Source organism: Macaca fascicularis, chromosome 2 (assembly GCF_037993035.2).
Source record: "Macaca fascicularis isolate 582-1 chromosome 2, T2T-MFA8v1.1".
In the NCBI taxonomy this organism is placed as follows: Eukaryota; Metazoa; Chordata; class Mammalia; order Primates; family Cercopithecidae; genus Macaca; species Macaca fascicularis.
In genome coordinates, this window is record NC_088376.1 from 146,763,347 (window position 1) to 146,907,525 (window position 144,179).

The following is a 144,179-nucleotide window of genomic DNA, read 5'->3' on the forward strand; positions in this document are numbered from 1 at the left end:
GAGCAGCATTCTCTCAGTGGAAGGTGGTTGGGTACTATTTGTATTGAGTGAATTATTCACTCTGGAAGGCAAGCACTCCCACCCAGATTCATACACTGCAATTAATTGTTCCTGAAGTGCTTTCTTAGATGGGGTCATGACAGTGAAATGCCACACATGCTTCGGCTCAGCTGCCTGCTCAGACAGTGAGAGAAGCAGTGTGGGTTACGCGCTAGCCATCCACGACACAACTTGGGCCACGCAGGGAAGACTAAGGTCACTCCTGACCATGGGCACTTGGCTTCCCTACAGGTTGAAAAATGCTTGTTATAGACATAGCAGAGTATTTGTCCTATAAGTCAAGGACAAAAGGGGAAATAATTTAGTAAGCACTTTCTGGGTATCCAGAGGTAGAGATTTAGGCATTTTCAGCACTGAAGCAACAGTGCCTGAGATATCTTGTAAAATAGCCTCTCTTCCCAACCTCAATTAATTTAGCTGGTCTGTGACATAGCAGTGTCATCTACTCTCCCCGCAGCTCAGGGATCCAGGCTGGCCCCAGCTTCTCAGAAATTAAGGCAGTTGAAGGATAGTGCTGTTGGTTGAGCACTTGTTGTGCTAGGCATTCTGCCAAGTGGTTTACATAAGTTGTGTTAATTCTCCTTCTAACTCTGTGAAGTTGTGTCCTTATGCCCATTTTACAGAGGCAAGAATAGTAAAACAGAAGTAAAGCAACTTGCTCTAAGCACACACAGTTGTTAAGTTGAGAGCCAGGGTTGGAATCTAGACTTTCTTAGAAACTAATGTTTGCATCCTTACCATAATACATTACAGGGGAATGTCCATTTCATCATCAGAAATTTTACTATTAGTTCCTTGGGGGGCAGGGAGTGGATCTGCTTTTTCTCTGCACTAAGTTTATATGCATTGTCTCATCTAGTCTTCTGAATACTAGCATCATCCTCATTTTATAGATGAAAGAAAGTAAAGCTCAGAAAGGTTAAATAACTTGTCTAAGATCACACAGGTAAAAAGTGGTGAGCCAGGATTTGAACATAAGCCTGAATCCCTAATTGTGTTCCCATTCCTTAGGTTGTGGGTATCTATGGCCCTATCACACCAGTTAAAAAGTGGTTACAAGTCAAAAAAGGAATGCTGTAAAAAAAAACATGGCTTTCTTAGAGCTGCTATAGACACCCCAGACCTCTTAGAGACACGTGACTTGCATCCACAGCAACCTTGAACCATTAAAAATACGTAGAGAACAAACTCTACCCTCTCACGCAACTGTGCTGACCCAGGCTTTGGAGCTCACCTTTGGAAACACCAAGAATGAAAACAATGACAACAGTGGATTTGAATGAGCAATCTATAAAAGTAAGTTGCTGCTTGGATGAGAAACAATATTAAAAATATATTCCAAGGGTCACATTTCCCCAGCCTTGAAAATATCCGAAAATGGAGATAAGAAAGAAAAATAGGAAAAAAAAAAAAAAAGAAAAGAAAGAGCCATGTTCCGTCATATTCTCCCTTAGTTAATCCCAAAGCTTCATAAGCTCAGAGAGACATCAAGGAGTTTCCATGTGGACATATCAGGGGCTCCCAACTTGAGCTTGTATTATAATAAATAAAAACATTTAAAAATTTTTTAAACCTGCTTTTTCAGTTTTGTTTGTTTTAGCTGTGCCTGCCTAGCATCTGTCCTCTCTCCTTCTGGGAGTATCCCCCTGATTTTCCTGGAGGGGAGTGACTCTCTCCCACTTGGGTCCACGTGGCTTGGGAGCAGGGAGCTCTACTCCCAGTCCCAAGGGAACCTTAGGCAAGCCAGGGTTCTGTAGTCAGCACATGCCATTGTCTTGGCCACAGTGATCAGTTCAAGGACGGGCTGGCAGCTCAGCACGGTCCACTCAGAGGGAGTCTGAGACTTGTGAGGGAGCTCCCAGGAACAGCAGCTCTCCTCTCCCTTTCTGCCCCTGGAGGAAGGGGAGAGGCTGGGCAAGGGGAGCTAGTGAGAAGGGCTCCACCTGGGAGGAAGCTGAGAGAAAGATGGGGAGACACTGACCTCTATGTGAGACCCTTCCCCAGATGGCCAGGAGTGACCTCAGCTTTCCCTGTGTGACCAGGCTTGTACCCTAAGAAATGCAGAATTTGGTTGTCTGTCAATGGTGACTGAAAAATCCTAGCTGAAATAATATTGATGAGCAGAATCCAGAAGAGAGGCCTAGACAGCCACCTTCTATATTCTGGGGCACTAAACTGCTAAGGTGATATTCACCAAATGCCTTCTATGCCCCACACCCTGGGCCAACACTTTTCTTACTTGCTTCTATCCAAGTGTCCCCTTTTCCTGGAATCATCTACCTGCTCAACTGCATCTAGTGATCTCCTACTCACCCTGCAATACCTTCTTTCATCTCCTCCTCTCAGAGGTAAGTGCCACCTTCTCCTGACTCCTGCAGCACTCAACTCACAGCTTGTTGACATCTATGTCATACTTCCTTATTTTATATCTGCCTATATGGTGATTTCTGTATTAACAAATTAAGAAATAATCGATGAAAAAAGAAAAAGGTCTTACAATAAATAAAAGAATAAGATAGAAAGTGGGGCTGCACATAGTGGCTCATGCCTGTAATCCCAGCATCTGGGGAAGTCAAGGTAGGAGGATCACTTGAGCTCAGGAGTTCAACACCAGCCTAAGCAACATAGTGAGACCTCATCTCTACTAAAGAATCAAAAAAATTATGCCTAGCGGACTGGTGCACACCTGTAGTCCCAGCTACTCAAGAAGCTGAGACGGAAGGATTGCTTGAGCCTGAGAGGTCAGGGCTGCAGTGAACCATGATTGTGCCACTGCACTCCAGCCTGGGTGACAAAGTGAGACTCCACCTCAAAAAAATAAAATAGACAGAAAGTGAGATAAAATTTCCCTTTCAATCCAGAATCTCTTCCTGGAGGTAAATATCAGCACTTGGCATGACTCCATCCAGAAGTTTTCACTAGACTACAGCGAACATCTGTCTGTCTCAGGACATACGAACCCTCCAAAGATAGAGAATTGGCTTCACTTTTTTTTTAGTGGCAGTGTAGGACTGGATGACCTTGATTAAAATGTTAGCTCAAACACTGACTAGCTTGTGATGTGGGAAGAGTTCATTAAGCTCCATGACTCAGTTTCCTCATCCACAAAACAGGGCTTATAATCGCCATCTATATCATCAGCTTCTTGTGAGCATTAAATGTGTTAATATATTTAAAACACTTTGACCAGGGCCTGGTACACAGTAAGTGCTATATAAATGGTTGCTATTACTAATATTAGTCTATACCTTCAGTGTCTAGTCCTAAACAAAACTGCTGACTGAGTGAACATGAGTTTCTCTTGATCTGTACAACCTCAAGTGTGCGTGTAGCCAGGGGACCCCCTCACAGTCCCACCTATTGTCCCCAGGCAGGCTTCTAACACTGACATTCCCTCCTCTTAGCAAGCACCAACTTCATTACCACTACTGCTTACAAGCTCTTATTATGTACCAAGGTCTACTGCAAAAGACTGTTACGTATCTTCTCTCATTTTATCCTCTCAATATTTATATTTTTAAAAAAGTATTCACCCATGTTCATAGCAGCACTATTTACAGTAGCCAAGGGGTGAAAACAACCCAAGTACCCATTACCGGATAAATGGAGAAACACAATATGGTCTGTACACACAGTGCAATATTAGCAGCCTTAGGAAAAAGGAAATTCTGCCACATGCTATAATGTGGAAGAACCTTGAGGACATTATGCTAAGTGAAATAAGCCAGCCACGAAAGGATAAATATGGTATGATTCCACTTATATGAGGTGTTTAGCACAGCCAAATTCATAAAGACAGAAGGTAGAATGGTTATTGCCAGGGGCAGCAGGGAGAGGGAATGAAGAACTGGTTTTTAATGGGTACAGAGTTTCAGTCTGGGAAGATAAAATAGTTGTAGAGATGTATGGTGATGATGGTTGCACAACAATATTAATGTACTTAATGCCACTAAATGGTATTCCTAGAAATGGTTAAATGCTAAGTTTTATGCTCTGTGCATTTTATCACAATTTAAAAAGTGCTATGGTTATCTCATTTTCCAGTTGAGGAAGCAGAAGTTCAGAAAGGTTAAGTCACCCTCAAATCCAAGGCCACGTGGCTGGTCAGTGGCAGAGCTCAGGTGAGAATGCACACCTACCTGGCCTGCCCTGTGCCACCCTCAACTGCCCTTCAGATCTTCTCCAGGCTCCTTTTTCAGATCTTCCTCCATGCTCCTGCCTCTCACACCCTCCAGGGCCACTAGCAGAGCTATCCCAGTGCAAGCCATTCAGTGTGGCCTGTTTCATTTGTTCAACCCTGTTGAGATCTAGATCATATTTCATGAAATGTGTGGTCTTTGGCCTTTCCAGTGATTAGCAAATTCTGGATGATAGAAACAGGCCTTGCTCCTAGACATAATTTGGTTCATCAAAAAGAAATCCTGGAGCACCACCAGCCCTAAACACAGAAACAAGTCTCCAACAAGGTGTTTTCTTTTGGCCCAAGGACCAGAATAATGTATGTTGCATCAGAATGTTCCAGTGTTCAGATGGGACTGATCTTGCAAGCTTTGGATTCCACATCTAACTCTGCCAATCACTGTGGGGACCCACTCTCCTCACCCCAGTGAGTCTCCCAACTTCATTGCACCTCTATTATCTCTCTTGTCATGAAGGATCCACAAGAACAATTAACAATTCATCTGTTCCGTAGTAGCTCTTGCAGGTCAAAGAAATCAGAGAGATCATCCATCTGGTGAAAGACATGCTCCTCCAACCCAGAAGAACAAATATTCTCTTCTGCCCCCTCTCACTTCTTCTCTTCAGTGGTCTCCATTCCCAGTCCTCTGGGGTGGACGGGGTTGCAGGGATGCTCATTACCTTCAGTGAAGCCACAGTCCTAGCTCCCAGCAAATATTGTCAATAACACATCACTCATCCATTCCATGGTCTATGTGACAGGCACTGGGCATGGCTGCAGGACTATAACAGTGACCCAAAGAGGCTCAGTCCCTGCCTTCAGTGAGCTCATGGCCCCCTGAGCTTATCAAAAAAGAGACTCCATTTCCTCATCTATAATATGGGAATGAGAACAGTCCCTACCACAGAATATTGTTTCAGGGATTCAAAGACAATGCATGTGAGATGATGATGATGATGATGATGATATGATAATGACTAAACATTGCCATATGCCAGGAACTGTTAGAAGTCCTTTAATTCACTTGATTCACTCATCAAACTTATGAGGCAGTTTTTTATCATTTGTCTCATTCTACAGATGAAAAAGTTTAGGCACAAGTTCATGATTAACTGAAAAAAATAAAAGGACAGAGTTGGGATCTGAACTCTAGAAATCAAGATCCTGGGTCTGTTTTTCTAACCTCTGCTCTTTGCCTTACTCATTGTACACTGTAAGCATGGCAGTTGCAAGATGATTGACATGAGTTGAGGGGGCTTCAAACACAAGGCCAGGCACATACAGGATTACCCTGCTCACTGTCCTCTCCCAGCCTGGCCTTGACTCTTTGTTTCTGGGATGAGTTACTTTCAAATTTATAACCCATAGCTATTCATTTTATAATGACCTAAATTAGAATATTTGCAAAAAGTGAAAGAAGTAATCAAAAACAAACAAACAAACAAACAAAATGAGAAATGCAGAACTGGAACCAAGAAAATCCTGTCCACCAGGAGCCTCCTCTACCTCCATCACTTACTTTGTCTTTGGATCTGTTACTTCTATTTGAAATTATCTTGTTTATTGATTTATTTGCACGTTTACAAGATATCTCTCCCTTCCAGAAGAACCACAGGGATGTTACCTGTCTCATTCGTCAGTGGATGTCACCTGTCTTATTCATCAGTGGATTCCCATAGTCCACACAGTGCCTGCCATACATGGTTAAGGAAGCTAAGACCATGAAAATCTGACTACCCAAGTTCTTGGGACTAGCAAAGAGTAAAGCCAGAATTAGAACCTGTTTCTATTTCTCCAATTGCATAATAAATACAATATCTGTCCAGTATCTACCTATTCCTCTAATCTGATTATTTAGATTGTCAGAGTAATGTCCATATGCCAGGCCCTAGACCTAGGGACAGGAGATAACCAGATAGACATAATTTCTCAATGCCTTGCCACCAGGCAAGACAGACGATGAGGCAAGCAGATCATCGTGACCCAGTCTGAACAATGTAGCCAGTGCCTGCTTCCCGGGATCACCTTGGAATTGAAGGACAGAGTATATGAAAGTATGTCACCACCTCCAAATGCAGACTGTGCTATGGGCTTTATATGCATCATTTCTAACCTGTCCTCAGCCCTGCAAAGTGAATTGGTCCTCGTGATTGATTGTTGTATAACAAAACCCTAAAATAAAAATAATGGCTTAAAAAATACCTATGGGGGGGCATGATGGCCGTATAACAAGACCCTAAAATAAAAGTAATGGCTTAAAAAATACCTATGGGGGGGGCGCGATGGCCGAATACAAACAGCTCCAGCCTCCAGCTCCCAGCGTGAGCAACACAGAAGACAGGTGATTTCTGCATTTTCAACTGAGGTACCGGGTTCATCTCACTGGGGCATGTCAGACAGCTGGCGCTGATCTGCAGGTGCAACCCAACCAGCGAGAGCTGAAGCAGGGCGAGGCATCACCTCATCTGGGAAGTGCAAGGGGGAAGGAAATTCCTTTTCCTAGCCAAAGGAAATGGAGACACACAACACCTGGAAAATCAGGTAACTCCCACCCTAATACTGTGCTTTACCAAGGGTCTTAGCAAATGGCACACCAGGAGATTATATCCCACACCTGGCCCGGAGGGTCCCACGCCCACAGAGCCTCCCTCCTTGCTAGCACAGCAGTCTGAGATCTAACTGCAAGGCAGCAGCGAGGCTGGGGTAGGGGCGCCTGCCATTGCTGAGGCTTAAGTAGGTAAACAAAGTTGCTAGGAAGCTCGAATTGGGTGGAGCCCACCACAGCTCAAGGAGGCTGGCCTGCCTGCTTCTGTAGACTCCTCCCCTGGGGACAAGGCATAGCTAAACAAAAAGCAGCAGAAACCCCGGCAGAGGTAAATGCCCCTGTCTGACAGCCTTGAAGAGAGCCGTGGATCTCCCAGAATGGAGGTTGAGACCTGAGAATGGACAGACTGCCTGCTCAAGTGGGTCCCTGACCCCTGAGTAGCCTAACTGGGAGACATCCCATACTAGGTGCAGACTGACACCTCACACCTCACACAGTGGGGTACACCCTTGAGACAAAGCTTCCAGAACAAGAATCAGACAGCAACTCTCGCTGTTCAACAATATTCTATCTTCTGCAGCCTCCACTGCTGATACCCAGGCAAACAGGGTCTGGAGTGGACCTCAAGCAAACTCTAACACACCTACAGCTGAGGGTCCCGACTGTTAGAAGGAAAACTAACAAACAGAAAGGACACTCACACCAAAACCCCATCAGTACGTCACCATCATCAAAGACCAAAGGCAGATAAAACCACAAAGATGGGGAAAAAGCAGTGCAGAAAAGCTGGAAATTCAAAAAATCAGAGCGCATCTCCCCCTCCAAAGGAAAGCAGTTCATTGCCAGCAATGGAACAAAGCTGGACGGAGAATGACTTTGATGAGTTGAGAGAAGAAGTCTTCAGCCGATCAAACTTCTCAGAGCTAAAGGAGGAACTACGTAACCAGTGCAAAGAAACTAAAAACCTTGAAAAAAGAATGGATGAATGGATAACTAGAATAATCAATGCAGAGAAGACCTTAAAAGAACTGATAGAGATGAAAACCATAACACGAGAACTACGTGACAAATGCACAAGCTTCAGTAACTGACTCGATCAACTGGAAGAAAGAGTATCAGCGATTGAAGATCAAATGAATGAAATGTAGCGAGAAGAGAAGTGTAGAGAAAAAAGAGTAAAAAGAAATGAACAAAGCCTCCAAGAAATACGGGATTATGTGAAAAGACCAAATCTACATCTGATTAGTGTGCCTGAAAGTGACGGGGAAAATGGAACCAAGTTGGAAAACACTCTGCAGGATATCATCCAGGAGAACTTCCCCAACCTAGTAAGGCAGGCCAACATTCAAATTCAGGAAATACCGAGAACGCCACAAAGATACTCCTCGAGAAGAGCAACTCCAAGACACATAATTGTCAGATTCACCAAAGTTGAAATGAAGGAAAAAACGTTAAGGGCAGCCAGAGAGAAAGGTCAGGTTACCAAAGGGAAGCCCATCAGACTAACAGCAGATCTCTCGGCAGAAACTCTTAAAGCCAGAAGAGAGTGGGGGCCAATATTCAACATTCTTAAAGAAAAGAATTTTAAACCCAGAATTTCATATCCAGCCAAACTAAGTTTCATAAGTGAAGGAGAAATAAAATCCTTTACAGACAAGCAAATGTTTAGAGATTTTGTCACCACAGGGCCTGCCCTACAAGAGATCCTGAAGGAAGCACTAAACATGGAAAGGAACAACAGGTACCAGCCATTGCAAAAACATGTCAAAATGTAAAGTCCATCAATGCTAGGAAGAAACTGCATCAACTAGCAAAATAACCAGCTAATATCATAATGACAGGATCAAGTTCACACATAACAATATTAACCTTAAATGTAAACTGGACTAAATGGTCCAATTAAAAGACACAGACTGGCAAATTGGATAAAGAGCCAAGACCCATCAGTTTGCTGTATTCAGGTGACCCATCTCACATGCAGAGACACACATAGGCTCAAAATAAAGGGATGGAGGAAGATCTACCAAGCAAATGGAGAACAAAAAAAAGCAGGGGTTGCAATCCTAGTCTCTGATAAAACAGACTTTAAACCATCAAAGATCAAAAGAGACAAAGAAGCTCATTACATAATGGTAAAGGGATCAATTCATCAGGAAGAGCTAACTATCCTAAATATATATGCACCCAATACAGGAGCACCCAGATTCATAAAGCAAGTCCTTGGAGACTTACAAAGAGACTTAGACTCCCATACAATAATAATGGGAGACTTTAACACCCCACTGTCAACATTAGACAGATCAACGAGACAGAAACTTAACAAGGATATCCAGGAATTGAACTCAACACTGCACCAAGCGGACCTAATAGACATCAACAGAACTCTCCACCCCAAATCAACAGAATATACATTCTTCTCAGCACCACATCACACTTATTCCAAAATTGATCACATAGTTGGAAGTAAAGCACTCCTCGGCAAATGTAAAAGAACAGAAATTATAACAAACTGTCTCTCAGACCACAGTGCAATCAAACTAGAACTCAGGACTAAAAAGTTCAATCAAAATCGCTTAACTACATGGAAACTGAACAACCTGCTCCTGAATGACTACTGGGTACATAACAAAATTAAGGCAGAAATAAAGATGTTCTTTGAAACCAATGAGAACAAAGATACAACATACCAGAATCTCTGGGACACATTTAAAGCAGTGTGTAGAGGGAAATTTATAGCACTAAATGCCCACAAGAGAAAGCAGGAAAGATCTAAAATTGACACCCTAACATCACAATTAAAAGAACTAGAAAAGCAAGAGCAAACACATTCAAAAGCTAGTAGAAGGCAAGAAATAACTAAGATCAGAGCAGAACTGAAGGAGATAAAGACACACAAAACCCTCCAAAAAATCAATGAATCCAGGAGTTGGTTTTTTGAAAAGATCAACAAAATTGATAGACTGCTCGCAAGACTAATAAAGAAGAAAAGAGAGAAGAATCAAATAGACGCAATAAAAAATGATAAAGGGGATACCACCACCGACCCCACGGAAATACAAATTACCATCGAAGAATACTATAAACACCTCTACGCAAATAAACTAGAAAACCTAGAAGAAATGGATAATTTCCTGGACACTTACACTCTCCCAAGACTAAACCAGGAAGAAGCTGAATCCCTGAATAGACCAATAGCAGGCTCTGAAATTGAGGCAATAATTAATAGCCTACCAACCAAAAAAATCCAGGACCAGATGGATTCACAGTCAAATTCTACCAGAGGTACAAGGAGGAGCTGGTACCATTCCTTCTGAAACTATTCCAATCAATAGAAAAAGAGGGAATCCTCCCTAACTCATTTTACGAGGCCAACATCATCCAGATACCAAAGCCTGACAGAGATACAACAAAAAAAGAGAATTTTAGACCAATATCCCTGATGAACATCAATGCAAAAATCCTCAATAAAATACTGGCAAACCAAATCCAGCAGCACATCAAAAAGCTTATCCACCATGATCAAGTGGGCTTCATCCCTGGGATGCAAGACTGGTTCAACATACGCAAATCAATAAATGTAACCCAGCATATAAACAGAACCAAAGACAAAAGCCACATGATTATCTCAATAGATGCAGAAAAGGCTTTTGACAAAATTCAACAGCCCTTCATGCTAAAAACTCTCAACAAATTCGATATTGATGGAACGTATGTCAAAATAATAAGAGCTATTTATAACAAACCCACAGCCAATATCATACTGAACGGGCAAAAACTGGAAGCATTCCCTTTGAAAACTGGCACAAGACAGGGATGCCCTCTCTCACCACTACTATTCAACATAGTGTTGGAAGTTCTGGCTAGGGCAATCAGGCAAGAGAAAGAAATCAAGGGTATTCGGTTAGGAAAAGAAGTCAAATTGTCCCTGTTTGCAGATGACATGATTGTATATTTAGAAAACCCCATTGTCTCAGCCCAAAATCTCCTTAAGCTGGTAAGCAACTTCAGCAAAGTCTCAGGATACAAAATTAACGTGCAACAATCACAAGCATTCTTATACACCAGTAACAGACAAACAGAGCCAAATCATTAATGAACTCCCATTCACAATAGCTTCAAAGAGAATAAAATACCGAGGAATCCAACTTATAAGGGATTCCTTATAAAGAACCTCTTCAAGGAGAACTACAAACCACTACTCAGTGAAATAAAAGAGAATACAAACAAATGGAAAAACATACCATGCTCATGGATAGGAAGAATCAATATTGTGAAAATGGCCATACTGCCCAAGGTAATTTATAGATTCGATGCCATCTCCATTAAGCTACCAATGACTTTCTTCACAGAACTGGAAAAAACTGCCTTAAAGTTCATATGGAACCAAAAAAGACCCTGCATTGCCAAGACAATCCTAAGCCAAAAGAACAAAGCTGGAGGCACACACTACCTGACTTCAAATTATACTAGGCTGCAGTAACCAAAACAGCATGGTACTGGCACCAAAACAGAGATATAGACCAGTGGAACAGAACCGAGTCCTCAGAAATAATACCACACATCTACAACCATCTGATCTTTGACAAACCTGAGAGAAACAAGAAATGGGGAAAGGATTCCCTATTTAATAAATGGTGCTTGGAAAATTGGCTAGCCAAAAGTAGAAAGCTGAAACTGGATCCTTTCCTTACTCCTTATATGAAAATTAATTCAAGATGGATTAGAGACTTAAATGTTAGACCTAAAACCATAAAAACCCTAGAAGAAAACTTAGGTAGTACCATTCAGGACATAGGCAAGGGCAAGGACTTCATGTCTAAAACACCAAAAGCAACGGCAACAAAAGCCAAAATTGACAAATGGGATCTAATTAAACTAAAGAGCTTCTGCACAGCAAAAGAAACTACCATCAGAGTGAACAGGCAACCTACAGAATGGGAGAAAATTTTTGCAATCTACTCATCTGACAAAGGTCTAATATCCAAAACCTATAAAGAATGCAATCAAATTTACAAGAAAAAAACAAACAACCCCATCAAAAAGTGGGCAAAGGATATGAACAGACACTTCTCAAAAGAAGACATTCATACAGCCAACAGACACATGAAAAAATGCTCATCATCACTCGCCATCAGAGAAATGTGAATCAAAACCACAATGAAATACCATCTCACACCGGTTAGAATGGCAATCATTAAAAAATCAGGAAACAATAGATGCTGGAGAGGATGTGGAGAAATAGGAACACTTTTACACTGTTGGTGGGACTGTAAACTAGTTCAACCATTGTGGAAAACAGTGTGGTGATTCCTCAATGATCTAGAACTTGAAATACCCAGCCATCCCACTACTGGGGATATACCCAAAGGATTATAAGTCATGCTGCTATAAAGACACATGCACATGTATGTTTATTGTGGCACTATTCACAATAGCAAAGACTTGGAATCAACACAAATGTCCATCAGTGACAGACTGGATTAAGAAAATGTGGCACATATACACCATGGAATACTATGCAGCCATAAAAAAGGATGAGTTCGTGTCCTTTGCAGGGACATGGATGCAGCTGGAAACCATCATGCTCAGCAAACTATCACAGGAACAGAAAACCAAATACCACATGTTCTCACTCATAGGTGGGAATTGAACAATGAGATCACTTGGACACAGGAAGGGGATCATCACACACTGGGTCCTATTGTGGGAAGGCGGGGCAGGGAAGGATAGCATTAGGAGATATACCTAATGTAAATGACGTGTTAATGGGTACAGCACACCAACATGGCACATGTATACATATGTAACAAACCTGCACATTGTGCACATGTACCCTAGAACTTAAAGTATAATAATAATTAAAAAGAAACCTATCATTTATTTTGCTTATAAATCCAGAGGTTGACTGGGCTCAGCTGGGCAGATTTTGCTCAGGGCCCTCATGTGGGTGCAGTTGGATGGTGACTGAGATAGGGTCATCTCAATGGTGTATTCACTCATGTGTCTAGATGTTGTGCTGGGAAGTCTCCACAGCTGGGGCTGGATGAGCTGTGGCTCCTTGTCTATCTTTCACCCTCTGTGTTTTCTTTCTATGTGGGGTCTCTACCTGGGAGGCTCAAAGTCCCTGGGTTTCTTATACTGTGGCTATAAGTATAGGCCCCAGAGTGCAAAGATGCATGGCCTTTTCTAACTTGGCCTTGGGTGTTCTGCAGCATCACTTCATCCCATTCTGTTCGTTGAAGCAGCCACCAAGGCCCACCAGGCTCAAGGGGAGGAGACATTGATGCCACTTCTTAATAGGAGGAAAGAATTTGCAGGCATATTTTAAAACTACTACCTGGATATTAGCCCCCATTTTAATAATGGGAAAACTGAAGCTCAGAAAGGTTAAGGAACTTGGTGAAGGTCCCCAGAGCCAGTAAAAGGCATTAAACTCAAATCTGTCATCTACGAGCACTATCTGCCCAGTGTGCCCGAAGCATTGTAGGTGCTCAATAAATGTTTGTTGAATGAACAAAAAAATGAGAGCCATCATGACGATTATTCTTAATTTTCCCTTCTGCCATGCTTAATCAATGGCTCCCTGGAAATCACAGCATTCAAGAAATGATAACCAAGTATCATGGCAATTGACAATCAAGGAAGAATTTAAAAGAAGCTATTAGGTTGGTGCAAAAGTAATTGTGGTTTTTACCATTACTAAACCGCAATTACTTTTGCACCAACCTACTAGGACTATCGTTGTTCACCCCAGGCCTCCCAAACCCAAATCAAGTAAGATACTTAGAGCTACCAGTCAAGACCTGATTATCCAAGACCGTGGAGACCATGCTGTGGACTGGCCAGATGGAGTGGAGGCTGCTGGGGACCATTCTCTCCCCCAGCACACCAGCCACTTTGATACCTAATGACAAGAAGAGTTAAAATGTTGGGGACAGATGATCTAAGATTTACTGGAAGAAACTACAGCACAGATGTACAGATGAAGAAACTAAGCCCAGAGACACAGGGACCAATTCAATACTCTCCAGTCCATTGGTGCTATGGCAGGGAAAAGCATCAGACCTTGCATTGTAGGTCCATAGACGTCTCAGTAGGAAGATAGCATGGACCAGGTATTTGGGATATACACCAAATCAGACAGGCCTGAGAGGAATGCTGGCCCTCCATGTATGGCTACATGATCATGACCAAGTCATTTAACTCTAGGACATTCAGTTTCCCTGTGTTGAGAAAATATAGCTATTAATTGTCTTTCTGGATTAGTAACAATAACATATTAATAACTCCTATAAAAAAGTCACTAAGCATATTAGTCTGTTCTCATGCTGCTAATAAAGACATACTTGAGACTGGGTAATTTATAAAGGAAAGAGGTTTAATGGACTCACATTCCACATGGCTGGGGAGGCCTCACAATCATGGCAGAAGGCAAAAGAAGAGCAAAGGCACATCTTACATAGTGGCAGGCAAGAGGTCATGTGCAGGGGAACTTCCCTTTATAAAACCATCAGATCTCATGAGAGTTATTCATTATCATGAGAACAGCACAGAAAAACTTGCCCCCATGATTCAATTACCTTCCACCAGGTCCCTTGCATAACACATGGGGATTATAGGGACTACAATTCAAGATGAGATTTGGGTGGGGACACAGCCAAACCATATCACTAAGTAAAGCATAACTAATGTAATAGGAAAATGTGGGCAAAAGAAAGGAACAGATAATTCACGAAAGAGGAAACATAAAGCCAAATATATATGTGAGTTGTTCAAAATCTTTAATGATCAAGGAAATGCAAATCAATACCACAATTTTTTTTAATGTTCATTAGCTTGAAAAAAAATTTAAAACTGACAATTCCAAACATTGGACTGACTATAATCTACGTATTTCCAGTAAGCATGTAAATTGGTTCAATCACTTTGGAAAATCAAGATGCAATAGAATGTTCAAGGCCACACTGTTAACAAGAGCAACAGTCTGGTGATAACCCAAAAGCTCATTCGAGGAAGAATGAATGAATAAACTGTGGGATATTCCCACAATAGAATATTTAAGAGTATATGGCAGATACTTAGAATATAATAAGAGTCTAAATGGATAAACTACAGAGAAATGCAACAACATGGATGGGTCTCAGCAATGTATTAAGTAAAGAAGACAAGTCCCTAAACTTACCTAAAGTGTGATCACCTTTTATATACATTTTAAAACAACTAGAATGGAATAGACACAAGTATTTATGAATATGTATAGATGAAATAAAGTTATATAAAAAGGAAATGCGGGGTGACGGATATGAGACTCAGGACAATAGTATGATGGGGGGGTGGGGATGAGATGACAGAGGAGGCATACACTTAGAGGTAAGTTATTGTCAAAGTCTGAGATTTTGTTTTAAATTTGAGGTCATGAGTATTCATTACATGATTCAAATATGAAATTTTTAGTATGTGTATAAACCAAGAATCCTTAATTAATTAATCCTCAATTTAATTTTGTGAAGCAGAGGACCAGCGACAACAATTCCTTCTTGGTCAGGATGCTGTGCAGATGCAGAATGAACAGCCCAGTTCTTACATAACTCCCCAGCACACAGCAGGCCCACAGTAATAGGGCGGTGATTGCTGAAGTGGGCTAAAGAAAATAAAATCCCTTTACTCCAACCCCCTCTGCCTTGTGGCTTCATTAATTTTATGCATAAATACAATCTTTCCATTCTTGAGGGGCCCATGCTTTTAAAAATCACCTAGCTCTTGTCTGATAGATAAGAAGACCTACTCACTTCCAAATCTCAGCAGATTTGTTTTGAACAGCAAGCTCTTTAAGGTACGGGGATGTGCCACACAATCCTTTGCTTCATAAAGAGCTCTCACAGTTTGATCTCTGGCCCTGTCCTTTTGAACCATTTCTCTTGGTCTGGACCTCAGGTCAAAAGAAAAACTGGCTTTCCACAGAGGGTGAGGGTACCTTGTTGATACGGCTCTTCTACCTGGCCGTAAGTTCGAGGTTTTTTTTCCTTTTTCTTTCCTTCCATGCAACACAAGGAATAGAGAAGTCATTTAAGCCATATGAATTCTTGCAGGCTTAAAAAGCACATTGTCAGCCTTAAAAACATGTCTCTGTTTCCTTTGGCTAATTTGCAAATCCAATAATATTTTCAGATAAGAAGGTAAACAGAGGATGGAGGAGATTAAGGAGGCCTATCTTAGGCTAGTATCTTTATAGAGAGATCAGGAGAAAAAATATTACTGAAGTCTTTCCTTTTCAGGGAAAAGAATAGTAGCCAAGCCCATAATAGCCTCAAAACCTGGAGGGTGATTGTATAGTCCATTCTCACGCTGCTATGAAGAAATACCCGAGACTGAGTAATTTATAAAGAAAAGAGGTTTAATTGTCTCACAGTTCTGCATGGCTGGGAGGCCTCAGGAAACTTACAATCAGGGAGAAAGCACATCTTTGCAGGATGACAGGAGAGAGAATGAGAGCCAAGCAAAGGGGAAGGCCCTTTATAAAACCATCAGATCTCGTGAGAACTCACTCACTATCATAATAACAGCATAGGAGTAACCATCCTGCCATGACCCAATTACCTCCCACCAGGTCCTTCCCATGACACATGGAGATTATGGGAACTACAATTCAAGATGAGATTTGGGTGGGGACACAGTCAAACCATATCAGTGATAGAGGGAGGTACTTCTCTCTGCACCTTCAAGAAAAATGGGAACACAGTGAATAGGGTGCCAGACATATTTGCACAAGACCTCAGCTTCAAGGCTTAGAGACAAGGAACAGTGTCAAAAAAGAAATTGGAATAGTCTACAGTCAGAGCTCTAGGATGAAATGAGCTGCCTGAGAAGGGAGCAAGTTCCTCATTTAAAAAAAAAATCCATTATCTTTCAGTAAGTTCTTATTTGCAAGGATACTGAGGAACTGTCTCAAGATGTTAGAACCAGATCAAAGGTTTTAACCTACGGCTTGGATTTGGGGAGGTAGGGGGGATGAATTATCAGAAACTGAAGGTGAAAGTTTGCATAGATTGAATGAGGATTCACATCTTCTATAACATTCTCAAAGAAGTGTGTGTTCCTAAGAAAGATAGTGAATCAATAGTATAAACGATCTTTAAGGTTGCTTCCCCCACCGAATCCCAAGACCTGGAATCATTTATGTCTTTGAATTCAGGCTGAGGCAAGTAGATATTTTATAGGCTTAATTTAAATATGTACCCAACTAGAAAGTAGGCTCCATGAAGAAAAGGATTTTTATGTTCCCTTTGTTGCTCCATAACCGGTCTCTAGAACAGTGATTGACACATACTAGGTACTTGGAAAATATTTGTTGTTGAGTGGATGAATTGACCCTACCTGAAGCCTGCATCCTTTTCACTTAGTGTGACCCAAAGACAAATTATACCTCATCTGACTGGCAGTGGAGGTGGCTGGACCTTAGCAAGCACTCATCTTTGGACTTTATCTGCACCAAGTCAAGGAGTGTCCCACATAATGCTACTGACAACCGCATCTGCAATCGAATGTCAGTGCCTGATTATTTCACCTAATGGTGCAACTCTGAAATGTCACCCTACCCCCCACAGCAAAAAAACCCTTCCTAGTCCAGAAAGAATGGTGTTAACTGTGGCCCTGGACACTGGATTTATAAAAGGCATCCGCTGTTCCTGACTTCCAACCTTCCCACGTTGTTGATATTGAAACCTAATTGTGTTGATGTTGGTCTCCAAGGTAAACAAAGCTTTGAAGGGGAAATGTTTGGACCTAGAGATTCCTGTTTGCTCCAAGTATGGACTAATGGCCAGAATAATGAGCATTTTCATTCATTTCCTTTTAAAGTGCTCCTGCGAATGTAGCTAAGTGGACAGCTCAAAACAGTTCCTACTGGCCAATTATCAAAAACAGTTTCTGGAATATGATCAATACTTCCCACCCCTGTGGAATTTTCATTTAGAGAAAATCCCAAGAATTGTATCTTTATGAAGGCCCCAAGATCCTGAGAGTAGAGCAATAAAAGAGGGGAAGTAGAAGAAGGGAAAAGAGAGAGGAAAGAGAGGGATGGACATCAATTGCTGACATGAGTGCTTACTACATGCCTGGGACAAAGTTAAGTTTTTCAAATATATGACCTCATTAAATTCTTTCAACAGCCCTAAATGAAAAATTTTCTTTTCCCCATTTTGTAAATAAGAAAACTAAGGCCCAGGGACAGTTCAAGGTCACACAGTTGAAGTATGACCGTGCTGGGCCTTGATGCGAAAGCCTGTGCTCTTATACACTAGGTTGCACTGCCTCTCAAATTTGTTCCTCTCTCTCCTCACCATATGTAGTTTTCCCCATAGTGTGAGGATGGTTTCTGAATTCAACTGTGAGTCCTCTGGCCTGGAGAGGAGAGAGAATGCATATATAAAACAAGTAACCAATGGTGGTAGCAGATGGCAAAGGCTGGAGATGGTAGTAGAGGTTGGTGGGTAGCCCAATGAAGTTGGACCTTCTCTGGAGGGCAATGGCGGCCAAAGCAGGGTTGGAAGTAGGGGAGGAGCATGGCCAGGACTGTGTGTTAGAAACAACATGCTGACGGTGGTATGCAGCCTACATGGCATCCTGAACAAGACAGACATCACTGGGCTGAGGAAGTCGTCTAGCCCATGAGTGGCACTTGTGGAAGGACTGAGCCTGGCAAACCTCAGCCTCGTAACCTAGTCTGGGAAGCCAGCCTCTGTTGGGTTTGGCAAGGAGACATGTATGAGCTCAGCAGGAGGGAATGCAGAGTGTCACTGGTTTAGAGAGGAAAACGATCTGCTTAACCAAGACCACAGCTGGGTCATCCTACAAAAGGGCTTGGCAGTGTATCCAGGGCTGCCTTTGTTTTCAGACACATGTGGTATCACATCCACACTGGAGGCAGCCTCAACCCTGGCACACAGGGGCTTACGGCTCTGAAAACAATCCCTAGGAATCTTGTTCCTCCAGGTGTGGTCCAGAGACCAACAGCATGAGCATCACCCGGGAGCTCATCAGAAATGCAGAATCTCAGGCTCCACCCAGACCTACTGAATCAGAACCTGCATTTTAAGAAGTTCCCCAGGTAATTATTTTAAATTTGAGAATCACTATCCCGACATAGTGAATCAGAATCTCTGGAGCTACATTTCTCAAATCTGCATAATTTCTAAGTTCATCAGATGAATCAGACACACACTAAAGTTTGGTCACCAGGGCAGGAAACCTTTGAAATGTCCTAAGAATGTCAATATTGCGGCATCTAAACTACATTCTTCATAGGCCTCCCATACCCAGGAGTGTCACAAAAATTCCCTGTGAGCAGGCATGGGCAATATCATGACTTGACCTGCAATGTATCAACTTCTGAAAAAGGAATTGTGACTGTTTATACACAGAGCAGGTGGTCAGCTAAGGAGCATAATAGAATGTGTTCTAAAGAAATTCCACAACCCGCCACCCACTGAGCATGTCTCTCCATATCTGGAGGAGTTTCTAGCCTAAAACCCCAACACTGGCTTAAACTGTGCTTCTTTTAAAAACTTACATTTTTTTTTTTCTTGGATAAACACACACACACACACACACACACACTCACACTCAGATTAAGTTTTTGATGACTTTTCAGAGCCCGCTTTTCCTAGTGGCAATTTATTAGCAAGTATTTTCAGTCTACCTCCAAAGAAAATCTTGGATGTTCCACCTCTCTACACATCCACTGCCACATCTTGTCTCATCTGCATGCCTGCAAGAACCTCCCAGCTGATCTCTCCGCCTCTACTCCTGCCTTCTCTGGTCTCTACTCCACAAAGAGCTCCAAGGGCCCATTGGAAGACATAAATCAGACTATGTTATACCCCAGCCTGAGGCTAAAATCTGCCTCTATCAGTGTCCTTCAGCTGCTGTAACAAATAATTACCACAAATATGATGGCTTAAAACAACAGAAACATCTTGTCTCCTGTTTCTGATGACTGGAAGTCTGAAATCCATGTCACTGGACTAAAATAAACATGTCAGCACGGCTGTGCTCCTGGCTCTAGGGGAGCATTCTTTGCTACTTCCAGTTTCTAGAAGTTGCCAGCACTCCTTGGCTTGTGGCTGTATCACTCCAATCTCTGTCTCATGTTCACATTGCCTTGTCCTCTTCTGTCTGTGTTGACTTTCCCTCACCTCCCTTTTATAGGAACATGTGTGATTACATTCAGAGCCCACCTGGATAATCTTCCCATCTCAAGATCCTTAACATAATCACATCTGCAAAATCTGGTTTGTAATATCAGATAACATTTACACGTCTCAGAGATTAGGATCTGGATACCTTTTGGAGACCATTATTTAGCCTGCCACATTGTCTTTCCATTACACTTAATAAAATCCAAAGTCTTTACTGTGACCCATAGTTCCTACTGATATGGCCCTGGCCCACCACTCAGACCCCATTTTCTTCCACTTTTCTCCTCTCCCAGCCCACCCTGCTGGTCTACTTTCAGGTCTTCAAGTATGTTCCTACCCCACAGCCTTTGTTTTTGCAGTTCCTTTTGCTTGGAATGTAATCTTGGCCTAATGTGCTGAGTGAATGAATAGCTTATTCCCACAAGAGCAGAAAAGACAATGGCAAAACTAGAAGGAGCAGCACGACTGGAGACTAACTTTGCCCACTTTTCAATTTGACCTAGAGAGTTTTCTGGTTAAAGATGTTTTTACCCCCTCTTTTTTCAATTACCAAATATCCCAAAATATCCACAGTTCTTAGTTATCTGTGGGCTCTCTAGAAGGGAATCACTTTAGACAATTGTACCCATTTGAATTGGGTACTGATGGAAATCATGTCACATGGAGCAATCTCCAGGTTCCTTGTTCTTGTAAAAACAAGGCAGTCTGAGAAAATCCAATAGATTGGCATTCCAATCTATTTTGACTTCCAGCAAGAATTTTGATGAGGCTGCTTCTTCTAGTGCTTGATGAATGTTCATTGCTGACTCTGCGCAATTTTACAAAAGCCACTGCTTCATCCTGCCCTGGAGACAGAAGGCCTGCCCGTGGCTAAGTGGCCTTTACTTACCTCCTGACTCTGAGAGCAAAGCTATCATTAAATGGAATTTCTAATAGGTTATTATGATGAAAACATAAATATAAGGAGGTGTTTTTGCCCCATAAAGATTCTAACTTCTATACAGTTACACAAATTAATATCAGTCACTATAATATAGATACTGGGTTATCTAGAGTGACCAATTCAACTCATTCTGGTTTGCCTGGGACTTTCTCTGTTAGCATTGTAAATCTTGCATCCCAGAGAAGCCCCTTAGTCCCAGATAAACCAGGACAGCTCGTTGCCCTAGTAGTAGCTACCTGACCCTACCACTTGGTCAACCCAGGGCAAAGGGTATATAAGTGGAGACCCACATAGCATAGGTCTAAATATATGAGTTGTAAATCAAGCGAACACACCGTTGAATAAAAATGTGTTCTCTCCTAACCTGACAAATGTTTTTGAAACAATTTGGCAGTTAAGGTTTGAATTCCGAGTTCTTGAACTTCTCTCTGGATCCTGGTCTGTCTCCACCTACTCTTCCCACTCCTAGCTCTGTTCCACACTTCAGGGGTCTTGCTCACATATATGCGTAAACTCCATCTATAACCCATACACAGCCAGCTCTTGGTTATTGCTTGGGCCTAGGGGTAAATTGTTATGAGGTTCATCTTGGAAGCAAATAAACCCAGGAAAGCGGCCCGCTCAGCTCTGGAAGTGGGATTAAGACCCTTCAAAGACCCTTAGTGGGGACTAAGGTACTTAAAATCCGGCCTAGAAGGAGTGGATAGCCTAGAGGAGGGCCAGAGTGTGGTCCTCAGGACTGGAGCCACTCTTGCCTGGGCATGAGGGTGATGCTGGTAGTCACAACTCACTAGAGGCCCCTTGTAATTGGAAACCATGAAATAATTTCTAGTTTCCAAATAAACCACCAGGTCCTTCTAGGCAGAGGTTAGAGTTGTTCAATCTAGAGAAATAAAGTTGCACAAAATCTTACAGATGCCCTCAAACTATTCCTAGAAATAACTAAGGTCCTTGCTAGAAGAAACAATTATAGTACAGTAGAGAAAAAATACATGTAGTACATTATAGTACAGTAGTACAGTAGAAAAAAAAATTGCTTAGAAAATGACTCTCATGCCTGGAGATTTATAAGAAAAGTATCTGCCACAGAGGAGACCAGAAGCTTGACAAACTCCTCTTTCCAAGTTCATGTTAATGCTAGGATTTCTGTTTTCCTTCATGGGATTTACTTTGATGGATGATGCAGAGGGCAGTGGAAGTATCGGTAGGTTCAAAGGACCACATGCTCAAAATGACTTGTCTGATCTTGCAACCTAATCATACAAGTGTGGTGCATGCCAGGAACTCTATGTTAAGTAAATAACGGTACAGATGATAAGAGGTGGTGTAAAAAAAATCATGAAAGTAGAAAGTGATGATGTCATAGTGCCAGATAAGCTGGGTTTAGATAACGCCTCTGCAATTTACTACTGGTGGGGCTTAGGTGAGTTACTTTGCTTATGTGAGCCTTGGTTTGTTTCTAAACAAAATAGGGATCCAAACAGTATCTACCACATAAAACTAGTATGAAGATTGATTAAGATACAGCATGTAGGCCAGGCGGGGTGGCTCACGTCTGTAATCCCAGCACTTTAGGAGGCCAAGGCAGGTGAATCACGAGGTCAGGAGATGGAGATCATCCTGGCTAACATGGTGAAACACCGTCTCTACTAAAAATACAAAAAATTAGCCAGGTGTGGTGGCGGGTGCCTGTAGTCCCAGCCACTTGGAAGGCTGAGGCAGGAGAATGGCATGAACCCAGGAGGTGGAGCTTCCAGTGAACCAAGACTGCACCTCTGCACTCCAAAATGGGCAACAGAGTGAGACTCCATCTCAAAAAAAAAAAAAAAAGATACAGCATATAAATAACTCAACCCAGTGCCTAGAACCTGATAAGTGTTCCAAAATACTGCTTACCTGTAGTAATAGAAGTGGTGGTGGTGGTAGTTGTAGTATGACACAAGTACAGTAGTACTAATTGTTTTCAGGAACAGGCAATAATTGTAGCAATATGAGGTACAAGCAGATTACCTGGTGATATGGTTTGGCTGTGTCCCCATCCAAATCTCATCTTAATTATACCTCCCATAATTCCCACATGTCTTGGGAGGACCTGGTGGGAAGTAATTGAATCGTAGGGGTGGGTCTTACCCATGCTGTTCTCTTGATAGTGAATAAGTCTCATGAGATCTGATGGTTTTATCAAGGGGAGTTCCCCTGCACATGCTCTCTTGCCTGCTGCCACATAAGACATAGCTTTGTTCCTCCTTTGCCTTCCACCATGACTGTGAGGCCTCCCCAGCCATGTGGAACTGTGAGTCAATTAAACCTCTTTCCTTTATAAATTACCCAGTCTCCGGCATGTCTTTATTAGCAGCGTGAGAATGGACTAATACAGTTGGATTCTGAGGCTCACTGTTCTTGAGTCTGGATGAGAAGGAGCCAACTTTAGTGATAACTGAGATATTGGGTAAAATAATCCTTTGGGGGAAGGAGATGATATATGGATGAAGAGGCCTGAAAAAACTGTAAAATGACCAAATGGAACTGGCAGGGAAACATGAATCATTCATGCCTTCATGAGAATATGCAGCACTGTGTCAGCAATGCCTTGAGCATAGAGCCATCCCAAACCATGTAGTGGACACCAAGAGAAGCTTCTGAGAAAGCTCGCCAGCATACTCACAGTTATGAAGACTCCACCTGAGTCACTGCAGCAAGTCAGTGACATCTTAGATGATAGAAGATGGGTCACTTACTGGCAAGACTGAATCAACACCCCCCTTAGCAACTGTCCCCATCACTGGCCGAACTTAGGTACTACACGATCTGTAGATGAATCAGTTCTAAATTAAGCATGAAGATTTCCAAGTTAGTTCAAAACGATCTAACATCTAGACAGAAGGTACATATCAGAGGACAGGAACATAAGGAGTGAGAAAAAATAGAAGGCTATGTTCTTTGAGAAAACTATTTTCTTTTGAAAGGCAGGACCTATTTTTGCAAAAAATGACTGACTCACTTTATTTTTTGGATCACTGAAAAGGAAAGAGAGTGTGTGTAATGGATTGCTTTACAACCAAATAAAGATGTCATGTGTACATTAAGCTTTCTAATTTGGTTTATATTATTCCAGCTACAAAGAAAATGCACACTTGAATCTAAGATTGATTCATTTCTGGGTTGGATTCTCTAACGTTCTTTCTACTATTATAAGTAACTTCTCGAAAACCTTTCTCATGCTTTCTGGGACTCAGGAGCATAGTTCACCCTAACATGCCCTCTGACCTGGTCACCCCAATTCCTCCTCTTGTTCCCAAGGGCTGTGAGCCTCACTGCAGGGTTATTGGCTCTTTGGGAGTAAACTAGGAAGTTCCTGAGTTCTCGAAGTCTTTTGTCACAGCTTTTCCAGTTCCTAGGCTTGTGTTGGGGGACAAGCACTCATGGTTATTACCAGGAGCTCAGAGAGACCACAGTTCAACTCCCAGCTCTGCCACCTGGCTCTGCATGACCACAGACAAGTTGCTTAATCACTTAGAGCTTCAGCTTCCTCATCTGTGAAATGGGAGTACTTAGAGGCCCTAACCCTAGGATTATTGGGAGGATTAAGTGTGACTATCTTTGTAAAGGGCTTGGCTCAGTGTCTACCCACATGGCAAGAGCTCCACAAATGTTAGTTCTTACTCTTTCTAATGGAGGAGTGTTTGGAGTTATTTATTTAGATGTCCTAGAAGTTAAGACACTGGAATTTGATACTTTCGGTAATAGAGAACTGTAAGCGCCAGCCAAACTCAACTTTTCTTGCCTCAAGGCCCATTCTTTTCCTGTCATAATGCTCCCATTCATTACCTTTTGTTGTAATTGTTTGCTTAACATCTGTCTTCCCCAGGAGAGTGAATCCTGTGTGTGTCTTTTTACATTGCTGCATGCCCAGCAGAGCTCTTGATACAGAAAGAGATGTGCAATCATTATTTGTTAAATGCCTGAAAGACTGCTCCACAGATTGAATAACTGAGTAATTCAATGAAAAAAAGAACAAACTCAATGATTGAAGTTGGCCATTTATATTCAACTGGAGTATATAAAAGTACTTTGCTAGCATGACAAGAGGTAGGACTACAGAATTGTAGATTTTACCTAGGAAATAGTAAAGTCTTTAGAGGAACACATAATAACCATTTCTGAATATATTGAAGAGTTTAATTCTGTTTTTGCTACCCATCAGTGATGGGATAGGGAGTAATACCCTACGGCAAAGCACTCACTTCACATTCACATAGCCCTCAAATTGTACATCCCTCCCACCCTCCATCATAATCCAGGATCTGTTTGACAGCTTCTGACTTCAGTGTGACTATCCATGTCAGATGACGTCATTGCTAAACCATGTGTCTTTGGTTGTGAGAAAAGCTGGGAGAATCAACAAGAAGGCCCAAAACTTTTAAAGCCTAATTTCTGATAAGTAAGAATCTTTCCTGAAATCTCCTACCCATTCTTTTCTTCTGGGTGAGCTCATCCAGTCTTTCCAGAAAGACTGATCAGCAGCAAGGCATTGCTGGACTTTGTCAGGGGGATTTGGTGTCTTCATACCTTGTTCATCAGCCACGAACACACTCATCTTTCAGAAGCTTTGGAATTCTGCCCATGGCTGTCTGGAAATTCTGCTGCATTCCCAAGGGGCCTCTTGGGATGTGCATGTTTAGTCACAGAATATCCAAACTATGTTTTTAAATTATTACCTGCCTTGTGGGAACAAACTAAAATGGCCATTGAACAACATGCTGACTATCCTATTTTGCTCCTAAAAATCTGTGATTGTGATAAGTGGAACACTTACTTAGTGCCATTTTTTGTCACTAGGGAAGACTTGACTCCCAAATGTAGCCTGAGCAAAATCTTAAATGTCACTGGAAAGAGTTTCTCAGAGAACCAAACATGATAGCTACCTACCTGGCAATTAGAAAATAATTATACAGTACAGCTACCAAGTACCAAACAACTTCTCCATGCCAGGCACTAGCTGCACGCTGTTCATTTCATCTGTGTGCCAGGACTATGAGGTTGGTAGTATTGCCTCCATTTTATAATAGGTGGATTGAGGATCACGGTAAGTAGCCAACCAGGGATTTGAACCAAATTTGTCTGACTCCAAAGCAGGAACTTCTACCCTCTTACAGGTCATACCAGCCCACTGAGATGGGGGGCGGGGGGCACTGCCCACAAAGTGGAATATAATGGTGGAATCAAACTTAAGCAGAGTACCATAGTGCCTAAAACACAGAGGGGAGAAGAGGAGAAGACCTCTCATGCACATGATCCTAGCTTTCTAATAGATTAACTGTCATCATGCGGGAAAGGGAGAGCCTTTCGAATAGATTCCAGAGGCTGGAAAAGCACAGAAGGGTGACAGCCCCAGGAAAGCAGATGTCAGCCCAAGGTAAAGAAGAACCTTCTAACAGTGAGAGCTGTCCAAAAGTACTTGGAACTGGCTGGTAAAAAAAAAAAAAAAAGAAAAAAAAAAAGGAAAAAAAAAAGAGCTGCTTGCCATGGAAAGTATCTAAGCAGAGGGAAGCACACCCTGTTGGGATGCTACAAAGTTGGGGGATACGATACCTTTGAGGTTCCGTCCAGCTCCCAGCCCCTCTGTTTGCTTTGGGAAGATGTTTACTAATCCCCCTTGCCTGCACGCAGCTACTCCCTATTGCAGACATGCATGTAAAAGAATCTTTGCAGAATCAGTCTGACAAGACAGTTTCATCTCCCTGATGATGAAGAAAGCAATATGGGGAACTGTTATTATGAATCCAATTCATGACAAACAAAGAAGAACTAGGTGGACATTAAAAAGGAAGGGAATCTTGGGAGAACTATGGGTGTCACTCTGTGCCAGGAAATGGGTGGGTGCTCTATGCACATCATCTCACTTCAGCTAGATGCCTCCCTCTTGATGCCGGGCTCATCATTTCCATTTAACAGCCAGAACAACCCGGGAGAGAAGTCCATTTGCCTGTGGCCACATAGCTAACAAGTGATGGAGCTAGGGTTCAAACTCAGATATGCCTGACTTGGAAACCCTCACTCTTTCCTCAAAAGTATGCTGCTCAACCCAGTGAGGGGAAGGTGAGACAGGGCACTGAGAGGACAGTAGGCAGGACAGGTAAACTTTGATGGGCAGCAAATGAATAACGAGGCTTCAGCACGGAGTGAGACATAAAGGACTAGGTCAGAGGGACATGCTCGGGCAGATAATTTCATCACTGAGGAAGGGTGAGAAACTGGGAGGAAATGGATCAGGGCAGACATCCCCTCCTTCACAATTGAGTCTAATTTTGGCCTTGAGCCCAAGCTACAGAAATTATTTCCAATCACAAATGATGCAGGTTCATAGACAGGAGTTCAGACACAGGTAACATTCAGAAGCATCTTCACCATTTTTTTTCTAGAAAATGACATGATTTCAACATCCCATGGGGCAATGTTGCCAGGTAACATCATGTTTTCCAGGAGGCATTGGAAAATTAAAATGCCAACATGGCAAACAGAATGGAAAATGTGATAATGGGAAAAATGCTAAGGCTTTAATTATACTGATTTTTATCTCCTCTCTGTCTCTTAAGTTCTCCTGGAGAACACAGGTGCTATAAGACTTCCCTCCTCCACTCACTAATTAGAGATTCCCTGATGGGAACATTCCCAATTTTCCCTATTTACTGGTGGGTAGAATGTTATTCTAAACTGGAATGTTATTCTAAATAGGCCACATAATTAGGTTATTGAGGGTCACCTACAATTAGCCCACAGGTGTTAAGTGATGGGTAGGGAGGAGAGGAAGTGGTTTTTATTTCTATCCCAGGTCCTGTAGCACAGCACAGCTTGGCACATAGTAGTTACCCAAGAAGTGGTCACTGGTATTTTAGCTGTGGTTTTGTCCTTTTTCTCAGTGTTAACTTTGAAGTCTGACCCATGTGGGTTCAATTTCAGGCTCTGCAACCAGCTATGTGACCTTGAAAAAACTACTTAACATCCCCAGGGCTCAGTTTGCTCTTCTGCAAAATGGAGATAAGATCGCCTGACTCAGGAGAGTGTCAGGAGGATTCAGTGAAATTTTGTGTGGCTGGAGCCTGGTAATGTCATGTTGGTGGTAGCTCAGAAACAGCACCTGGTACCAATTATCCTGAGCATGTCCCTCGAAGCTGACAGTTCCCTCTTTGACAGGCTACTGTAAATCCGCAACCCAGCCCCCTGGAAGCTAGTTCACCCCTGCCACTACTCTCCCTTTCCCCCAAGAATCAAAGTGATTCTTAGACTAAGAACTTGAAACTGCTGTATTGCTCCTTAATCCTATTCAACACACTTTCTCAGTGAGTCATAGCGACACCTGATTCCCTGAGGGACACGTAGATAATGACAAGGACTTGGTTATATCCCACTGCAAACTCTACCTTTGGGTCAGCAAATTACAGAGATTCAGCTCAGTAAGAAGGTCCAGCTCAGCAAATTGCTCTAGGTTCCCCACTACCTCACACTCACACCTAATCCCCAAAGAATCAAGAGGAGATTAATGCAACTGGTCCCCCTGGTCCAGGAATCCAGGCCATCAGGTCTCAAACCATACTTTTGCAGACAGCCCCAAATCCACTCCTCACAGCAAGCCCTACTTTTTAGGGGCAATTTTTATTGATAATTATTTTAATGACAATATTTTTCTTGCATCTTCAACTTACAAGTCATTTTTATGTATAGGTATTCCTGAGCATAAGAAGTCCGATGGCTCAGGATTAGATTAGCTGAGGGAAAAGCACAACATAGAAAGTGAAGGAAACCACTCACGAGAAGTGTTTGCCCACTTGTCGCCTCATGGCCCAGTGAGAGGCCCTGGTGCTATTTTCCATGACCCCGTGAAAATATTGATGGTGTTGACTGTTGGCATCACTCGTGTTCTTTGTGTTTCTTTAATAAGGCTGTTCCCATACTTGAAGAGGCCACATTTTTAAAGATGAGGAGACCCTGGCACAAGGGACTCAGTGCCTAAAGTCACTGTCAGTGGCTGAGGAAGAACTCAGCAGTCAGTTTCCTTATGACTCAAGAGCAGCCAACAGATCAATCTAGAAGGCTGCTAAATTTTTGTCTTGTCTTCCCAACACCTCAAACTGGTTTTCCTATTCTAATTCATTTCCAAGTCTTCAATTCAATTATTTTAATTAATCCATATACTAATAGACAAAGATAATATAAAAGAAACATACTGGGCAGACTATATCTGAGCAAGCCATCTAAGGCTGCCCTAGGATCATCTCTCAAACTCACTGTTGTGTCTGCGTGGGTTAGTGTTCTGGCTGGAAACACTCAAAGGGGTAGCTGGAGGGAGTTTAATGAAGGGGTTATTTATAAAGGAGAAGGCGTGATTCAAGGACTCCCCACTGGTTCCCACAACAGTGGGAAGCAGGGACCACCCCTAAGCCTGAAGAGGCCAAGGGAGAGAGCAGTCACCAGACCAATGGGAGCTGTGGCTTTAGGTAGGGAGGATGCCAACTCCTCCAAAACCCTGCCTAGCCCAACAGGGAGGCAGTGGGAGAACAAATACACCCACCCCTGATCTCCTACCTCAGACTGGCTGAATTCAGTGGAAGACAGCAAAGGAGTTCATGGATGGAGTCCAAGGGTCAACTTCCTGGGCACAGAGCTGGAGGAAGAGGGAAGAGAGTGAATCTGAGGGGCACATGGAAAATATCCAGAATAGTTCCCAAAGGCTGGGGGTCCAGTCTCTCCATCCTTGTCCAGGCTATGTCCTCACCCTGAAACCAGGGGTCTTCTGAGCAATCCCAGGGTAAGTTTGGATCCCAACTAGCAACGAGGCCTGGAACAGCTTACTTAACCCAGCAGAGCTTCAGTCTCTCATCTGCAAGTAGGAATAACACACTTTCCCCTGGGGTTTTAAGGATTAAACTTATAAAGCACTAATGGCACATTGGAAATAAAAGGCATGTGTTCACTTCCTTCCAGTTACCCAGAATGGGGGCCTCTCCAATTCTGCTGCCCGAAACAAAAATGATAGAGGCTTGACCACATCCACACACACCCTCAGAAGATGGATAGGCTGGATGTGTCATTAAATAGTACACTAGTTAAATTAAATGTGTAATATGATTAAATCCTCCAGGACCATAGCTAGAGTCATCTCCTAGATGCTAGAATAAGAGAAAATGCTGCTTTAAAAACGAGATACTCAGCTTATGGCACTTAGTACCCCAGGAAAGTATAAGAATCAAGAATCAATTAAATGAAACCTTCATTTAAAAATAGGTACCAAGCTTTTTTACTCCAAGAGAATTAAATCTTTAAAACAGAACCAGGAAAGATGGGGATGATAGTGCATTGGTTTTCTACGCTATGTAACAATACCACTAACTTCACAGAGACGCCAAAGTATCTTGTTCAAGTCACCCAGCTTGCCCCTGTGATGGAGCTAAACATGCAGATTTTCTGGGACTTAGGCATATGTGCCTTCCACTCCCTTATCAATCTGTCAAAGAAGGGAATGACCCCATTGCACCATCAGGTGGGATGTGTGACTGATGTGCAGAGCAAGTTTATCACTTTCCCCCAGTAAATTTTGACAAATTTGAATTGCCAGATGATGGTCAGTCACATTTTTAGCAGAACCAGGATCAAAATGCAGAGCTCCAGAGTCCTGATCTATTGTTATTTTGTAACAGGCACATCTTCCTTGTGTTTCCACTTCCCTTGTCAAAGACTGCAAGGCAAGACACTGTTTGGGACCAACAATTATGTTCTGTTTTTATCCAGATGTTTTAGCCTTATAGGCAAAAACTTTTCTGGTTCTAAGAGATCATCCAAAAATCTGGAAAAAATTAGACAGTTATTCTAAAGTGAAAGTTACCATGAAAATGACAGGAAAGAAACCAAAAACCTTAAGTTGTGAATAATTCACATATATATGGTAAAATGATGGTCCACGTTGATAACAAATTAATGTAGAAGGTTCTTGTATATTTATATTAGTTAATTCAGATATACTGTGTTCCATGGACCATTTCTGTCTACCGATCCTTAAGTGTTAGTTGTGTTCAATGAATACAATATGTAAAAAAAATATATCCAAATAGGATTTGGTTATAATTTAATTTAACTAGTATACTATTTAATGATATAAACAGAACATACTATTCATGTTTTCACATCGAAATAACTTGGGCCCTGCTTGCTACATTGTAATAGTAAAAACATCATTATGAGCCATGATTATTGGGAATTTATGAAGATGTTGGCATGAAACCAAAAGATCTGGGTTCAAAGTCTTTCTAGTTCTGCCCCTTTCTAGCCTTGTGACTCTGACAAAATCACATGTGCCTCCCAGTGCAGTGTTTAGAACACATGGTAGACCATACTGCACCAATTAATTACCAGTTTTTAATTGCTCAGTTTCTCCACCTGAGAGTGAGACATTGTGAGTTACTGGCTAGCTTTCCATTAACGCCTTTTGGTGTCCTTGCTGTGAGTAACACAGTAAATCAGACACTGTCATTCCCCTGCTTAAGACTCTCTATAACTGCTCTGCTCAATATGGTAGCCACCATCCAGATGTGGTTGATGGTAGCTAGATGGAAGCCACCAGCCAGATGTGGTTATTGAGTTATTTGTGACGTGGCTAAACTGAAGACAGATATGCTGTAAGGGTAAAACGCACACCAGATTTCAAAGACAAAGCACAAAAAAAAGTGTAAACCATCTCAATAATTTTTATATTAATCACAGGTGGGAATGACAACATTTTAGTTAAATTGAGTTCAATAAAATATATAATAACTATTTCACCTGTTTCTGATTTTTTTAATATGACTGTTAGAAATTGTCAAATTACACACATGGCTTGCATTGTGTTCCAGTGGGAAAGCACTGATGTCTAACCTCCCACCACTTTCAGAAGAGAATGTAAACTCCTTAGCATGGTTTATAGGGCCCACATGAGCCAGCTCCTGCATGCCTCACCTGAGGCTCCTCATACCATTCTCCCTGTCCCACCACACTGACCTCATGATCCCTCAGACACACCACACTTGCACTCACCTCAGGGTCTCTCCACTCATGACCCCATCCTCCTGGAATGTTCTCTCTATGGGGACTCTACTCACAGCTGACTCATTCTCCTTCATCAGGGCTTAGTTCACACACCACCTGTTCAGCCAGGCCATCCTGGATCCCCTGATCTAAAACGACTGCATCCAATGAATTTCTCCATTTATTTCCTCCTAGGCACTCACTGCCATCCTTCATTACCTTATCTAAATATCTGTCCACTTGTTTAATGCCTGTTCCCCGCTACACACATTAGAATAGAAGCTATATGAGGGGAGGGGCATTTCCTGTCTTATTCACTGTTGCATCCTCAGCTCATGGCCTAACCCACAGTATTTCCCAATTCAATCTTTGTTTGTTTGTTTAATTAATTCATTCATGAATGGTTAAAAGAATACAAAACTCAGAGTCAAAAATCCCAGTTAGGACAAGACCAGTGAAAATGAGGACAACAACACCAGCATCTTAATCCAAGTGCTTCCTGTTTTGCTTATAATTGACCATCTGCAATCATTATGGAAGCAGTGCAGTATAGGTGAAAGGGTGCAATCTGAAGTTAAAAACTCTGAATTTAAATTTCAGCTCTGCCACTTGCCAGCTGTATGACCTTTGATACAGCCCTGGGACTGTTTGGGATTTCTGTTTTCTCTGAGACTGGTTGTCTTGGAGTTCAAGTAAGATTAGGGCTTTGTCAACCAGAGAGCCCCAGAAACAGTTATTAGACCAAGATGTTCTCCAAGGAGAAGGATTCTTTTATTTACCTTGATATCTCTAGCGCCTATCAGAGGGCTTGGCTTATGGCACGTACCCCAAAACTCCTTGATAGATGAATGAATGCTTCTAATAAGCCCCAGTGTCAAAAAGCAATGACCCTTGGAGAAATCAGATCTCTACTCTTTCAACTTGGAAAAGATATCCAATTTTCTTCCAAAGAGAGGTGAAGAGGACCTCAGAGCTAGAGTGAGGCTCAGGTGAAATAATTATATTTCCCTCATTCTCCTAAAAAGTCCCAAGTTGTAATAGTGTGTCCAGGTGTCCGGCTAAGTCTCTGAATACAGGTCCCCTGGAACAAGTGGGTCAAGTGTAAGGTTTAAAGTGTCAAAGTCAGAATCCTCAACTGAGGAGACAGCAACTTCTAGCAGAGAGCGGGGATCCCCTCTCTGCCTACAGCAGGTCTTTTTCCAGAAAGGAGGGAATGAGCCACCCCGAGCAGCAGCTCCTGACACTCGCATTCTGAGAAATTCTGAGAAACAGCTGCAATATCTGCCTCCTTAATTGTACCTGGAGCCAAGGGTAAAAATAAGGAAGGGGAGAGACTCTTGTGGTTGGAGCTATTAATAAATAGTGTTAAAGTTAATAAATTAGTATTATTTCATGGAACAATATTTTTTCAAGATGAGGCAAGGAGGGTGGCTGGGAAGGGAGTGGGAAATGACTTCACTGGGCAGGCTTTTGCCTGGTTTGAAAGGGATAAAGCTTGCCTTTGTTATATTCCTGGCTTCTGTTCCCACAGCTCTAAAATATAAAAGCTTCTGACATGACATCCTGATTTAGCACTATTGTTCCTAGGATTTGCTACTGAAAGGACTATTCATGTGGAAACCTCCTCTCTCAAGCCAGGCTTCTGTTGACCACTGTTTATTTACATACTGGTTTAACATGCAGCCCACCTTGGAAGTTTGGACAAACCAGGCCAGGTGTGCCATTGCGCCATCTCTCCCTATTCTTACCTTGCCTGCTTACTGCATGGAGGTAGAGAGTAGAAGGTTACCAGCGGTTGGGAAGTGGTGGGCTGGGGTGTCAGGGAATTAAGAGAGGTTGGTTAACGGGAACAAACACAGTTTGATAATAAGAAAAAGTCTAGTATTCAATAGCACAGTAGGGTGACTATAGTTAACAACAATGAATTGTATACTTCAAAATAGCTAAAAGAGGCTGGGTGTGGTGGCTCACTCCTGTAATTCCAGCACTCTGGGATGTTGAGATAGGAGGATCACTTGAGGTCAGGAGTTCAAGACCAGCCTGGCCAACATGGTGAAACTCTGTCTCTACTAAAAATACAAAAATGAGCCAGGTATGATGGCTCATGCCTGTAGTCCCAGCTTCTTGGGAAGCCAAGGTGGGAGAATCCCTTGAACCTGGGAGGCGGAGGTTACAGTGAGCCAAGATCGTGCTGCTGCACTCCAGCCTGGGCAACAGCGCAAGACTCTGTCTCAAAAAAAAAAAAAAAAAAAAAAAAAGCTAAAAGTGATTCGACATGTCCCTAATACGAGGAAATAATAAATGTTCAAGGTGATGGAAATCCTAAACACCCTGACTTGATCATTACACATTGTAAGCATGTATCAAAATATCACATGTACGATCATTACATATCAATTAAAAAATATATAAAAGCCAGAACCCAACCTCTATTCATTTGCCAAATGTGTACTGAGCCTATATCACATGCTAGGTACTTGAGGATACAGCTGGGAGCAAACAAGGCAAAAATCAATTATAGCAGAAATCTGTGAAAGAAGAAATAGGTCAACCCTCATCTTGGAAAAGAAAAGCCACAAATAGAAAGCCCTTTCCAGGAATGTGTAATGAAAAGTCACAATTCAGGATCCCTGGCCGAGATTTGGGATGACTGGAGACAATGATAAGAACTAAATTGGAGGAGGCTTTCAAAAGGAAAAAGCCTCCAGCAAGAGACAGCCCCCAGAATGGGAACTGCAGCCTCCCCCTCTCAGCAAATCCCTCCCGAACGGTGTACTTCGGAACCACTGTTCAGTCTCTGTGCAACCGAGTTTTATTTTAGCCCACAGGAGCCCTGGTTTCTAGCAGGGGGCACTGCAAAGAGGCGTTACAGGCCGAACCCCTCACAACAGAGACGGCAGTATTCTCTCTAGGATAAAAAGGGCTTGTGTTTAATCCTCTGTCAGGGCAGGGGGAAATGCCTCTGGGAATCCAAGTTTGTGGAACCAGCTCAGCAAAGAGATGTGGCTTTATGGGCAAACAACATGACATAGAGAGAGGAACCTGGCCAATTCTGTCTTATAAGAGTAGTTATGTTATGTGTTGCAAGGACTCCACATTCCACGGATTTGTGAACTCAGATGGAATCTTGTTTGTCCAGGCCTGCATGGCCCCATTTATCTAAAAATTACTAACTTACCAGTGTATAGTTTACAATCCTGTGCCGCCCCCCCCAAGCCCCACCCCCATGAGCTCTCTCTGTCTCTTACTCTCAGTCTCTCAGGTTAAAGCCTTGCTCAAGAGTTCAGCTGTGGACCAGTAATTCTCTCTGATTATTTCCTCATCTATCGTCTTAGAGTCATAATAATAATCATACCTGAGATAATATAAGCATACAACAAGACAATATGTCCTTAGGAGCATCTCTAAGATCAGGACAGTGATTTCTTGCTCATGGAATAGAGAGGATTTATGTTAAAGCAAGTTATGAGAAAGCAGTTTAATACTTTACAAATGTTAAGTTAAAAAAAATTCATAACTCGCTGAATCTTTTCTCCTCTGGGTACTGGAGAACTCGCCCAGGTTTGGGAAAAGTTAGCCAGCTCCTGCAAAACACCTCCTCCCTCGGCCCTCCCCGCGCCCCCTACGACCAGGCAGAAAGGGTGGGAAGGGGAGCACAGCTCAACATTTATTTCTGGATCCAGCTCACTAAAAATACCTCGGCCCTCCTGTTTGATCACTCTCCCTTTTGACCTGAATGGATCGCGGGAGCCGCGCCGTCCGCCCCACCCTCGGCCCGTTGCCCTTTAAAGGAAAAGGGCGTGGGGACGGATTCCTGCCGCTCGAGGGATAGAAGCGAACCGGGCACTCAGGGGCCGCGGCCATGCTGACGTCAGGGCAGCCAGCGCTCCGCTACGCTAGCGGCCACAGTGCAGAAACCTTCCGTCAGGGACAGCCTCGCGCTGCGATTGGCTGGCCTCGCGCGAGCGCCTGCGCGGAGTGGCTGGCGAGGTTTTAGAGGGAGTCCCGCTCTCCAATTAAAGCGGCCCAGCTGCGCCTGGCTGCGCATAGAGCTCCCTCCCAGGCCCGCGAACTTGGCCATTCAGCCGCCGCTGTCCCCGCTGCGCGCCCTCGCGCCTCTGCCTGAGAAGCCAGGCGCTGTTCCTCCACCCCAGAAGAGGATGGCAAAGGTGGCTAAGGACCTCAACCCAGGAGTTAAAAAGGTGAGCGGAAAGCTGTCTGTATTTACCCAGACTCATTCTTTTTCTTGTTTCCCCTTCCCATCTGTTCTCGGAAACTTCCCAAAAGGTAATGAGAAGGAAACTCTTTACATTCCAAAACTGCATGGAAAACAAATAGTTGGGGATACATGTTTGAGCTAACAGGCACACACATCCCAAACCCATTGTTGTGTAAAATATTTGCAAAGGGTCTTATGTCTTTGGTGATGCTAGTTAAAATTTAATATTTAATTAAGATGAAACATATATATATAAAATCTTATGGTCTGTAAAGGAAAAACCCCTAGCTTCCTCACTCCCTGTCCTCAGGTGGCTGAAGTAAGGGTTGAGGGCATGTAATATTTACTCATAGTCTCCCTTTTGCTATTATCCCAGTGTTTTGTGTGTTTTCCCCAGTACACACACACACACACAGACACACACACGCACAGTTTCTTTAGTTGGTGATGTTGGCAGTGGCAGCAGTTCCAGCATAAGGGAACTGATTTCTGTCCCCAGGGTCTGCACGTTTCCCTTTCAAGAAGGGCTGGCCCGGAGCCCAGAAGGTCACGGGTAAACTCCTTCACAGGAGCCTGCGGCTGTGCCTATAGCTCCAATATCATTTGTTGCTTACCTGAATGCAGCTGGGAGAGGGCACAGGCTGGAGACTTAGAGAACATGTGAATGGGAAGGGAACAGAGAGACAACCTAGGCTTTACAGATGGGGAAACTGAGGCCTGGAGTCACAGAGAGTTGGTTCTAGCAGGCAGCTGACTGTAAGGAAAGCCCTAGGTATCCAGACTCAGTTCCTGCCACTTTTTAACTGCACAGTATTCACCAAGTCACTTTTCTGAGCCTCAGTTTCCTTGTCTCTGATGTGGGGATGACAGACCTAACCTCCCTCAGGGCAGTGGTAGCAGGGATATTGACACTGTGAGTTAATTTCCCAAAGCAGTAGTTGTTAAACTCTGATTTCACAGGATTTAGTCTTGCAGGGCAAAGTCTTCCTTAAACATCTGCCATTAACCTGCAGGATAGAATGAGAGGGGGAAGAAAAAAGACTGTGAGAATCAAACTAAAGACACAAACAGCCACTTAGAGGCACAGCATTCACCATCTAATCTATAGCTGTGATCTTTTATAGACAATTTGCCCAGACCCTATCACAGAGTCCAGTGGATCCTTCTAAATGGGTATACCAAGTCACATTGAATCTGGGCATTTCTCTGGAATGTATCATGCCTCATTGCATTTGCCAAGCTATTTGCAGAATCAAGTCATTTCCCTTTCTACAGAAATTACCATAATACTTTAGACTCTTAGAAGATACCTATTAATCTCTACCTAGTAGTGAGTTATGCATGCAATGCTCTTATTTCTCTATACATTTTTCTGGACTCCTTGAGGACGAACCTGTCTTGTTCATCCCTGTTCGAACATAGCACACCATGCCACACAGCAGGACTCAAAAACGTATGAGTGAGCCACGAGAATGTCTGTCCAGCTAAGACCACACTGTTTGCATAGGCTTCATTTTATGCATTATTTTTTAACTTGTACCATTGATATTTGTGTGTCTGAACTGCCTCCCCAAGTTCAGACACAGAATAGTTCCAGGCTAACGGTGGCAGAGTTCCATTGTCCTCTGGAAAGTGAAATGATTCTGAGTATTTTTAACATAAGCTGGTTTATGGTTACTGTATGAGGTGAGATGAGGTATATGGAGACTCCCCCTCCTCACTGCAGTCCTGGGTTGCCACTTGGAGGAAGCCTTGTTTTTATTTTCCTTTGCATAGGGGAGTGTGATTATCCTGATTAGAGGTGGAACATGTTCTCCTTCTTGTCACCCCCTAGTGCCAACTTCCTTGGCCTGCAAAGGGTTTGTTTTCCATTTAGATCCAATTACAGGCTTAGAGAAAGAATGTGGTGGGTAGAGATGAAAGGGCAGATATTTTTTTACCTCTTGGGACTGCGACAATCAGGAGGAAGATCACCATTTTGTAGGTTAACCAATGCCTTCAACTCAAAATGTGGAGGGGAGGGAAGAGAACCGACAAGCTCCTCTTGCTGAACTGAATGTCACAGAAGTGATTAAGTACTACGTGATATCAGCAACATGCTGAAAAGTTTTTACTGCATATTTATTTTTTAAATCTGTAACAGTGGGGGGGAGGTTTATAACATTTGGCTTCAGGATGCATAATCACACTTAGACATTTTGAAACAATTTCATAGACTCTTAGAGCTACAAGGGGCCTATTTACAAAATGAGAAATGGCATACAGGCTCTTTCCATTGCCCTACCCCCAAGGGGGTTGGGGCAGGAATCCCCACCAACTGGATAGTCATAAAAAGATCTTCAGCAGAGAGCACAAAATCTAAAAACTGGAGTAGACTTAAAGATCATCTCACCAACCCCAGGCAGGCTAGGGAAAGAGACTCACTAGGGGCCACATACATACATCATGGCAGACCTTACAAGTTCCCCAACTTCTCTCTTTCTTTCTAAGTAAAATGCTACCACTGGCTGCTCTTGAACCATCTTTTTTTTTTCTGTTAGGATAGAGAAGGTTTCCTAGCCCAGACAGTTCCCTGAAAATGGTGAAATCGCCAACATGTCTTAATAACAAAGGGCCTTGAAGGCCAAATGCCATTTTTCTGGGTGAAATCAATCTCAACTATGGATTTGTTCTTGTTGATTAAGGAAGCAAATTATTAGTGTAGGCTTTGGCTTCAGATCTGGGTTAAGTCCCAGCTCCACCACTTACTAGCTGTGTGCTCTTGGGCAAGCTAATTAACTCTGAGTCTGTATCCTCACCTCATTTGAAAGTTGAAGAAACAGTAACAACATCTACCTGCCAAGGTGGCTGTGATAATTAAGTGAGATGATGTACATAAAAGGCTCAGCATATGAGCACTCAAAGTTAGCCATGGCTGTCCTTGGTGGTGGCAGTACATTTCAGTGGGTGCATGGATGCTGAAAGGAGTCTTTTGGCAAATGAAGGACACTTTTATTTATAACTGTCCCCATCTGAAGAGCACCCAGCTTGCACTCAGCTGAACCTAAGCCATTGCTCAGCTTTGACAAGCTAAGACAATGACCAAATGCTGTTGCCTTCATTCTCACCCAATGGATGCAAAATCTGCTTACATGGAATAGTCTTCCCTTCCGAATGTGGATTGCCAGTTATTGAGCATTTCACTTTGGAGTTATATAATGTTGGGCCTGGAAGGGGAATTGGAGCTCCTTACTTTTTAGATAAGGAAACTGAGGCCCAGAGGGATCAAGCTCCTTGTCAGAAGTTGCAAAGAAAATGTACTGAAGCCTATTAGGTTCTGCAAGAATACAGACCCCTTGACTCTCAAGGAGCCATCTGTAGGAATTTAGAAGGGATTAGAAGAAAGAGAGCTAGGAGCCTGTTCATAGTTGACTGTGCAGTCACCAGTGGGCTGGCTCCACAGGGAGCCAATTAGAAATTCTCACCCCTCAACAAAATGCCCACGGGGCGTTAAATGATGGTAATTCTAAGTGCATTGCCAGGTCCACCTGGATGTCTCTCTCCATGCTTCTCTACGTCACATCCCTCTTGGCTTTCCTGTCCTTCAGGCTAGGCCTTCCCTCTGTACTCAGCCCTTCCTGCTTTCACCTCCACTTCCTGCAGTGTGCAAAACTACTGGCACATCACCCGGGTGAGCTGATCCAATGTAAACACGGCTCCTCGAGAATTGTCGTTGGCTCCCTCAATCTTAAAAACATATTAAACTGTCACTTAAAGACTTTAATAGCCAAGACATTGGAGACATGCCCATAGGTGTATAAGCAACTTGGCCCAAAACAGAGCCTTATTTTTTAAAAACAGAAATAAATTATCCAAGTCCCTTTTAAAGGCTCTCTAAAAACAGATGCTGAAACCATTACTTTGTAAATTGAAGATTTTTGTCCTAACCTGCAGGTGTGTCTGACTATGTGGAGTTGGGGGCTGACAGTTGACTTTCACCAATGTATCTGCCACTGTGGTAGTGGGAGGCAGGGAGGAGCTTCATCAGATTATCTTCAGGCTTTAATCTAAGCCATCTCAGCTCCAAGGCTAGGAATTTGCTCAGAGCTTACCAACACTCCTACGAGTTGGAAAGTGGAAAAATGACTTTGGCATTCCCCTCTGAGGATGCTTGGTTTGATCCTTTCTTCATGCAACTGACCAAAGGTGACAAGGATGAAAAAAGAATAGGCTGAAATCAGCAAAGGCTGGGGACCAGGAAGGAGGGGCTGCGCACAGGCTTTTGTGTGTGTCTTTCCTTCTGCCCTTACGCAGGCCACTTCCCAAGAGGAAAAGGTAAAGAGTAGAGAAGTAAGGGAATAGTTCCTCTCACAATCCTCTAGAGCCGAGAGGGCTCCAGGAGAAGTATTCGATTTGACTTTAGGAAGGCAAATCGTCCTTTCTTTTCAACTTCACATTCAAAATAGCTTGTGTGTCTCATAAAGTGGAGATTTGCCATGATAAGTAACAGACCTTGAGAGCTCTTATCTCCCGACCATTCATCCAACACCATTTAAATCTTTATTTTAAGAACAGATTTCTGGCAGGGGCGTGAGTCATTATAATAACTGCAGGCATTTACTCACTGGGTGACTTTGGACAGGTCACCTTTCCTAGGAAGTGGCAGAATTTGGGTAACAACCAGGGTTCTTTCTGCCTCCAGCCCACTGACCTTTCCTTTACACCAGACCATCTCCCAAATAACAAATGATTATGAAAAAATAGGCTTAAAACTTCGTTCCACTGAAAGCAGAATTGTGAAGCAGCTTTTCAGGACATCCAAAATGAAGAGCCAGCTGTTGCTCTTGAAGAACCTTCGTTTAGAAATATCCTCACATCCCCTACCATTTGATAAGAGGAAGAGTATTTGCCCAGCTGCTACTATCTCACCAGGTGCAGGGCCACCAGCTACTTTTGCAGGACTCCTTCAAGATCACAACATTTCCTTAACTCCACATGGAACAATTGGTGTGTCCCAAACCATTCTTGAATGTTTACACAGAGCAATAGCGTAGATCTGCAAAAGCTCTAGAAAATGCTCTCTATAAAACTTTTATAGAAAGAGTTACATATGAAGTGAGTCTCCTATGTCCACCAAGGCTCCTTTAGTGGCTGAAACACAAATTTAGTATCTAATCCTGTATATTTGATGCAGAAATTGTGTTTTCACAAAAACAGAAGTGACAAATCAATTACCGTGCTTTGTGAAACTCCCAGATCAACTCCTTGTCTCATATCTGCTCTTTTGTATGAGAAGCAAACCCTTTTACTTTTTTTTCTCAGAAAAGAGAAAGGAATATGTTCTTGCTTTTATTACCTATTTGGATTCTTGCCTCCTAAGAGACTTATTCTCTGTTAGGACAGGCCAGTTTGGGGCTAGGCAAAAGAGAGGAAGGAAAGACGTCTCTAAGGGTCCAGAGATGATTGACATTTTCTTGTGTGTTAGCTCTTTAGCTTCAAGGACTACCATGCAAAGATATTTGTGTCCTTTTTTACACATGAGTAAGACTAAGAGTTTAAAATGACTTGCCTAAGGTCACGTGATGACAGATTAAGAACTCAAACTCAGGCCTCTCTGACTCTAAAACTTTAGTTCTTTTTACTCTACAAGAAACAGAAGGCATTCATAGAAAGCAGAAATCTGGTGTGGAGGGACTATGATTATTACTGTGACTTTCATACACAGATCAATTTCTTCCAGCCCACTGAACTCATTGATAGTCTGGTTCAGAATCTTCCCAGCATTTGCAAAATGTTGCCAGGCATCTGCATCTCTTCGATAGCTCTTGGTCACCACCAGGAGTATATTGTTACCCACACCAAATCAGAGCCATTTCCTAGGTATAGAATAAAGACTTTCTTGATTTCTCCTGGTTTTCCAGAAGGCTAATGGACATCTCCCAGCAAAAGACTAGTAGAGAGACCTTTTAAAGAATAATACATATTATCCTAATACTCTAAAATAATCCTAGAGACCTTGTCCCAGAGCTTTCAGGAAACTCTGGCCTGGAGATAAGGTTGGCCTTGACATGCACATTTCTACATGTCTGGTCAGCCTGACCCATGGCCTACCCAATAATATGTAAATCATGACCGAGCCAAACATGGCCTGGGCCTCCACCAGGAGACATGCTTTAAAAGGAAGTGTAATTGCTAAGGGAGAATAAACAAAGGCTCCATTTGGCAAGTAACTCTGTTGAAGGACAAAGGAGTGCCAGTGTCCAACTCAAGGCGGCTGTTTCAAATCCACATGCTTTGTGTATAGGTTTTGTCTCCTCCTCCTGTTTAAAAAATATTGAGTCCTTTGTAAAATTTATCTTTGGAGACAAATGCTAATGAGACATTGTCTAAAAGAGCTGAGCAGAATCTTGTTATCTGCTCATTCAACCCCTTCATGTCACAAATGGGACAGGGGGAGAAACGGCATATCTGAAATTTACAAAGAAAAAAATGGCATATCTGAAATTTACATAAGAAATGGCATACCTGAAATTTACAAACTTACATTTACTTGAGTGGTGCCACAACCAAGATACATTGACTCTCAGCGTCTTTTATGAATGAAGGAGAAAAGAGTGTCTGCTGTATTCTGTCACTTCCACATCCAGAGTGTCCCAGTTTTGTGTCAACCTCATACCCTGAAACTCAGAAGTTCAGGTGGACATTTTGACTGTGAACTTAGCTTTGGCCACAAGGTCCAAAAGCCACTTCGAGGAGCCATTAAACACACAGCATTTGCAAGCACAAAGATCTAGGTGTGACCTGCAGTTCTTCAATTTGCCAGGTCTGCAAACTTTGCCAAGTTAATGATCCTCTCTGGACCTCTGGTTCTTCATTTGATAAAGATAGCTAACCATAGTTCTACATTAAACAATAGTTTAATGAGGTAAAGTGCATAAAGTGCCTGGATACATAATATACCCTTGATAAACATTTTCTCTTGCTCTTATGGGTATCCCCTCTCATCAGCAAGATGCAAAAATCCCATAGGTTATTAACTATTGGAATGTGGAAGACCAAATTCAGTTTACCTACATCACATGGGGCTTGTAAGCTCTCAGACTGCAGGACCTTCTCTTTGTAGTTAAACTTGGACCTAGCCATAAATATGCTCAGGCCACATCACATTGCAAAATCATGAGAATAGCCACAATTCATCTTGGGTGTTTCCACAGCAGCCCTCCCCTGTTCCATTACCCCATTACCGGTCTTTCCTTCCAATGTCTTGCTTATAAGATAGGGCAACAGTCACTCATTTCTTTATATAACAAATATTTATTTAGCATCTGTTATGTGCCGGCCACTGTGCTAAGTGCTGAATACATGACAATGAATAGAAAAGCTTTGATCCCTGCCAAGTAAACTTGAGTCTGGTGGAATTTATTTTTCATAAGGCAGGAGACAGGTCAAATAATGTCAGTGTTCTGTGAGTCTTTGTGTTCCTTGACCTCTCCCCTCCCCAACACACCCACATACCTCTCCTTCCTTTTCCAACCTCCCTTTCCACCCTCAGATTTTCCAGGACACATACCTTCAGAGCCACATCTCAACTCTGATCATCCCTACAGTGTAACAGTAGAAAGAGTGTGGTAGTTCTCCCAGTTGTCACATTTTAAACAGGGCCTTTGGGAAGAAACCACCAGAGGCACTGAGTGAAAAGGAGTCTGAGGCAAGGGGGACTATTGGCAGCTCTCAGATCCCACCAGCAGCCAGTGGTCTCTCAGCCTTCCTACAGCGATGTGGTGGTAGGCCAGTTGTCTTTGCTCAGCATATGTTTGCTCAGCATATGTTTTCAGAGGCAGCTGAACATTTAGATTGTATTTTGCATAGTATTGATGTCAAGGACACCAAAGGGCAGGAGTATAGGGAAAGGGCTCTTGGCTGGCTAATGACCTCATAAGAAACCTGCCCTTAGAAGAGAGCATCTATTTGGGCTATATGACTCAGTGGCGTTTCTAGGTACTGATTCATGAGGCTGACCATCCAGGTGACTGACCCGGGCAATCTGCTGGCTGAAAGAGGTGGAAGGAAAGTAGATCCCAGCTCTGCCCTCATCCTGGAGGAGAGCCACCCCTCCTACCACGGCACGCGGGTGCTCCCCACCCCAACCCTGGGTCAGTGGCCAGCCAGTCTCCTTGTTAAGAGGATCTGACTCTAATGTGGGGAGAGGTCAGCATCTGGGGGCTTCTTATTTTAGAGGAAGTATAAGAGAGAGATGTTTTGAAATCTTATTAGTGGATAGAGGGGAGGCTTTTAACCTAGGATCTATAGATAGAATTGAGGGTGTCAGGGAACTTAAATTAGGAAAAGTATTGCATTTTTTATCCCTAACCTATAACTGAAATTTAGCATTTCTCACTGCTATGAATAATGATAAATACCCTAGAAGTTTAGCAGCCCCTATGCCTTTCATACCAATGGAAAGCAGGTATTTTTATATCACATTACAGCTGAGATAGATCCTCATCCTACCATTTATACTAATCCCTGCTCTGAAATAACCATAATTATACCCACTGCTAGATCATATTCATTAACTTAGTAAAGGCACATCTGTTACTAAGTCACAAATTTGTTTTTATATATTGATACTATCTCAGTAATGTTGGTTTTCTTTGCATTTTTATCTTATGCATTTAAGACATTGTCCTAAGAGATATTCTCATGTCAGATAAACAAAGAACCTAAAAATATAAAGACTCTTTCCACATCAAGCTAAGGCATTAGCAGCATTGCACCACACACACACACACACACACACACACACACAAATATACACATATAAGCATAAACATGTAAGCACACATGTACAGCTATAGTGGATTGAGGTCTGAGGCTCTTGGAGTAAACAAACTCAATTCAAATTCCAACTCTGCCACTCATTTCCTATTACCTCGAACAAGGCATGTTAGTTCTGAGCCTCAGTTTCTTCATCAATAAAAGGGGCCTAAAAGTTATTGTACTCATAACAATCATCTAAGCTCTTGGCACAGTACTTGACATATAAGGAATGTGTGTTAAACACAAGGCATCCTCACCATTAAGAGAGCTAATGAAGGTGAAATGGTAAAGAGAATAAAAACATTACTTTGTTGAAGCTTTTTAAACTAACCTTTGATTTGGCTAACTCTAAGAATTTATTTTGTCCAAACACGTATTACACAAATATTATATGCCAGGGACTGAGCTGGGAAACGGAGAAATAAAAGGAGAGGAATTTTAAAATCTGATGGTCTCAGAAAAGGAACAGCCTAATCAAATCATCAAAGAATCATGGCAGTGCCTAAAGACCTTGATCGGGGTACATGTGTGGGACTGAGAGAGATCAGAAGAGGAAATATTTAATCTTACCTGGGGAGGTCAAGAAAGGCTTCCCAAAGAGGGGACATTTGAGCTGAGCGTTGAAAGACGAGGATGAATGAGCTGTTAGGATCAGGCCACAGTCCAGTTTTATACCTTCCACATCTGACACCCATATTTTCCATTCTATTCAATTTCCAACTTGGGGAATATCACCCATCTTGGACTGTGGAGAAATACATTCCACTGTATTCATCCAGCCACAAATGCACATCTTTTATCTTCTCATCTGAGAACCTGTTCCTCTTCCTCTCAAGCAAAACCCATTGGGGTGACAGGATAGCAAGGCCTGTCAGGCTGCACGTAGAAAACTTCTCATGGTAGTGACTTGAGGCTCTCCCAAGCCCTGCAATGGAGATCCAGAAAACTCCTCCTGGTTGAGTTTGAATTTTTGCAGGAAGATACAGGTTTGTGTTTTGACAGCAGGAAAAAAAGGTAACCAAATATATGCAATATATATGGAAAGAAAGGAACACACACGTGTGTGCACACACATATACGTCTGTGAGATCCAGCACATGGCACATGTGAGCAGAACATGAAAACACCGTTCAGAGCACCATAGCATGTGTGTGCACCCTGAGCTTCACTCTGAAGCCATTTAATAACAAGAGGAAAAGAAATCGCAAGTAGGACTTTTTGATGAACTGTGAGGAAGCAAAACAGCGTTCTGAAATATGGGAACTTGGTTAACAAGATCTGGAATCTTGCATCAAAACAATTTCTTTCACACAGTTTTTACTTTGATTTCTGACTTGGTCTGAAAATGTGAGTTCCTTCTTGCCGTGTGTTAGAGCAGGTGATGCATTGAAATGAAACACACATGGCTTAGATATCTCAGTGCCGCTAAGATGATTGTCCTTGATTTTTGTCAGTTGTACATGGTACATTAAACAGAGAAAAATAAAATCCCAGATGATTCCTTGGCAATTATCTGAAAAATAACATTATGGTGATCATCCCTGCATTTGCAAGGACATGAAGAAAGGGCAAGGCTTGGTGGAACAGCTTTGTTTCCTCTAATCTGTCCTCCTACGGAGCCAACAGACCTCAGTAGCCCATGGGGAAGATACAACCCTGTAATGAGATTCCCAGCTAATTAAAATGGCTGTCATCACCCACCTTGCACATTTCCATGAGCCCAGCCCAGAAATTGGACCATCACAGGGGAAATCATCCTATATTTATTTGAATAATGTTTGTACTCTATATTTCAGCAATTAAAATTAACTTTTAAGAAGTAAGAAGAGGCTTAGGGATTCTCTAGGTCAACTGCCTTCTTTAACAGATGAGGAAACAGACCCAGCAAGGCCAGATGACTTGCTTGAAGTCACAGAGCTAGTTAGTGGGAGAGGTAGGATTAGAATTCAAGGTACTATAGCCTTTCAAGTTCAGAAAGACTTTTAAAAACTGTGTTGTGTAGAACCACTTCCACATAAACATGAGATGAGCTGGGCAGCCAGTTGCTGTCAGAATACCACTGTGGAACACTCACACCTCCTGAAGATGTCTAATTTTTTAAACTTCTCTAATTATTGGAAAGCTCTTTGTTATTTTGAGCTAAAATTTCTCTCTATGTAACTTCTCCTTACTGGTTTTCTTTATTTCCTTGGCAGATTCAAGGAGGTAATGGCCATTTTTTTTCTGAAGTCCCAGTCCCAGTTAACCTACTAAGTCCTACATATTGGTCAGGATGAAGGTCAGAGCATCTGTATTTTGGGTTTCTTCCTACCTTCAGGGAGACCTGGTGTCAGTTCTTAGCGGAGTGAGATGGCCAGCAGACATCCCCCAAGGTTTGTCTGGGGATCCGTCTTGTTACTTGTGCCAGCTCCTCCACCTGGCTAGGATAGTTCCCTCCCCTGGCCTCACTCAGGTAGGGAAGCCCTTCTGTGCCACCAGCTATCCTGTTTCTTGCAAGAGGATTTTTAATGTGGGAAATCATGGCAAGAAAGAGGTGCTAGGCAGCATTAAAGCACCAAGAGAACTCCAAACCCATGTCATAAACACTCAAGAAAAATCAGCACTGTTCTACATGCATACATGCATAGCACCTGACTTTCAAAGAGAAAAGGAAGAGAAGGATGTATACAAAATCAAAGAAGGCTAAGGAGGCAAAGAGGAAATGCTTGATAAATAGAGGTAATATCCAAAACTTTTAAAAAATAGTTTGTAAAGTTGTCATCACTTATTACTCTGTGGAATGCTAGAACAGTACGAGGGTAATCAAATTTTGCATGCTTGTATCTTTTCCTCTGGAGGCAGTACTCAATAAATAACTATGAAGGCTGGCCATCAAAATGAACTTGCTTTCATGAAAAGATACCACTAAGAAAGTGAAAGGCAATCCACAGAAATAAAATATTTGCAGTATTTATATATACTGATCCCCAGACAAACCCTGGGGCATGTCTGCTGCCATCTCACTCCACTAAGAGCTGACACCAGGTCTCCCTGAAAGTGGGAAGAAACCCAAGAAATAGACACTCTGACCTTCATTTTGAATATTTATTTGTGTGTGTGTATATATATTTGTGTATATAGATAGATGATAGATAGATGATAAATAGATGATAGATAGATAGATAGATAGATAGATAGATAGATAGATAGATAGATAGATCTGGGTTGTACTCAGAATATATAAATAACTTCTACAAATCAATTTAAAAATCCAATTTTTAAAAAACAGGTGAAGACTTGAATAAGCATGTCACAAAAGAAGATGTCTGAATAGCTAAAAGTATAGGAAAACATGTTCAACATCATTATTCATTATAGAAAAACAAATGCACAATGAGACAATGTCACATACCCTGCAGAATGGTAAAATTAAATACTAACAGGACAGAGTGCTGGAGAGGATGTGGAGCAACTGGAACTCACAGACGTTGCCAGGGAGAATATAAAATTATACAACCACCGTGGAAAGCTGTCTGGTAGTATCTAAAAAGTTAAATATATATCCACTTTGTATTCCAACAGTTACACTTCTAGGTATATGTCCAAAAGAAAGGATCACGGATGTTCACAAAAAATCTTGGGCAAGAATATTTGGAGCCATGTTATTCATTACAGACCCAACCTGGAAATATTTCAAATCTCCGTCAACAGGAGAATGGATAAACCAATCGTTTTATATTTATAAAACAGAATATCTAACATATGTAACAATATGGGTAATTTTAAACCTGTTAGACAGAAAAATAAACCAGACACAAAGGAATACACACCATGTAATTTCATTTTTACGATGTTCAGAAACAAGCAAAACTAATCAACAGTGATAGAAATCAGAATAATGACCACCTTTATAAGAAGAGGTGTTTACTGAGTAGAAAGGGGCCTGAAGGAACCTTCTGGGCCACTGAAAATATTCTACATGTTTATCTAGATGATGGTCACATGGGATATACATATAAAGTAATCGAGCAAATACTGGAGATTGGTGCATTTTTACTGCATGTAAGTTTTCCTTTGGAGTACTATTAGATAATAATAGAGACAGTATTTGATAAACAGTTGGAAAGTGATATGTATCCAGGCAGCAGACCAATGTGAGGGCAAAGCATGAAGAGTGAGTTCCTGCCGCAGCCCCCTGGAGGTGTCACGTTAAGGGAGAACTTTGTCTCTAGGAGCTGCCACCGGAACCCTTTCAAATCTTGCCATTGAACTTAGCCTGGCATCCAGGTTTCTATGCGATGGGTCCCTTTTCAGCCACATCTTCTACTACAACATTCTGCTGCCCCAGGCAGACCTGTCACTCATTCCCTGAACATACTTTTTCTTCCTTGTGGGCATGCTGAGAGAGTTTCCTCCTCCGTGGTCCCAAATCCCACCCCTTCCTCAGTGCCTTCCTCCATAAAACCATCAGTTCTGACTAAGTTCGCTGTCCTGTGAACTCCTAGTGTGGACTTACTCTCCCGCTGCACGCACGTTTAATTTTCTGAATGGCCCTGAAGCATCTGCAGTGACTGTCTTGCCTGCCTAACTTTGGCACCGTCATATCCTGTTTATGCTGAAATTCTCCATGTTATGCTCCTTGAGAACAGAGACATTCCCTCTTCCCCTTTGGGTGTACCCTGGAACGGTGGCACATGTTAAGGGCTCAGTGATATTAATGGATAGAAAAAGGAGTGGGATGGAATTGGGAAATAGGAGACAGAAGGAAAGACATCAAAAGAGATAAGAGCAGCTTTGTTCTCCTTTCTGACAGGGACAAGGAATTCTGAGAGGTTAGAAAGAAGGAAAGAGACCCTAAGAGCAGAGGATACAAAAACTAAACAGCTGTGGAATAGAGGAGGGCAGGCCATTAACCTATTCAATCTCCCCTCAGTGTGGTCCCTTCCCATTCTGCACCAAGATCAGAACTGGCAAAGTAGAAGTGGGCGGGGGGAATGGGTAGGAGACTGCCTGGTAGTGTTTAGGAGGAATCTTAAGATGGAAAGGAAATGAAAATGAGAGAAACTGGGGAAGGCAGTGCACCAAACCAGACCCTGAATTTTTGTATGCTTTCAAGTTTTATTCTCCTTCTTTAAGCTTGTCTACAGAAAGATGGGCTTTAGGATGGTGAACAAGCCAGGCCTTGATTCATTTCCCCTTTTCAAACAACTAACTTGAACCTTCATCTGAACCTCGAGGCTCTCTCTTTCTGGATGGACTTCTCTTGAGAACAAACTCCAATTATTTCCATGGTCTGGGGAAGCGGTTGGCCTGGATCACGGAACAACAGCAGCTGCATCTCAGGAGGCTTGGCCCTCCTGAGAGACAAGAGCTGGAGGGACGACTGAAAACTGGCTGAAATTTAGTGCAAACCTCTTATAACTCAGACAGCTATCTACTTTAAGTTTGTAGTCCTTGATGAATATTTATACCAAACTAGGGCCAGTGGAAAAGTTCCATCTGCGTGGATTTTAAGAGTTTTGCCTTTCCTCAGCCACGTTGACCAAACTCAGGAAAGTGGCGGAATCATTGCCAAGTACATGCTCTTTGAAGTGCAAGAAATTCTGAGAAGGCCTTGAATTCATCATATTTCTTCTTATCCTGAAGACTTAGAGTTGGCACTCCTTTTTAAAAAAAAAAAAATGCTTAATATCAACACCTCTCAGTGCTTTATAATTTTAGCCAAGCCCTTGACACTATGCTGACCACAGCACTCTTGAAGGAGTGGATAGGTCTATTCGAAGTTTTGCAGGGAGAAATTGCTTTGTTGGTTGATATTTTTAAAATATGAATGATCCACTTAATTACTGCAATTCTCCTCTTTAGTTTGCTAGTAAGAAAAATGACCCCAAGTTTTATCCTTAGTGTTGTTAGTCGTCCTCTACTCCTCGGAACCAAAACACCAGAAATTTCAACCATGTCGTACCTTTGATGTGTGAAGATAAAACAGAGGCTTTACTCTAGCACGAGGCATAGTAACTGCTCTTACCAAGTACAGGCCAGGTGCCAGGCATTGTGCTACATCATTTTTTCCGAATTTTACAATCATCCCATTTTGCAGATGAGTAAACTAAGATCCAGAGGGATTAAGTTCCATGGTTACATACTTAGTCATGGTGAATGTGAATGAAATGTGGGCAGTTCAACCCACAGCTCTTCCTTTTCCTTCTGTACAGCTGGAGGATCCCTTATGTGAAAATCTGGAATACTCTAAAATCTGAAACTTCCTGAGTGCTGACATGAAGCCTTGAGTGGAAAATTCCACACCTGACCTCATGTACCTCATGTACGCACACTTTGTTTTATGCACCAAAATTATTTAAAATATTGTATAAAATTACCCCCCAGGCTGTGTGTATAATGTGTATATGAAACATAACAATTTCAGGTTAAGGCTTGGATCTTGTCCCCATGATATCCTATTATATATACGCAAATATTCCAAAATCTGAAAAATATCCAAAATCTGAAATACTTCTGGTCCTCAGCATTTTGGATAAGGGATGCTCAACCTGTACTATTTCTAATCTATATCTAACATGTTTGCAGTGTTCCAGAAGTATGGGTCATGGACTTGTTGGTCCAAAGATGAATTTAGTTGACACACAGACATGCACTGACAACATTGAACCATGTTAGTCAGCATCTTTCTCTCATTTCAGTTCTTTCATTCTTCTGATTATGTCAAGGAGGAAGTCTCCATCTGATGCTAAAACGTCTTTATCATCCCAAACACTTGCTGAACTTCACTTTAAACAATTGGCAATTAGTTCCCAGGCTCAGAACTTGTAAAAGGCAATCATACCTAGCTAGAATTTAATGATTCATATTTATTGCATTTGTCGTGGTTACCATCTAATTTTTATACACTTTAGAGATAATGTTTTTCAAGAAAAATGTTTTTAAACGTGTGTGTAAAGAAAAGTCAACAATCACACAGATGGTGTATGGAGAACAAAATTCATGAAGGAGGAACATGAGGTTTTATAAACATCTAATGTTTAATTATCCCTGGTTTTCAAAGCATCTTACATGCATTAAAATATTTGATTTCTACAACCACCTCTTGAAGCTCATAGGGATTATGATCAATTTTAAAGATGAGAAAAAGAAAAGGTTCAGAGAGCGGAAACTACTTGCCAGGGTTCACACAGGTAGTAAAAATGGAGCCAGGGCTCAGGTTCAACGCTAAGTTCCAACATGCACAGAGTTCCCCCAACACTTTGTCAGCAAATCATTCAAGGGCAGGAGTGGATCAAGGGGTATTCCAAAGCAATGATCCCAGACCAGAAATGCCATGGAAAGGCTGCAAGGCTTACTGACTCACTGATTGCCCTGAGTTTTCACAATTTCCCAGTGCTTGTCTGTATTCTATTTCATAGAGAAGCCTGCAGCAGAGTTTTTCTAGAGAAGTCTGATTTTCTGTCTCTAGTGAGTCCCCTTCCAGATGGTCAAGAAACTGGCTGTCCCATCAGAGGGTCATCTCTTGCCTCCTGAGTACACCACACAAGGGATGGCACAAACTAGGAACGGACCACTTAATGAGGAAAACTGGGTTCTGCAGCAAGAAGACAGCATTTCTTTCCAAGTCTCCTTGTCTTGAGCAGTTGACTGGGATTCAGATGTCAGGTCTTGGTGGCTGGATAGGCAAAGATACCAGAAACATAGGAGAAACAGGGAGAGAGTGAGTTAGCAGTCTCATCTGTCTATCCATGAAGAGATTCCAGGAACTGAAAACACTCCTGGAGATAAAGATGAGAGCTGGAGAGAATAGTTGAAACTACGAGTAGATTCTAAGAAGAGAGGAGAAGAGCCAGTGGGAGAACCTTGGGGAGAGAAGAAAGTTATTGAGGAAGGCAGAGAAGGGGGTAGTCAGAGGGGCTGGCGTAACCACAGGAGGCTAGGATCCTGAAAACCAGAGGAAAACAGGGTGGCTCTCTTTCCTTCCAGCTCCCCTTTTGGGCATCAAACTCAGATGCAGGATATCTAACATATATCAGATTTGATATGCCAAGAAGCATAGATGATGGCGTAGATGAAGCATAGATTAAGGCATGGATAAAGCATAGATTAAGGTGTTTTATATAAAGGTTTATTGAGGAGCTACTATGTGTAAGGCATTATTCTAGACACTGGTAACAGAGCAATGAACTAGACATAAAGGGACCCTGCCCTCATAGAGCTTACAGTCTAGCAGGAAACAATGACATTGAAGAGTTATATACATAATTAAATAATTATCATCATGGTGGATACTACAAAATAAAAGGTACAGGGTTTTCTAAGACCATATGATAGAAGTGTCTGAGGGATAAATAGAAGTTTGTTAGGTGAAGGGAGAGAGAAATGGTGTAAACAGAAGGAACTGTATGTGGGCAGGCTCAGAGGTATGCAAGAATTTGGCATCTTTCCTGGGACATATGGTTAAATGAATAATTCTAAATTTACTCAAGAGATAATTTTCTGGAAAGTAACTTGGCTTCTGTAGTTCTGTTTTACATTTGAATTGTGGCAAATGAGTCTGAAAAACAAGACCTTGAAAGTGAATTATTTGCAACTAATTTGTTTCATAAAACTGAGCTTAGAAAAATGTGACCTAAATACTCTTTAAGTTCCTTTTAGTCCTAAAGATCTATGACTTTCTTACATGCAGAATCCGCTATATATAGTGTGTACAGTTAGATCATTATGTGGGGGAAAATCAAGGAAAGGATAAAACATCTGAACCAAAAAGTGTATTTAGTGTTAGTTTTAAAAACATATGATAGCAAAAAAAAAAAACAAAAAAAGAAAAAGAAAAAGGAGTCTTTTATAAGAAGGATGCTTGGTTTAAAACCAGGAAAACATCTTGCTGAAGGCACTACACTAAAACACATGTGATATTTTACCATCAAGGCACCAATGTTGGTTGAAGGAAATCCTTTTCCATCTGCGCACACGTGTGTGTGTGTGCTGTGTGTGACTGTGTGTGTGTGTGTGTGTGTATCAATGCTTCCATTGTCATGAAAGTTAACCCAGGAATTCCTGTGAGATTCCCGGCAGGAAGCATTTGCATAAGCAAAGCCTTAAGACTTTTAATAACAGTGCTGTACATTTATACAACACATTTCCTTTTAAGATACTAAGATTCAGACAGGCAAGATTAAAAATCCACCAACTTGGTGTGTTATGTCTCCCCTATTTCCAAAATTAACTCCAATAAAAGTGTGTTATCCTTGGAAAGATCAGTAGTGCTGCAAATTTGGATTTCAGATACATGCATGCACAAACACACACACACACACGCACACACCAAATGACATTCCTTCAGGATGACATTCTTAGACATCAGGCTGCTAAAATCAGGGGCATCTTATAAAACTGGGGAGGTATAATAAGTAGCTATTGCTGACCTCAAGCTTACAGATGTATCCTTGAGAAGGAGTCTGCTAAGGGCGGAAACCTAAGCACCACAAAACCAATTAGATTTTAATTTCCAAGTGTAACCTGAAGACACTGGCCTGGGGACACCAACAGCTTGTTCTAATTTAGGAAAGGTGGGGTGGGAGGGGAGTAAGGGGTCCCCATGGGGACCTTATTTTCTTCTATCTTGATTTCCCTCAAGTTACTTGGTAAATCACTAAATAAGATTCCCAGGGGAGTTGGATAACTTCTGGCTCATAGTGATGCTGGTGACTTTACTACATATTCCCAAAGGCTGGCAGGACATACCTAGGGAAAGAAAAAGACAACTCCAAGAGAAAAAACGATTGTGTTGGAACCTCTGGAAGCATTTAGTTTGGCAAGAAATGCCAGGTCAACTTTTGCCCTATAGGAATCCCTTTCATAGGCAATTAAAACAATGCCTACCTTTTGGGACTCTGAGTGATCTCAAAAGATTCATAAAAAGTCCACAAATGGAAGGAGATCAGAGGACCATCCTCTCACTGACTGAATTAAGCAGGTAGCCCCTCAAATAACAGGTTGACTTTTCTAGAAACATGGACAATTCTGAAATAAACAGCAGAGAATGGTTTTGCCTCTTAGCTGGTTTTCTCAGTCTGCCTTTGTACAATTCACTATTCACATTAGCCTGGGCAGTATCTGTAGCTAGTTCAAAGGGAGCTTGTGTCAAAGGAAAATGTTAGTTCAGCCTTAAAAATCCTATCACTTCAGTCCAGTGGGGTCCCTTATACATAAGATTTGTGGGCCTGCTTTGGATACAATGGCATGTAAACATCAGCAAGAAGCAAGAAGCTGGCAGCCAAAAAGGCTGTTTTCCTTTCCCCCTCGGTCATCATCGTGTTCGCCCTGCCAACAGAATGTTCAACAAGGAGTCCATGTCCTGGGCCAGGACTGCCAGATTCGTAGATGTTCCATGCGCCATCACACAGATCCAGTCACCCAGCAATGAATCTTTGAATTTAGAATTTGGAACTTTTTGCCTTGTTCCATACTCCTCTTTTTCAAAGTGACCCCAACTCCATCCCCTTTGACAGATAAAAGAGAGATCCTGTGACTGTTTCCATGCTTCCCCTTCTCAAAGGCTATCACCCATGCCAACTGGGAGAAGGAGCCCAGCCTGCGAATGATTGTATGGAATTGCTTACAGCTCCTCTGTCCAAATGTCCCTCACATCAGGCTGTTCCAAGAGTTGCAAACCCTTGAAAAATGTGCTGAGTTGAGTCTTATCACCTCTTCGTCTATTTTTGATGGAAGTGCTAAAAATACAAAAGAGTAAAATTATCCAAAAGGCAGACAGAAGAAAAAGAAAAAGGAGCAGATAGTCTCCTATCTTGGCTAGCAAAGCACTCACAGTGTCTGCTCCCTTATGCCAAGTGATATTGTGATGATAGGTAGACAATGCTGGTAGATTCGGTTGGTAGACCAGATGACCGAGGGAACTGTGATTGCAGTAATGGATTCTTAATTAGAAGGAGAGTTGTTTTTGTTTTGTTTTGTTTTGTTTTTGTTTTTCAAGATGCAGATGGTGGGGTCAGCTTCTCAGGTGGAGTACAGTTTTAGAACCACTACCAACACCCAACCCCTCAAAGGGAAGCACAGGCTTCTATACACTTACTTCTTTCATGGCCCAGGCTCTGGGTATTTTGGCTTTCCTGGAACCATTCTCAAATCAGTGAAACTTGGCTAGCAGAGATGGGGTGAGGGGAGGCAAGAGCAAGGTCTTAAACAGAGAAAGCTTTCATTTTGTATTTCCCTTTCCACATATGGATTTGCTTTTCTACTCTGTTTTTATAGCCAGATTAACCCCTTTTGTTCACAGATGATGTGAGCCTTGGTGGTCTCCAATTATCCCCTCCCCTGGAGGGGAAGGCAGAGCTACACAAGTGATTACAAGCTCAGCAGTGTTCCATGAAAGGGCATCCATGGTGGCTTGGAGACTGCAGCGGGGAGGAGAGTGGGTATCTAGTCTAGGAAAGTCAGAGTCTGCCCTGTGGAGGTGATAGGAGGAATTGGCCAGCCTTTTCCGGAATTGCCCCAGGGTTCTGTTCCTCAAGGAGCCTGAACACAGTGATTGGAACAGAGACTTCAGGGACAGCTGCTGTGGGAGTCACAGGAGCAACAGTTCCCTTTCAACAGTTCCCCAAAGGGTCTGGGACTACCATGCTTCGCTCCAGCCTCTCACATGCTCCAGCTTGGCATATTGGGCTTCTGTGAATTTATTCCTCATTTGTGACCACCCTGATTTTAACTTAATCTCACCCATTAGACATGACATGTTGAGAGAGAGGGACATTAAGGAGAACATGGTATATTTTGCCCCAAACCCAAATTTTCCCTAGAGTTGAACCTGGAAAAACTAATCCTGAGAGGGGGAAAAAAAGGAATCATCGAACAATTTAATTGATGTTTAAAAATTAAAAATTAAAGAGAATATATCATTTGACATAGAGAGTGAAAACTATTCTTTCATTCAGCATTTGCTTAAAACTTTATTTGGGACACCAGAAACTCCTGACATCACGAGATAAATCCATCTGACTCTTCCAATTACAACCAGTCTGTGAGATAAATTTAACACACACAAACCATGTAATAGGAAATATCATGGAATCTTTACCCTGAAGTGCTGCTGATTCAGGCACTTCTGCCATCAACTCATTATCCACCAATTGTGTTCTCATTCTGTTGCTTTAAATAGTATTGATTTTTAAAAACAAAACAAAACAAAAGTTTCCATCCCTAGAATTCTAAGTACTAGATCAGTAGGACTCATCTCAAATTGTTTAGTCTGTGCATTTTTATCTTCATTACACAATTCAGGAAAAGAGTCCCTAAATTAAAGGGATTTCTTCACATTTGTGCTTGTCCAGACAGAGGAATAGGAATGCCCAAGGAGCAACCCTGGAATTGAAATGGTAGATCTGAACACACACACACACAAACACTCACACACATACACACGCGCACACATGCACAAGCACACACAGCTCCCTAAAGAGCATCTGTCGTATGACCCCTAATACAGATAAGGTCTTTGTTGCTGTCTGTGTGAAACTCACTGTGGTTTTAGGATGCACTTTATCCAAGTTGTTTTTTTGGTTGATTTCTGCCATAAAAGTGGGCTGCAAGTCTCACTCTTTCATATCATACTTGGGAAGACAGGATTCTCTTGGCCACAGCCTAAAGCCCTAGCGTGGGGCTTCCCAAAGCTTGGGGAGATGAGTGAGCAAGAAGCCAAAGGATAAACACGGAGCAGCAGTTCTGCTTTAAGATTGGAGGGAGCAAGATGGGGAACATTTGTTTTACATTACAACAGAAAAAATATAGATTATGGAATAGGATGCAAAAAGTCACCCTGATGTTTAAGAGCAAATAGACTGGAAAGAGTCATTGTTCCCCTTCCCTCAGCATCCCTGGCTTTCCAACCCCCTGACCTTCTCCTCTGGTGACACACAGGACCTGTCTCAGGAAGAGAGGTCAGGCAGAGGATTTACTTTCAGGAAGGGCAACAAATGTAGACTTTAAGTTATGGACAGGCAGTGATCATACTGGTAAGTATGTTGATTCCATTACCCTGTTAAGATTGTGTAACCCTGTTTTGGCAAGTCCTTGCTTCAATTCTTGGGAGCTTCAAACAATGGAAGAAGTCCAGACCCTTGTCAAGACCCCAGTATTCCTTTTTTTTAACTTTTAATTTTTGTGGGTACATAGTAGGTATAGACCCCAGGATTCTTAAGTGGGAAAGTGAAAAAAGCCTTCCCTGCCAGGCCACTCCCCAGAAAAATCATACTTCTTAAGGAGAAAAAAAAAAAGACTTCCCATGCAGCTTGCAACCATTTGAGTGTTGCACATTCCCAGGTTGGGCCCCTTCGTCTAGTGGAATTCCTCAGTCCAAGCTTCCACCTGGAGTTGGGGAGGGTTTGGGGACCACCCCTCACCTCAGGCGGGGCAGAGAATCTCGGTATCCATGAGCGCCCCAGAGAGGAGTCAGCCAGCCAATGAAATTCAGAGGAAGAGGAAGGGCTGTGGTTTCCCTTCGGTCTGGTTAAGAGAATGACTGCATTTGGCACCAGAACCTGTGGGGCAGGCTTGTGCCAGGGCTGATGCTGAAATGACAACAACAAAAGCCAGACTTGCTATAAAAAACTCTCCTTGTAAGGAATGGTGGTCCACAAGCTGAATATGAAAAGGGAATTTTTTTCAGCTTAATGAGGTATAACTGACAAATAAAAATTGTATGTCTTTAAGAGGTACAACTTGATGGATTTGTGTTGTTTTTGTTGTTGAGACAGGGCCTCCCTCTGTCATCCAGGTTGGATGCAGTGGCACGATCACAGACCACTACAACCTCAACCTCCTGGGCTCAAGCAGTCCTCCCACCTCAGCCTCCTGAGTAGCTGGGACCACAGAAGTGAACCACCACACTCAGCTTAATTGTTTAATTTTCTGTAGAGATGAGGTGTCACTATGTTGCCCAGACTGGTCTCAAACTCCTGGGCTCAAGCAATCCTCCCCGCTTGGCCTGCCAAAGTGCTAAGATTATAGGTGTGAGCCACTGAGCCTAGCCCAAATTAATGTTTTGATATTCATATACATTGTGAACTAATCAAACTAATTTTTTTACATGGTGAGAATACTTAAAATCTACTCTGTTAGCAAATTTCAAGTATATAATACAGTATTGTTAACTGTAGTCATGATGCTTTACATTAGATCTCCCGAAGTTACTCAATCTGCCTAACTGAAACTTTGTACCCTTTGACCAACATCCCCCCATTTCTCTCAGTCCTCAGCCCCTGGCAACCAAAATTCTCTTCTGTGTTTCCATGAGTTTGACTATTTTAGATTCCACTTCTAAATGAGATCATTATTTGTCTTTCTATGCCTGACTTATTTCACGTAGTATAATGTCCTCGAGTTCATCCCTGTTGTCACGAATGGCATTATTCTTGTTCCTTTTTGAGGCTGAATATCATTCCATTGTGTGTGTGTGTTTGTGTGTGTGTATGTGGGGGTGTGTGCCACATTTTCTTTTTCCATTTATTTGTTGACAGACACTTAGGTGGTTTCCATATCTTGGCTATTGTGAGTAGCACTGCAGTGAACTTGGGAATGCAGATATCTCTTTGAGATACTGATTTCATTTCCTTTGGGTATATATCCAGATGTGGGATTTCTGGATTGTATGGAAGTTCTACTTTTAATTTTTTGAGGAACCTCATACTGTTTTCTATAATGGCTGTACCAATTTACATTCCTCCCAACAGTGCGCAAAGGTCCGGGAAGGGAGATTATTAAACCAATGAGCTGAGAGCCTGAAAGTCCAAGTTGGAACAGTTGAAGTTACAATGGTGAGATCAAATGATTCCCAAACTTGTCTGAACATTGGCATCCCCTGGGAACTTCCAGAAATACTGATGCCTGTAATCAACCCCCAGAGATTGTGGCAAAATTGGCCTGGAGTGCAGCCCAAGTTTTGGAAGCATTAAAAGATCCCCAGGAGAGTTTAATGTTGCAGACAAGTTAGGGAACCACTGTTGTAGCCCCTCGATACTCAAAGTGTGGTCCCTGGGACAGCAGAAATGGCTTCTCCTGGGAGGTGGGTAGAACTATATGTCAGGTTTGCCCCAGACTTGCTGAACCAGAGTGTACATTTGAGCTAGATCCCAGGTGATTTTATGCTAATTAGAGTGTTTACTTAATTTGAGGAGCACTGCCCTCCTCACACACCCAGACCAGGCAAAATCCCCTGCTAAAGGACAATCTCATGGCACACTGTTTCTCCTTCCTAGCACTGATTGCATTTGTAATTTTACATTTGTGTGAGTTGAGAAAAACCTGTGAGGGCCCCAAAATATCTGGAAGAGGCTTTTTGGCATGGAACTGTAGTGCATGGGTTAAATTAAAATGTGGATCTGGAATTCAGATACCTGTGTCCAAATCTAAGCTCTAGCACTTTAAATTGACCCCTTTGAGCCACACTTAACTAGAGAGACTGGATTTTCCCAGGCTTTTCTGGGTTTTATACTAAAAATTTTTACATCCTAGGCACCAAACAGTCTAGTGCAAACCAGGACAGTTACCCTTCAGTTAACTCATATGCAACCTAGAAGCACTAACAATGTATCAGTGGTCTCAAACTTTAATTGTTTATCAAAATCACCTGGAGGACTTGAACAGTGCTGTCTGGGCCCCACCTGCAGAATGTTTGATTTCATAGGTCTGGGGTGAGGTCTGGGAATTTGCAGTGCTCACAGGTTCACTGCTGCTGTGCTGCTGTGCTGCTGTGCTGCTGTGCTGCTGCTTGGGGACCACACCTTGAGAACCACTGCAACATACCTGCCTTATAGAGTTGTAAGATTTGCACAAGGTCAGGCTTAGCACAGTGCCTGGAAAACCACATATTCTAGTCCTTTTACAGCTACTATTATTCCTTTTGATTATGGAAAAGATGGGACTAAAGATGGACTCTAAGGAGTGGGCAGGTTTGAAACTCTCTGCGGTTTAGATGAGCATGAGCAAAATCCCAGAGTTTGTGTGGATTTAGTTCTGCAAGAGGCTCAGGTGGTTGGAAAGAGAATCTGGGTGGAAAACAGTAAATAATATGGAAATAGAGACAAATTTGGATAGGTGAGGTGGGCCACATTGTGGAAGCCCCATGACATCTAACATCCAGCAACCTTTATTCCTTTAAAAGTGATTCAGCATGACTTCAAAATGAGACAGGCACTAGTATCCTTAATATAGACAGATTTATGAAGAGTTGGGAATAAACCCAGAAATGACTTGCTTCTTGATTAGCATGGATTTTGCTATTTTTTAAGTGAGAACAGTTTCTAGGTAGTAGTTTTCAACATGTAGTCCCCTAAGCTACTGTCCATCCAGGCATCTGCACAACTTGGGTCCCAATGTGAGCTCCAGCTCCTAGATCTGGTCCTCAGCGTACACAGTCTCTGGCCTTTCAGGCTTCCTGGGAGGCAGCAGACAAACTAAGTGAAGTCAATATCCTGTCACTTTTCTCCCACAAACTTTGCCTGAGGTTCTGATTCACTTTCTCCTCTGGCCATTGACTCCCCACCTGCACTTGAAGTCTATTTGTCGCCTTGGACATCTACATTTTAGTTTATTGAACAGAACAGGAGCAAGTGGTAGAAAGCCTGGGACCAAGGTGAATGTGTCTAAACCTTGTCCTGCTACTCCCAGCCCAAACCTTTCCAGCACCCCTCACCCCTGCAGACACACTGTCCCTCCTTTTTGAACCCAACTGGTCCAATGCCCAGAGTCAGAGATAGACTCCTAGGAGTGCTGTCTAGGGTCTGGAGACTCCTGGGACAGTAAGAAGTCATGAGTTCTGGGTTGCAATAATATGTGCGTAAATTACATTCTTAGGAGCAAATTCTGTCAGTTCTAGGGGCTTTTCTCATGAGCAAAATGTAAAATACCTACTTCCTAAGATCATTGTGAAAACCAACTGAGATAAGGGATGTGAATGTACTTTGTAAACTGTAAAGTGCAGTGTCCTTGGTGGAAAGTGCGATAGCAGATTGGATAAGAGCACAATTCTGATGTAAGGCCTGCCTGGTTTCACATCCTGGCTCCACCACTTACTAGCTGTTGAATCTTGAAGAAGAGCTTAACCTCTCTGGGCCTCAGTTTCCTTATCTGAAAATGAGGCTAATGAAATTATCTCATAAGGTTGTCAAGAAGCTTAAATGAAATGTCATAAAATGTTTGGCATGTGCCTGGCACATAGGAAGTACACAATAAATGTTAACTATGATCATGATCACTGGGAAAGATAAAACACTTTTGATTAAAGGCCCGTATAGGAAAAGGTAGACTTAGGATACCCCACCACCACTGCCTTCAAAGGAGCTCCAGTGGAGACCATCTGGATGGGCAAGTTGCTTCTCCACTCTCAGACTCAAGGTCATTCATCATCCGTTGACTGGGAATAATGATGATAATAATTATACTTCAATGGGAAGTCATATTATTAAATAAGAGAATTACTAAGTAAAATCACTTTATAAACTCTAAAGCCGTTATTATTGGGGTTGTTCATGGTGGTAGAGTAGTTTCAGGGTCATATTTTTAAATACAATTCCAGTCCCTTCCCAGACCTTCCCATAATTGTATTCCACCCAATCCATCTCACTCCAGTTTCTCTCCTGGAACCCCTAGGGGAGGGTTTGTTTTAAATAACAAGTCATGTTGACCAATAATCTTTAATAACATTTATACTTATAGAACTTAACCAGTAAAAGACAAGTCTGCTTTGAATAGAATTTTGTGTCAATTTGGAACGTACCACCTCAGAAAGCAAACCTGTGGGTCATCATTTGAGCATGTGATAGTACTAAGATACAACTTTCAAAAAGGTAGAATCACGACTTTTGTGCAAATATGAAGTGAAATTTAACAAAGATTGTGTTCTAAGGAACCTGTATGATGTTTAGGCCAGTTTAAAAAGCTCTCGAGGAGTTAGGTATTTATAGGTAGTTTAATGTTAGGACAAGATTGATGGGTTAGTTACAAAACTGGTTAATGTCTTCCAGAACAGTAAACTATAACATTTGAGGTTATCTTTTTTGAAAGGACAGAAATTGTTTGTATCTCTATTGGACCAAGATCTGCAAGTTAACATGTTACTTCACCAAGTCTCGGAGCTGAGCAAAGTAAATTTCTCTAGATAATCCTATGGGGATGAGGAGACCCAGTGTCATGTTGCCTCCATATGGCATTGAAAGGATGTGCCACTCACCTTTCTGCCTTACATCTGAGTTTTAAATACTTTTCTAGGGGGCCGGGGGGACAGGATGGAGTGCAGTGCATGGTCATAGCTCACTGCAGCCTTAAACTGCTGAGCTCAAACTATCCTCCAGCCTCAGCCTCTCAAGTAAGCTGGAACTACAGGTGCATACTACCACACCTAGTTTGTTTTGTTTTGTTTTGTTTTCTTGTAGGGATGGGGGGTCTCACTATGTTGCACAGGCTGGTCTCGAGCTCCTGGCCTCAAGCAATCCCCCTGCCTCAGCTTCCCAGAGTGCTGGGATTACAGGAATGAGCCACCACATCTAATTATTTTTTTAACAATGGTAAATGCTTATTTCAATTTACTGCCTTTTAATGTTACATGCTGCTTACAACAGCCCTATTGAGACAAAGAAAGGGCAGGGATAATTCATTTTTCAGAGGAGGAAACTGAGTTACTCCATGAGGAAGAAGCTGAGCTGGAAGGAGAACCCCCATTTTCTAATTCCAAATCCCATGCTCATCCCTAAATTCCTGATTGCATTTTCTCTTTTACGTTCTTCTTCCTCTCAACCCTACATTGTTCTTCGTGACATTTGTTTCCCTCTAAGACTTCCCTTGAGATTCACCTGAAGGCAAATGCTTGAGAGTTGCCCCTGCTCCTTGCATCCCCAGAGGTCTCCTGGTCTGATCTAAGTCCTTTTAAGTCCCTGCCACCATTCAGTTTCACGATAATATCAGATGAACCACATCCTACTAACCCGAGCCAAATAAAATCGTCAAAACATTTCTTCCTCTTCTCGGGAGAAAGGACAGATTAGATGCTGCATTCCAAGAAACCTTTTTTTAAGTGATGGTTTCTTTTAAACTCTTCTATTCTCAGCTACTGTGAGACACTGTGCCGTCTTTCAAGAGACAGAGCCCACATCAGAAAAACCTACTGTTTATAAACCAGAGTATCTCACTTGGAACTGTGGCTGACTGATGTTTTCCCCTTCTCAGTAAACAAGATCGTTCTCTCTGTGTTGAAGATAGTGGGGTCTGTCTGGCTTCTGGATGAATGGCATGCAGTAGACAAATGACTATTTATTACATTAAACAGTCAGCCAGGAAACTAGCTGCAAGTGTGGCCTGATGACCTGAATCAATTTCTTCCTTGCAAGGCCATTTATTTTTCTCTCCCACATACTTCTGTTGCCATGGAAACCGTCCCACTAGGCAATGGAGACCAGGGCCAACTCTCTACTTCCCGAACCTCCATTTAGTTTAGCGTTCTTGCCCAACTAGGCCAGACTGCCTGCATCTTCACTTGCCTGACTGCATGGGGCTTTCTTTGTGCTTGTTGAGATTTTAACGTCGATTCTCTTCAGGTGATGGGTAGCAGAGCACCGCGAGGGCAAAGGGCTAGGGATGGCCTCGCTTAATGAATTAATCATTAAGTATGGGACATGTGTGAGCTTATTTTGTTTTTACATTTTGTAGGAAAACCTAGTCAGAGAGGCAACTCTTTTTACATGTCATAAAAGTAGGGAATAAGAAAGTACAGAGGATGTGTATTTAGAAAAAATAGTTCCTCTAAAGTCCCCTAGCATTTTGAAGCTAGAAAAAAAAATGCGTTGAGAACATCTAATTCAGGGTCTCTCAAACTTTTTTTCACAAGATGTAATTAATGACAACAACGACAAAGAACGCTCAGTGCCAAATAAGTGTGTGCCAAGCCCTTTTCAGGCAGCATCCCATTTAACCTCTTGGTAACCCTGCAAGGCAGGTTGCATTCTTGTTATCCCCATGATGCAGGTCAGGGTCAGGAGCCTGGAACTCAACAAGCCTACTTGCCCAAGTACAGCAGAGGAAAGGGGAAAAACTGGCACTAAAACCCAGGACTAAAGCCTGGGTCTCCAAACCCAAAACATCTGCTTGCTCTCTACCTCACTTCTTGCTTCTAGCGTAGACTGGCCTGTTAAAGGCTTGGGAGCCTCTACACATCCAGTGCCTGCCATTTGTATTTGATCAGGTAATTCCCTCTCCCACTCCCAACCAGGAACCACTTTGTAACATCTCACCAAGTGAGGATCCTGCAGAACAGAATGTGGGCAACCCCAGTGCAGGCGAGTTCCTTATGTTTCAGAGGAGATGCTTTAGGCTGGGCAAGGAAATGACTCATCTCCAGTTACACAGCTAATAAATGCCAGAGTTGGCACCCAAAGGCCAGACCCCTGCATCACCAGCCAGTGCTCTGCTCTGCCCTGCTATGCTACCTACGTCACTATTTCTAAATCAAACTCTGAGTTTGCAGGCAAATTGCAGCTCCACTCTCCAAGCCAAGCATCAGAACTAATCCCCTTGTAGAATGAGGGTTAAATCAGCCTCTCATTAGAAGAACAATAAAGCTGAAGTGTGCAGGGTGCTTTGCCACTTGGGAATGCTTCCACCTACCTCTCCAGTTTCCAGCCCTCTGAGTATATCTGAAATGGTCCAACAATGAAGCCTTATTCACAAGTTGTATGTCTCCCAAAATAAACTTTGAATGCCTCCAATTTTAAGTGTGTAAAGATCACTGCATTTCAACTAGGAGAACTGAAGGTGCCAAGAAGGAGAGGTGGAAATGAGCAAGGTTATATGCCAGTGGCTTTAGGGAGCAAAGTCCTGCCTGTGAATGAAAGCTCCCCAGCTTAGGAGAATGAGTTAGCAGTGGGTGTTGTCTTAATTTTCACTTTTCACATGAATAGGCCTAAATGTAAACATGCTTCCCTCCACACTCCACATATGTGCAACATGGCTTTCACTCCCTGAAGCTGTAAATATGTACTGAACAAAATGACAGAGTGTGTGGGGACATGGTGTAAACAGCAGTGACCAAATAGAAGGCAGGGAGGGAGGCATTATTGTAGGAAGATTTGGTACAGAAGAGAAGTATTGTGAAGGACAGTTGTCTCTTTCCATATGTCTGAATTCTACCACTGGCAATGAGGATGGCTTCACAAGTTTCACTGCTTGTTTTTTTTTTCCCCTCTTAAACGCCAAGAGAGTACACTAGTAGCATCCAAAGGACATGCTCAGATTGTATACCCTACTCATACCTTTTATACCTTGCACATTTTCTTCCTTCTGCTAGGCGTCTCCTTCCCCTTTTCTGTCTGTCCATCTTGCACAGCCCAAATCCAAAGTCACCTCCTCTAAGAAGAAGTAATCTGCTCTAATAAACTCATATTTCCCATATGAGTTTATTAGCACCTGCCTTTGTGCTTCTAAAATCTGTGGCAAAATAAGAACAGTTACCATTTCTAGTGCCTAATGTGGTCCTGTATGTTACATATATTATCTCTGTACCCATTTGGCAGGTAAGGAAACTGAGGCTCAGTATGTCCAAGGCCATGCAGCCAATAAGTTGAAAAGCTCAATTTGGAATCCAAGTCTCTCAAACTCCAAAATCCATGCCTTTTTTACTACACAACAGGCAGCTTCCTTTACCTCAGACTTGCCCCTTATAGGAGCAGGAGATGAATGTGTTTTTCTCTCCATATCCGCCTAGCTAACCGCGAGTTCCACTAGGGCACACCTGAGTCTTATATTGTATTCCTGTGTCTGGTACATAGTAGATGCTAAATAAATGGTATGTTTGTTGGATAAGAAGCTTATCCCTTTACATTACTAGTTGATTGAGCCCTGCTTCTGGTGAAATCATAATAAAGTACATCCCTGTACCAAGTCGTCCCCACCCCAACCCCAATGGAGAGCTGGGTAAGTTTCTCAGCCAGCAGATCCATATTACTAACCCACTTCTTCTCCAATGTTAATGTAATGAAGATCTCCTGGGAATTTTGTTAAGGTACAGATTCTGATTCAAACCGGCTGGAGTGGGGTCTAATGGTCTGTATTTCTGGCAAGCTCCCAGGTGATGCTTCTGGTTCGAAGATGCCATTTGGGTCTAAACACCTCAGCAGCAGGAGCCAATGCACTTTTGGTACCTTTGGCTGGTAACAAGTAATAAAACCTGTCTCATGCATTGTTCTCCTTCCAAAGGACATTTTAAGTGTTCATGTGATTTGTCAATGTTTTAGCAAAATATTTAAGTTATGCTTGGAGCTATAAACATTTGGCAGCATGCACGTTTGTTTGTGCCTGTAGCTTTGGTTTAATCACATTCTATCAATAAATCACAAATAAATGAGGGAGAGGAGACACTCATTGGAGATTCCATTCCAGTGACAAGTGAGAGTGGGTGAGGGTGGGGGATGGAACAGATAGATGGTCACTCACAGCAGGGCGTTTCCAACCAGTCTTGCTGTTTTGAAACAGCACTGGAGGCTGGGAAAGAACCCCCATTGCATTCTTATTGGGAAGAGCCCCACCCTTCCACACTTGCCTACCCTCTGGCCCCATTCCATGTTCCCGTTTGGTCTTCTCAGTTCCTGGTAAACAGTTTGTGATGGCTTATTGATCTCAAGCCCTTTGAACCCCACACAGTCCCTTTGCCAGCATGCCAAGTCTTTTAGAGGTCAAGCATCTCCGGTCCAAGATGTTTGGAAGGAAAACACCCTCTTTTCTGTTCCTTTTCCAGATGTCCCTGGGCCAGCTGCAGTCAGCAAGAGGTGTGGCATGTTTGGGATGCAAGGGGACATGTTCGGGCTTCGAGCCACATTCATGGAGGTAACAGATTTTGTCAGGAGGGTCCCTATCTGCCTTTGTTACTTGGCTGTCCTCTCGGGGAACCCTGGTTGCTTTCTTCGCTGAGACTGCTTTGGTTGTATGCGTTGTCAGGGAAGGATGGCTGCAGAGGGAAGGCACTCCTGCTTGGTCCAATTCAGAAACATGAAAAAAGTCCTTGGGGGAGGGTGGCAGAGGGAGTAAAGATGTGAAAAAGGAGTTTAGCGCTTCCTAAACCATTTCAAGGTAGAGTCCACCAAGCCCAGCCCAGCAAGAACTGCTCTGGAAAGACCCAGGCAGAGGTTAGCTGGTCCCTTGTGCATTTGGGGTATGCCTTAAGGTTTGGTGGATGGGATTGATCTCCCCGCACTGCACTAACATCGCTGTTGATGGGTTTTGGTCTAGAGTGACCCCTGGGACAGAAAGAGAGGTCATTCTGTCCACAGTACTTAAAAACCAGGACCTGGTATTCATATCCGCATGGGAAGACCATAAGATCCAGCTGGAGTTGGATTTGCAGATGTTTTCTTTCTTTTTTTCCACTGATGATTCTGAGGACAAGAGTGAGGCTGCCACACTGCACAGTCCCTGGGCAGCACTCATGTCAGCATGTATGTGGACAGCACCTCTAGAGTTGTGCAGGGAATAGACTGTGAGACTGTCCCTGCAGCCTTGGGAGAGGAAAGTTAAGTTCTGTGGAGCACATAGCAAAGAAAGAGTTTTTATCATCACTGCTGTAGTGTTGCCTTGGGCCCTCAGTGGGGGAACAAAGTTTGGAAGGTGTTTTCGCAGCAGTACTGACTTCCATTATGAGATGGGAATTATAAAAATAACTACTTACTCATGAACCGAATGAAATCTTTTTTATTTAAATGTTGAAATAAACCAAAGCGGTAGGTATTAGGTATCTCCATTTCGTTGATCAGGACACTGAAGGCAGGCAATGGGGTGACAACTACCAAACGGCAGGCTTTGAACTCAGATCTGCGTGAATCCCAATCCCATGCTCCTAACCGTTCTGCAGTACACTGGGCTATGAGCTTTCAGAGCAGAACTCTGTTCCCTGACTCCATTCCCTGACAGTTCCCAATCTCAGAGGAGCTCGCATCGTCTTCTGGTTGCTAGGGACCTTCAAGGTCATCTAACTCAGGCTTCTATCCCCTGCAAAAAATCCATCTATAATGTAAACACTCCTAGGAGGAGTTCTCCGCATTTCTGTTTTGGCCATTTGAGCTCTTTCTGGCCTGGAAAAGTCAACTTCCTTATCATTTCAACCCCACTGGTCCTGAATCTTCCCTTAGAATCTCAGAACAGCGTGGATTCCTCCTCAGCAATTTGAAGACAGCTAGGATGTCTCCTTTTAGACTTCTTGAGTCAGGAGAAAATGTTATCTAAATGCACCCACCGAGTCAATTAAATCGGTTTCCCCTTCTCTCAAGGATCACAATCCTGTGCTGCCTGCTGTCAAACATCTGAAAATGGTCGTTTGGTAGATTTTTTTCAGGTTTTCCAGTTGTTTAGGAAGAGAGGACAATTCTGGACCCTGTTTCTCATGGCTACAAGGAGAATTCTCTTAGTATTGTTTTAATCCCTCCATTTCCTTGTCGTCGTACAAATGATTTGAACATCAAGTGAAGAAATACAGATTGAAGCTTGTAGGTCCTGCATATCAAGTGTCCTTGGTTTGAAGAATCCAAATAGGGACTTGGTTTGAAGAATCCAAATAGGGACTTAAATTAGACTCAAATTGAAGCAGTAACATCACAGAAGCTTAGGAGGGAAATCCTGTTAAACTTTTTAAAACTCTCAATTGTTTGAAAGATCTTTAAATGACCAAAGTGCCAGCCAACCTGGTTTAATAGGAAAGTCCATCAACTAATCGTCACAGGACAGAATTCAGTCTCAGGTTACCAATGACAGATTGCAGAAATGACCGTTTTAATACCGTTGAGGATATTCTGGGGAGTGCCTGTGTCTTCTACAATCTGGGCACCTGGAAAGAGTGGGATGGGGTGAGAGGGGTGTATCCCTCATGTATAAAGTCCCAGAAATGTGCCTGGCCACATGAAGAGTGTGAATAAAAGGGGAAATTGTGTCGACACAGTTTCAAAGAACATCTCAGATCTGTTAACTTTTGTTTTGTTTTGTTTTGAAAGGTTTTGCATTCCCAGCCTCTCTAATTAGCATCCTGAAATTCCACATTAACCGAAAAAGCTATGGGCAGCCTCCTCATCTAGTTCTATTTATGGAAACTATTGGGGAGGTCAGAGGTCAGATGGGACACTGAAGAGTCAGGTTCCTCCGTGTCCCTCCATGCCAGGATTTCCTTCACTTTCTGCCTCTTCCTCCTCCTTCCACTTCCAGCCCTGCTGTTCTCACTCCCCACCTGTCAACCCCTGATACTGCCTAGTGCCTGACTTCTTAAAGAAGCAGGTTCCTCGTGCCTGGCTCTGGAAAGGGATAAGCAAGAGAATATTACTGATTGTGAATAAAATGCAAAACAAAACCACCCATTTTTATTTTTATTTATTTAATTTTTTTTGAGAAGGAAAACCTCATTTATTCCCTGCAGCACCCTTAGGGTCATTTTCTCTTTTTTGCTGCTGGAATGCATCCTTGAGATTGTCAGTTTTAACATTTCTCAAATTGCAGCCCACTGAATGTGAACTTGTACTGCAAGCTTCTCCAGTAGCATTCAAAATGTCATGCCGCACATCACCGTATCAAAGTCAAGGAGTAACTTTGCACTAAAGAGAGGTGTTTAACCTCCCTTAGCCCACTGTTTTCCAAACTCATGACCACTAAGCACCAAGCCTTTTTCTATGTACCACATAATAATCTCCCAAAGAACTGGCCTAGGCCAGTAGAACTACCCCCAGATTATAGGCAACTCTCTTCTGCCCCGAACATATTGTACTTTATATAATTTCCATCTGATTGTCTCTCCCTCCCCCATCCCAACTGTAAGCTCCTTAAAGGTCACAACAAGGCCTTCTTTTCATATTCAGTGAGGGGTTCCCAGTCTCTTAGCACAATTGACATTTTGGGCCTCATAACTCTTTGTTGTTGGAGCTGTTCTGTGGAATGTAGAATGTTTAGCAGCATCCCTGGCCTCTACCCACCAGACACCAATAGCACTCCCCTACCCCACTGGGACAATTGAAAATGTCTTCAGACATTGCTAATTGACCTTAGTTGAGCACCATTAATGCAGACCATCAAGGTATGCCCCCACTAGCCCCACAATCAACATTTGTGATATTCGATCAGACGTATTTACTTCCTGAGTATAGGAGGGAAAAGAAGGGTTCCCTCAGCTTTGCCGATCATTCAGCTGCAGTGACCTCCCTTGCTGGGCCTACCTCATCCCTGCAGTTGGCCTTGACATTGCTCACTTTATTTAACAAGCTCTCAAGTTGCATGCAGAAGAGCATCTGAGAGCCAGCACAGCCTGCCCATGGTGACAGGCTGGAAAGGGAGGGGAGCAATTTTCCTCTCACGCTATGGAATTCTGGATTTCTAAACCTTAACAGCATGACACCAAGTAGCCACACATTTTTTTTTATTATCAAAGAGAAGCATGAGGCTTTTTAGTAAACCTGAACCCTCCCCAGGATGTGTTTCCTTCTCCTTACAAAGCCTTCCCAACAAACATCCATCTCCCCAGCCAGAGGGATTTTCTCAGCTCTCTCCCTGCTGGGTCCTGTTCACAAATTTCTTGAAGAAAATGTTTACTGCATTCTAACGTCAGTATTTATGCTAAAGAGTTTAAAAGTTGCTGAAGCTCCGAGGCTATGATCTTGGGAAACAATTTTAATAATTCTTTAGAGCAGGAGTTAGCAAACTTTTTTTGTAAAGGGCCAGAAAGTAAGTACATATTTTAGGCTTTGTGAGCCAGGCGCTCTCTGTTGTAACTACTAACTCTGCTGTTGTTGCCCCAGATCAACCACCGACAATATGTAAATGAATGGGAATGGCTATATTCCAATAAAACTTTATTTGCAAGAGCAGATTGTGGGCCAGGTTTAGGCTATGGGCCACACAGACTCCAGCCCAGCTTTAGAGCATCTCTGATGAACAAATCGGACTTTGCCGTGGCAACCAGCAGGAGTGAAAACATGCCACTCTTTTTACCAGCGAAAGTTGTATCCTACATTCCTCACTGATAGATTAATATAAACACTGTCATTTCCCAAATGCAAATCCCAATTCCAAGGGCCTTTTAGTCTCAGGATACCATTTGTCTGCTGCTAACCTTTCCAACTTAAAGTTTTAGCTTGCTTTTAAAAGGGTAGATGCTGCTAGCAAAAGAATCTGCCTCTTCTTTCTGGAAGTTAATCTCACTCATCTCCATCCACCCACCCCCAGGAAAATATGCAAGTCTTGCAAATGCAGCCAAGAGGACCACTGCCTAACCTCCGACCTAGAAGACGATCGGAAAATTGGCCGCTTGCTGATGGACTCCAAGTATTCCACCCTCACTGCTCGGGTGAAAGGTGGGGACGGCATCCGGATTTATAAGAGGAACCGGATGATCATGACCAACCCTATTGCCACTGGGAAAGATCCCACTTTTGACACCATCACCTACGAGTGGGCTCCCCCTGGAGTCACCCAGAAACTGGTAAGAGAGCTTCCCCAACTAAGCAGTTGTTTTCCTATCCTTATAAATACTAGCTACGTCAAGTGTTTCTGAACTTCAAACATGGGGTGGCAAGAGATCAAGGTCACAAAAATGACAGGAGTGGCTGTGGTTTTAGCCCTGCCCTTATATCATGTGATGTTGAAATGAAGACTATCTGGGCCTCAGTTTTCCTTATCCATGAAATGGGTAGAGGTATTCATATGGACCCTAAGAGGCCTTGCAGCTCTAGTACAGGGGCAATCATTGTTCCATTTGGGCTCCTTACTTCCGAACAGGAGATAGTTTTTCACTCAAAATTCTGAGTGCTTGTCTCCATCTGCAAGATATTCATTTTCCCTCAAAGGAGCCTGGGATATGCCCTTTGCAAACCTGTAGGAGAGCTGAGAAACAGTTCTCTCTTCTGCCTAAATGCTGAAACCTATTGGTCTTAGAAGGGAGAAACAAACTGGTTTTATACAACCTTGAACAAAAGCAACCAGAGAAATCTCAGGTAAATGATCAGAGAAACCCTGAGGAGGGCAGAAAGGACACAGGTCCAGAGAGAGCAAGTGACTCACACAAGGTTACACCCTAGCTGCTCACTGGAATCCCCAGGACCTGCAGAAGGTCTCCATACCCAAGTCTCATCCCAGACCACTGAGTCAGAAGCTCCAGACTACAGAATCCAAATCATCAGATGTGACCATTTTAAATGACTCCCCATGCAGCCACCTTCAAGATCCAATGCACTGGATCGGGGCTCCTATAATCTCAACATGTGTAGATATCACCTGGGGAGCTCATCAAAATGCATCCAGCAGGTTCAGGGCCATCCTGAGATATGACACGCCTGTCACACTCCCAGGTGATGTTGATGCTACTGGTCCCCAGAACCCCACACATGGAGTAACAAGAGGCTAGATGATTTCTATAAGTTAATACAATTTGTAGAAGGTTCAACAGCTTTAAAAATGCAAGCATGGCATTTAACTGAATATTTGCTGGAAGAAAAGGAGTGCCTTTGGAGCCCTTCATGGCCCTACCCTTCAGGCTCTTCCATGGCTCCCATCACTGTGCTCTCACTCCCAACATCTCAACACCTTATGACACTCCAACTTTCTGCTTCCAGTGTTAGAACACACCAAGCTCCTGCCCTCCTTGGGGCTTTCGCACTTCCTGATCCTTTTTTTGAAAAGTTCTTTCCTTGCTCTTCCTAAATAGTCCTTCCCCAGATATTCAGTTTACAATAGATGTTCCCTGCCATCCTATCACATTTTTTCTTTCTTTTGGTTTCTTTAACAACTTTTATTGCAAGCAGATTATCTTTTTTCTGTGCCTAGATATGAAGGCAGACACCCTGTCTGTCCTATAAACTGTAACATCCCTGCACCCAGCACAGTGCAGGGTGCAGGATAGGTGTGACGAGTGTTAGTGCAATGTTACCTTTTAGGCCAGAGATGCTCTAAGTGTGGGCTGTGGACTGGAGCTGTTCCACACAGTCTTTGTGACCTAGACCCAGTGTGAGAATATATGTTGGGAAAATGTTACAGCAGTTTGACATGCAACTGTGTGATGGGATGAGAACTCATACCATTGAACAGAATTCCACGTGGTAAGACTCACACTGAAATCTCATGGGGCATGTGCTACATTCTAATCACATGAGAGAGACCACAAATCACTCTGCAATAAGTGAAAAACAAACAAACCTTGATCCTTCACCATATGGAGTTTGAGACGCACAGTTCTAAGCTGTTGCCTTAAGGAGGAAAAATCCCTTCCAGATAAAGTGAAGAGAGGCTAAGATTTTTTTCTTGATCTGTACTTTTTGAAAAGCAAAAGCACATTTTAAAAGAACACTTCAGCATCCATGAACTCAATCACCCTGTAAGGCAGAGTTGTTTTACATGTAAGGAAACACAGAATGGTTAATTGGCCTTCAAAAGTTTTTAGTGCTAGACAGGAGCTGGTCCCGGGCCACAGAGTGTGGCCACAGAACAACAGCAGAGCCAGGACATGCCCGGTAGTTCAGAGCTCAGGTCTCCCTCCAGCTCCAGGTCTGGGTAAGCTATCAAACAGGTCTCCAGGATGTCAGTGGAAACCAAAGCAAGCAGCTCATGAAAGAGCTGTCTACAGGCGTCAGGGACCGGCTGGTGAAAACCCCAAACACGTTGACCCCAGACTAATCAGGGGAAGGCATCGTCAGGCAGTGATTAATGCTGGCTCCTAAAACCACATAGCTATAAAGAACCCCTCTGTCTGCTCTGCATCTGGGCGTCCAGGGCAAGTCACATTTCTGAGATTGGACAACTCACCCTTCCCACTGATCTTCCTGACTTTTTTTTAAATTACTGAATGATCAAGACTGATTATATTTTGGGAATGGGACTGAATTTTGCTATGTCTCATCCTTTGCAACCAGAAAGAAAGCCTGAGCAATTCTTAAGCCTTCAAATGCTGATAACAATAAGCCTAATTGTGGATATTTGTTAAGTATTTACTGTCTACCAGCCACTATACTAGGAACTATCCATGCACAATCTCATCTAATTTTCCAGCACTGTTAGAAGTATACGCTCATTACCCTCATCTACAAAGAAGGAAACTGAGGCTCAGCGAGAGGATGCAGCGATGCAGCTAGCCAAATGTCCCACAGCCAATTTAAGTGACAGAGCCAGGTCTTGAACTCAGGCCACCCTGACTCCAAAGTTTGGGCTCTTCCCTACCAATCCAGGCCAGGCCAGGCGAACTGGCAGGTGGGAGGGGAGGCAGGAAGGAGCAGATACCCTGGGTTAGCATTTTCAGGGAAGGCGATCATGAAGAGGAAGCAGCTTGAGTGTGGCTTTGAAAGCTAGCCAGGATTTGGGGGAAGGAAAGAGGGAGAAGACAAAGGAAACCAGCATCCACTGAACATTTGTATATGTATCTCATGAACATCTCACCACTCCCTATTTGCTGAGTATGTTACAGGCCCATTTTACAGAGGAGCAAACAGAGGCCCGTGAGGAGGCAATGCAGGGGTGGCACTTACTCATACCGCGCCCTCTGCTTCCACACCCATGGCAGGCATTGCTTATCGGTCAGAGTACTGTTTCCCATTGACTCCTTATCGGCCCTCAGGATCCTTCTTCACACAGCACTCTAGGTCACCACTATGGGCTGGGGTTGACTTGTCAGATGAAGCCCATTTACTGTTCTTGGCTGCCAGCGGAAGAATCAGAAAGAGAAGAATCAGAACAGAGTCTCCAGATTCCAGATCCCATGTGTGTTTCACTGCCTAATCCAGGGTATAGGAGTTCCTTCCCTTCCACTTTGCTTTGCATTTTTAGTTTCTTTCCTGATACAGTCAGATTCTTGGAACCTCTCCACTCAATATGTCCCAGCCAGGTTGCAGAACACCAAATAACTCAGAAACGTCCTCAGGGGGCCAGGTACAGTGGCTCACACCTGTAATCCCAAAACTTTGGGAGGCCGAGGTGGGTGGATCACCCGAGGTCAGGAGTTTGAGACCAGCCTGACCAACATGGTGAAACCCCATCTCTACTAAAAATACAAAATTAGCCGGGTGTTGTAGCAGGCACCTGTAATCCCAGCTACTCGGGAAGCTGAGGCTGGATAATCGCTTGAACCCAGGAGGCGGAGGTTTCAGTGAGCCGACATTGTGCCACTGCACTCCAGCCTGGGCAACAAGAGCAAAACTCCATCTCAGAAAAAAAGAAAAATAAAGAAAGGTCCTCAGGAAAAACATAAAACCTAAACCAACCTTCCCAACTGGTCTGAGAAAACGCCTCCTGCTAAAGGTTATGGGAACGTGATTTAGCTCCTATGACATAGTCAGGTGTCAGAGGTAGATAACGTGACATAGTTGGTTATCAGAGAGATACCTGGGAGATTCTGTTTCAGAGTCAGAGCAGTGCCAGGTGGTTGACTCTGGCCGAAACCTCTGTCCCTGTCATTCCCTTCCCAAGTCCATGCCAGTCAATCGTAGTTGCTTGGAGGGCTGTGTTAAGAGGGATTCTGAGGTCTTGATTAGCAGCGTTTATGAATAGGGAGCAGTGGTGGAAGTCTCAGACCAGCCAGGCAAGGCCAGGCATCTTAAATACACACCAGTGGCAGCTGGATGTGGTAGCATTGACAATGCAAAGACAGAGAGGCTGGAGCCTTTTTTTTTTTTTTCCCCCGAGACTGAGTCTTCCTCTGTCACAGTGGCAGGATCTGATCTCACTACAACCCTGCCTCCTGGGTTCAAGCGATTCTTGTGCCTCAGCTTCCCAAGTAGCTGGGACTATATGCCCAGCTAATTTTTTTTTTAAGTAAAGATGGGGTTTTACCATGTTGGCCAAGCTGGCCTCAAACTCCTGACCTCAAGCAATCTGCCCCCTTCGGCCTCCCAAAGTGCTTGGATTACAGGCATGAGCCACCATGCCCAGCCCCAGCTGGAGCTTTGAGCTGCAAAAGGATCACTGGGTCCTTGGGAAGGGAAACTCCCTTTCTCCAAGGCTCCAGCCAGGAAGCACATTACCCCTGCAGCCACAGACACCCAAAGCCAGTGCAGAGCCGTGAAAGGACACCGTGAACGCAGGGGTCAGCTAACATCTGGCTGATTCCACACGCAGATGCTGCCCCAGGATCCCTAGCACACCAATGATTGTAAAGTTCACAAGAAAAGGGTGCAGGTCCTGGAATCCCAGAGAAACAGACACATCCAGGGAATGGGGGATCCTGTTACCACTTGATGCTTACACAGCCCGCTCACTCTGAAGTGATGACTAAAGGAAATGCCTCCAGAGATTGGGGAACATTTTTCCTCTTGGAAAATCATCCATCTTCTGGAGAGGCAGCAGAGAAGGGCTTGAGACCCATGCTGCTGGGTTCAAAGCTGTCTCTATCACATACTAGCTGTGTGACCTTGGGGAGGTTACTTAACTTCTCTGTCCTCTGTTTTCCAAGAGGTAACATTAGTACCTTCCTGCTAGGATTGTTGTGAGAATTAAATAGGTTAACGTGTGTGAAGCACTTGGCAGAGTGCCTGGAGCATAGCAAGCCCTCCCTGAGTTGGCTGCTCCTATCATCCCTTCAACTGCTGAACCTGGGGAAGTCAGCAGTCTTCCCAGGAGGGGCAGTTACTCTCCCATGAGCCGAATCAGCCTGCACGGGGCTGCTTCAGCACTTGGTGTGAGAAAGATGCTAGTCAGGCCTGATCCCCACGCTAGCAGAGTGAGCCAATCTCTTGTTTCCACTTCTCCAAAATCCTTCTTTAGATTCTGGAAGCAGGGGCAGACCCTGGGCAAGAAATAGGAAGGGGACAGTGTGAGCAAATTTGCCACCCAAGGCTACACACTAACACATCTCTGCAGGGCCCTGTGCCTGCCCCAGCCTGTTGGCTGTCCGGCTGCCACTTCCCACTGTCTCTGATGGTCACATCCTCTTTCCCCACTCACTGCTCCCAGAGAAGCCCCAACCCTGGGATGCCCTGTGTCAGAGCCACCCAGGAGAAACTTTTAAACTGCAGATAGATGGATGGATGGATGGATGGATGGATGGATGGATGATGGATGGATGATGGATGGATGGATGGATGGATGGATGGATGGATGGATGGATGATGGATGGATGATGGATGGATGGATGGATGGATGGATGGATGGATGGATGGATGGATTTTGAGACATGTTACCCAGGCTAGACTGCGGTGGTGTGATCATAGCTCACTATAACCTTGAGCTCCTGGGCTCAAGCGATCCTCCCACCTCAGCCACTGAAGTAGTCAGGTCTACAGGCATGTGCCACCACACCTGGCTGATTTTTTAGTATTTTGTAGAGATGAGGTCTCTCTGTGTTTCCCAGGCTGGCCTCAAGCAATCCTCCTGTGTCGGCCTTGGAAATGCTGGGATTACAGGTGTGTGCCACCACTCCTGGCTTAAAGTGCTCATTTCTAGGCCTCTCCAGACCTCCTAAATCAGAACCTAAGGATAGACCCAGAAAACTTTCCACAAGTCTCCCAGTGGTTCTTATGCACCCTAAGGTTTGAGATTCTTCAGACCTACCTGGCTGACATATTTGTGTTAGAAACCATCTGTAATTTCATACTGATCAAGAAAGAAACTACCAGACAACCCAGTCTCCTAAGACGGGGTCAGGACGAAGCCCTTTCCAGATGTTTCTGCAGCTGTGTGATGCACAGGGGCTTCTGCTCGTCCATGTGGTTTGTGGACTATCTTGGCCTCTTTGACAGGAATCCACCGTCTCCTTCCCCTTTTCCGAGCTATAAATCTGGGTTAGTGATATTGCTCTTCTCTCTCTCGGTTGTGGTGACTATTGAGTGAGATTGCCAGGGATTTCTCACAATGGTCAGAACCCTAAGGATTACACAATCTACCCTGAACTTTGTAGATGAGGAAACTGAGGCCCAGGAGATACTTTCTTGGTCTGACACAGAGCAGCAGGAGGACTGGACCTAAAACCCTGACTTCCTGACACTCCACCACCCAGGTCGTCTCTTCTGTCTGAGAAAGCACCTTGAAAAGCATTCAGAGGTATGCAGACATACCTGGGATTAGCTGGGTATGCTATGAGCCTACGGTGCCAGAAGGTGTCTCAGACAGGTGTCCTCTGGGATCTAGGGCAGAGCCACCAATGGGGCATCTGCAGCCATCCCTCAATTTGAGTCCCACAGAAGCTCAGGTCACCTGTCTCTCCCTTTTCTATGCTGTTTCCCAGAATTTATGAATCCCAGCAGGTACCAAGCCTTAGACTTGTACTGCCCCACCCCACAACAACCCTAGCTTCCTCACCACTGCTCCCTAAAATCAGACAGCAACAGGGTCTGTACGATATGCATTTCAGCATGAATTTCCGTGTTCACTCCCACAATTCCCAAATGAGTCCAGCCCCAACTGATAAGCTATGGGCCAGATGGGTTCTAAGAGGATGAACCTAGCAGCGGCCACCTAGGTGATGGGAATCAGGAGACCGGGTGCTAAGGTTCAGAGTCAGGGTCAGGCATGGAAATGGAAAGTGGTTGTCCAGGATGAACAATTTGCCTCTCACAGTTTCTCAGGCTGTGGCCCTGACCTATATCTTCCCCTAATCTCTCCGTCCCTGGGACTCACCCAAGTGTAAGAGTTCTGTTCAATAAAAACAAATATATAAATGAGGCCAAATTGGACAGTTACTTGTGAACACATTAATATTCAGACAGTTACCAGTCATATGATGTGGAAATGTTACTGACCTGAGACTTTGTCGATTCTACTATTAGAAGTTGCCTTTACATATTTTTTAATTAATAAACCATGAAATATCTTATGTCAATAATGATTTAATTATACTTTTCTAAGAAAAAGCAATTTTAAACAAGGTTGACTTTTTTTTTATTAGGAATGTTTCCCAGGAGGTAAATGAAGTAAAAATATTCAGTTTTGAGAGAAACAAAATTCATATTACAAAAACAGGAAATCTAAAATGAACATCTACTTAAATTACACCATTCTGATCAAGAATGTTAATCTCTGACTATAACTTGGAGCAGAGTAAGAGCTCATTTAGGCCTCTCTCAGGTGTTAGCAAAACTCATATTTCTTCCTTGAGAATTCTTAAGTTTTGCAAAAGCCTGAAGCAGCTGGGAATCATCCACCGGCCTTTCCTCAGATATCTGTCCAGTGCTTGAGAATCCCAGTTGTTTATCTCACTCATTTTTTTTGTTTGCCAGTATTTTATTGAAACAGTAGTTCAAGTAAGGTCCAGGAGCCAACTTCTTGCATCAGAGTTACCAGGATTCTTGTTTAAAATGCAGATTCCTGTACCCCACACCTAACCTACTGGAGGGAGATCTTGACTGGGGCTTGGTGCCTGGGAATCTGCATGTTAGTAATTTTTCACAGGGTTATTGTACACTGTGTCCATTGAGAGACACTACTTTGACATATGTAGCTGGTGAATCTGACTGTAATCAGAGATTTGAAAAGAGAAAAGCCACAGATAGAAAAGCAAAGAGGGCCAGGTGCGGTGGCTCACGCCTGTAATCCCAGCATTTTGGGAGGCTGAGGCAGGTGGATCACCTAAGGTCGGGAGTTGGAGTTGGAGACCAAGTTGGCCAACATGGCGAAACCCCATCTCTACTAAAAATACAAAAATTGGCCAGGTGTAGTGGCTCACGCCTGTAATGCCAGCCACTTAGGAGGCAGAGGCAGGATAATCGCTTGAAGCAAGGAGATAGAGTTGCAGTGAGCTGAGATCACGCCATTGCACTCCAGCCTGGGCGATAGAGCAAGACTCTGTCTCAAAAAAACAAAAGCAAATAAAAACAACAAAAAAAAAAAAAAGAAAAAGAGAAGAGAAAGTCAGTAGCATGTAGATCGGGGTGTCCAATCCTTTGGCTTCTCTGGAAGAAGAATTGACTTGGGCCATACATAAAATACACTATCACTAAGGATAGCTGATGAGCTTAAAAAAAAAAATCACAGAAAAATATCATAATGTTTTAAGAAAGTTTACGAATTTTTTACGAATTTCTGTTGGGCCACATTCAAAGCTGTCCTGGGCCATATGTGGCCCATGGGCCATGGTTGGACCAGCTTGGTAGGTCCTGCGGTTCTGTTAAGTAATCCTACAGCCACCCTAGGATTTACAAGCCTCATTTTTACAGCTGAAGAACCTGTGCAGAGAGTCGGCATGACATGGCCACAGTCACACCGCTGGGATACCTACAACCAGGATTTCAGTTCAGGACAAGCTGATTCCAGAGCCTTTGCTCTTGCTACTGCAGTAGAAGGGACATGGCCTGCCCTCAGGGAGTGGACAGTCCCGCTAGAGGGTCAGCTGAAATACACTAGGAATGGTTAAGGACTAGGGAGAGATCAAAGCATACAGTGCTGCTTGTAAGAACAGGAAAGACAAGAGAGGGCTTTTCCTTCCGGGGGCAGGGGGAGTTGTAAGTCCATGAGTGAAGGTAGAAATCAAGCCCATCAATTGTGGGGCCAGTGAGAAGAGAGCGCCGAGTGGGACACAGGTTTCGTGAAGGCAGCCAGCTGGCATTACTTGTCATTATACTGTAAGAGTTTTATCAACTGGCTACTGTCTAGCAAATGATACTAGAGAATAGATTTTAAAACAGCAACTTTTCTTTGGGGATAGAGGCAAACTAGTAAATGTAATTATTACTATTAATTGAAAGTCAGAGAACAAAGCAAAATGAGCTTTATTCAAATTCTGATGGAAAACCTAGCCCATGAGTAAATGTAGACTCCTTTCTCTTTCCAGTGCCATCCAAAATTGAAAACTACAGTGTTCCTTGGAGAATAAATGATAAAATAATGATTATTATTAGCAAGTAGAGAGCTAGCTACTTAACGAACAGAGCACACATTAGCAGATGCAAACAAGTGTCTCTTTCTCACACTCAAGATTGTTACCTGTCCCACACCATGACATGGGCTGGCGCGGTCACAGGAGAAACAGAACCCACTGACCAAGGACTCATTTTAAGTGGTACACACACACAGAAAATAGCATTTAAGTACATTAAGTACAACCCTGCTTGTTATTTGTTCCAAGCAGAAAGAAGACTGGGTGCCCTTATTTAATAAATATACATAGGAAATAGTCTGGAAGGATAGACACAAACTTGTTGGTAAGCTATTACCATGAGCCAATAAGGTATAAGTTTTTAAAATCCTTTTTAAAACAAAGGACAGTCATACACCACTTAATGCTGGGGTTTCGTTCTGAGAAATGTGTCCTTAGGTGATGTTGTCTTTGGGTGAATGTCAAAGAATGCACTTACACAAACCTAGATGGTTGTAGCCTACTACGCATCTAGGCTACACAGTATAGCCAATTGCTCCTAGACCACAAATTGTACAGCATGTGACTGTACTGAATACTATAGGCAATTGTAACACAATGGTCAGTCAGTATTTGTGTATATAAACATATCCAAACCTAGAAAAGGTACAGTAAAAATAGAGTATGATAATCTTATGGGACCACTGTGGCATATATGGCCCATCGTGGACTGAAATGCTGTCATGTAGCACATGATCGTACAGTATGTATATGGCAAAGTGCATGAGTCTGATGTGTACAGCTTGACGAACTTTTACACAGATACACTTCCATGGCCCTATCACCAAAATTGAGACATAGAACACTCCCTACATACACAAGGTAGCTAAGGGATGCATGTTTTTCCTTTACTAAAGTTTTTTTCTCTCATGTATGTATTATTTGTCACAATGGACAGTATTGCTTTCGTAATTTTCTAAAATTACAAAAGTAATCTAACTGCATTAAGTTAAGAAAATAAAGACTGTGGGTCTTTCAGTTGCTAAGAATGCTGGAAGAGAATGCATTTTTAGTGTTAGGTAGATTCTATCATAGTTTCTTTAACTGATGAAGCCCCGTCCACATCACGTTGTCCCTTCCTCCTCCTCCTCCCTAGGGACTGCAGTACATGGAGCTCATCCCCAAGGAGAAGCAGCCAGTGACAGGCACGGAGGGCGCCTTTTACCGCCGCCGCCAGCTCATGCATCAGCTCCCCATCTATGACCAGGATCCCTCGCGCTGCCGTGGACTTTTGGAGAATGAGTTGAAACTGATGGAAGAATTTGTCAAGCAATATAAGAGCGAGGCCCTCGGCGTGGGAGAAGTGGCCCTCCCAGGGCAGGGTGGCTTGCCCAAGGAGGAGGGGAAGCAACAGGAAAAGCCAGAGGGGGCAGAGACCACTGCCGCTACTACCAACGGCAGCCTCAGTGACCCGTCCAAAGAAGTGGAATACGTAAGTTTCTCCCATGCTTCCAGCCAGGCTGAAACCATGCAGGCCCGGGGCTGGACCGTCAGGGCCCCATCACGGGACTTTGTTCCCTCATTCGTGCATTTATTCATGAATTTGTGCATTCAGCAGATATTGGTTACTCATTTACTCTGTGCCAGGCACGGGCCCATGGAAAATGATACAATACCACTGCCCTTGAAAGGCTCATAGTCCAGTGGAGGTCACAGACAAAACCGACACAGTTTAGAGAAGGGACATCTAAGCCTGCGTGGTGGTAAGGGTAAGCTTCAAGAAGTTGGTGAGGTACAAGCCGGTCTATAAAGAATGTCTAGGGGCCATCCAAGCCTTCAGGTTTTGAAGGGAGGATGTGTACCCCCTTAAAGAGGTGATCATTTGCAAAAAGAGCCAGGAGTTCAAGAAAGCACAGTGCATTTAGAGGATTAAAAGAAGTCCCACGTGATTGGAAGTGTGGCATGCTTGGAGAGCTGGGGACACGAGGCTGGGAAGGGCAGCAGAGGCTGAATTTCTGGAGGGTTCATTCCTTCCATCCATTCATCAGTCAAATACTGATTAGCTTGTATTAGCTGCTATGCCCCAGGAAATCAAACAAGCAGAGGACACTGTCCCCAAACTGCAGAATGCCATGAAGCTAGGACTTTATTCCAAAGGTCATGGACAGGCTTTTGGTCAGAGGTACATGGTCCATGCTGTGCTTGAAAAAGTTTCTTCTAGCAGTGTCTTAGTCCATTTTCTGTTACTTATAGCAGAATACCTGAAACTGGGTAATTCATAAAGAAAACGAATGTATTTCATACATATGTGGAGGCTGAGAAGTCCAAGGCCGAGGGGCTGCATCTGGTGAGGGCCTTCTTCCTGGTGAGCACTCTCTGCAGAGTCCCGAAGTGGCTCAGGGTATCACATGGCAAGGGGGCTGGGTGTGCTAACTCAGGTCTCTCTTCCTCTTCTTAGAAGCCAGTCCCACTAATGTGATAACCCATTAATCTATTAAGCCATGAGTGGATTAATCCATTCCTGAGGGCCTGAGCCCTCATGACCCAATCATCTCTTAAAGGCCCCACCTCTCAATACTGCCATGCAGAGGATTATGTTTCAACATGAGTTTTTGGAGGGGATATTCAACCCATAGGAAGTGGCAGTGTGGAAGAAGTGCTGTTGAGGAGTGAGCCACTGGGAGCCATTTTGAGAAAACAGAAAGGAGGAGCCAGCGCTGGGGAGATGAAACCTCACGGCTTGGTTTGTCTTAAACTACCCCACAGAAGGTGAAAGGAATGCTTGAGGCTAGTGTGCACTGCATTTCTGGTCCCCAGCCCCTGTTTTACCTTTTGCTCCCCCTGCCCCATCAACCAAGTGTCCTCATTTGTTTCTATGGCAATTAACTTTTGGAGATAGAAGTCCCAGCACACGAGATCCCCAAGCACATTATCTACCTTGCTGAACAGACTGGCAGTCACCCATGAGCCAGGCGACCCAGGGAAATGCCAGCCCAAACGAAGCTGCTGCCACATCCAGAGAGGGTTGTACTCTTTCTCCCTTGGAGTCACTCAAGCTAATCATCCAAAACTTGCATCTTCCATCTCCAAGCCCCATCTTATTAGCACCATCTGGGATTGCCATCCAAGGAAGTGTTTTATCTGAGGACTCTAAGACCAAAAAACAATTTATTTCCTCTACTACAGATTTGGCACTGATGCATAAAAGGCCCAGTTCTCAGGAAGAATACATGTCCTAGGGATGTAAAAAAGAAAAAAATACTAGATCTAGTTACCATGGTCTATAAACTGGTCTTCCCCGCCCCACCCTGATCCTGGCTTCTGTCCACCCTCAAATAGCTGTTTGTTCATAAACCCTAAATACTAGATAATTCCAAGTTGGAAGGAGACCTCTAAGTCGTTGTAGTATTTCCAAATCGCCATTCCCAAGAGACATGTGGATCTGACATCGTATTTTATTCTTGACTGAGCCTCGCATATTTGTTCAGCATTGAACAAAGGCAAAGGCAGCGCGAGAACCCGGGTCCTACAGTCAGTTTTAGGAAATAACTGTGACACTTGAGAAGCATTTAAATAGCAATACTAGACAGTAAATGGAAAAGGCCAAAGTCAGAAAAGAAGTAGGGATTCCAAAGGAAGCCTTTATTTGTTGGACTGGGCTGGGCTAGCTGTGGGAGACAGACTTCTATGTCCCTGCCCCAACCACAATTTTAATTTAATTATTATGTAATTAGTGAATGAATGTCTGTCATCCTCTGTAGATGCTGAGGTCTTGTTCATCTCTTTATTTGCAGTGGCTGTCATTGATATACATAGCAGTTGCTCAATAAATATGTGACCCATGAATGAAAGTTTGAACTTAAGCCTAAAAAATGGGATCTATTTGGATGGGCAATTTGCCTAGGGGGACGGCACGATTCCAATTCCACATTTATTAAGCCCCTGCTCTGTGCCAAACACTGTGCTCACACTGTCAGGGTCTATCTTTAATTCTCACAGTTGCCTGGTAGGGTGAATGTTACCAAACCCATTTTACAGGTGAGATTCAAAGATAATAGGTAACTTTTCTAAGATCCCATGGTTTCTATGGGGCAGAACCTGGATCCAATACCCTTTCTGTGATAAGATGCTAAGTTGTAAAACCCTGCTTGTTATTTGTTCCAGACAGGAAGAAGACTGTGTGCCCTTATTTAACTCCCTTTTCACCTCCTTGAAGCAGGGGAGTGAATCCTGATAAAGGTAGCTAGATAGGCTGACAGGCCACAGACAATGTGTTCCCAGCAACCCCGCCATTAGGAGTGGGTATGGGCTGCACTCCCTGACCCGTCTGCCTTGCCTCACCAGCATTCACATCAAGTGGACGTGTGTGCTGGCCGCCCTGTACGCTTGCGCCCTCTCCTTTCTCATAAAAGGGCAGCATAGAACAATTACCAGAGCCAAGCATCAGGCAGGAAGCCTGACTTCTGCTCCCCTGGTGAAGGGCAATGATTTTTGCAAGAAGTGGTCCAGGGATTCAACTTGAAAATAAAGGTGTGGGGAAGAAATTGTAGGACTCAGCCTGACACCCCAAAACTCCCATAAAACTTCATTTTATGGGAGAAAAATGAAGGGCAAAAAGAGAGACGTGAACATACGGGAACTGTAACACCTGCCTGTTTATCATCTTAATCGTGTTCATTGTGATTGTCGTTAGTGTCGGCAAGTCCGTGGGCATTGCCTGAACCAAGGACAGGACTAAGCAAGTATCTGATTTAAAGCTTACAACTGCCCCAATATGTGAAGTGGCTGTGCCTCCCCAGGCTGCTGGGCCTCAGAACTGGGATTCAAACTAACATCTGCCTAAAATCAAGTCTATGTTCTTTCCCATTTCCCAAAGCTTATTCCTAGGAGAGCTACCAGATATTTTGGACCATAAAAGGATCATGTGGCTGGCTCAGGAAACATTAGAGTGAACATGAAACTACAGCAGGAGTGAAAGAAACTACATGGGTTTCTTTACAGAACTTCTCAGAGCCTTTAGTAGGCCAGTGCTGTGGTCCTTAAACTAAAGAAAGGCTTGTTAAACTCCAGAAGCCTGGGTCCCACTTCCAGAGCTTCTTAGTAGTAGGTGTTGGGTGGAGCCTTTGCATGTGCATTGCTAACAAGTCCTTGGGTGATGCTGGTCTGGGGCTACACTTTGAGGACTGCTGCTAACAGTGTTAAAAAGTGCCATAGCACTTTGGGAGGCTGAGACGGGCGGATCACGAGGTCAGGAGATCGAGACCATCCTGACTAACACGGTGAAACCCCGTCTCTACCAGAAAAAAATACAAAAAATTAGCTGGGCAAGGTGGCGGGCACTTGTAGTCCCAGCTACTTGGGAGGCTGAAGCAGGAGAATGGTGTAAACTTGGGAGGCGGAGCTTGCAGTGAGCTGAGATCTGGCCACTGCACTCCAGCCTGGGCAACAGAGCGAGACTCCATCTCAGGGAAAAAAAAAAAAAAAAAAGTACCTTAGATGTGAGCTCAGCAGAAATGATATCACCAATTTGGCCTATAGTGAGAGTCTAGATGGTAACATGGGCATTTTCCAGATGTATTTGGCCTCCTGGCTCTATGTATGTATATATGTATGTATTTTGAGATGGAGTCTCACTCTGTTGCCCAGGCTGGAGTGCAGTGGCACGGTCTTGGCTCACTGCAAGCTCCGCCTCCCAGGTTCACGCCATTCTCCTGCCTCAACCTCCCGAGTAGCTGGAACTACAGGCACCTGCCACCATGCCCAGATAATTTTTTGTATTTCTAGTAGAGACGGGGTTTCACCATGTTAGCCAGGATGGTCTCGATCTCCTGACCTTGTGATCCACCTGCCTTGGCCTCCCAAAGTTATGTGTGTATTTATTTATGTGGGATGGGGGGTGGGTTACTCCAAGCGAGCCCACCTTTGAGAATGCTGCATAACCCTTCCTGTTGCTAGAGAGTTCTGGAAGCACAGGTGCAGAATCTACCACACTATGCTCTGTACCCTATCTTGATGGCCCCCATCCCTGATGACACTAACTCTCTGCAATCTGAGGCCAGGGCCCCACTTTCCACTACACCCACCCCCTGACACACACCAGCTGTGAGCTTCCTCGGCTCCCTCCCACCTTGTCCACCTGCTGGGGGACGTCCTTCCTCTGAGTCCTTGGGAGAGGGCCTATCGGAGCGACAGCAGGGTCAGCCTGCCAAGTCCTCCCACCAAGCCCCCCAACCCAACCGTCCCCATTGGAAAATAATGTCCACACCAGAGGAGCGTTATTGCCAAAATGCCTGTGGGGAATTCCTACTAAGGGGCCATGTTCTGAGTCAGCCCAGATAACAGTGGTGGCCAGGTTGCAGGATGCACTGCCATCTGGGCCCAGCCCACCTGCATGACCGGACTGTCAGTTACATGATCTGAACACAGTGAGCAGATTCTGACCCCAACCCCAGCTTCCCAACCCCAGGCCAGCAGACAGGCCCTACTGACAGGACAGGGCCACCTAAAATTAGCCTTGGCACCTCTGTCCACTTCAGAAATGAACGAAAAGCTGTGGCTGTCCATGCCTACCTCAGGGCAGTCCTCTGAAGGTGTTATTATTACACTGAGGTTAGGAGAGGCAGGATATCATGGGAAGTTCCTCCGGCCACCAAGTTGTCAGAGTAATCCTTCTTCATGGGGCAATACCAAGCCTGAAAAATCCTGGTCCCAAATGCTACTACACCCGCTGTCACCTCTGAAGAAGTGAGCCCTTTTCAATCAGTGAGGCCAATGCAATTCAAAAATATTTAGTCTCCCTCTCTTTTCCTCACTTGTCCCATTGTGCAGGGATGGAGGGTAGGAAAGAAGACAAGATGAGAATCAAGGGAAGAAAGGGGAAACTGTGAGCCTGCAGCAGGCACTGTGCAAGGTCTCAATCTCTTTATTTTTTATTTTTCTGGATACACGGCTCTCACTCTCTCACCCAGGCTGGAGTGCAGTGGCAGGATCATAGCTCACAGCAGCCTCAAACTCCCAGGTTCAAACCATCCTCCTGCCTCAACCTCCTAAGTAAAACCTCTTTAACTATTTGTAACAACCAGCGAGAGAGGTTGGGGTTGTTATACCCATTTCACAGATGAGGAACCTGGGGCACAGTGAGGTTACCCCACTTGCTGATGAAAGTGGGGCTTCGGTTCAATCCCCAGTCCTTCTGCTTCAGTGGCAGAATGTAGTCTGAAGCCGTCTTGGGGTGGGGCCTCGGCAGGGTGGGTCCAACCATGCCACGGGGTATATACGTGAGTGTTTAGGTTCTCCAGGGTGGGCAGCAGTGTTTGGGGTAACTCGCAGCTCAGCCCACTAAGCATTTGGGAGCCTCTTATCTGCATACTGAGAACAATGAAAGGACTCCCCTATCCACCCCCAGTTCCACACACTGTGGGTTCTTGTGGGCCTTTTGAGTATCAGAGATCTCCATGGCCAGGGAGCTGCTGACTCCAGCAACCTGGACCCGTCGTACTCACCAGGCTGGTGGGAGTCCCTCGCGCACTCTCCAAGCCCTGCACTCCCCACCTGGATGGAATTGATGGGCCCCTGAGCTGGGTGGGCAATGATCTTAATGTTCTGACTTTTAGCAGCTACACCAAGCCATTGCCCTGCATTTAGAGAGCTCGCTGAATATTTTCTCAGAAATTAAATACACAGATTTCCCGGGCATGGTTATTTTGCCCAGGAATTTCCGCCTTTCTCCACACCCCGAACTTGTAACTGAAGAAAGGGAAAAGAAAGCCAGAACATAGCCTTTAATGTGATCTCTACTCTAGCATTTACCATTCCTGTCGGGCGCCTCCCCGTCTTGCCCCTTCCCCAACCACTCCTTTCTCAGGCCAAGTGACTGCCCCAAAAGAGCAAACTTAGGAGGATGACAGTCCATTGAGAGAAGTGAAGATGTTCCCCACAGTCATAAAAACGTGTGAATATGGTTCTAAATCATCCTCCAGGATGCTGGGAGCACAGTCTGACCCCTCTGCCCCATTTCCCCACAAGAATGCTGAGAGGAGGATGGGAGTCCTCCATCCCCTCCCTCCCCGCCAAAGTTCTGCCTCTCAGATGGAAACTTACAGCAGCTGGCGGCTCAGCCCAACTCCAGCCCCAATAGAGGGACATATTTGTGGGCAAGGGACTTCCAAGTCTTTGTCTAAGCAGATGTTTGGCTTGTGGGCTCGGCAGGCGGGCTGGCTGGCTTTCCTGCCAGCTCCACTTGGGAATTTGAAACTGCCACTCCTCCCCACTTAGTGAGCCCCATCTGAGCTGGAGGACAGGAGGGTAAGAGGCCCAGAGACAAACCTGGGGTCATTCACCCAGAGGAATCCCTGCTCCCCACAGTCCCACCACCCATGGCTCAGGCATCATGGGCAGGGGCCTGGGGGCAACTGCAAAATCACTATGGTTACCAGCTTCTCAACATCTGCCTGCCTCTTGCTTTGCAGTGGAGATACTTTAGTGACTTTCAGGGAGATCTTTTTTTTTTCCAAAGAAACTTCCCTTTCTCCCACTTTTTATACTATAAATACTTTCCCATGTTGCCACATGGCCTTCATGAGCTTTTTTTTTTTTTTTTTTTTTTTTTTTTTTTTGAGTGGGCTGCATATTATTCCATTGACTAAAACAGGAATTGGTAAACTTTTTCTGTACAGGGCATGTAGTGAATATTGAAGGTTTTTCAGGCCACATGGTCTCTGTCACAACTAATTACCAGAGCTCTTGAAGCACTAAAGCTGCCATAGGCAATATCTAAACAGATGATCGTGGCTGTGTTCCAATCAGACTGTATTTACAAAAACAGGTGGTAGGCTGGATTTGGCCCACAGATGGATGAGGTTTCCTGACCCCTGAACTAGAAAAATCATAAAGAATGGTTTTAACATTTTATTAATCTCTTTGGTTTTACTCAATTTTGTTTTGCTAATATGGGTTAAGTGATGACGATGATGTTGATGCTGTCATCTCCCATTCATTGACTACCTAGGTTGTGCCAGGCACTGTGCCAGAGATTTTGCATGTTGTTTTACTTAATCCTAAGAACTATCCTACAAAGTATATCATCCTCCTTTTTACAGACAAGGGAATTAAGAGACACTCTTAACAAAGTTAAACAGTGTTTTCAAACTTCAGGTCACAATCCATCAGTAGGTAATACATCAATTTAGTGGATTACAACCAGAATATTTTTAACTGAAAAGGGGAGAGTGTTTCAGGATTAGTAAATATTTTTCTAGAAAGCTTTTTTTTTTTTTCAGGAGTGTGTGTGTGTGTTGGATCAGGACATGAAATGTATTTCCCACTGTGGATCACAGACAAAAACAAAAATTTCAAAAAACAAAGCTGAGGAAATTGTCTAGTCACCTAGATGGTGAGTAGTTAATGCAAAACTAGGATCCAGACCTGCCTCACTCCAAACCTGACACAGACTCTAATTAACAGATGCTCCCATCTCCGGAGCATCCACACAGTTCTAAGCCCCGGGCAAGGCCATTGCAATGGGAGTGAACACATCTGAGACTCTGTCCCTGCTCAGCTGTGGACCAAGCAGCATCTTTTTGCAAGGAGCCAGTCCTTGGGCCCATGCTTGTCAGAGCTGGATTTGAGAACAACCCACACTGATGTTCTCTTATACCTGTAGCATTTATGAAGACTTTCCATCTCCCTCACTTCATCACATAACCAGGGAGGGAAATTCAGTTAGAAATGTTTAATATTTTGCCTTGCTTGGCAGAGAGACCCATAATGGATAACCTGCCCCAAGAAGAAACGTAAGGTGAAGGGATCAGTTAACAGTAGTGACCACCAACATCAGGGTAAGACATTTCCTATGAGCCAGGGCCTGCTTCTGTGTGCTACAGATGAGAAAACTGAGGTTCAGAGGGTTGGATGATTTGTCCAAGAGCTTCACCAGTGATGAAACCATGGCATGAACCATGTTCCAAAGCACATGACCCAAACCGTTGCCCACCCACCCTGCACATTCTGCACCATAGGGAGCCTTGGGAAGACTATACAGTGTGGGGAAACAGAACTTAAGAGAGCTAAGGATGCCAGAAATGATGTTAGACTACAAAAGAAAGAAACACACCCATAAAAACCTCTGGGATACATGAGGCTGCAAAGCAAAGATGGTAAATAGTCACCATAAGAGGAAATGGGGAGATGCTGTTTATAAATAAATTATTGAGTATTTGTGTTGGAAAGAACTCAGTGCCTGAATTCAAGGCCCTTGTGTTAAATATTTACTGTATTGTAGTAGTGAGATTTCCACGAGGCATTCTGGGTTTAGACTGGGTAGGCCTTTGGATAAGGGCCTTTCAGAGGAAAACAACACAATTCAGACAGAATTTCTGGCAAACCCGAGACAGAGATTATTGCTGATTTAGAGCCTTCTCCATATCTGCTGATCCCTCTCTGAAGGCCAACACAGTTCATTCCTCAGAGACAGTTCTTCAGCTGAGTAACCCTTGGCCACTGTCCCGAGTCTGCTGTTGCCTAAAACACTTTGTGTCTTGGTTACTCCCATTTCAGAAACCTTAATAATTCTGCATGTACACATTTGATGTTTCCATCACCTAGGGCTGCATATCAAAGCATCCCAAGGCATATGGCTGAAACCAACATCTATTTTGCTCACAAATCACCATTTTGGCAGGGTTCAGTGGGGACAGCTTGTCTCTGTCCATTCGCTGTCATTTGGAGGAGCTTGCAGGCAAGAGGCTGGAATCACCTGAAACTCGTTCACTCATATGTTTGGGCTAGAGGCTGGGAAGACACACACAGCTGGGACCCTCCCTTGACCTCTGCAAGGTCTCTCCACGTGGTTGCTCTCAGATGGAAGCTTCGGGATACCAAGACTTCTTTCCTGTCAGCTGAAGGCTCCCAAGGTGTGTGTACTGAGAGAGAGAGCCCAGGGAAAAATATTGCCTTTATTACTACCCTGGGAGCTGCATAGCATCACTTCATCCATGTTCTGTTCTATAGAATCGAGTCACTAAGGTGGGACTGTATTCATGGAAAAGAAATTAAATTCCATGTTGGTTGGAAGGGTATCCAAGAAATTTGCCAACATAGCTTAAACACACCATGGCTGAGGGAACCCCACAACCCTGCAGGGTCTTAACTTTTGAGCAGCTGAATCTAAAATGTTCCTCAGCTTTCTTGAGGCAGGTGTTTACAAATTACAAAGACCCCAATATTCAAAATCTTTCATTTCAATTAAGAATCTTGTGCCATTAGAATAAGGAACAAGGCAACACTTTATTGGCACGGGGAGAAACTTCCCATTTGTTCTACTTCTGAAAGGTTTGTTTCACACATCCTCTATCCAGGTGGGAAATAGTCTCCAAACAAGGTCACATGACAGATGTTGGAAGCGTTCTCATGAGCAAACTCCAATCTTAGATAGTTGGGAACATGAACAAGAAACAACTGATATGCTAATTATAAAGTATTCTTCTCCATGCCTTTTACCATAGTCCCAAAGAACTTTCATTTGACCATACTAGCTCCTTAATAGGGGAAGTAGCCTGAGAATGGCCTCCTTGGCCTTTCTTAAAAATAGTGTTAAATTTAAACATCCCAGGAATTCAAATGAGCCTTTGTTGTAACTGAACTGAATTGGTGATACCAGTTTTGCTGAGCTTATGTATAAAGTTATTTTTAAACAGTCTATAACAGCGGTTCTCAAAGAGTGGCCCCAACCACACCAGCATCCCCTAGGAATTTGCAAATTCTTGTGCCCCACCCCAGATCTACTGTATCAGACACTGCGGGAAGGTGGTGGCAAGGGGGGGGAGCAGAGATATGTTTTAACCAGCCGTCTAGGGGATACTGAGGCAGGCTCAACCCTGAGAACCACATCAGGGTGCCTGCCAGTGGTCCCCAGACCAATCCAGGTGCATTTCTATCCCTCTCCCTTCCCCTACTTTCATGTCAATTCACATTTGGTAATGTGGAGTGGGGAGCCCCATTGACATATCATGGTGTTACCCGATGGGGTGTAGTTTGGTGAACTGACGCGAAGTCCCTTTTGTGCGGGAGGGAAAGAGCTGGAAATTTCATTCTGTAGAACTGAGAAGCCAGACAGACAACTCACTTTGTATTCAGACAGCCCTGGCCAAAGAGTTTACAGTTCCCAGCTCTGTAGGAGGGAGGGTGAAAATAAGTAGACAGTAGACTGTCTCCAGGGGCAGGATCAGATATGGGGAGGAGCAGGTCCTCTAAGCAGAGGATGAGTGGAGCTGAGTCTGGAGCAGTGGCAAATGATGAAAAACTCACATGTCTCGATTCTCTGGCCTTACACAGATAGAGAGAACTGACAGGGGATAAAACAGAGCTCATCAGTGGCAGGAATGACCTCCTGCTAGTCTACATGCCCTTGGTATCATGGAAGGAAATCCAGGCTTCCAAACCTGCCTTCAACATGTCTTTGTCATTTTAGGAAAGTGATTTAATCCCTCCGGGCTTTACATTTCTAGCCTGCAAGGTGGATAGAGGTAAGGAATAGACGAGATTTTAGCAAATCATTATTGAGCCCTTAGAAAGTCCAAAAACTCCGTTATGTCATTTAATCCACACCACAATCCTATGATGTTGCTATCATTACAATCGCCATTTAACAGGTGAAAAAACAGAGGCACAGATAAGTTAGTTCATTTGCCCAAGGTCACACAGCTATGAACCCAGGCAGCCTGACTTGGTATCTCCCCTCTCAGCCACCTGTTGCAATTTAGAAATTGCAAACCTTGCTACAAAAGATTGTGGGAGAGACTAAGTTTGTGCAGAGAAAGGGCCAGGATGATGAGACCCAAGTAGGCTGGGCATTCTGACTCTCAGCTGCTAGCTTGTTTCTGGTGGCTGAGGGACCACCAGATGATAGATCCAGGATATCCTCAGATCTCTCATCCTTTGAGATGACTGGGTTAAGGACACAGAAAATGGCTCAGAGGCAAGAAGAGCACATTTCATCCTGACACATGTTGAGAGGGCTCCTTACCCAGACATCTTGTTTTCATAGAGTGATAGTGACACTGTTTGCTTAAAAGGGCTGGCTACTGGTAGAAACCGGGCCAAGAGCCAGGGATGCTAGGGAAAACAGTGAGGGATGAAACACTCCCCCAAGAGGGGCTTCACAAAGTGCTTTCCAACAGATGAGAAGGTTGCCAACAAGCCCTGTGAACAAGAATTTTCCTTCCTTCCTTCATACTGCTGCCAGAATATCTCCCTACAGTGCAAATTAAAGCCTTGAACTCCTCATCTCAAGAACCAGTAATGGGTTAGGTGCAGTGGCTCACGCCTGTAATCCCAGCACTTTAGGAGGCCAAGGTGGGAGAATCCCTTGAGCTCAGGAGTTCAAGACCACTCTGGGTAACGTAGTGGGACCCCGTCTCTACAAAAAAATGTAAATATTTTTAAAATGTCTTAAAAAGAACCAGTCGTGGCTCCTCATTGCCTCCAGAGTGAAGTCCCAACCCATAACCTGGGTTCAAAGTCACCCATGATCACCCTAAACTGCCTTTTGGACCTGATATCCCCCTTCTTCCTTCAGTGTATCATCAGGGTGCCTGCCAGTGCTCCCCAGACCAATCCAGGTGCATTTCTATCCCTCTCCCTTCCCCTACTGTCATGTCAATTCCCATTTGGTAATGTAGAGTGGGGAGCCCCATTGATATATCATGGTGTTACCCGATGGGGTGTAGTTTGGTGAATTGACACAAAGTCCCTTTTGCGTGGGAGGGAAAGAGTGGAAATTTCATTCTGTAGAACTGAGAAACCAGACAGACAACTCACTTTGTATTCAGACAGCCCTGGCCAAAGAGTTTACAGTTCCCAGCTCTGCAGGGGGGAGGGTGAAAATAAGCAGACGATGATTGGTCACTGGTTTTTTGTCTAGACCCCCTGATGGGCTCCAGGCCAGCTGAATCTCAATCATGTGAAGAGGAACAGGATTTTCATTTGGGCGAAAAACTCACACCCTTCATTCTTGGGGGCATAACTGAAACCACAAATCTAGCATGTTCTAAGGAACATTATCAGGCACAGTCAGGATCCGGTTCAAGATATATCCAGTTAACCAAACACATTCCTTATATAGGCAGTCATTCAAGACCTCCTATGCTCAGAAACTGCTATCAGTACATGGACATTCTTTGTTATTCAGTGTTTTTTTTTTCTAATTTTCACCATTTTAATGTTTATTTCCTCTCCAATATATAAAAGTAGATTAAGTATGCTATCAAAGTATATAAGTTAAGAATAGTAAGTGTGCAGACTCTTATACGCTTCCCTGTCTTCACATGGCAAAACAATAAATATTTCTATTTTGGCTGAAACATAGTTGATACTAAGTTTAAATTAGCATCTAAAGCCAGGGTCAGCAAACACTTTCTGTGGACGGCCAGGTGGTAAATACTTTAGGAGATGTGAGCCAAGAACCAAAATTGCAATATCATGTGGGCACTTTATGTAACAAGAGAGAAAACAACTTTCCTTGGGTTTTTTAAATGAAATTCAAAAGATAATAATAATAATTGAGCACAGGGGTTTTTTTCAATATAGGTCTACTAATGACAAAAGTAGAATTCTTTCTTGAGAGAAAACATTTCACTGAATTGGAGGGCAAACGTAAAATCCAGTCTTCATTCTCATGGGGCTTGCAAGAACAGACAGTGGCCGGATTTGGCCACGGGCCATAGCTTACTGACGCCGGATCTCAAGGCCACATGATGGAGTAGAAAGAACTTTGGCTTTGGAGCCAGGTTTGGCCTCTGTTCACATCCTAGCTTTGCCTCCCATCAGCTGTGCATTACTGAGCAAATCACTGAATCTCCCTGAACTTTAGTTTTGCCATTTCTAGGAGAGAAGATAATGATTTTCTGAATAGAAAATAACTCTAGAAGGAGAAATAACTCTCTTGGGTTTATGTAAGGGGTAATAGTAACAAGAGCAAAGTCCTGAGCACAGTGTTGGATGCAGACACGCCGTGGGGACATGACAGACATTGTCGTCTCCATCATCATTATCGGGGCTTACAGCAGCAGGGGATAACTCTAAAATGGCTCAAAAGATTGCGTGGATTGAGAATGTCAAGCTCCCATTCTTTAGAGGATTAGAATGGGCAAGTTATAAATGTGCAATGGATGGATACCTGAATGAACCAGTGAATGACTGAACATTTGGCAACTTTCGCTGCTCCTGGGAACTGGCATAAGACAGAAATCTAGAGCTCTCACAGAGAACTTCTCCCAGGCACACTCACCCTCTCCACAAAGCCCTAATCCTAACTGAAGCTGAGGAACAACATGAGTTGAGGTCCACCTTGTCATGATTTCTGAGCAGGCCAGTGAAAATGTTACTGGCAGTAAAAGACAGATGAAGGAGCCCCACATGGAAAGAGAATGGCAAGCAGCCAGGCACTGGCTGCCTTAACTGCTGAGAGGCCCTGTAGGGAAGCTGCTTCTCACCTTTAGCCGTTGGGCATGCTGCTCCTTTGCCATGCCAGAATGCATGCTCCTGGGAGCCCTCCTAGCCCTTCAGACAATTCCCTGAGTTTAGTCTCCCCAACCGACCCAGCTCAGTTCCCATAGAAAGTCACAGAGCCAAAGGCGGCAGTTTGAATCCCAGCTTGTTTCTTGGCTGTGCCCCCCTTCACAAGCTCTTTTGTCTCCTTGGGCCTCGCTGGTCTTATCTATAAAATGAGTGCATTTCCTATATACCTGCATCTCCTACCCAGAGGACTGCTGTGAGGTAGATAGGAATGTGGTTGATCCCTAGCCCCTTATCCCTCAGAGAGGCCTCTCCTGCTAAGGTGGTCCCTGCCATCCACCCCACAGTCACTCTCCATTCCCTTACTCTGTGATTGTTTTCCTAGTATTTATCACACTCCATGATTATCTCATCTGTTTGTTTATATATTTATTTTCTGCCTCCGTACACACACAGCCCCAGTTTCCCTGAAGGCTGCGGCATTATATGCCTGGGTCACTGCTGTATCCCTAGGATCTAGTCCAGGGCCTAGCACATAGTAGATGCTCAGTAAACAGGGATGAGCCCCTGAAAGGCAAGAGTGTTTTGAAAACTCCCAAGAACTTTCCACAACTGTCTCTGGAGCCCAACTCTCTGCTGCACTTAGTCTAAACCTGTCTCTAAGGTGCAGACAGATGCATCATCTGCTAGTGTCTTCCACATTCATCTGTTGTCCCCTAAGTAGGAAGTATGAGGTTGGAGGGCAGAGGTTTCCAAATACTCATTGTTGATCTACTATGTGCCTGGCACTGGGGAGATGTGAAAGCAAGCATAGTTGAATGTGGCTCCTGCTCCCAAGGTACTTCCATCTAGTGTAGAAAGAACACGTATCAAATAACCATACAGAGAAAGTTAAGCAGAGAAGCTTTAGTATGGACTTAATTGCCCATGGAAGGAGGTCAGAGAAGATTTCCCAGAACAAAAGATCTTTAAGTCTGAGTTCTGAAGAATGAAAGGGAGTGAATCAAGCAAACAGGAATGGGAACAATGTACCAGACATCCTGAACAGCAAGGGGAAAGGCCCCATGGCAGGGTGGAGCATTCCTTCATTCAACAACTATTGATGGGGAATTTATGTGTGCGGGGCCCAGTAGAGGGTCCTGGGTCAGAGCAGCAACCAAGCAGCCTCTCTCTGCCCTCTGCAGCTAGCCACTTAGTGGAGGGAACAGATATAAATTAGATAATTCCATAGGTATTTTAAAAATAATGTTAGCTAACACGCATGGAGTCCTTTTGGGGAGTCTGCCAAAATCATGCATGGGTTCCAAATAACATGTAGATACTTGGCCCTGGAGGAGATGGAGCACTCTTTAAACATGGAGAGCTTAGTGACTTCCTTCCAAAGAGGATAGTATGGAAAGGCAGAGAAGAGTCACTTTACGGTGGAGAATCTGACAAACACTGCCTCCACCAGAAGGTCAAGATCAACCCCAATGGTGACGAGTGAGGGCGACAGTACGTACCCTTGGTAGGATGTGATGAGAGGAGCAGTTTGCCTCGTGATCTTCCTCCCAATGTAATCATCATAGTAACATCAGGCAAATCCCAACCGAGGGACATTTTACAAAACACCTGACCAGTACTCCTCAAAACTGTCATGGTGGCCAAAAACCAAGTCGGAGAAACTGCCCCAGCCAGGAGGAGCCTCAGGAGACATGACAATTAAATGTAATGTGGGATCCTGGAATAGAAAAAGGACATTGGGTAAAGTTTATGAACACCTGAATAAAGTCTGGACTTTAGTTAATAATAGCATATCAATATTGGTTAATTATGACAAATATACCTTATTAATGTAAGATGTTAAGAACTCAAGAAACTGAGCGTGGACTATATAGAAATTCTCTACTGTTTTTGCAATTTTTCTGTAACTCTATAACTACTCAAATATTATTATTATTATTATTATTATTATTGTTGTTATTTGAGACAAGGTCTCACTCTGTCACCCAGGCCAGAATGCAGTGGCACAATCATAGCTCACTGCAGCCTCAAACTCCTGGGCTCCAGCAGTCCTCCCGCCTCAGCCTTCTGAGTAGCTGGGATTACAGACGAGCACCACCACAATTGGCTAATTTTTAATTTTTTTTGGTTGAGATGGGGTCTTGCTATGTCACCCAGACTGGTGTCAAAATCCTGGCCTCAAATGATCCTCCTACCTCAGGTTCCCAAAGTGCTAGAATTAAAGGCATAAGCCACCACTTCTAGCCAAAAATATTACTTATTAAATATTATTTAAAACTATTCATGCATGGGTAAAAGATCCATTCAACGTGCAAGGTAAACAAACAGGTTTTAATGTAACCAAGTATGAAAGATTCATTGATGTGCTTTCAGATTTCACACTGCAACTAACTTGAGAAACTATCCTCTGTCAAATTTTAATATAATATCAAAGAAGAATATCCACAGTTATCTGGAAGGGCTTTTAAAATACATCTCCCTCCTTTTTCCAACTTTATGTCAGTGTGAGTTCAGATTTTCTTCATATATTTCAACCAAAACAACAGCGTGCAAAAGATGGGCTGCAGAAGCAGTTATGGGAATCCAGCAGTCTTCTGCAAGTCATTGAAGAGATTTGCAAAAATGTAAAACAATGTCTTAAAATTTTCTTCTCACTACTTTTTTTTGTTTTGAAACATATAGTTATTTTAGTAACAAATATGTATGTTAATGTATTACAGGTTTAGTATTGTCATTTTTAAATGAAAAAATAAATATTTAAATTGTTCTCAGTTTTAATTTCTCTTATGGTAAATATCAATAGCTATTACCCACATGAACAAAAACTCTGTGGGGGTCTTGATAATTTTTAAGAGTATAAAGGGTACTGTGACCAAACAATTTGGGAATCACTGTGCTAAATAAATAACTTTATTTAGTCCTCATGAATAGCCTGTTAGGTAGACAATATTATTGTGCCGCTTTGCAGATGACAAAACTGAGGCATGGAGAGGTATAGTGACTTGCCCAAGGTTACCCAGGAAGTAGAGAGACTGGAGCTGGAATTCGAACCCATGTCACTGTGCTCTCCTGACTTCCTTGTCTCCTGTGGTCGTTCCCCGTCGTTCCAGGTCTGCGAGCTCTGCAAGGGAGTGGCCCCTCCTGACAGCCCCGTGGTCTACTCGGACAGGGCAGGTTACAGCAAGCAGTGGCACCCCACCTGCTTTGTGTGTGCCAAGTGCTCCGAGCCGCTGGTGGACCTCATCTACTTCTGGAAGGATGGTGCACCCTGGTGCGGCCGCCATTACTGCGAGAGTCTGCGGCCCCGGTGCTCCGGCTGCGATGAGGTGGGAAATAGTGGCTAGATGGATTGGGGGGCTTGAGGGACACTGCTGAGGGTAAGAGCCCAGAGGCCAAGAGGACTATGGCTTTGTGGATGATGTGTTCTACAGATTGGGAAACTGAAGTCAGGCCTCACTGCATGCTCTCAACCTTCATTTTCTCATCTGCAAAATGAGGCAGAAAACCATGGGATTGTTGGGAGGGGTCAGACACAGTGCCAGTGAATCTTGTCCTCGGCATAATACGTAGCACTTAGTAAGTACTCAGAACATACCAGGGTGAATCAGGAGGCATTGCCCATGTTCAAACCTGTATCTGCATCTGTTATTATTATTATAGTCATGTGGCTACCTAACTCCAGAGCCTCAGTTGAGCCTCAGTTTTACTACTTATGAAATAGGGATGAGACCAGCACCCATCCCATAGAGTGGCTATGAGGATAAATGAGATAATGCATGAAAGTGCTTGCCACAGGGCCTGACCTAGGAACTTATACATGGTAGCAGCTCTTAGTCTTAACGATAATATACTATAACATAATATGAGATTTAACATTAATGTGACACGATACAATACGATATGATAGAGATGCTATGAAAGGGATTCAAGTCTCTCAAACTGGTTTGACGAAAGTAACTCTCAGGTGTATTAACAATGACAATACTAATTATGATCATAGTAAGTACTGTTTGCATGCCTTTGGTTGCAGGCAATATACTGACTTCATCTTTGGCAAGTATGAAGGTTAGAAATGCCTTCTTTATATTGAACCAACACCTATTTTCTACCACCTTCTATGAATTGGTCACCACATGAAGTTAAGACCCTGTAGTTCTCTTACCTAATAACTCTGTTATTAAGTGATATTAAGAAGGAAAAGAACTGTCACAGGCCTGCCCTGGAGCCTAATTTTTGAGGTGACAACAGTATATGCACAATAACAATTCTCCATCATTTATTAGGAGCTTACAGTGGGTCAGTAATTTGCTACATACTTTATGTACAACATGCCATTTATATCACAACAATCCTTTAGGGAGAGATAAGCATGATTTTTTCTCATTTCATATTTAAGAAAAGTGCAGCTCTGAAAGGTCAATGCTAATCAGATATCCCTGACTTTGTGTCAGTCAACATTCTAAGCCTTTCATATGTAGTTGGCCATTTGGAAATCATGGAACTTTATGGTATGGAAAGTATTTGTATCCCCATTTTACAGATGTGGAAGCTGAGGCACAGGGCGATTAAGTAATTTGCCCAAAGTCACAAAGCTGGTAGATGTCTTAAGTGAAAACTCATACCCAGTTCCTGTTTGACTCCAATACTAGAAGGCCCATTAAACATTATGCTCCTCTGCACTTCCTGAGCCTCAGGGGATCCTTACCGTGTGTCTATTCCAAGAGTCACTTCGTTCCAAGCCCAAGTGACCCTCTGTACTCTTGCTCTTGATGATTGGCCATTGGCAGCTTATCTTTCCCTAAGCTTTCTTCACCAGGGTGTGTAATCCCACCTTGGAACTAAACTTTAGATTTGGCCCAAAGAGTATCACAGATGCTAGATAAGTAAAACCTTCCTGTGGTGGAGGAATTTTTTTTTATTCCATCTGAGAAGCTAAGATACAACCACAACCTTCACCAAATACAATCCTTACTGCCTCAAATTTATGCCAGATTTTTCCACTAAGGCTTTTAAAGGTTAAAACAAGAATAGGATGGGATGAACCACCACCCTATAACTTGTCCTAGATATACCATCTCTACCTAGGGACAGAAACTGAGTCATGCATTTCTCCTGCTTCCCTCCCCAGATAATATTCTCTGAGGACTACCAGCGTGTGGAAGATCTGGCCTGGCACCGGAAGCACTTTGTCTGTGAGGGCTGTGAGCAGCTGCTGAGTGGCCGGGCGTACATTGTCACTAAGGGTCAGCTTCTGTGCCCAACTTGCAGCAAGTCCAAACGCTCCTGAAGGGCTGCCCACTCACAGCCAGAATCCACAGGATCCCACTGAGAAGGAGAACCAGGTGTGCTGAGACCATCCTAAGGGGCCGACATGACAGCAAGCAAGTGACATAAACAGTGATTTGCTTTTCAGTGAGAATATATATATCATATGTTATATATATTCTAGGATGATATATATATTCTAGGTTGGGTGGTGATAGATCCTTGAGGGTCAGTAGTTTCAAAACCATAAATATTCTAAATCCTAGGATGGAGTTCCTTTTCTTTCTGTTGTTTCCCAGCTACAACCAACTAAAGATACAAATGGCGTTCTGCAAGGGGACTCTGGGAGGAGTTTTCCAGAATGCAATTCCGTGTGAGCAAATCGCATAGCTGTAGAATGTGCGTGCTTTTTTGTGGACACAGGAGCTCCTCCAGGAGCAGGCTGGGATCCCAACTATCGCTTGTTGCCTCTTTTCAAGTGGAATTTGAATTTTAAATAAACAACATTTTTGGCATGATAAACATATCAATAAAAGTTTTGTGAATTCCACATACACCCTTATCTAATTATTTACACCATGGCAGTGATTCTGCAACATCTACTTAACCCCACGACCCTGAATGCCAGTGCTGGCAGAAAATATGGTAAAATATGAGCCTCTCTATCAATGTATCTCATCAGACTTCCACTGGGAGTGTAGGCTTTGGGACAGAACCCCGCCCAATCTACCTATTCGAGATACTCCCAGATCACTAATGTAACAAAGGTGTCATGGTTTATGGTACACTAAAAAGTGGCCTGCTGGGAACCGATGAGCTTCTCTTTAGCCAGGTACCTGACTCAGCTGCCCTCAGAGCCCAGACAGATCGTGAATGAACCCCTCTGGGAATAAGACCAGTACTGGGGAGCCACTGAACAGGGGCCACCTAAGCTCCAGCAATGGGTGCCACATGGGACGTGGTGACTAATGTGGGCAGATCTTTAAAAATACAGCACTTTTTCAAATGCCAAAATAATGGGAAATAAAATTTTTTTCAATAAAAATTAATCTAAAAAATTAATGCCAGTTTTTTGAGAAATCTCAATTTTTAATGTTGCCAACAAAACATTGAATGAGTTAAGTAGAATAGGTCTTTGGGCCAAATTGTATCTCCATTTTATGGTCTCTCTGAACATTTTCAGCTCTTAAATTAATTTCTTTCCCACAATTTCTAAGAAAAATATGTTTTTTTCTACTGGGAATATAAGGATGAAAAAGACACAAGTCGTTGGAGCTTACAGTCTGGTCGCCAGTGGTTTTCTTTCTGGAACTTCCTCATCTGCTGCCAGGTTTCTTTAACCTTACCATCCAAATTTTGCTCTGACCATCTTATACCTAGAAAACCCCCATTTGTGTGCTTTATAAGTTTCACCAAAGCCATTGCTATATCCTCCCAAGGCAGTGGTGTTCTGCTCCCAGCTGCTTTCTCTAGTCACCCTCAGTTTCCTAGTTATGTTCATTTTCTCAAAGATAAGTTTCAAGTGTGTCATTTCCTTCACTCAATCTCCATAGCTCTTCATTGCCTGCCAAGTCAATAACCAAGTCCTCATGGACATTTGAATCCTTCCAAAACTTGGCTTTGTTGTCTTTCTGGCCTTGGAGCCCTTTATTTCCCTAGATTTCCAGTTCCCTATTCTTCCTAAGCATGCAGAAGCTCCCTCTGATCAAGGGAGCTTCCCTTTGCCTTTGCTAGTTGAGGACTGGCTACCTGAAGACCAACTCTGGCTGTTGAAATTCTATTCATCCTATAAGGTGCTTCTCAAGCATAACCTGCTTCTCTGGCACTTTCGTGAAGCACTGGTGAAATACTCACCAATTCATCAGTCATTCATCCATTCCACAGATATTCAGTGAGCACATCAAAGTTCCAATTCCCATGCTGAATATAGGGGATACGGCGTGCGCAAAAAGAACAGTGACCCCTACACCCATAGATGTTACGGTCTGTGGGGGAGATGGACCTCAAGCAAATACTCTCACAAGTCAATGCAAAATTACACCTACTGTGCATGCTATACAAGGAAGATTTGTGTTACTATAATGCATGTAAACTGGACTTAGGAATATCGAGAGAGGTGCCCCTGGGAAAGTGACACTTGAACTGGGCTGTAAAGGATGAGTAGCCTTGCCAGGCATAGTGGCTCAGGCCTGTATTCTCAGCACTTTGGGAGGCCAAGGCAGGTGGATCACTTGAGCCTAGGAGTTTGAGACCAGCCTGGGCAACATGGCAAAACTCCGTCCCTACAAAAACTACAAAAAGTAGCTGGCATGGTGGCACACCTGTAGTGTCAGTTACTCTAGAGGATAACCTGAGCCCAGTAAGTCAAGGTTGCAGTGAGCCATGATCATGCCACTGCACTCCAGCCTGGGTGACAGAGTGAGACCCTGTTTCCAAAAATAAAAATAAAAAAAAATTAAAAAAGAATGGGTTACCTCTAAGTTGGCAAAGAGAGAAAGGACAATGGTTAAAGATGGATACATGAACGCATGTGCAAAGGCCCTGTGGTGGAAGACCCACCAGTTTATTCAACACCTATTTGCTGGTGTTAGAGATACAGTGGTGAACATGGCCCATGGATGGAACTGAAAGAGCATGGTGAGGAGGGTGGGCCTGGGGCATGATAGGTGGGCATGGCCAGCCTGCTCCAGTTTTGGGGCAATTCAAGACTGGTCTCTGTCCTAGGAGCAAGGGGGATCCTTCAAAAAGCTTTAAGCAGGGGCTGGTGATAGCTGGACAGGGAGATCATGAGATACATCATCTCTTCTCTGTTGAAACCGCAGCACAATGCCTGATTGACTTTGTCCACTGGGTCACACCATCATGGATGGGCATTATCTCCCACAACAGTCCCCACGGGGCACCATCCAGAGCCTGTCCCTGCCTTTCTCATGTCTATTAATGACACCCGTCCTTGCGTTTGGAGCACCTGAATCATCTCTGGCACTCGCCTTCATATCTGATGGGTCACTCAGACCAGTCCTTTCTCTCCATCCTCCCTTTCACTCCATCCCAAAAGTCATATCTCACCTTGAACATTTTCTCCTCAGACTGACAAGTCTCCCCTACAGGAACTCACCCTTTCCACCCACCACTTCCAGATGAATTGCTCAGAAACACAACCCTCATCTTGCACTCTCCTCTTAAAGAACAAGCAGGGAGCAATCTTGCACTCTCCTCTTAAAGGAACAATCCTCTTAAAGAACAATTCTGTGTTGCACACACAGAAAAAAATTGAAACTATTTTACCTTGTAATCAAGTTTATTTTTCCTGCCCCAACTCTCCTTCCTTCCTGTTATCCTTTCAGAAGCCAAATGGGCAGCTTGCAGTCACAGTATGTGCCCCTGCTTTCCTCACCTCTGTACCATCACTCAGGCTGTGCCTTTTGCCTGGAATTCCCCACAATTAAACACTGTGTTTAATTGCTACCTCTGCTGGGGGGCTGCAGTAGCTGAGTGGGATTCTGTACCAGAATTGGAAAGATCCATGTTAACTCTTGCCTGATTCTATCTCCCATGTCAGCAGGAAGAGGGGCTGCCATCCCCACCCCTCCCACTCTCTAGGAAGATTTTCCTCTCTCACCCTTCCTTTGGGGTGTTTTAGATGCCCTTTATCTGTAAGCTCATAATATCCCAGGCTTACAATAATTCTTCCACGGTCTTTATTGTGCTATAATTATTTGTTCATGAAAGCCTTCCCCTATGAACTTCTAAAGAATAATTGTATTATCTTTATTTCCCCAACTCTTAGTACAAATCCTGGCCACTAAATGAAAGAACAAACAACCTGGGGTTCTGGGAAGGTTCGTCTTTGCTGATGGCACTGTGTTCCAAAATGACCAAGGTCAAATATAAAAATTTCAGATTGAGATGAGGTAGACACTGCTGGCGGCCTACACGTTGCCACCCCACTCCACTTCCTTCTTCCTAGTGGCAAGGAAGCGGTGGATGGAGAGGGTGAGTTCCTGTCAGGGAGACTTGTCAGTCTGAGCAGAAAATGTTCAAAGTGAGATATGACTTTGGGGATGGAGACAAAGGGAGGATGGAGAGAAAGGACTGGACTGAGAGAAGAGCTCACTCCCCTTTATGTAAATTTGCTTTGCCAACCTTGTCTGTAGCTGGAGAAAGGCCATGCGCCTCTATTACCAGCCACTGGGGCTTGTGCTTTGGGAGGGTCTTAGAAAAGTGTTCTTCCTTAATGAAAAGAGATACTGTGCAGTAAATAGCCCTGCTTTTGTTTTATTTTCTTTTGATAGAATGTCAAACTTACGAAAAAAGTTACAAGAAGAGAACAAAGAGCCATGGGAGGGTGTTGCTGACACAATGCTTTATCACTCTTGAATATTTTCATGTGTAATTCCTACAAATAAGGACATTCTCCCACATAACCATCAAAAGCAGGAAGTGAACACTGATGTGTTTCTACCATGAAATCCTCAGATCCAATTCAAGTGTCACCAGCTGTCCCAATAATGTCTTTTATAAGAAAAACATTCAGTCAAAGATCACTCATTCCATTTGGTTATCTTGTCTCTTTATTCTTCAATTTGGAAGTGTTCTTTGTTCTTTCCTGAATGTCCATGACCTTGACATCTTAGAAGATTAAAGGTTGTTTAAAGTTGTTGAGTTAAATATCCATTAAATTAGGTTTGTCAGATATTTCCTCGGAATTAGATTCAGGTTATGCATTTTTTGGTAGGAATACCACAGAAGTGATGTTTTCTTTCTGTTGCATCCAATCAGATGATACAGGATTTTGATTTGTTCCATTACTGTTGACATTAATTTTGAACACTTGATAATGCCAGTATCAGCCAGATTTTTCCATTGTGAAGTCATTCTTTTGTCCTTTGTATTTAATAAGTGTGTTTAGGGGCTTTGGGACTATGTCAATATCCTGTTCTTCATCAAAATTCCACCCATCGAACTAATTATTATTATGATAGTTGCCAAATGTTGGTTTTTGTAATTCAATCATTTCTTTAGTGTTTATTAGCATTCTACTATAAGGAAAAGCACTATCTTCTCCCCATTTATTAATTCACTTATTTACATCAGTTTGGAGTTATGGATTTCTATTTTACTAAATTGTTTATAATTGATTACCATCCTTATTTATTTTAATGCTCAAATTGTCCCAAATTATGGCCAAAGAAAGCTCCTTCAAACTGGTTGCTATGTCCTTTGAACATGGCCCATCATTCTTTAAACACATTTTACATCTGGCACAATAACGTGCTCCATACCCATCCTGTATTTTTCCTGCCCCATCTTTGAAATCAGTAATTTCTGAAGGAGTTCCTTCTTAATCTGGCTGTTGTTGTGTTGGAACTCCTGGTACCACCTTAGAACCTTAAGGAGACAAGCGAACCAAGCCAATAAGCTTTCCATGATGCTGCTTAGAGTTAAACAGAGCCTAGGCACTGAGTTATGTCATGGAGACAGTGAACTAACCTCTAGACTGCTTGCTACATGAGACAATTGATTTTCTTGTTTTCTATGTAGGGCAGTACATTTCCTCATTTTGAAATATATTTCTTCAACATATAGCTTTTCATTAGTGTCAATTATAACCAAAAACAATGTGACAGATACCTGAGATGTTTTACATTGTAGCTTGGGTGAATTAAACATTTCTGAAACCATTACACTTCCTAGTTTATTTGGATTTGTTTAAGTTGACAAATAAAAATTGCATATGTTTATGGTCTATAACATGGTGTTTTGATATATGTATACATTGTGGAATGGCTAAATCAAGCTAACATATCCATTACCTCACATAGTTATTTTCTGTAATGAGAACATTTTAAAAATATTGTCTTAGCAATTTTCAATCAAGCCTGTCCCATGGAGACACAAGCAATAGTGACACGAGTGCTTGACTCGCTGGGTTATCAGGCTTTGGCTCCAAATGTTTGGCTTCAAATATGAGAAAGTTACATGAAAGATGAAACTATGCAATGGCATGGCTGTTGGTCATTCACATCTCTCTCTGCCAAGAATGGAGATGATGCTCTTGAAGGAAGAAATGTGTTTTCTCCTTTTTCTCAACTGGTATTTGCCTTAGGTCAGATTCTACTAGTTTAAAGCAAAACGATCTCCTGGTCTGATTCTCTTGGGTCTCTAGTAATGGAAACTGCAAGGATCAGCATAAAGTATTTCTTTGTTCTGACCTTGGTACAACATTGCTTCTTGAAAAATGAAAGTATTTGGACGTGCAGACAGAAGCAATTTTATTCAGGTCTCCCTTGTTGCAAATGAGGGAAGTCCAATTCAAACTGGTTTAAACCTAAAAAAAAAAAAAAAGTGAGAAGGGATTTGCATTCTAGAATCTGTTTTCTAGTCAGAAAGTGCAGAAGAAGGGCTAGCTTCAGGAACGATTGGACACAGTAGTTCAAATTACAAGTTAAGTCTCTGCTTCTTTTCTCCATCTCTATTCTGTTTTCCTTCACATTGGCTTTATTCTTAGGCAGGCTTACCCAGACAGCCACAAACACAGCCACCAGCAGCAGCTGGGCTCACTTTTGTCCTTGGAGCCAATGAGCCCAGTGAAAAAGGAGCTTCTCTTTCTGGGGCTTCCCGGGGTGACTTTGATCAGCCAACAAGGGTCAGTCCTATGCTTATCCCTTGACCAATCTCTCTGCCCAGAGGGTGGGGTACTCTGATTGGCAATGCCTTCATCGTGGGCCAACCACTGTGGGGAAGGGGGAGGGATTAGAGAAGACAGCCACACCCAAATCTCATGAAACAGTCCCCTTTATTTAAAAAAGTCCCTGTGAGAGCAACAGGAGCAAAGCACAGAGAAGAAGCCATCTTGCAGAAGCTGGAAGAGAACTGACCAAAGAATCCAAGAGACTAAGACTGTGCAGGGTTGGGGAACGGAAGCTCACACAGGAGGCCTGGGCAGAGCTGCAGCAGAGCCAGGAGAGAAGCCAAGTGGCGCAGCTCATCTTGAAGTAATTATAATGCCACTAAAATTCTCATTTGTCTTAATTTTTTTTTAATTACTGGCAAGATAAGGCAAATGTTTTTAAAGGCCTAAATAAAATGATATTCCCTGAAGGTAAAGTCCAGAGGGTTTTATTGTGGCCTTATTTTTTTTCTTTTTCTATGAAAGATGATGGAGACTTACTAAACTGTTTTTATGGGGAAAGTTTAGCAAATGTGAAGGATGTACTTCCATGAGTTCAAATATGGAAAGTTTTAAAATAGAAGAGTGACACAAGCAGCTAATGATCCCAATATGTTAGAGTATGCAGGCTGCTGGCTCAGGTTCCGGTTTTTAATCAAATATATAAATTATGAAATATTGTTACAAGGAATCACAAGCCTTTGCCCTACAAGGGAATCGTTTGTGCTTCAGTTGACAGGAGAGCTCTGTGGAGTTCATCTTCTGCTGATAAGGGGACAGGGAGAAGGAGCAGACGGGCAGGCATCCTTGGCCCACACAAGGGGACCATCCAGTGCCAAAGCTAGAGGGAAGAACATGCTCCAACCAAAGCCCCGGGCCAAATAGAACAGTGTTTGTCTGTTCAGTACGTTGACTGTGTGGTCTCTGTCTGCAGGGGAGGTGTCTGTGACATCTTGGGCCACAGCAAATAAGCTGAGCTTTCAGCTTATTTCCACCTGAAAGGCCTTCCTTCCAGCTGCCTCTGCCTTCCAAGTTTAACACAAGCTCTCCCTGCTTTAGGAAGCCCCGCTGATTCCTCCAGATATTCCTTTAGGTTCTCAGAGTCTCGACTGACGATGTAATTGATTTGGCCCTTGATCACACCGTACCCATGTCAGACCCCATGTTTTGTCTTCTGAACAATGGGAAGCTCACTCACTCACTAGTAGATTCTTGTATTCATTCAGTCACTGGGCATTTACTCAGCACCTACTATGCCCCAAGTATTGTGCTAGGCCTTGGAAATCCAATAGTGGACACAGCAGACATGGCTCCTGTTCTTAAGGAGGGATGGTCTATCAGAGGAGAGCAACAAATAGACAATTATCTACTCAGACAGGCCTGAAGCCCAGCAGAATCCCACCTTATGTTCCCTTCCAAGGTATCCCTCCACCTCCCACAAATAGTCATTGCAGGAGTGGTTTTTCCCACTCACTGACCAAGTAGATTCAACAGGCCTGGCAGTGTAGCATTGTCATTAACAGCATGGACTTAGGAGCTAGACTGCCTCAGATTCTAATCCCAGCACCTTAGATCAGTCATTTCACTTTGTCCCCAAGTTTCTCCATTATAAAATGGAGATAGTAATGGTGTTACTTTATGAGGTTGTTCTGAGGATTTAATAGGTTTATGCATGTTTAAAAGATTTAGGACAGCTCCTGACACATAGTGAGTGTTCAGCAAGTACCAGCCATTGCCCTTGTTGTTGCTGTTGTTTGTATTACCCAGCAGTGAACCCTGAAAGAAGATGTCTCACTTGCAATCTCTTCTACTCTTTGAAACAGCAATTAAAAAGAAATTGTTATGTAAGTTTCTTAAAATCTATCAGCACAATTGCTCACTAATTTTCTTCTTTCCAGTCTGAGACCTTCCAGCAAATGCTCAAATATTACCTCCCCACCAAGAGAGACATTTCAACATCCTGATACACACACACACACACACACACACACAACTGTGAATGTAGATGCTCTTCTGGTGGAGTCTACCTGCCATTTCAAAGCAAAGCGTTGCCTGTCCTGTATTTGTGCCGTGCAGGTTCTAAGAAGGGCGAGTGACTGTACTGACCATCAGACTCACGCTGGGTCCCACAAAGTGTTAAGAGACTACCTGGGAGGCACTGGGGAAACATTTTACTAACAGGGCCATGCTTTTATGTCCCACCTAACTCACCCTAGGATTCAAACTCAGAAATTGAAATCTCCAGAGGCCTTCAATTTCAGAAGTGGAGACCAGCACGTACCACTAACATCACTCCAGGGAGGTGATCTTCAAGAAAACTGCCTCTCAAACCAGAGTGCTTCTGAGAATCACCTGGGGAGATGGTTAGACTTTGGACTCTGGTTCAGCAAATCTGGGGGATGCAAATGCTGGTCTGACAACCACACTTGGAGGAGCAAGGCCAGAGCACATTGGAGTTGAAAGGGCTGATTAGAAGTCAGGTTATCTGACCCCTCACCTAAGAAGAGGGGAAATAGAGTTAGGGAGTACAAGTAGCCATATCAATAGCACACAGCAAGCTCAAAGCAGAACCAAGAACACAATCTGGGTCTTTCACTCCCAAGCAAACACCCATTCTGAATCTACTAAACCAGGGATCAAATCCCGGTGCCTGCAAGAGCCAGGCGGTTTGGTAAATGTCTGATGCAAGCTGGCTGCCAAACAGCAGGGGCTCAGCTGCTTTGGCTCACTTTTTAAAACACCAGCAAAACATGGCTGTTAGGACAACTGGCCTTTGGGCAGCCAGTTTGCATTCCCTATAACCTTAGAACCAGTGGTCAGCAAATTTTTTCTATTAAAAGCCAGATAGTAAATATTTTAGACTTTGCAGGCCACATGAGCTCTATTGCAACTACTCAGCTCTGCTGTTGTAATGTGGAAGCAGACATTGACAATCTGTAGACAACTAGACATGGCTTTGTTCCAATAAAACTTTATTTACAAAATCAGGAGGTGGGCCAAAGTTTGCTAACCCCTGTCTTAGCAGACTAGACAACTTGGGGAGAAAATTGTCTCTATTTATACAAAGTGTGACTGATATTATAGAACAGTATTTTAAAAATGTAATTTGTGTCTTTCAAGGTCAATAAAGTGTTGTCTTCTGTGAGCTAAAAGGAGGGCAGAAGTTAACAGTCTTGTTTCTTCAGTTCCAAAGTACACATTAGATAAAAACATTGCATTCCTAAAATAGGGATTCATCTCAGAGATGCAGCGTACATTTAACACAGTAGCGTTTCTCCAGCCCTCTACAAGTTTGTTTCTTAAGTGAGTGGTAGGCACAATGAAGTGAAAAGTCATATATAAAGTGACATCGGATCAATTTGAAACAACTTGTATAAAGAAGTTCAAATTCCTGTGCCTGCAGTGTCACTTCGCTTAAGGAAATCTGCAGCAGTAAGCTGTGGTCATGCCACTGCACTCCAGCCTGGGTGACAGACCAAGACCCTGTCTCTTTAAAAACAAAACAAAACAAAACAAAACAGGCTAGGCATAGTGGCTCAACACCTGTAATCCCAGCACTTTGAGAGGCTGAGGCAGGAGGATTGGTTGAGCCCAGGAGTCCAAGAATGGTCTGGGTAACATCGTGAGACCTCAGCTCCACAAAAAATTCAAAATTAGCCCAGCATGTTGGCACGTGGCTATAGTCCCGGCCACTTGGGAGGCTGAGGCGGGAGGATCACTTAAGCCTGAGAGGTTGAGGCTGCGATGAGCTGTGATTGTTCCTGCCTGGGTAACAGAGCAAGACCCTGTCCACAAAAAGAAAAAGAAAGAAAGAAAATAAAAGAAACCAGCCGCAGAGAGGGAGCTGGTATGAGACGTGACGTTTGGCTCCTCAGCTAACAAGATGACAGGATATGACAAGTTGAATTTCTAAGTCAAGGAAGCAAACACATTTCCATCTAGGAGAAACTTCATGTCTTGCCTTGGTGAACGAATTGAATTCATTTGGAACCAGCAGTAGAAAATTGCTGTTTCTTTTCTGAAGTAAAACGCAATATATGACCAGTGTCACTTCGCTTAAGGAAGTCAATTCAGTAGTGGCTGAATTATCACAAATTCCAAATTAGTACATGGGTCTGAGAGAATGAGCCAGGATGCACCAGTATATTCACATTTTTTAAGGAAAGCATTTTTTAAACAAAGGGTCGTTAAAGATAGGAGCCAATAAGAAAATGCCAAAAATTATAAAGGAAACACCCACAGTCTAAATCTAAAACACCTTATTTTGGAATGACTAAACAAAAGTTTAAATAGCCCCAGAGACTCTCACTATTAACAATGAGAAGTCGAATCATTCAAGTCTAAAATTACCTGGCAGTCTACCACGGTCCTCAGGATGGATGCCTGCTTTTCTTTTGACTTTCATTTCTTCTTCCATATTCAGAGTCACTCAAGGGCCTTCTGATTGGGTACATGTGTTTTTTTGGTTCCATTTTGGTTGAGCTGTCAATCTACAAATTAGAAATGAGATCCTCTGGTCTTTGCTAAAATTGTGATTGCTTTCTATTGTCTTGAGTAGGAATCCCCTTGCATGAGAATGTGCACATGGCCCCAAATATAGGTCACCCATTGTCCATGGGGAGTGACTTTGGGAACTGACTTCACTTTAGGGGTCAGGGCACTGTTTACTCTAGGAAACTTCTTTCCACTTAAAAAGTTTAAGGCAAACTCAGTTCCAGGCAAAGATTTCATGACACAATGTGGCATCCTCCACGCTAGAAAACTTTCAAAGAGGAAAAAATAACTATAATAATAAACAGGGCTAATCTGGGTGTTGTCTGTTTCATTTATAATGCAGAATTAGAGCTATTTTCCTCACTGATGGCTTTTACCAAAAAAACTAAGTCATCTGCAGGCAAATGAGCAGCTGTCTGAAAAGAATGGACTTGAGCTAGTGACTGCTGTGTTAGAGACTCATGTAGCATCAGGCTTCCTTTCTGGGGGTGGGGGAGTAAGGGAGTTTTACACACACATCCCTAATTTAAGGCCAGGTATCTGGGCTCTTCTCCCCTCCTGCGAGTGTTTCAATGGCTGTGTTTTAGGAAAAGGTCTAGGAAGAGGAACAATGGCAGACACTATAACCCAGCACCAAACGACTCATCAGAGAAGTCAGTGCCAGGTGTTACTTAGAGAGAGGGAATTTCTGAGGTCTCTGAAGACTAGAACACCATTCTGATGCTCTCTCGCTACACCCATCCCATAGCTACCATGGTATCAGGACCCTGCCAGCAGAGTAGCTTAGGCTTTTCCTAGCCAGAGTCTTCTTTCAGCCACGCAGGGCTACCTAGTTCTTGTGGGCTCTAGATATAAAAAGAAGCCGTAACCAAGAAGGCAGAAAGCCTGAGTTCAGATCTGAGCTTTAACACATAGTGGCTCTAAACCTCCATGTTCTACTGTACAATGGGACTACCTGTCCTATCCACCTCTCAGGTAGATGAAATGGGGGTAGGCAATAGGAAAGAGCTGTGTACATTGTCAAGAGCCCTATTCATGTGTGGCCTGTTTAATGGCTCCCGCCTAATCTGATTTCAGATGAGCATTCTTTCAGCAGCATTTAATGGACTAAGTCAGATACATTCAAACATTTTTTGAACTATTAACGTCAACGAAATTTTACACAGTCTCTCCATATATAAAATAAATGAAAGCAGGGCTGCAAGAATTAGCAGGGGGAGGGGAGCTAGAGACTCCCCCCAACACCACCCCACCCATCAGCCTCTCATGGCAGCATCCAAGGCCTCTGCACAGACCCCTAGGGCTCCCAGCAACCAGGTGCAAAAAGTTGTAGACCAGAACATACCAAAGTCTCATTCCTGGCTAGTGGCAGCATTAACAGAGAGCAGTAGAAGCGTCCTGCCCCTCCCAGTCTGCTAGTTCCTTAAGGAAGGACTTTGAGAGGGGAAAGAAGGCAACTTGACAGCATGGATCAAATCAAAGAGGCAAGAAAGCTGCTGTCATCAGGGGCTTGGAGGGGACTGCAAAAAGTGCCTACAGATGAGGCAGGAAATTTGGGCAAAGGTTGCCAAAGCCACGTTTAATTATCCCTTCCAAGTCTTGCCCCGTCCAGCCTTTCTGCACACATCATGCAAAAGAAAACCGCAGGCCGGGCATGGTGACTCTCACCTGTAATCCCAGCACTTCAGAAGGCCGAGGTGGGTGGATCACCTGAGGTCAGGAATTTGAGACCAGCCTGACCAACAAGGTGTAACCCTGTCTCTACTGAAAATACAAAAATTAGCTGGGCATGGTGGCCGGTGCCTATAATCCCAGCTACTCAGGAGGCTGAGACAGAAGAATTGCTTGAACCTGGGAGGCAGAGGTTGCAGTGAGCCGAGATTGTGCCACTGCACTCCAGCCCGGGCAACGGAGTGAGATTCTGTCTCAAAAAGAAAGAAAAAGAAAACCACCACCCACACTCTCTCCAAACAACCCACATGGTGTTGAGTAGGAGAAGAATTATGGGAGATTTCCTCAAGTTTGTTTTTCTTAACCATCCAACCACATGGAGCAGCATTTTGGCCCCAGAGCTGCAGGTTTCCAGACCAGATTTCAGGGTCTTCCGCATAGAGGACATGAGGTTTCTGTCCCACCCAAAATGCTGATGTCGGTGGGGGAAACAGCTCTGAAAAGGACCTGGTGCTTACCCCCAGATGGTTCCTTCTGTCTAACCAAACTCCTATTGGGAAACCACAGATTATACACATAAAAAATGATCTATGGCAGCTCCTGGCCTCAGATAACTGGGGAGGACTTGCTCCATCCTGTTCTCTTCCCAAACTGACAGTCCCCATGGCACTTGGAAAACAAAGTTCAAAAACAACTATGTTTATTTCTTTGGCCTGCGTCATCATAGATCACCAGATATTCAGCATGGAGCAGAGGAAGATTATAACATGGAAAGTATATGGGTGTGGTGATGCTCACTTGTAGTTCCAGCTACTCCGGAGGCTGAGGCAGGAGGATCTCTTGAGCCTAAGAATTTGAGACCAGCCTGGGCAACATAGTAAGACCTACCTCTTAAAAAAAAAAAAAAAAGAAATACAGGGAAAATATCAGGACAATTGAGGAAAATCGGCATTAGTTACTGTCAGTAATACAGCCTAGAAACAGTATGTCCAGGGGAGCCTCTCATGGCCTGGTGTTTTGCCTATGGGTAAGCTGGGGTGCAAGTAATCTCCTTTTTGCAAATGAGGAAACCATGGCTCAGAAAGCCCAAGGTCACAAGGTGGCTGGAGGAACAGGATAGGGGTTACTGCATTTCATAGATGATAAAATGTGTTGTAGGAATTTTATACATGGGGAAACAAGTCCAGAGGGAAATGTGACTTTCTCAAGACCATGCAGCTAAGAGGAGTAGGGCTGGGGCTGGATCACAGTTGCCCTGGTTCCTGCTCCTGAGATCTTTCTACTTTACTCCTCATTAAGAGTGGTGGTAGAACCAGTGAAACAAGTACCACTTATTAATCATGTTGTTGTCTGTCTTTTTGTTGTTTTCTTCTCATTTTTGGACCATAGTTCAGAGAATTCAACTAAAGTAAGTAAGCAAAGGAAGAACTGATTCTAAACAAACCCTCCTTTTCCTTGTTTCTTTATTGTAATTCTTCAGTTAGACTCTGCTTGCTATGCAATTTGGTCCTCCATTCTCAGTTTAAAAACCAACAAAAACCCTGCCACCTCAATTAGTTTAATCCATACTGAGCCTGGTCTTTGCCAGCTGATGGAATCCTTGTGCTAGCCAGAGTTTGACTGTGGCTTGCTGAACCACAAGAGACAAATATGACCTCCATTCTCAAATAATCCACACTAAGATAATGACTGGACTGGGGAAATACTTCAGAACCATGTATCCCAATGGAAACTTGCAAAAAACAGGCAGAAAAAAAAAATGGCCCAGGATCCCAGCAGAGCCACCCAGATTCAAGGCACACTCCGAGGGCCACAGTGGAAAGGAAAGCTCAGGGCCCAGAACCTTCCCCGGCATCTGAAGGCAGAGCTCAGAGTGTTCAGTCCTTCAGAAGGCTCTTCAAGAGCCACTTTACAAACAGGCTTTGCTGGCTTCTCCTATAAGTTGGCCTTATAAGCTTTCTCAAGCTGGCCTATAAGTTTCTGTAGGGCAGAAGCATGTCTATTTCATGCCAGAGAATGTGTCTCTGAATTAACTGTATTTTCTTCTTTTCTGTATTCTTGATACACTGGCACCTGGAGCCTTGCTGACAGAGGAGGGACTGCCCCTCCAAGTGCCAGCCAGTTCTTAGAGATAGTAAATGGGCTTGCCTTTGATGTGCAATAAATCCTGAGTCCACACTTCCCATCTGCTTCCTTTATCAGGTTCCTGCAGCACAAGACACTATTCCCCTGCCCTAAATCACCCCAAGGCCAGGTACCAGGCAACTAGGGATTACCCCAGACCCTACGGCCCAGAGCCCACCATGTTATTCAAACTCTCCAGTTCCCAGACTGCTCAGCCTGCTCACTCTGCCTTGCTCATTTCTTCCCAAAAAAACCACAATAAGGGTTCCTGCCCATGTTTTCCCCTCACTCCCTCTGCCTCTGGACCAGCCCTGGGGCTTCCCCATGTGGCCCTGCATGGCATGGCACAACCCCTCTCCGGAACTGTGAGTAACAAACTATTTTTCAATAGCCATCAGCTTCTGATCTGTTGGTCTCACCAACCTGAATAATAGCAAAACCTACCTTTTAGTACAGTTTCCTGCCCCCAAACACAGATCATCACTCAACTAACACTCAACAAATATCAAATGAGGACAGGAGCCACACATATCTATTCTGCCACTCCACCCCCAGAGCCTAGCACACTGCCTGGCACACAGTAGGTGCATAGGAAGCATCAGTTGAATGGATGAATGACTTCGCTGAGGGCCTACTAAGTGTCAGGTACTTTCCTATCTGGGGGCATAGCATATTGGGTGGAACCACGGATTTTAAAGGCTGGGTTTAAATTCTGGATCTGCTACTTTGTGGCTATGTAGACTTCACAGGTTGTTTAATTTCGCCAAACCTTAGTTTTCCTGTATAAAAAAGGAAAACATAGTGATAACCTCATAGAGTTGCAGGGACTCTTACATGAATGGTTGAGGCAAAGGGTACAGAGCTGCATGTGGTACACAGTTGTCACCATGTAAGTAATTACATTTTCTTGTTTTCTCCATCATCCAGCTTTGAGAAGCAGGGATTATTATTCCCAATTTTCAGAGGAGGAAACCAACATTCTAAGAAGTGAAGACATTGCCTGCTCAAGTTCACCAAGCTAGAAAGTGGTAGAGCTACATCTAGACCATTCATAACATATTAGAATCCAAAGTTCCCCCAAGTACAGACAGGGAGCTGGGTCTCATTGCTCCATGGGCTCACATTCCCCACTGCTCCTTGCACCCCATGCCTCCTGATTTTGTCTCCTGGCACTGTATCTCAGGATGCACACATAAGCCATTCAGAATAAGAACCTGGATTCCAGGAATTCAAGTTAAGTTACAGTTAACACCTGTGAAATCATGATTATATTATGCTTATCAGAGAGGCAACCAGACTTACCTAGCTGTCTAGTGGGATTTAAGCCACAGCTCCCCCCACAACACAGCTTAAACTTTTGTATTAGTTTTCAGCAATGAAAAATTGTAAGACTCTACAAAGAACAACTTAATATCCATACTTTGTTGGATCAGAAGGTCCAGCCACACCAGCCTTCAGGCACTTGTCTCCCCATTTCCCCTGTCCCCTGAAGCCAGGCTCTGCACTCTCCCTCAGGTTATTACAGCAGCTTCCAGACAAACTTCCCTCTGTCCCTGTTCTCCAATTGTCCCTTTACACCACCTGCCACTACAGGGGGCCCAGGGAAATATACTCCAGTGCCCTTGTAGCAGGGATTTTGAAATAATTTAAAAGTAATGGCAGAACCACAATTACTGTTGTACCAACCTAATAGAACAAGGGTTCTATTACCTATACCGTATACCATTATTAATTGGGATTGTGTAGAATCAACAGGTCAATTTGGGAAGAACTGACATCTCAACAATATTCAGTCTTCCAATTCATGAATATGGTATATGGTTCTATTACTAATTTCATCAGGTCACACCCTGTTCTAAATGTCTGAGTCTTTGTTTCTGTATATTTGGTCTGAACTCCTTACAGGGCTATTCCTGCCCTTCAGGATCTGGCCTCTAGTTACTTTTCCAGACTCTTTTCTTTTCACGTACTGTAAAGCCGTCTTGAACTGCAGTTATATTCTAACGGGAAAGACGGATAATGAACAAGTGAAGAAACAAATGAACAAGATTGTAGAAGAACTATAAAGGAGCTGAACAGAGCAGGATGATAAACAGTTATTGTGGGCCACCTTGAGGTACAGCAATCCAGGAAGGCTTCTCAGAGGAGGTAGCCTTTTGATCTGAGACTTGGACAGATTTGCAGAATTGTCTGATGAGTGGTCCCAAAGGTGCATCCAGGTTGCCTGCAGTGGTAGATGCCAAAATAGATCCAATCCTTCCCGTCTTTCTGTCTCCATGGCCCATGCAATATGATTTTGCTGTCCCTCCCATCAATAGGTACAGTCTATTTTCCAATTCCTTGAATCTAAACTAGCCTTATGAACTGCTTTGACCAATTGAATGCAAACACTCTTCTTCCCTATATCAATTGCCTTGGCACATTTGTTGAAAATCAGTTGACCATATGCATGTAGGCTTATTTTAAACTTTCTGTTCTGTTTCACTGACTTGTATGTCTATTATTCATATTTACCCATACACCACATTGTCTTAATTGCTATGGTTTTATCATAAATATTGAGATCAGACAGTGTGAGTCTTCTAACTTTGTTTTCTTTCAAAACTGTTTTTGTTTATTCTAGGTCACTTGAATATTTTACACCAACTATAGAATCAGCTCAATTTGTACAAATGTGCCTGCTGGGATTCTTGACTGCGATTGTGTAGAATCAACAGATCAGTTTGGGAAGAACTGACATCTCAACACTATTCAGTCTTCCAATCCATGAATATGGTATATGGCTCCATTTATTCAAGTCTTCTTTCATTTTTCTTATTATGGATATGTTCCATTCTAGAGTTCCATCGTAGAGATTCAACATCTTTGGTTGAATTTATTCCTAAATTGTTGACAACATTGTAATTTTTTGAAATGTTATTTTCCAGTTGTTTGCTGCCAATATGTACAAACACAACTGATTTTGCTTGACTTTCCCTGAAAGGCACTTTCATCTGCTCTGTGCCTGCATTTTAGGGTTCAACCAGAGGCTTCTGGGAGAATATAAGGAATTTGGGGGCTCCTCTTCTTCAGCTCTCTCCCATCCTGGTGTCCACCTTCACTCCCCAGTGGTTACAAGCCCTATGAGAACCTGGCTCTGGTTCCCAGGCCAAGTATATGGCAGGATTTCTGTTGGTATTTTGGCTACGGTTCATTTCACTATGACTGCATCCTGTCTTCAAGCAAAAGCCATAAACCCCAGAAACTTAGTGGGTGTCTGTCCTTTCTTTCAAGGTCTGACCCTCTCCAAAATCTGCCTACTTTGTTGCACTTTTTAGAACCTCAGGAGTTGATCTTTGCATTTTATCCAGAGTTTATCATTGTTCTCTGAGGATATTTTAGTCAGTGTTCTCTAAAAAGACAGAACTAAAGGGATATATGTATATATAGGGGAATTTATTAAGGATTATTAACTCACATGATCACAAGGTACCACAATAGGCCATCTGCAAGCTGAGGAGCAAGGAAGCCAGTCCAAGTCTCAAAGCCGAAGAACTTGAAGTCCAATGTTGAAGGGCAGGAAGCATCCAGCACAGTAGAAAGATGTAGGCTGGGAGGCTAAACTAGTCTTGCCTTTTCACGTTCTTCTGCCTGTTTAGCAGCTAATTAGATTGTGCCCATCCAGATTAAGGGTGGGTCTGCCTTTCCTTACCCACTGACTCAAATGTTAATCTCCTTGGGCAACACCCTCACAAACACACTCAGGATCAACACTTTGCACCCTTCAGTTCAATCAAGTTGACACTCAGTATTAACCATCACAGAGCATATTCTACCATCTGAGAAGTAGAACTCCTTGATACAAGTTTTTCCAAAAAAAACAAAAACAAAAACAAAAACAAACAAAAAAAAAGGGAAAATAACAAGTGTTGGTGAAGATGTGGAGAAATTGGGACCCTCGTGCTTTGCTGGTGGGAATGTGAAATGGTGCAGCCGCTGTGGAAAACAGTTTGGTGATTCTTCAAAAAGTTAAACATAGATTTAGCATATGATCCAGCATATGGATTTACTTCTGGGTAAATACCCAAGAGAACTGAAAGTAGAGACTCCAGCAGAGACTTGTACACCAATGTTCATAGCAGCATTATTAATAATAGCCAATAGATGGAAACAGTTACATAAATGGATAAACAAAATGTGGTATACATATACGATGGAATATTATTTGGTCTTTTTAAAAAAGGAATAAAATTCTGATACATGCTGTTTCCTAGGGCTGTCATAACAAAGTACCACAGACTGAGTGACTTCAACAACAGAAACTGATTCTCTCACAGTTCTGGAGGCTAGAAGTCTGAAATCGAGGTGTTGGCAGGGCTGGTTCCTGCTCAGGGCCATGAGGGCAGGATCTGTTTTAGGACTCTCTCTTTGGCCTTAATCTAATATGAACGGTGTCCTAATATCTTCTTCTAATAAGGATACCAGTCCTATTGGATTAAGTCCCACCATAATGACTTCATTTTCACTTAATTATCAATGTAAAGATCCCATCTTCAAAAATGACCATGGAGCAGGTGAGAAAACCAAGGCCCCAGTCGCCTTTCAGGAGGCTACGTAGAGCTCCATATCTGGAAAGGCTATGCAATATTATAAATTACCTGAGAACAGATTTTATCCTTTCCTCTGGTAGTTCAAAACTAATTGCCTTTTCTTTCCACTGGCTGAATAAAAGGGGGATATATACAATGGAGTTATAGATAATACACGCCTGAATTATAAGTTTTGAATACTTGCTTTATGACCTTTTCAATGAATCGTGTAACTTCAGAAAGTCATCTCACTTCCCTATGCTTAGAATTTGTCAATGGTAAAACAGGAATAATAATAGAAATTACCTGGAACAGGGTAAGCCCTCAATAAATATCTGCCAATGTTATTATTGCAGTGGTAAGTATTCTTACGTTCTTGGCAGTACGTCCAGTGCTTAAGCATATTACAATCTATTGTATCTATCTACAGCTACAGGTAGCCATCCATCTATTAATATCCATTTACATTATCTAAGTCAACCATCTCAACAACTCCGCAAAGCAGATTATCTTATTCCCATCTTATAGGAGGGGAAACAGGCTCTGAAACATTAAATAACTTCCCTAAAGTTTCCCTAATAACCAGTTTACTGGTTTTGAAGTCCAAGCATTTAGATAAAGCTGTGACCTTGAAGACCCAGTTCCACTACCAGTGTGTGACTGTCAAATCACAAACCTTCCCTCTTTTTCCTTCCCCAGCCTCAGTTTCCCTCATCTGGAAGACAGGAAAAACCAATCCATGCCTCCTCCACATGCTTGCTATGCGTAAACTGAGGCTACAGCTGCAAAAACACCTTATAATTAAAATGTCAGTCCAGCGAGGTCCTGTAGTGAAGCTTTCTAAAGGGTGGGAGGGTTCATGTCTGTATTGTCCATGACTGTATCCCCAGTTCTGAGCACTTGGACTGGGATATAGTAGGTGCCCAATTAAAAGTAGCTTAGATGAATTGGGCAAATTCATTGTTATTGCTTCCCGCTGAGTGGAGGTTTCTCAGAGCAGATGTTTCCTGAATAATCTCCAAAATCCCAGCACTCCTGCAGTCTTCAAAACAAGAACCCGAGAGGGTGGTTACAATATTTGCCCCAGGTTTAACTGTGGTTCCAAAGAGTAAAAACAGAGCCCAGATTCCAGAAGAATTAGGTTACCTTTATGCCAGCGGCAGCTGTTCCAGATTAGGAAGGGTTGGTATCTTGCAGTAATTGTGCCCCAGCCTGCCTGAGAGGCCTTCACCACAGGGAAGGTAAATCCATCAGATCTCATAAATGGAAGTTTACAGGGAAAAATAAATGCCAGTTTCATTCATGACCTTCTTCTGCTGGCTCAGAGAGCAGCCACTATTTCAAAGCCCATACTTAGAGAATGAAACGAAGCATTCTAAGTCATTGTTGACTGCCCTGTGGCCATCCCTGTATTCGACTTGGATTTGTCCTACTATGCTTGGCTGACATTAAATTCCCATTCATTTCCTACTGTATCTTGGAGGAGGCATAGATCTGAGGATGATTCATGCCTGGAGAAGAAATGAAGAAAACTCTCCAGAGGCAGCCATTTATTTGGTTGCAGATAAAGATGCAAAGGAAACTAATTAAGGCTTTTGTTTTTAATTTATGTTCAATTTTGGAATGCACTATTATCAAAAGACCAAAGGAATATGTTTGCAGTGTCTCAATGATTTCACCAGCTAGGTTACAAGAGAAAGCGCTAAAACTTAAAGAATCTGCAAACACCTTTCCAGGGTTCAGTGGGATGGGGTCAGGAATGAGGCAAGAACTCCAGGTCTCTCCTTTCCTGGGACTCTCCTCTTCATAGAGAAAGTCATTCACAGTATTATTACACCCACTCATGCAGCAATGCAGACTCAACTACCAGCTCTGCCCCTTATTAGATACTGACGGGCTAGATGTTTAGCTTTTTTGAGCCTCAGTTTTCTCACCTGCAAACTATAATGTTTGCTTATATGAGTCGTTCTGAAAATTCCAATTGCTCATTGAGTGACAAACTTTGCAAATGGAGGAGTGCTTATCAGAGTTTGAACTTTCTTTAGTTGCATCATGTCTCATCTTTCCCACCTCTACCACCCCTCCTCCAAAGGGACAACAAGTTCTTTTAAGGCAGCATCTCTGTCTTGCCCAGCAGTGAAATGCTGTTCAAGATGAACAGGTTTTGAAATGAGACACATCTAGGCTTAAATTCTACCTTCAACATGTCATGGCCTTGTCAACTTAAGCAAGTTTCTTAAACTGAGACTCTGTTTTTGTCTTCTTGAAAATGAGCTCATACTATTTTTCTCCAGTGTTGGTGTGAGGATTAAATAAAATAACAAATGAATAGCAATGGCCACTTATTAGATCTGCAAAGGATGTTCATTCCATTCCTTTTTTGCTTCTCTCAAAATACCTGTTTTTATAGCCCTACAGTTGTCAGCACTGGGCCTCTGCACATAGTGTAGGCCAACTTAGCGTTTTCTAGATAAATAATTGGTACCAGATAAATACTTTGTTCTAGACTAGCTGACTAATTTACTCAGCCTTGTAGTGCAACAAGAGTCATTTTCCAACAACACATTTTAGTTCCCTAATTACTACTTTCTTTGTGGGAAACCCAGAGGCAACTAATAGAAATGATATCCTTTCAGTTATTAAAAGCAACAAGGTAGATTTCCATCGTCTGGTATGAAAATCATTATCATCTGTTTTGTAACCCTAAGTGCATAACAGGCACCAACCTAAGAGCTTTACAAACATTTGTTCCTTTACTCCTCATAACAATCCTATAGTTGAAGCTGCTGTTACTAACCCCATTTTGCATGTGAGGAAACTGAGGCACAACAGGCATAAAGAAGGTCTCCAACCATATGAAAGATGAAATTCAAATCCCAGGACCATGAATGGAATTCACTATCAGGTAATTTAAATACGCACATGTATACATAGGTAAAACCACACACTGCAATTAGTTTAGGCAACTATAAAGTTAGAAGGCACTGTCCCCAAGACCACCTTCATTTCTCATGCCAATTGTATACTCAGCGGGACTCCCAAAACCCTCAGCTTCAATAATTTTCTTAAAGAAAAACTCACTAAAAGTGATTACACCCACAGGGCAGTTTATATTACAGTGAAAGAATACAGATTAAAATCAGCCAAGAGAATAAGCTGACAGGGCAGAGTGTAGGAGAAGTGCCAAAGGCAGGGCTGTCATTGTCCTCTTCCCAGGGAATCATGGACATGTTACTCTCCTGGCACCCATATGTGACAATATGCACAGAGCATTGCCTAACAGGGAAGGTTGCCTGAGCCTTGGTGTTCAGAGTATTTATTGAGGTTTCATTACATAGGTGTAATTGATTGATTGGTGGATTGTTTGCCCACATGGTTGATCTAGTCTCCAGGTCAACTGATACTGCGTGATTCAAAGCCCCACCCTCAATCACACTGTTGGTCTTTCTGGTGTGGTCAGCCTCACCTGAAACCACATGTTACTATCTGGCAAGCTTGGGGCCCTAGGCAAACAAAGATCACCTCCCAGGGGTTGAGGGCAAAACCAGACCTTCTTGTAGGCAAGGTTAAACTCTTTACTGTATGCACACATATATAGTTGCACTTGTGTTTACACAAACAATACAAAGTGTATTCAAATACGTAGAAAAAAGACTGGAATAAAACTGTTAATAGTCAGAATTGATTGAAATGGAACTTAAATATTTTACTCTACATATTCTTCCTATATTTATCTATCTATTTATTTATTTGTTTATTTAAAGACAGGGACTCACTCTGTCACCCAGACTGGAGTGCAGTGGTGTGATCACAGCTCAATGCAGCTTTGACTTCCTGATCCCAAGCAATTCTCCCACCTCAGCCTCCCAAGTAGCTGGGACCACAGATGCACACCACCACACCCAGCTAATTTTTGTATTTTTTGTTGAGATAGGGTCTCCCTATGTTACCCAGGCTGATCTCAAACTCCTGGGCTCAAGCAATCCTCCTATCTCAGCCTCCCAAGGTGCTGGTATTACAGGCATGAGCCACTGCACCCAGCCATATTTCTCTATTTTTAAAATCCTTTCCAGTGAGAATATATTTGCATACATTGCTTGCGAAAATAGCTATCTTTAAGACTTTCGGGAATAAAGAACAAAGAGAAAAGAGATTTTACTGTGGCCACCAGGTCAGCAGACATGGTGCCAGGTCTGAATTTCCACGTCATTCTATAAATAGTATAAAATCTGCTGACTTAACTTGGTGTGGAATGGCATGAGCTGGCCATATCGCAGGAATTCACAGTTGGGAAATCCTAGTGAAATGGCACAATGTTGGGATTCAGGAGGAAGGAGAGTAAAGGAGACCAATCCAGGAGAGAAATGATCATCAGACAAGGATCAGGTTGACCTGTGGTGAGCTGGCATCTAAGGCTGGCCTGAGTCCTACCAGAGGAGAAGTGGGGACAGTGGCTGGGATGGAGAACATGGAACTCAGGTCTTGGCATTGAAAATGGGGAATGGAAGGTGAAGGTCAGAGGTGCAGGAGGAATATTCTCCACCCTGAGCCTCTTCCTGCCTGAACCCTGGCCAGTAGCCCAGAGGTGAGTGGCAAAGCCACGTGTCTGTCCTGTGTGTTGCTGCATGGCACTGTTCCCTCCTCTGGTGCTAGCCACCCACAAGCACTTCCAGCTTGGCACCTTGGGAGCTCCCTGCTTCACACCACACCTCTCTGCACAGAGCAAGGCAGGCCTTGGTCCACCTGTCGCTGCTTGTCAGGAAACACTGCTGGACCCCTGGTCTGAGGGCCCTAGCTGTCCCAAACAAAGGCAAGGCCTGGAGGCTTTGACTTTTGAAATGCAGCTGCATTTTCCTCTCTATAAAGACTTCCTAACAAAACCTAGCAGCAAAGAAAAGCAAACCTACAAAATGTCACCTGCTTGAGAAACACACATTAGGAATCATTTTGAAAGCATAATTCAAGCACCATATGGAACCTAAATTATTTACATTTTCCAGCATTTTTTTCCTTTTTAAAAGAGTCACAGCTTTTTCAAAAGAGTTCATAGTACTATTAGAGGCAGGAAATGCAACAGTCTACTGTGTACCGGGTACTGCGTTCATTCTGTTAATCCTCGCAATGACTCTGCAAAATACTACTTCCATTTCACAGACAAGAAAAACTAAGGCCCTGAGAGGCTAAGAAGCTCAACTCAAGGCCACACAGTCAGTGACAGGAAGGACCACTGTGCAAATCCCAGACTAACTGATGTTAGAGTCTAGAGTCTCTCCAGACAGTACTGAGAGCTCCCAGCCCTCAGACAGCCCGGTTAAATCTACATATCACACTGACCTATGGTCACTTGGTGCCTGTCAAGCATTGTCTCCAAATTCAACAGGACCTTGAATCCCAAAATGACCTGAGCTGACTAAGTCATCTCTTCAGGGGAACGCATTTTTTAAATCAAAGAGCAAGCCCAGGGTCCAACAGACGAATGTTATTCTCCTTCAGGTATAAAAGTCTGGGAAGTTGTCATTTGGATACCAGAGTGTGGTCATTCCAGGGATAGCTCAATGGTTTTTGAAGGCCATGGGGCAGAGCAGCAGGTCTTGGGACAACTCAGTGACTCCATGCTCCCATAGTGCCCTGTGTGCCCCTCCAGCCTGCCTCTTACCACAGGCATGGAGGCTAGTGATTGCCATGTGTCTCTCCCACTGGTCTGTGACATGGAGGACAAGTCAGTGTCTCAGTCATCTCTGCACCCGGCACCCAGAGTAATACGGTTTGTCTGTGTCCCCATCCAAATCTTATCGTGAATTGTAGCTCCCATAATTCCCACGTGTTGTGGGAGGGACCGGGTGGGAGATATTTGAATCATTGGTTTCCCCCATGCTGTTCTCATGGTAGTGAATGAGTCTCACCTGATCTAATGGCTTTAAAAGGGGTTTCCTGTTTGGGTTGGCTCTCCATCTCTCTTGTCTGCCACCATGTAAGACGTGTCTTCTGCCTTCCACCATGATTTCGAGGCCTCCCCAGCCACGTGGAGCTGTGAGTCAATCAAACCTCTTTTTCTTTATAAATTGCCCAGTCTTGGGTATGTCTTTATCAGCAGTGTGAGAAAGGACTAATACACAGGGCAATGGTGAATACGGAGACCATGCTCAGGGAAAAAAAACTTTTCAATGGAAAGGGAGGAAGGGAAGGAAGGGAGAGAAAGAAGGAAAGGAGGAAGGAAAATAAAGTAGAGCAATGTGAGACCTATTGTCCCTCTAGTTATGAACCCACTGAGCTCAGCCTCTGGAAAAGGTTCTACAGGGGAGCTGACCTGCACGAGGCCATAGGCTCCCCTTTCCTTGCACCTGTCGCTCAGGCTACAGCCCTTCCTTGTGACCTCAGTCAGAAGTCCAGAGTCTCCATCACCTGCTAATCAGCCCCAAGGACCCCACACTAGCAGCTGCCCCACTGAACGCCACTGCCTCGTGGCTTGCCTCTCTTCTGGCTTCCAGGGCAGCCTGGAGATTGTTAACCTTCTAAACAGTAGGCAGAGATCACTAGGAGGTAGCATGGGCTAGCTGTGCACGAGGCATAGGTAGTTCAGTTCATTGTCTCATTGCCTAAGACAAGATATTTCAGTCAGGAGTTGTGTGTAGACACAGAAAATCTAGACCACAACTAGGCTTCCCCTAACACTCTTATGAGTAGGTGAAGAAATGGGAGCTATGTGGCTGTACAACCTATAATGTGCTGAAAGACCACCCCCAAAAGGGTGCCGAGTAACAGCTTCATGTGAGCCTGAGAGGGATGCATGTGCCAGCCCAGACGGCATGTTTATCAATGACTTGGGGTGAGGCACAGAGCATGCTCATCAATGGCGTGGGTGGCACTGTGATGAGAAGGGCTGCCAAATGTTGAATGAGAAAATTAGGACCCAAAAATATCCAGGCATCCTGGAACAATACAGCATGAATCCAACAAGGCAAAACTTTAATGGGGACAGATGGTGGAAAGCTCTGTGCTTGGGCCCTGAAATGCAGCTGCCCTAATCCCAGAGGGGGTAGCACAGAGTGCTAGCAGCATGTGTGAGGAAGACGTGGGGAGTTTTGTTGCATGTACAGAGTGTGGGGTGTCTGCTAAGCAGAGCTGTGATCGCAGATGTGTGGTGGGGGGGGCAGAATAAAGTGAGTGTCCTCCTTTTCCTTGCTCCGATTCAGAGCCTCCAGAGCCCCACACTTGAAGGACAGTGAAAAACAGGTACCCATCCAGTGGAAAATGGTGAGGACTGATGGGGACTGAAGCCATGTCTTATGAGCAATGGCTGAAAGCGCTATGTTTAGCATAGAGAAGAAGCTCAGGAGGACATGAGAGCTGCTTTCAAATATCTGAAGGGCTGTCACAAGGAAGAAGAATTCAAACTTGTTCTGTGTGGCTCCACAGGGTGAAGCCTGTGTGTGCAATGCCAGTGACATCAAGGAAGATTTGGGATATGTAGAAGTCAACTCGGTACTGACCAGCAGTCAGGGCTGTCTAATCATAAAATGGGTTGTCTCCAGAGAGACTGAGCTCCCCGTCACTGGAGGTAATCAAGCACAGCAGAATGACCACCTCAGAGGGGTACTAAGAACGGTAGTCGCTGGCCAAGATGTTCCCTGTGGGCCCTTTTATCTCCAGGAACTGAACCTTTTTCCTGGGAGGCCTCAGGATGGAAACACTGCCTCTAGGGCCAGGTGTAGCAAAGCACCTTTTTCTGAAATTCTCCAGCCAGCCCCTCTCAACAGCTGCCATCCCACTGACTCCTTCTCCTAAATTAGGCTCCCTGGGGCCTCACACAGGGGCTAGAGCTCAGAGACAAGGGCTCCAGAAAGTAATTAAGTCCGTGATATCATCACTCAGCTTGTCCTAAAGAACACCGAAGCCCCAAGGGCAGGGGGCCAAGTTTCCTCAAATTACCATTCTTGTAGCAGATTTTGGCCTCTTGTCCCTGAGGGCCCAGGCCTCAGCAAGGCGACACCTGCCAAATGGCAACCAAAATAGAGCTGAGCCCTGGGACCCAGGCTATCACCCAGAAAGGGGACGCTTAGTCAAGGACACGCGAAAGTGGCTTCCCACATGCTTGCCCCTTCTCCCTCCACTGGGGGCTGCAGTTGTTCTCTTCTCAGTCAGCCAAACTGTCAGGAATGAGAGACAACCCCAACTGTGAGATGGAAGTGAGACGTGTTCAGATGGGCGAGACTGCGCATGAGTCTTAGGCGTGGGAGAACAGCAGGGCTTCAGAGCACCCAATCCCCTTGCTCGGCAAACATGAGCCAGTGCTCACTACATGCTAGGCATTTTGCTATAGGGCAGACTCGATTCTAATGGTGGGAAAGAAAGGGAATAACAAATGAACAAACGTTCTGTTTTGTGGCATTTGAATACACTGGAGCCCAGAGAGGTTGAGTGACTTGGCCAGGGTCACAGAGCAATGGCAAGGCTGAGGGTCAGACCAGGTTTCCTTCCACCTTTGGTCAAAGTGTTGTTAGAAATGTCAGCCCCACTGGGCCCAGAAGCACAAAGGAGGCCCTTGCATCCTCCAATCTACCAACTCGCTCATCTCTGGAACCTCTTTTTTTCAGGGAATCAGAGTTTCTTGAGAATGAAAACTCCTAAGGCGGTAGCCAACGCACAATCTCTGAGTGTCTCTAAGAGGGAGGTTGGAACCTCACAGAGCAGACAACACCCAGAAGAGCTTGGGGACTCCCAAGACATTTGCAGTAATCCCCCCTTATCTGTGGTTTTACTTTCCACAGTTTCAGTTACCCTAGGTCAACCACAGTTTGAAAAGATTGAGTAAAAAATTCCAGAAATCAACAATTCATGAATTTTAAATTGCACACCACCATTCTGAGTAGCATAATGAAATCTCACACTGTCCCTCTCCGTCCCACCTGGGACTTGAATGTTCCCTTTGTCAAGCGTATGCACACTGTCTGTGTCACCCACCATATTATACAATGTGATTGCATAGAGGCCGGGCATGGCGGCTCATGCCTGTAATCCCAACACTTTGGGAGACCGAGGCGGGCAGATCACTTGAGACCAGGAGTTCGAGAGCAGCCTGGCCAACATGATGAAACCCCGTCTTTACTAAAAGTACAAAAATTAGCTGGGTGCGGTGGCGCATGCCTGTAATCCCAGCTACTTGGGAAGCTGAGGCTGGAGAATCACTTGAACCCAGGAGGGGGAGGTTACAGTGAGCCGGGATCACACCACTGAACTCTAGCCTGGGTGACAGAGCAAGACTGTGTCTCAAAAAGAAAAGTGATTGCATAGGAGAAAAACATAGTAAACATAATATACATAAGATTTGGTACTATCTGTGGTTTCAGGCACCCACGGGGAGTCTTGGAACATACCCCTTGCAGATAAGGGGGGATTACTGTGCTTCATTCCCAAATGTCCCCTGTTGGGATAACTGTAAACATAAGGGACATGGGAAGAAAGATGGAGACATGTGAAAGGAGAAAAGGCAAGATGAAGACGCTGCCAAAATGGGTGGACCACATTTGAATCCTCACCCAAATAAATAAACTTTAAATAAATATGTTTACCTACCAGAAATGACATAAGGTTCAACCTAATACATTCTGAAGTATTTGTGGATGAAATGACATAATTATAGGATTTCCTTCAAAATAGCCTAATGGGGGTTCCAGAAGAGGGAGAAGTGACAGATGAAACAACTGCAGTTAATAATCGTTGAACTGGGGGCTGAGTACCAAGGGGCCTTGTTATATTTGCTCTTCTCTCTACTCTTGTATACATTTGAAATGTTCCATAATTAAAGTTTGAAAAAATACATTGCCAATATTTTGAGCATCACTGCTAATGTCACAGCCTAGAAAGAGAATTTTAAAAGGATGTGAATATTTTGCAAAGGTCAATTTTGGTATCCATAATTATGTTAGTGCTTCTTAGTCTTCCTGGAAGTCATTTGGCCAAACTGCTATTGAATGGGACAGGGATTAGGAAAATTACACTCATCAAAATAACTCATCAAAATAATGGCAAAAAAAACACTCAACAAAATAATGGCAAAACTGTTTCTCATCCTCACTTCTTTTCCAGGGGACCAATTTACCAGCTTCGCCTCCTTCTTTGGGAAGAGGGTCCTCTATGGAAGCACCTAGAAGGGAGAAGCATTTCTTGTCCATTTAATTGCTTCATGGTGATCTCTGAGCTGGGCTATTGCCCCCTTGGCTCCAGTGATGTCACCCACAAGTCGGCTTTGGAGATTTAAGCAATCCTTCTGCAGTGCCTGGCCCATCCCAAACTCAGCTGCTCGGATGCCTTCTCTAAATAGAAGCCTTGTTTAGTGATGCCTACCCTTTTGCCTGCCTACAGAAGCCAGGCTGAGAGGCCAAGCTGATTAGTTATGATCTAATTTTTACCTGTGTCCACCTGTTGATGTCCATTTCCACAGGTCCTGAATAGTGTAGTCACGTGGTGTGTAATATGACAGCCTGTCTTTGAAGCAGGACTGTCCATGGTATAACGTGAGTATCACTGGCCATTCAGGACATGGCTTTCAGTGCTCCACAAATCTAGCATTAAGTAACATTGACTCACACAGTGAAAAATTGACCATATTCTTTTATCACTTCTCTGCCAATCTAGCTGGTTACTTCAAGGAGAAAGTCTCACTTTGAGCTAGGAACGTTGGCTCACGTGTGTTATCCCAGCAAAGGTGGGTGGATCGCTCGAGCCCAGAAGTTGAAGACCAGCCTGGGCAACATAGTGAGACCACATCTCTGAGAAAAATCCAAAAATTAGCTGGGCATAGTAGCATGCACCTGTGGTTCCAGTTACTCTGGAGACTGAGGTGGGAGGATCACTTGAACCTGGGAAGGTGAGGCTGCAGTGAGCTGAGATTGTGCCACTGCACTCCAGCCTGGGCAGTAGAACAAGACCCTGTCTCAGGAAAAAAAAAAGTCTCTCTTTGTTGCCACTGTCTTTATCACCTTTCTGACATATTAATTTCCCTTTTTAGCAAAAACAAAAGTGTTGGCAAGTATCTGACTAAATAGGATAATTTGGTTCGATCTCATCATATTTAATTCTGTAGCTACTTTCTATTTATAAAAGTAATGTTGGTATCATGTATAAGCATAAGACGTGATAACAGCCAAGTGATGTTGGTTCCCATGTAACACCATAAGACAATGTAATAAAACATAAAGTAAATATAATTCAGATATCCTGAAAATTACAAAGAAATAGATTAAACACACAGCTAATGAAGTTTGCATAGGTCCTTCCTGAAGCTGTCCCAGCACCACTCAATAAAAGCACCACTCAATAAAAGAGATAGCATACAGGAGAAAAAGCCAGAGTGAAAAGAGAAGGCAACCTTAATTGATTGGGATTAAGATATCCAACTTTTCAAATTCTAAAAAGCATAGGACCATTTGAACACATTTTGTATGTTTTTCCCCTCAAAAAGGACTCCCTCCATCACCTAGCCTAGAACTTCAGGAATCATCCTTGCCTTTCCCCTCAAATCTCACTTATCATCTCCATCCTTCATAGTTATAACTATCATTATCATTACCATCACAATCACCATGCTCACTTTCACTGTCATCATCATCATCGCCATCATCAATGTCATGACTGTCATCACCACTATCATCATCATCATCATCATTATAACCATTGTCATCATCATCACCATCATCATCAATGTCATCATTATCATCACCATCATCAATGTCATGACTGTCATCACCACCATCATCATTATCACCATCATTATAACCATTATCATCATCATCATCATCATCATCACTATCATCAATGTCATGACTGTCATCACCACCATCATTATTATCACCATCATTATAACCATTATCATCATCATCATCACCATCATCAATGTCATCATTATCATCACCATTATCAATGTCATGACTGTCACACCACCATCATCATTATCACCATCATTATAACCATTATCATCATCATCATCATGACCATCATCATCAGTGTCATCATTATCATCACCATCATCAATGTCATGACTGTCATCACCACCATCATCATTATCACCATCATTATAACCATTATCATCATCATCATCACCATCATCATCAGTGTCATCATTATCATCACTATTATCAGTGTCATTGCTGTCATCATCACCATCATCATTATCACCATCATTATAACCATTATCATCATCATCATCACCATCATCATCAGTGTCATCATTATCATCACTATCATCAGTGTCAGTGCTGTCATCATCACCACCATCATCATCACTATCGTCATTATCATAACCATTATCAGCATCAACATCATAAATATCACTGTCATCACACCATCATCACCATCATTTTCATCATAACCATTATCATCACCATCATCATCACTGTCATCACCATCATCATCACCGTTATCAGTAACAATAGCCAATAGTATTTACTGAATGCTTCTTATGAACCAGGCATTGTGCTTCACCTCTCTTTTAGTTATTTCAGTGAATCCCTCACAAGCAGAGATGCTGTTATCCAGTCTGTCTTACAGCAGATGAAACAGATTTGGAGAGATTACATAAACTGCCCATGCTTACACACCAGGTAAGCAGCAAGGTCAGGATTTGAACCCTGGTCTGTAGTTAGAGTCCAAGCTATTAATCACTACACCTTCCTGCCTTTAGTTTAATCACTGACTAGCTTAGACTTCTTCCAGTATTTCTTTCCTCGACTTCAATACTACCTAACCAACCTGCTGTACTCCTATCTCCTCCTTCTCGTATGGGAACTCAGTCATTCTTTCTAAGCCATCAGCATAGTCTACATAACACTCAAATATTTCCCCATCTAAAATCTTTCAAAGGGGCTTCACCCACTAAATAGTATAAACTCTTTGCACCTATTAGGATTTCTTGATGGAAAGCAACAGGAAAAACTCTGAGTAATTTAAGAAAGGAAAGAAAGGCAAAGACAGGGAATTTATTGGAAGGATCCAAGGTACTTCACTTAAGCTGAGCCTGGAGCCTAAGATATGGTGAGTACTCATCATAAGTTTGTTGAGTGGATAAATGAATGAAAGAATAAGTGAAGCAAGGGAGCAGGCTTAGTGGACCCCACTGATTTCTAGGCAGAACTGTAGAGATCCACAAAATCGCCTCAGAAACCTGTAATGGATGAGACTCTGGGCCACACCTACCCCCTCTCACCACTTCCATCTGTTTATGAATTGAGAAGATTTGTGTAGCCTGGCACAGTGACTCACACCTGTAATCCCAGCACTTTGGGAGACTGTGATGGATGGATTACCCGAGCTCAGGAGTTTGTGACCAGTCTAGAAACCCTGTCTCTACCAAAAATACAAAAAAATTTCTGAGTGTGGTGGTACATGCCTGTGGTCCCAGCTACACGGGAGGCTGAGGTGGGAGGATCACTTGAGCCTGGGAAGCAGAGGTTGCAGTGAGCTGAAATGGCCGCCACTGCACTTCAACTTGGGTGACAGAGTGATACCCCATCTCAAAAGGAAAAAAACGGGAAGATTTGTTTAAGACACATTTTCTAAGGGAGTTTACCTCTTTAAAATCATGGGTAAAATAAGTAAAGCACCAGCCTGGAATCTGGAGGTATGCATTGTTTTCCTGGGTTTACCACTCACCAAGTGGATGCTTTGTGGCTAGACATGGCCCCTCTCTCAGCCTCAGTTTCCACATCTATAAGATGGTCATGTCCAGCAACTCTAAGTTGCCCACACTCAGGGAGAGGAGCTATGCAATATGACTACATAAACACTGGATAAGCCCAAACACAAGCCCTGAAGATCCACTTTCTTAATTGCATTTTTAAAGTTAACATTTAAATGAGCTATACCCAGTCACAGGAAATGGTGAGGCCCCAGGGTAGTGATGGGGGGGAGAGGGCCTTGTTCAGGGTTTCCATAGCTACTACTAATAATCCACTAAATGCATTTCCGGCATCAGGATAAGTAGTAGGAAGATGATAATTAAAATAGGTAAGAGTTGGGATTTATCCACCATCCAGCAAGTTCATAATGCAAATAAATTTGGGATGGATTTGTGTGTGTGTACGTGTGTGTGTGCACACTCATGCACATGGGTAAATGTGTGCTCAATGGAAAATGCCCAAGAAAACTTTTCCAACATTAACCCACACAGAGAAGGAAGCTGAGGCTCAGAGAGGCTGTTTCCACTTCTTTTACTACTGTTGACTTTGTACTAATGGTCGCTACAGACCAGTGTCTCCAGGTCTCCACACCTAGAAAGTGTTTACCCTGCTGATATGGTTTGGCTCTGTGTCCCACCCAAATCTCATCTTGAATTGCACTCCCATAATTCCCAGGTGTTGTGGGAGGGACCCAGTGGGAGAGAATTTGAATCATGGGAGTGGATTTCCCCATACTGTTCTCGTGGTAGTAAATAAGTCTCATGAGATCTGATGGCTTTATCAGGGGTTTCTGTTTTTGTATCTTCCTCATTTTCTCTTGCCACCACCATGTAAGAAGTGCCTTTCTCCTCTCACCATGACTCTGAGGCCTCCCCAGTCATGTGGAACTGTAAGTCCAATTAAACCTCTTTTTCTTCCCAGTCTCGGATATGTCTTTATCAGCAGCATGAAAACGGACTAATATACCTTCCGTCAACATCCCATACATAAACCCTTTCTAAATCATACCCTGCTCACTTGTCCTCCAAAGAGATCTGGCTACCCAGGAAGTCTCTGGGAGGAGGCTGTGGTGCCCTCTGAAATCATGTGAGGCAGATGCTGATATGTTCATCCATGTAAACTCACCTTATAGTGTTTTCACTTTAAGTGAGTTGGCACCAACACACCATCGACCTGCCAAAACTCTCCTATGTTCTTTGGACTCAAGCCCAGGGTCATCACATCACTTTCCAGGGAGTGGTGGAATTGGCCCCAGAGGAGAGAAACATCTGGAAAGTAGAAAGTAGGCACATATTACTCTTGGAACCTTCACGCACACCATGCGCTCACTAATCAGCATGGGGCTCACCTTTAAGACCAACTGAAGTGAAACCTGGAAGCAAAGCAAGGCCTAGGGGAAGGGCTGGGATCTGGAGTGGAGCCAATGCCTGGAAGCAAGCCCCTACTAAACTCCATACATTGAGACACACACTGTCCTAGGGGACTGGCAGGAGAAATGCTTTTAGCACACTAAGTCCTCACTTAACGTCTTTGATAGGATCTCTGAAACTGAGACTGTCAGCAAAACAACATGTAACAAAACCAGTTTGACCATGGGCTAATTGATATAAACAAGAGTTAAGTTCCTATGGCATAATTCTGGTCACAAAATCATTACCAACTTCTAAAGAAAGACCCAAAACACTCTAATAACAAACATTGAAATAAATGTAAGATACACATACTAAGAAATATTAATAAAAACAAGTAAGAGAATTATTTACTAAACTTTTGGTGAATCAGTGAGTGAGTTAAATCAAGGAGTAAACATATGCAAAGCAAACATTGTCAGAAGCACCTCCTACCACCACTCAGTTCAAACACCAACAATCACAAATACGGTGGCTTGCTGAGCACGTTGGTACCAAATAGTTTATTGTTGTGCATTTGTATGATTATCGTGAACTTTATAAATTATTATTTTAAAATAATTCGTGTTCATTCATTTATTCATTTTCCAACTTGCTTATTCCAAGTCAGGGTTGTGGGTGGCCAGAGCCGGTCCCTGCAGCTCAGGACACAAGGTGGGAACCCACCCTGGCCAGGACACCATCCTACCTCGGGGCACACTCACTCACACACCCACACAGACTCAAACTGGGACAACTGAGGGCGCCCATTCACCTACAGCACATCCTTGGGATGTGGGATGAGACTGGGGTACCCAGAGAAAACCCGTGCAGACACGGGGGAACGTACAAACTCCATGCACACACAGCAGCCCTAACCGGGAATGGATTTTTTTATCAACATTATAACAAGACAATGTTGAACAAAATGACCATATTTGAGGGTCTTCTGTACAAATTTCCTGGAAACTAAGTCATCAATATTTATTAGGACTCTAAAAAATGTTCATGTTTTCTATCATGCTATAATTCCACTTTTAGGACTCTAAATGAAGGAAATAATTGTACGTGAACACAAATATGTAAGTAGAGGGTTTGTATATGTTAGTTACATACATATATAAGTATGTATCATTAACTATAATAGCAAAAAATTAAAAATTAGAGACAAAAAGAAGTAAACGCCACTATTATGGGAATGATTATGAGTTGGTTATACAAACAAATTATGGCAATCTATGTGACAAAAAAAAATAGGAAGTTCTAAAAATCACATTTACAAAGAATGCTTACTCATAATGCTAAAAAAAATGTGTAGAAAACAAAGTTATAAGAAGGGAATGACTGCAGCTGTATTGAAGAAAAAAGCCTGGAAGGAAATATGGTAAATATGACCTGTGTCTAAGTGGTAAGATCCTGGGTGATTTTTACTTTATGCCATATTTTAAAAATATTTTGTAATGAATCTGAATTACTTTTGTAATCAGAAAAACAGAAACATATTTTCAATCTCAGCGCCTCAGAACCCTCCTAGCTGACATGCCTAGACATGGCCTATAAACACTTGAGCTCAGCATCTGATCTCGGACCAAGGCCTGTTTTTACGTTTCTATGGCTCTCTCAATGCTGCGGTCTACTTGACCTGTGACCTTGAACCTCTTATAACGTCAATTTCCACATCAGTGAAATGGTCACATCAGCAGTTCTCAATATCCTACTTTCTGTGTCTTGAGATCCTAGTTGTTCCCGGTCTCAGTTAAGGAAAGACCTCTCCATGATGGCCTAAGGGGCCCTAGCCTGGGTGAGCTCCTGAGGCTGCTCTGATATTTTTTTTCACACTGAAACATGTAGATTTTTGCAGTTGTTGTTGTTGTTTATCTACTTTAAGTTCTATGGTACATGTGCACAACGTGCAGATTTGTTACATAGGTATACATGTGCCGTGTTGGTGTGCTGCACCCATTAACTTGTCATTTACATTAGGTATTTCTCCTAATGCTAACCCTCCCCCACTGAGCCTCGAAGTTTGGAGTTGCAAGCGGGAATGGCTTCAAGCGGCAGCCAGGCTGCTGGGATATTCCCGGAGAGCTCCCAAATGTGTTTGCTTTAACCTACAAGCCAACTCTTCCCTGGTGTGAACTTGTTGCTCAGCCCCTCACCCAGGACCGAACCCATGTCCTAGACTGGCTTCCATGAGAAAAGCACTCACACCAAGCGGGTCTGTCAGAGTCCTGGCAGGAAACAGCCAGCACACTCAAACCAGGATTATTTGGGGAATGTTCAATGGAGGGAAATTTTGTCAAGGTGTGGGCAAGGCTTATAGAAACCCCAAGGGATTGTGTGACTCCCTAGAGCTAGTAACAGCAGAAGCCAAGGAAGGAGCAACTTCAGGAAGCAGGAGACAGAGAAGGCTGTGGAGAAATGCCACTCCATCACGGCTGAGGTCTTCTGTCGAGAGACCCAACCAGCCCAAGGCAACACAGTTGGGGGATAGGGGAACCAGTATCTCCAGCCTCACTCTTTTCCCTCCCAAGCTTAAATGAAAGCTCCTTGTTGTCCAAACCTAAGTAAAGCACGTATCTTAGGTAGTTTGGGCTGCTACAGAATACCATAGACTAGGTGGCTTATAAACAACAGAAATTTATTTCTCCCAGTCTGGAAGCTGGAAGTCCAAGATCAAGGTGCTGGCACATCTGGTGTCTAGGAAGGGCCTGCTTCCTGGTTTGCAGATGGTCACTTTCTTGTATCTCCATGTGATGGAGAGCGGGGAGCAAGATCAAACCCTTGCATCTCTTCTTATAAGGGCGCTAATCCCATTCATGAAGGCTTCACCCTCATGACCTGATTACTCCCCAAAGTAAAGTGCATTCATATTGAGGGTTAGGATTTCAACCTATGAATTTTGGTGGGACACATTCAGTGCATTGCGCTCCCCATTGGCCAAACCCTCAGAAAAGCCAGAGGGCGAGGAGGTCCATGCAGGAAAGCCTCCCAGGGACCAGTCTAGAGTGGAGAAGGGCCCAGAGAGGATCCAGAAAAGCAAAAAGAACAGATTCATCCACCAAGCATTTGAGGATTTCTCAACAGTTTCCCCTGACAATGTGGGAGGATCCATGTCACCCTGCACCCAAGATCTCCCTTGAAAGTTCTCCACTCAGTACATGGGCACACCCCAGGCCCTTCTCTGCAGGGCTGGCTTTCTCTCTCTCTCCTGCCACTCACTCCTCCACACAGTGGTCAGTTTGCCCAATCCAATCACTCCCTCCCCAACATCAAACTTATCTCTCCTTAATTATGCAGAGTGATTTAGAGAGCGTCCTGCCCTCTGCTCCAGAGGATCACCACAGTGTCTCTTCCCAGCCTACAGTGCTCTCCCGAGAGGCAATCTAGCCCATAGCTTTCTCATCTCGTCTCACAGTTTTGGCATTCACATTGCACAACTCAAACTGATTATTAGCTGCAAAACCTTGTTTGAGGAGTGTTGCGAAAAATAATTTTCCCTAATTGATCTGGATAAACATGTGTCTGTCAATATAAATCCCATCTCTTCAGGGACGGTTGCTGCATCTGCAGCTATCTGCTTCAGGGCAAAACTAAAGAGGCTGTTCTGCAGCTGTGAGGGGCAGCCGCTGAGTGGATCCTTCTTTGAGAAAACTTTCTCTGAGCCAATCTGGAGGAATGAGAAGAATAACCAGATGCTTCCAGCCAGGAAGATTTTCATGTTTGTAGAGTCAGATTGGATCTGTTCCCCTGCAAGAATTTGGACTCCCTGTGCCCACCAATGACCACAGAGCCAAAGCCACCTGTCCATTGCTGCCCAAAGGCAGACCACACTGGCTTCTGCAGCCTGGGCTGTCCTCATTCACTCTCTCTTTCTCAGGGGAGAGTCTGCATTCTGTACCACCTGGAGAGAGCATGTCCCTTAGAAATAATAGGCATCTTGTCTTCCTCAACAGCCTCCCTGACCGTGAGGCAGGGCGATCGTCGATCGTCGGTGGCTGCTGGGGTCACCAGGAAGGAAAATTGGGAGCCTGATTGTCCTGCCCAGCTTCAGAAAGAACTCAGGCCAGTCTAGACAGAGAATCTCCATCCCAGGCCTTGCATCCTCAGAGGAAACCCTCCACCCTGGTTTCTTATCACGTTCACATGTGACATTGAACAGGTCCAAGCTTGCAGTCTTACGAGGAAAGTGGTTGGCTGGGGATACCCAGTGTCCAGTATGTGCATAAACACTGCCCTGGGTGTTGGTGGTTTTACCGCCAGGATTCTCCTCTGCTTCTGGAAATGGCACCTGAATTTTCCTGTGGGAAGCAGGGTTTGCCCTCTCCTTATCCAGGGTGTTTTGATGGGGCAGGTCCCATCCCCTGGATCCAGGCCCGGATAATCAGCTTATTTCAGCACAGGGCCATAGAGACTGGGGTTAGGCTCGCTCAAGCCAGGGTGTTTGGCCCAAGGAGTCTCAGTCCTGGGACCTTTTGTAGAGCAACCAGGAAAGTCATAAGCTCTTGGCTGCAGGAATGCTGAGAGAGTCACGGCCAGTCTGGAACTAAGGGTATACCTCTTGCCATTAGCAGGATAGAGAAGCCTAGGAGACATGTAGAAAGAAACATGTTCAACAGCATCGCCTGAACCTCTGGGAACACCCCAGCCCAGGGCCAGAACTACACCAGACTTCTCAGTTCTGTGTGCCAGTAAACTGCTTCACCCAGGGTGGGTTAGGTTTCCGTTACTTGCGACCAAGTGTTCTAATGCCCACGTGTACATCTATGTTTTCTTTCTGCTGTTTCACTATTTGTTGGTGGGGTCAGTGACATCTATCTGTCCTCTGTACCGCTGCACACCTCCCTCTGTTTGCCTCTGAATGGTCCTGCCCATCTACTGCCAGCTGGGTGTTGGGAGGTGAGATCTCAGGCTCAGCCATACCATGTACAGGTGACCGCCTGCTGGCAGGTCTGAGATGACAGTGTGGAAGTGGGGCTCAGAGACTGCAGGGTCCAGTGCTGGGAGACGCACTCGGAAGGTTCACACCGGGACTGTGCAGTGAAAGGGAGGCAGCGCTGGCTTCTAAGGCACAGCAAGTTCACCAGGAGGCACCGAGTACAAGAGGGGTTGGAGGCCACAGTGAGAGGCTGGCCCTCATGCACAGTTGGGACCACCAGGATGGTCAGGGAGGTGAAGACGGACAAGGAAGAAGCCTGCTCTGTGGAGGCACTGGGTGCTTCTTGGCACACCCCAAGCCTCCTCTGGATTTAAACAGACTCTTTCTTTAATTCCATACTGGAGAACCAGAAGCCAGAAGACCCTGGTCCGGCCCCCCATGCTGCATGGCTTTGGGCAGGAGACTCAACTCTTTGAACCTCAGGTTTCTCATCTTTTAAATGGGTTTCAAAATAGATGGGCCTCAAAGGACTCCTAAGAGCACGAAATTGAAATGATAGGTGGAACGGAATTGTGTGAACAGGCAGTGTCTCAGTCTGTCTGGGCTTCAATATCGAAGTACTATAGACTGGGTGGCTCATAAACCACAGAAATTCATTTCTCTCCGTTCTGAAGGCTGGAAGTCCGAGATCAGAGTGCCAGCAGGGTTGAGTTCTGATGAGGACCCTCTTCCGGGTTGCAGACAGCTGACTTCTCCTGTATCCTCTCCCGGTGGAAAAAGCTAGCTCTCCGGCCTCTTAGAAAAGTTGTTACTAATCCCATTTATAGAGCTCCACCCTAGTGACTTAATCACCTCTGACAGGCCCCACGTCCTAATGCCATCACCTTGGGGACATGACTGCTGGGAGGACACTTTCAGACCCTAGTAGGCAGTTAGTAGCTGGTGTGGTTTAAGAGGCCGTGTTCCTCCATAAGAGAAAGATGGTTCAAAAAAGGCTTTAATGCCTTACCCCTTAGTAAGAATTCACGGTGGTTAGGAGAAAGGATGTAGGATTTTCAGACCAAACATTTTGAATTTCAATTATGCCTTTCATGCTTCCTCTTTAGGAAACCTGGAACAAGCCATTTTGGTTTTTTTAGATGCATCTGTTTCAACATTTTTCAAATGAGAAAAGGAATCCCAGCCTTCCCCCACATCTGGGGTGGGGATCAAATGAGGTAGAAAGAACTTTGTAATAACACCAAAAATATAAACTACCCATTAATGAGCACTTACTTTGTGCGAGGAATCATTTCATTTATGCATTTAAGTCCCACAATGACTCCACATTGTAAAAGTAACAGTAATAATGACAATATGTGACACCGGACTTAGCCAGGCATGGTGGCACACACCTGTAGTCCCAGCTACTTGGGAGGCTGAGGCAGGAGGATTGCTTGAGCAGGGGTTTCAGGCTACAGTGAGCCCTGATTGTGCCATTGCACTACAGCCTGGATAAAAGTGAAACCCTATCTCAAAAAAATGATTTAATAGTAATAATAATTACTGAGTATTTAGTATGTGATATGGTTTGGCTGTGTCCCCACCCAAATCTCACCTTGCATAGTAATAATCCCTATATGTCAAGGGTGGGGTGAGGTGGAGATAATTGAATCATGGGGGCAGCTTCCCCACACTCTTCTCTTGGTAGTGAATAAGTCTCACGAGATCTGATGGTTGTATAAATGGGAGCTCCCCCAACACATGCCCTCTTACCTGCTGCAATGTAAGACATGTCTTGCTTCTCCTTTGCCTTCTGCCATGATTGTGAGGCCTCCCCAGCCATGTGGAACTGTGAGTTAATTAAACCTCTTTCCTTTATAAATTACGCAGTCTTGGGTCTGTCTTTATTAGCTGCTTGAGAACAGACTAATACAGTGTGTGCTGGGCTGTGTTCTAAGAGCCCTCCATTAATTATGTATCTCTAGTCCTCACAACAGGTCTGGGAGGAGTCGGTACTCTTAATACCATCATTTTGCAGATCAGCAGACCAAGTTCGCAGAGATCGATGAGACCGTCTCAGGGCTGGGATGAGGCTTAGCTAAGATTTATTCAAAGGCAAAATTTGTTTTACAATTAATCATATACATGTTGTGTGTGTGTATACATACACCATATCT

At 43.5% G+C, this 144,179-nt stretch overlaps 1 protein-coding gene across 1 annotated transcript; it reads left to right on the forward strand.

Annotated features, from left to right (window-relative positions):
- Positions 1-36,026: 36,026 nt before the first annotated feature.
- LMCD1 (LIM and cysteine rich domains 1) lies at positions 36,027-103,100 on the forward strand. Its single transcript, XM_045385859.3, has 6 exons — positions 36,027-36,184; positions 67,778-67,866; positions 72,232-72,487; positions 82,929-83,264; positions 100,396-100,611; positions 102,414-103,100. The coding sequence occupies exons 1-6, from the start codon at positions 36,143-36,145 to the stop codon at positions 102,570-102,572; spliced, it is 1,098 nt and encodes a 365-aa protein (XP_045241794.1). The 5' UTR covers positions 36,027-36,142; the 3' UTR covers positions 102,573-103,100.
- Positions 103,101-144,179: the final 41,079 nt, after the last annotated feature.

Excerpts from the sequence above, each read along its gene's own strand:
- LMCD1 (XM_045385859.3), top strand. The coding sequence starts at position 36,143 with ATGGCAAAGGTGGCTAAGGACCTCAACCCAGGAGTTAAAAAG. Across the intron at positions 72,488-82,928 it reads CTGGAGTCACCCAGAAACTG|GGACTGCAGTACATGGAGCT; the intron begins GTAAGAGAGCTT and ends CCTCCTCCCTAG. Across the intron at positions 83,265-100,395 it reads CGTCCAAAGAAGTGGAATAC|GTCTGCGAGCTCTGCAAGGG; the intron begins GTAAGTTTCTCC and ends CCGTCGTTCCAG.